Genomic DNA, 144,179 nt, shown 5'->3' on the forward strand with positions numbered 1-144,179 from the left:
ATAGCAAGTAGTTTTCAAAACAAATTTCGCATATTAATTCGTTTCCTGGAATTTGGAGCTCGTTCTGAACTTGAGCCCCCTGTTCTTCGTTTTCTTCTTCAGGTAAGCTTACCATTTCCATGAGAAAAGCTTCAGAATCAGTCTTGTTACGATATATTGTCATATGAAATCAGTTGATTTATTAGTTCTCTTAGCGTAATGCAGTCAGTTTCGTATTTTGATGTCGCCGTAGCTATTAATAATTATTCGCGCGAATTTTTATTTTCACACCTAAAAATTGATTCTCCCGGTGGCAAAAAATTTTTCCGCTTCGCGTTTAGGTTGTAAAAGTAAAATAGATTCTCATGTGAGCAAATTTGTATCCACGCGAATATTTGAAAATTACTTACTTAAATTTTCAAACATGAAACTCGCGTATAGTTTCGAAACATTCTTCAATAAATTACTTTTGAAATATAATTAATTATTAAATTTTCGAAAGCAAAATTAATTTCATTTTCAAAATAGTAATTGAAATGAGAAATGCATAATACTACCTTACATGCTCCGAATGCGCTATATAAACAATCAGCAATTGTTTCCATTCACCTAAAGGAAGGATGCTGAATGTACCATCAGCAAAGTAATGCCGCTCAGATGCTGGTAATTGTTCTATTTGTTGGTACATTTTTGTTGCCATGAATATGGAGTAACTAAACTCCGTTTCCAAAATCGTTACTTTATAAAAGGTGTTTTTACTGTCGTAGCGAGACATTGCATAAGATGGACATTTTCGTTCAAGAAAAGTTCTTTTATTTCAGAAAAAGGTTTTCGGCGATTTTGGCAAGGTGTTGCCTGCATTATGAACCAATGAAAGCGGCACAAATAGTGAATGTTTGTTGCGCTTTGCACAACATATGTTTATTTTTTGATAGTGACTATTCAACAGTGGAAAGCATGGATATTACGGAAATAGAAGAGGATCAGGAATCCGAGGGGTTGCCCCAAGCTTACTTCGTAACCAGTGATGTATCATACGAAATCAAATAGTTGCACAATAGTTTCAATAGTATAAAATATTTTTATTGAAAAAAAAAAACAAAACAAAAAAAAAATATTTCATTACAAAAAAAATATCACAAGCCTTCATGGTTCCTAAGATAAACATAATAAATTATTTAAAAAAAAAAACATAATTTGTCTTCCTGGCGTTTGACTTAAAACTATTAAACTATTCATAAAACTAATTTTTAAAAATCACTTGCCTCCATGGCGTTGTTCTGGTTTCTTAAAAAGAATAATAAAAAAAAACCAAATGAAAAAATAAAATAAAAATAAGTTAACAAAGGTAATAAAAATCATTGCATCAAAATGTTGCTTTTTGCTATTTCCAGCTTCAATTTTCGTTTTTTTAGTTCTAGCTTCTGCAAAGCTATTTTCCTCATTTCGGTGTTGTGAGTTTTCGTTTCTTTTAATTTTTCAATTTGGTAAACGTCGTCGATTGAACGATGAACCCTTTTTAAGGTTTTTGTTGTATCTTTATAAAAATTTTCTTGATTTTTTATTTGTTTTGTCAACAATTGAATGGTTGACATAGGTTTTCGGCGTCTGGTTGATGTATGTTGAAACATTCATATTTCATTTCAATGGAATTGGATCAATGAGCAGAACAAAAAATCACGAACATACTTTTTTCCATCCACCAGCATCCCTTTGTCTTGGTCCAATTGCATTGTGCTGATTGTCTATATCTTCCCAAAACAAAGCCACAATTTCTGGTGATCTTTTGGTGTAGTTTTGAGCAATATCGCTCATTAGATTTACCATCCGCTAATGTTGCTGCGTGATTGTTTTTTCGATTTGCCTAACACATAAATCCATAATAAATAACAAAAGTTTACTAAAATACTTTTTTTTCTTTATTACTTACATTTTAATTATTTATTCCGCAACAAAAACTCGTCGGAGGGCTTCGAAAAAATATGATTTGTATCTGTCAAAAATACAACCATTAGAATTTAGAAGTACTTCATCTCCGATTCGTAGAAAATCGGAAAAAATCCGCTCCGACGGAATACCTCGCTAGGGCAGAATATTCACACCATCTTTATGCCACTGTCTCCACATAAAGATTTTGGAATGTAATCATAAAATAACCCAAAAAAGAAGAACACTAAATTAATAATATAAATAAAACTATCACGCCAATTAATTTTTATATTATAACAATATAATCTGGGTCGCCGACCCAGATCCGACGAGGACTATATGACACCACGAAATTTGGTCGCTTTGATACAATCAGATCTAATCAGTTTGGTGAGGGTGGTTTCGTTTTGTATTGCAGCAAAGAACTAGTGCCACAATTGATCAGTCAGTGACCCGGTTTTAAAATAAATAATACTGTGTTGTAAAATAAAAATCATGTCAATTACTTTGAAAATGAAATAGCAGAGGTTGTAGGTATTACTGAGAACATCATATTTCGGCACTTGAAATTTTTCATGGATCCTCAAAATTTCAAGTTATCGTCAAAAACCCGTTTTTCAATGTTTTCAGATTTCAACGATTTTTTACTCAGCCATTTTTCGGTTAATTTTAGTTTTTTTTTTTTACAGTTCTAAACAGAGGAGTACTTGTTCTTTTTGAAAATATTTTTTTTATTATGCTCAAGCACCAAATTGGGTGTAGATTTTATAGACTGAATCTCAAAGTACATTTGTTCACCGTTTTTTAGAGTTTGGAGACCGTTTTAAGTGTTTTTTTATAAACAGTTTTATTGTTATATTAAAGCTGAATCAAAAAAGCTTTTATTCATTAAAAACAGTTAGAAATTTCAATTTTCACGATTTTTTTGAAATTTTATCAAAATTTTGAGGGTGCTTGGGCAAAATTGACTTCAGATTCGGATTCAACTCGTCAAAATACATAAAGATAGGCAGGTCCGGTCAAAAGTATTGGCACTTTTTTTTTGTTGGCTTGTGTTATCATGGGCAAGAAATAATGAACAGTTTTTAAAATATACATACATATGTATATCTGAGCAACCAAAATCGATATCAAAATTTTTTAATCGTAGTTACAAAGAATAACATTTTTTCTAAAAATTAAGACCATAAAAAATGTTCTACCATTATTATGAACAGAGAAAAATTTCAAGTGCCGAAACATGATGTACTCAGTAATATCTACAAGCTACAACCTTTGCTAGGTCATTTCCAAAGTAATTGACATGACTTTTATTTTGTAACACATTGTAATATAATAACTATTCTTTACTTGTATGGTCCAGCTCTGTCACGGACTCTCCACTCACAATTAACTTCGAACAAACGCTGGATCTTGATTCTTGAATAACTCAGGATCAGGATATACACTTCGCGTCACTTGAATAGAAACAACATTTTTTCTTTAGAAAATAGCGATTGGCGCTTTGGTGAGGTAACTTAGTAGATTTTTGGTTTTGCCTTTTCAAAGAGGAACTTTTAACAAACAATGTTGTAAAAACGAAAAACCCAAAACAGAAACCGTATGGCTACTAATTGCGTTTTTTCGCATTACTTCACAAAAAACAGTGTTTTTTTTGCGTCACTTGAATAGAAACAAGCTCTTTAATTAGATAAAAATGATGAAAAATCATGGAAAACACTAATTTTAGTAAAGCAATATTTAACTTTGACATTATTTGCACATTATAACCAATTATGGGCTACGAGCTACCCTTAGGCACCACAGAAAATGCATAAATAGAAGCTAATATTGAAAATGCACTTGCACTGTACACAATCGTGGACCTAGTTGGAGAAAGTGATTATAGTGTTTGGTAACTTCTTACAAATTAAGAAAATGACATTTTCTACAATTTAAGGATTGAATAATTGAAATAAACTTTCGTTTTCATCCGGAATGCAATTGTTTTGTTTCTATTGCGTTTTTCTGGAACTATCCTTGCGCAATCTCTATGACGGTTGTTCTTCCACGATCCTAAACTTCCCAAGAGCTTCTACCATTATTTCTTTGTAAAAGTTTGCATCTTTTTTCGAAGCGTGAGGCTTCAATTTTGCTATTGCACATCATAAAATCAAAGCGTATTAGTATAACACATTTTAGTGCCCTCTGGTGGCTATGCGATAAAAGTTATTCTTTCTTAAACCAATGATAAAGGACTAATATTAATATGGTCCACCTGAGTTGGTATGCTTACTTTAAAAAAAAATCCTCTTTACCTCATTTCTTTTCAGTTCGAAAGCAACTATAAATAGTTAATTTTTTTGTTATCTTAGAGGAACTTAAAATGCTGTTATTTTGCAATTTGAGGCTTTTTAAATTATGCGCACATTTTATAAATTCCGTGATGGAACAAACCAACACATAACCATCGCACTAGAACCACGTTTTTGACCGATTTTAGCGGCAAAGTGGAGGAAATTGCAGCTAGTTGTTAAATTATTTTTTTCTCTGCTCTTGATTTGGGTCTCACCTGTATAATTTTTTTTATTTAATCACTAGTTAACGATATTTTAAAAATATTCTCATCCAAATTTGGAAATTTTTTCAATAACTTTCGCGATTTTGCATAGTGCAAGTGCATTTCCATTGTTAACTTCTAATAATGCATTTTCTGTATTGCCTAATGGTAGCTCGTAGCCCATAATTGGTTATAATGTGCAAATAATGTCAAAGTTAAATATTGCTTTACTAAAATTACTGTTGTCCATGATTTTTCATCATTTTTATCTAATTAAAGAGCTTGTTTCTATTCAAGTGACGCAAAAAAAACACTGTTTTTTGTGAAGTAATGCGAAAAACGCAATTAGTAGCCATACGGTTTCTGTTTTGTGTTTTTCGTTTTTACAACATTGTTTGTTAAAAGTTCCTCTTTGAAAATGCAAAACCAAAAATCTACTAAGTTACCTCACCAAAGCGCCAATCGCTATTTTCTAAAGAAAAAATGTTGTTTCTATTCAAGTGACGCGAAGTGTACCTATTATATATTTTATTAATCCTTTCGATCTTCCATCCACGGAAGGTATGGAATTCCTGTTTTTATTTTCGTCTTGAGAGCGGCCACGACCTCAGGTACTGCCGCTACTGCTTTAAGTCTTGTCACTTAATTCATTTCCTTTTCAATTGCTCACACTTGTCCAATAAACTTAAATTAAATACGTTTCATTAAGTGTGTTAATCATTGTAAAATCCTTTTTTTTCCTCATAGAAAACGCAATATTAAATACGAATTCAGTTAATTTCTAATAAATTTAACACTTCGCTTGAATTTGCTTCTGCACTTCGCACTATTATAATGGGAATCTCCTTATTAGATGAAGTGACCACTCAGCGACATAAATTTAAAATAATTCTTACATCAGATGACGTATTCCCCCGTTGAAGATGAAAGCATCTCATCCTTATAATAAATTTCTCGCAAGTTTTTTTTTATTGATTTATAGATAAAATTTTATTTTTAAATAGTTTTCACAGTAGCTTGGTTTTCATTATGTTCAAAATAAAATTAAATTACAATAACTTTTAAAGTTGTCTGGTCAGATTAAAGAGTTTTCTAAATTCACTAAAAACATAACAATAGATTAACTTTTTTTTCTCCCTTATGAATAAATATTACCTTTTCATTCGTTTCTTCTAATTTAACAAAACAACCCACGCGTTCTATCTTCAAAGTCAATTTCGCTAAAAATTTTATTTCCATATCATATTCGTATAAAACGAACAAAAAGTTAAATAAAACGTTCCCCACAACAAAGCTAATGGAATATCGCCCTATTGTTATTTTTATCCCCTACCAGGAAGCCACGACCTATCGCCGAGTTCACTCAGGTTTTTATTCCCGGTACGTATGTAGCAATGTTTTCAATTACCACCAATTACCCTATCTCCTTTCTTTTTTTTTCAATTAGTCGAGCTTCAACAATCAACACCCTATTTCCTTACTCTAAGCAGGTCCAGTAGCTGATTTTAAGTTCCTCAAAACCCAGAAAAAGGAAGGCTTGCCCTTGAACAATGCAACTACGGCCGAAATGAACCCGTCGGTCTATTTGCTTCAAGTTCAGGTCCTACAGCTGGGGCGTATCCGTGCACCTTTCATGCGCCACCCGATAACAAACTATTGTATGTACTCATCTAGATGGAATCTCTCCAGCCAGCCTAAAGGTACCCGTGACAGTATTTCTAAAGTAAATTTTTTAACAAAAACTGTAAAAAAAAGTAGCAAGCTGGTACGCAAATCGAGATAAATTTAAGCATCCATACAAATTATCAAAAAAATTTAGCCGAGCTAAAATTATTTATCTTTAACCTACTTAGACACATTTAATTTCATTTGTTCGTTCATTGGCTCATTTGCTAGTCGCTCTCATGTGCGAAGGGCTTTAGACCAGGAAAGTTCACCATCGACCAAGTAAATATTCATATTACGGCGAATATTGGAAAAAAAAACTCCACCCATCAGCCATCACCTATTCATGGATTTCAAGGCCGCGTATGACAGTATCTACAGAAACGAATTATATGAAGCCATGTCTACTTTTGGCATCTCAGCCAAGCTTGTCCGCTTGTGCGGGATGAGGATGGAGAATGCATGTGGCTATCGAGCTCGCTGATGCTTTGATCTAATTTCTTTAACCTACTTAGCATTAACACAATTAGACTATATACGTTTTTGGTTGTTGTCAACCGTTTTTATTTTTCTTGTAGGTATACAAATATTTTGCTAAACTATTTTACATTAGGTTTGTTCCAGACTTTTTGTGCACTAAATTCGGCAGTCTGTCAAATTAATGAGAGTTGGGAGAGAATTCTCTCAGAAGAAAATAAAACTACGAAAGACTGCCAAAAAGTCTGGAACAAGTTGAACACCATTATACAACACAATTTCATATTTTATGCTTTATTCGATAAACATTAACACTTTTTTAATGCAAAAAACACGTAAACGCGATTCAATTTAAAAAAATCACTACAATTTGATTTGTTTTCTTCTCTATTTATTTGTTTGACATACGTCAACTTTTCATTTGACAGAATCATATTTCTGCCGGAAGAAATTCTCTGGGCTAAATTTGTCAGGGTGGGGAAATTTTTTACTCTCTAGTGAGCGCTCTCTTCTACACAATTTTTGAAGTTGGGAACAGACTCTGACCAAAAATTACTAAATTCGGCAGTTGCAAACTGAGTGTGGAACGGACCTATTAGGTCTGTTCCAGACTTTTTGTGCACTAAATTAGGCAGTCTGTCAAATTAATGAGAGTTGGGAGAGAATTCTCTCAGTAGGAAATAAAACTACGAAAGACTGCCAAAAAGTCTGGAACAAGTTGAACACCATTATACAACACAATTTCATATTTTATGCTTAATTCGGTAAACATTAACACTTTTTTAATGCAAAAAACACGTAAACGCGATTCAAATTAAAAATCACTATAATTTGATTTGTTTTCTTCTTTATTTATTTGTTTGACATACGTCAACTTTTCATTTGACAGAACTCATATTTCTGCCGGAAGAAATTCTTTGGGCTAAATTTGTCAGGGTGGGGAAATTTTTTACTCTCTCGTGAGCGCTCTCTTCTACACAATTTTTCAAGTTGGGAACAGACTCTGACCAAAAATAACCAAATATTACTAAATTCGGCAGTTGGAAACTGAGTGTGGAACGGACCTATTATCTTCACAGTATCTTTTAGGGGTTATGTCAAAAAACCTTTTGTTTTTAACGAAATTAATTTTGATGGAGTTTTCGTAGAACCAACTAAAATTTCTACACACTTTTTACAACCGAAATTTTTTTAGTTTTAAATTCTAAAAACCCACTGATTCAAGACATTATTTCTTCCGATGGACAATGATTGAAGCGGATTATGCCTTCGAAACAAATAAGATCCTCGTCATAAATATAATCTAGAATTATTTTTTTCCTGCAAAGGTTTGAAGACGCAGTCAATATGCTTTTATCGTCACAAGCAATACACTATGCAGTTTGATTCAGCAGACGAACGAACTTCGTTCGACGTTTATGTGCTGAAGCAAACTGGACAAACGCTGGATTAATATTTAACCCCCCTCTAGGATTTATGCTAGAAAAAGATAATTTTAGATGATCTTGTGACAATTTGTATGTAAGAATGAATTTTTTTTGAATTTGCTCTTCGTACAATGTACAGTTGGTTACCTTTTGACAAACCTTTTTTCAAACCGATACCAAACTTTGATTTGCTATTCAACGTGTCTAAAATTACATTAATATTTTGTATGCAAAGAATTCTCTAGCTGCTTTAAGGGCTCGTTTTGCGTTTGGGGCATATAAATAAACCGTGAGGAAAGTTCGACAAGAGCTCTGGAAACAACGTGTACACCTCTAATGCAAATCCCTGCAAAATCCGCAATTGCTAGTTGAAAGATCTGAGCGCAGAACACTTTAATACGATTAGCAATTTCGTGATAGGTCGTAATTCGAGAGATCTAGAAAGAAAAAAGGAAAAATATTTAACTTCCACACATTTCAACCAAAACCAGAAAATTTTACATCCTTTCATCGCACGGAAGAAATCCTGTATTTGTTCTAAGTTCTAACACCATCATTTTTGTCCGTTTTGAGAGACGAAAACGATACAAAAAGTCACGGTCATTTCAAGTGTTTAATTGAACACGTTGGAACATCTTATATTCACGTCTCTCGATTTGCAAACTTTCTTCATATTCGCTGCTTGCAGTTGAAGGTGTCCAAATTTCCTGAAAATAATTGCTTCGATACATCATTCGTTTTGTTTCTTTTTTTTAAATTCAAAATCAAAAGTTTTCTTCTCAACTTCTACTCTTTTTCGGGAAGTTGTGAAAATCAAAAGTTTACCAACCCTAGAGTTGAAAACCGAAAGTTAAAAACGTCAATTTTGAGCGAAGAAAACCAAATTGTCAAGTTGACAATTTGATTGTTATTTGGGGTGTAAGATGCACTGCGACCTACAAGATCTATTGTGTCCCCCTTGTTGACAATACTTAAAATCCTCAAGTTATGTTCAACTTCCAATGAACAAAATCGCGCTTAGAGTTTCTGCCGCAAGTTTGCGACGTTCATTATTTTTGAATGCCAGTTTAAATGTCTTTGATTAAGCTTGTTGGCAAGGTGAAGGCCTATTTTTCCTTGGTAATGGACAAGTTTTCAATAAACTTCTATTTTATTTCTTGGCCAATGGCGTCAAAAAATGGTTTTTTTGTGCCCCCGGTATTCTGAATGAGTTTTAAACAATGGCAAGCGTAAAAAAAAAATTGGATTACTTGACTAGAAACTTCCGGCTTTAGCATTTAAACTGACACCCAAATGCTTGAGCATCTCGAGGTTCCCAGGATGCCCATCAAATGTAAGTCCAACAAACTCAACATTTGCCTGCGATAAAAAGCTAAGAATTTGTTGAGTGAAATTAGCATTTTCCGAAGACGTAAGGCCACTACAAAGAAAATATGCCAGATGCCACTGGTAACTTCCTGGCTCCATCTAATCCTACCAATAAATATACCAACGCTTCCTTGGTGTGAAGAAGTTCCTCCGTGGATGTACATTGCGTGCCATAATCGATCATGCCAACAAATTTCTTTTTCGCATCATCCCATTGAATATGATTTCGGATGGGTATCTCGTCCATCATTAAACATGTCACAAGTTTTCTTTTTTTCCAACTTCCTTCTGACTGTAGGTACCAACTCCTCAATATACTTTCTGGTGGCAGATTTTTTGACAGTAAACGGACGTACCTACATTTAATAATCTTATATGGTTTAAGATAAATTAAATTAAGATAAACATATGAAACATACTTTTAAGCCCGTGGACTGTAAAAATGCAAGGTCAGTGCAAATGACCTCAACTCTATTGGGTATTCTCCCGTCAGTTTTCTACCTTTCAAAAGCTTTATCAGGTTGGAATCGTATGTCTAAAAAAAAATAAATAAAATTAATTAAAGTGTCATTTAGTATTAAATTGACATAATAAATGTCATTTAAAACTAAAAACATTCATGCCTATTACCGAAGACGCACATGCACTGCGGCGGGAGTGAGAGTCACTTTCACAAGATTTCGTATTACCGAAGCCGACGGTGCGGAAGTGATGGAATGACATTTGACATATGTCGGTAAGCAGTTTAGTGTGTTTTCGTCTATCGATAATACAGTTCATCCCGGGGAGTTCACAGATTGAAATTTGATTCGGTTGCGGATCGAGTAGATTCCCGGGGACTGAGTCACTGCGTCTTCTGTAATAGGCATGATTAACTTAAACCACAGTACACAAAATAAGGTAATCATGCCTATTACAGAAGACGCAGCGACTCAGTCCCCGGGAATCTACTCGATCCGCAACCGAATCAAATTTCAATCTGTGAACTCCCCGGGATGAACTGTATTATCGATCCACGAAAACACACTAAACTGCTTACCGACATATGTCATTGTTGACACTTACATAGCCAAATGTCATTCTATCACTTCCGCACCGGCGGCTTCGGTAATGAGAAATCTTGTGAAAGTGACTCTCACTCCCGCCGCAGTGCTTCTGCGTCTTCGGTAATAGGCATGAATATCTTCAGCACGTTGTCAAAACTTGAGACCTTGTCAATTTTTTCACTTAAATTACCGAAGGAAAACGCACAAAAATCGGATAAACCACGCACGCAACTAATTTTTTTTAACAATATTTGACCATTTTCCGACAAGAAGCACAAAGCACAATTTTGTTTCACCCTAGATTTGTTATTTTTCAATTAATATTTTTTTCAAATGACATTTTATAAATTAAAAAAAAAACACATTGGGCACGTTCAAGAAATATTAGGGACTAAATATTTAGGCAACGTCATTTTCTGAACGGAAATTTGCGTAAATTAACTAAATTAGTTTGGATATGATTATATTGTCAAATTTCGAAATTTAATTAAGACCGCATGGGACAAACACCGAATTTAACTTTACTTTAATAAATAAATATTATTTATTATAACCGATAATGCACTTTTAATTCGTTTTTCACACAAATAAATTCAATTTTGCTAACGAAATTCTGTAATTGAAAACAATCAGCTGTCATGTTGACAAGAAAAACTTTCCTAGATTTTTAGGTAAAATTTTCTTGCCTTATTTTCCAGTTAGCTTTCCAATAAAATTACCTAAATTGGAAGGATTTTTTTTGACAGTTGACCAATCAGAGGCCGAGAAATTACCTAAATATTTAGTCCCTAACGTTTCTGAACCTGCCCATTTCCAGTTTAATGTGACTCAAAAATATAAATTAAAGGCCGAACTGATTGATAGATCTCCGTTTTTGACAAACAAATTTTGACAACGTTCGGAAGATGTATGTAACCTTATTCTGTGAACGGTGAACTTTAACTACATTTCATTGGCCGAGCTATTACTGGACTAATTACTCTTTTGTGGACGTCTTCACAAAAAAAAAATAAGTACATGAAGTTAATACGCAAAAAAGTACCTGAAGGATTTGTGAACCGTTTTCAGAAATCATGTTCTGATTTTCTTTCCAGTACACGCATCAAGGCACTAGAACTTTTACTTTTCTTTTCATTTATCTTCTGTCCGCTTTCATTAATTTTCTTTTTTCTGGATCGATTTTTGGTAGAATAGGCACTTTCTTTTGACTGTTCTTGGAGTTGCTTCATCAATTATAAATTTGCGTTTGCGATTTTCAACCATTACTCTTCTATTTGGAGTAGTTTTTGCATCAGTTTCTTTTATAAAACTTCAATGTCATCAAGCAAATTAAGTAACTCACCTTATATGACGCTGCCATTATTTGTATCAGTAGGTAGGTATCTGTTTCTTGGCCAGATTCTGATGTTTGTAAATTGTCCTGGATTGTTTTCAACATTAATTGAAACTGAGTCACTATCCACTGGAGCCTGGATGGATTGTATTTTTCGTTTTTTCTGCATGCTGCCAAAATGTCTTACTGTTGACATTCTTTTTGTTTTACTCTGGGTTAAGGTGATTTCGTATCGGCGTTTAGAATTGTTAATTTATTTTTAAAAAAATTTTAAAGTTCGACTCTGTGTAGCTGGAGTCACATCTTTGAATAAGATGAAAAAAAATTTGAAAGTGGATGCGAAGCGGTTAAAACTTTCATTTTGTTTCACCCTAGAGTTGCCTGACCATGAGACCAATGTAAATAAGTGGCGGCTGAATACAAAGTCTACTAGCTTGTAGCTGACTTATCGCCAAGAATTCCATTTCCTGGGCCGCAAACGCGATATAATTTTGGACACTAAAATGAATGGGGCAAAATTATATTTGAAATAAGTAGGCATAAAGAACAAAACACTTTCCAACTCATCAACGAACTGTTTTTTTTTTTTCAGTTTCTTTTCAAATTCTACCAGTTCTTCTGGTGTCAATGGTTTCAATTGGTTTAAATGGTTTGATATCGACATTACCCCTTTCGTTTTGATTTGCACCTTTTGGTTGCTGTCCAAAATGCTTTTCGACCAGCGTTATCAAAAATTCTACTCGTTGCTCCAGTTTGGAAATGCTCTCGACAATTGACATCAGTACACCGCTGTTAAGAGTTCCAGTCTCGATAGCTTCATTTACATTGGTGGGATAGAGGTGGAATGCCCCATCATTTCCAACTACAATTACCTGCTTCTCCGGTTGACTTTGGGCTGGTTGACGTAGTTTCTGTGTTTGGTGTTGTAGTTTTTTTTGGTGGTCTTGTTGTTCATGTTCATGTTGTTGTGGGTGCTGTTCGTATTGATGTTGCTGTTGTTTTTCCTGTTTTTGCTCATGATGCTCTTTGTCTTGTCGCTGGTATTCATAATTCCATTGTTGTACCGGTTGGGAGTTGGAAAGCGCATATTCCCAAGCAACTTCTAAAAATATACAGATGGTCATCATATTTTTTTGATAGCGATGTTCATTAGAAATCTGATTCGAAGCCGCCTTTAGATTTTTTGGTTTCAAAAGTGGTTCCAAATTGACACTGTTTGATCGTATAGCAGAACAATTCGATTCAATTGTCCTTGCAAAAGTATTTCGTCTATAGCTTGTTTTGCATAAATTTGCTGCTCGCCGTTAAGTTTTCTGAAAACAACTGCCCATCCTTCAGAAAAAAACATCAGCTTCATCCTTCTGCCGTCTTTTGTTTGCTCAACAGCCCTTTCCAAAAATTTAGTTTGTTGAGAATGAGATGTTTTTTTTCAGGCTGTATAGCATAGCCGTATTTAGGGGGGGGGGGTTATGGGGTTTAACCCCTTCCGAATTTTTTTTTCAGAAAATCAAAAGATATATTCAAATACAAGTCTAATATGTGCAGCACTAAATGGTTTGTTTTTGTATTGTAGTGATTTGATTACCTATCTTAAAATCTCCCTTAAAGTCTCTACCAATTTTGTATCGTTAAAGAAGCTGACGATGAAGTTTTATAATGGAAAACAAAATTTTTTGGACCATTACAACTTTTTGGGATTTTTCAAAAAACAGTTTTTGCCTCGTTGACCATTTCCTTAAGGACCATGCTAACATCTTAAAATGCTCTTTAAAGAACCCTTTAAATACCACAAGCAAGGTTTTTGGTGCCCAGACTAAACTATACTTTTTCAAAGGATTTCGGTGTGCCAAACTCGAATCCAAAGACAGACATATTCGATCACATCTCGTTTTTGAAATATTACCGTTAAATCTATTCAAATCTTTCCGACATCTTTTCTACTGTCCGAGATATCTTCAGTTGCTTGTTACCAACTTTTGTTCTATGTTAAGCTTAAATCCAGTATATAAGCGAAAATATATGTTTCCATTTATTCAGTAGTGTAGTACCTATGTACAACATTTAAAAATAACAAAAATAATAAAAAAGTATTAAAATTATTTTTATTTTAAGTAAGCGAAACGCTTTATAAATTTGGAATTGAGCTTTAAAATTGTATGTACAACATTTCGTTTTTTTTTTTGTTTCAAATTAATAAAATTAAACAATTTCAGTTTATTGTTCAATTTCAAAGTGAAGTAGATATATTTAGCTCATGCCAAACAACATGGATTATTTAAAGTTTTTTATTTTAGATAAAATGTACCTATCAATATTCTGTCCATTTTCAATGTTTTATATATAAAATTGTGCGAAATAATTTTTTGTATAAAGCCTAAGAATGGTTAAAATTTGTTTCTTCACAAAAATTTTTTGGTCTGAGCTAGAAGTTGGAGCAAACGGCAGAGATGGTGGTGTTTTCGGTCAAATAAAATTTAAGCAAAAATTGTTGAATGAGGAACTTAATTTGTCAGCCCCTGAAAAACTACCTGAGTGGCTTTTCCATATGTCATCGTTGGCGACGATGCGTTTCCTTTGATGGAGAATTTAATGAAGCCGTACAGCCACCTAACAACAAGTACAGAACAACGGATTTTCAACTATCGTTTGTCTAGGGCTAGACGAATTGTTGAAAATGCTTTTGGCATTCTGTCCAGCAGGTTTCGTATTCTATTGAATACAATATATTTGTCACCAGAAAAAGTCACGACGATTGTTCTTGCTTGTTGTTATCTCCACAATTTTTTAAAAAAGCGGAACCCCACTGTATATCTTCGAAGTTCTGTAGATGAGGAAAATATTTGCACCGGAGAGGTAACCAATGCACACTGGCATCGGATGCCCAACTTCCAGACTTGCAACCTTTACGAGGTAGAAATTCAAATGATTTAAGTGAGGAAATTCGTAATAAATTCTGCAATTACTTTAATTCGGTTGGAGCAGTTCCCTGGCAAAACCATTCAATAAATATGTAAATAACATTGATGCATGTCTTAAAAAAAAAAAATATATCATATTCGTTCAATTATTTTGTTTTAAATTATTTTTTTTTTCTGGAATTGATGTAGAAAATTTAATAAACAAAATTCTTCAATGTTCTTTGAATTTAAAGAAGCTGATCTGTTTGATGCAAATACTAAACATACTCCAGCACAAAACATAACAATTATTTTTACAGGTAGGTAGTAAAAAAAATAACTACAAAATGATAAAAAAAATATGAAACCAATTTCTTATAAATATTATATTTTTTCAAAAATAGCTTGGTTTGATATTTTTTTTACGTGGGTAGGTAGCTACTTACTTCCATTTCTGGATCAGATAAATCCATTGTCGATGTTCCTTCGATTTGGGTTTTCTGATCCTTAAGGAACTCCAATTCATTAAAATACCACGATGTTGGATGTTGGTATATGTAGAGCATGCATGTCAAACTTGCGGCCCGCGGGCCACATGCGGCCCACATCGTATATTTGTGCGGCCCAAGCTTAATTTAGTTACAACTTGCATTTTCAATTTTTTTACATTCAATTTTTGTTAAAAAAAAAAAATTTAAATGTCACTAATGAACACGAACAAACCGGGGAATCCAATAAAATTGTTTTGAATTTTTTCATTTCAACACGAAGTTCACTGCAGAGATTTTATCTTTTGTGATTTATGTCTCAATGGAGAATTTCCAGCTTATATGAGTCCTTGATTGGTAAAAAGGTAAACAAACATTTTTTGTATTGAAAACAAGCTTTTTTTTGCTGTAATTAGCTAATCGAAATCCAGTGTGGCTTCGTAGAAAACATAAATATTACTACATATTGTTCTTTTATAAAAATAAATCTGTTTCATAAAAATTCTAATGATTTCTTTTTTTTTTTTTTGTGGCCCATAGAAATTTAGATCCTGCTATTTTGGCCCGTGAATGCTTTTGAGTTTGACAAGCCTGATGTAGAGAGTACACGCACCGGAACGCTCGCTTTTTTTTTATTTTTGCCAACCCCCGACGGTAGGATGAACGCAACGACATTATTTTGCCTGGCTTTCAAAGTCTTTATATTTTTTAAGCAAAGTTTCCCATGCTTCTTTTTTTATCGCGATTTTTGTATTCGCTGGATTTTATTTGCCAGATTTCTGGAAGTTCCCTATACAAATCTATAAAAGATCGCCAGAATTCACAATTTCGAATTGCCATTTTATTAAAACAACATGCGACGCACCACACTAACAACGATTCACATGCAACTGAGTAAGAAATGTGCGTGCGCATACCCATCAGTAATGCCCCTTTTTTAAGCTCGGGCCCCTTGGCCCCTACTTTTTTAAAAATTAGCAAAATGGCCCCTTTTTTATAATAAAAATTTTGTTCTCAATAATTTTAAAAGATGAAAATTTATGGAGAACAATAAAAAATAGACTTCAATTAGGTATGTAGATCTGGGGTTGAATTACGACACACGATTACGATCATACGTTAAAGTGTTGAATATTGCTCTTTCTATTTAATTAATAGAACAAAATAAGGACGCATAGCAACCATACGTTAACGAACGTATGCCATAATTCAACCCCTGGTTTCTGATTTCCAGAATTTAGTCGAATCGAATTCCGAGAAAATTTATTGAGGAATATAAAATATAAATGCTTGAGACTGGATCTGCGGACAAGGTTTTTGAAATTTTTTTTTAAATTCAGGACGAAGAAGAATTTTGGCACGCCATCGGGTTATTTCAAAATCGTTTTGATGAAATAATGTTTGAAAACTCCTCATAGCAGAGCTGTGCCTCAGCTGAAAGAGTATTTCTCTGACTGGCACTGATACAAAATAAGATTACAAGTAGATTTAATGTAAACACTTGCAATTCCTTGACGTCAGATCTTAGTTTAATAAAATCAAGACAAGATCACGAAAACTGGGTATGCCAAAGTCCGAATCAAGGTATAACTACAACGGCCACTTTTTGCAAGAAGTCAAAAAGTGAAAATTTTCAAACTGATTTTGTGACAGTTTTTCCGACGCAAAATTTGAAATAATGACGCATAAAGCTTATTTTTTGGTTTAAAAAAACAATTTTTGTATGTTTTTCCAAACACAAATAGCGCTAGAAAGAAATACAAAAATTTTACTTTTATAAATCATTGTAGTTAAGCCTCAAGTGTTTAAATATCGAAAGTATATTTGCATATGTATATTTTGCCCAGAAATGTTCTGTTTATTTTTTTCATTTGTTAATTTTATTTTTAAAAGTTTATGATATAGCCCAGTAATTTTAGGCATTTTTTACCCCAATCTGCGGAAAAATTCCTACTGGGCTCGATTTTGGTATAGACCTTCGTTACGGCGTTGTTATGAAGATGCGAAAAATCGACATTGATATCGCGCCGACGTTAGAAGTTATAGAGGTCAAAAGGTCACGAAAATCAGTTTTTCGCATATATCTCGCGACCTGTTGCTCGGAGGTCAATAGGGGTCTGTAGAAAAATTGTTCGTCATAAAATTATCTACAAATATTGCCCAATGCATTTTTCTGTAAAACTAACCGTTTTCGGACGAGCTTGCACATACAGCACTGTGTTTGATATTATTTATGTATTTATGTGACCAAATTTGAACATTTTTTTCTCAAGTTTTGGTATGGAAAAATTGCTTACACACAATTTGTAAAAGTCACAAAAAGAGTGCCTAGGATGGGTCGGAGTGCGATCTTGAAATTAAATTATCTTTAATAATGCTGATTTATAATTAAGCATTTAAAAAATCCATTTAGTTCTTTAAGTAATTCTTCTTCTAGCCTACATAGCAGTAGACAAAAAGTCTATAATTGATGTCCTTGAGATAAAAAAGGCCTCAGTTCAATTAGGGCTCAGTTATAGCTATGAGAAAAATCCATCAGTAAAATTTTGTTTTGCTATTTTAAATATTTAATCTTTTATTTTGAAGAAAATTTTGATGAAATAAATTGAAAACATATTTCAACTATTTTTTTCAAAAAGAAGGAATTAATTTGATGTTAAATTTTATTCACAAATTCATTTTATAATTTTTACTGATAAAATTTCATTTTAATGAACAGCTGACTAACAAATGCCAAAAAAATTCCATTTCGTTTTACTGATGGCGTTCCATATTTTTACTGTTTCAGTGTCATCATTAAAAAATTACTGATGCTATGATCAATAAAAAAAATTCTTTGGGGAGCGAATGTCAAATAGGCATTTAATTAAATGACGTACTGCTTGCTATAAACGCTCATCAGTAAAACATTTCAGATTCCAAATGTTTCTATTTTTACTGATGGACTTTACTGATAGCTATAACATAGGCCTAAGGAAAATAACACCGGCTGTTCTGATTTCCGTTCGAATTCTATTTGTTCCCGTTTTCAAATTACAGCTGTTCCGAATTCAGTATTCGAACACATTTTGCGAATTCACACACAGGTGTATTGAAAAACGAACGGGCCTACAGTCCGACAAATTTTTGCCGTTTTTAATCCGGGTAACAATTTCCTACCGGAAAACAATATTCTCCAACAAAAAAGTCGAAGGGAAATCAAAACAACCGTTTTCAATCCGTACGAATTCAATTTTCGTTTCCGTTTTCAAATTCGAACGAATATTAGAACAGCAGAAAAAAAAAAAAAAAAACAATTTCAAAAATTTACAAAAACAAATGTTCACATAAATGTCAAATACTTCAATGTGTGTGAAAGTGCGTGTGCCCCGTGCAAAAAGGTGTGAAATTCGTTAATAATATTAGCTGAGCTCCTTTGGAAATATTTATCTACTCTTTAGTACTTAAAGCTGCTTTGAACTACTTTTTCAATATAGCAAAAGTAGTTCAAAGTAGTTTTTAGTACTAAGCAGTAGATAAATTGACACTTATTGCGTTAGATACTGATTCAGTTCCATTGGAGTTGATAGTTTGCTTATGAGTCTAGGCCTCTATTACGGTTGTCAAATATCGATTGATAGATAAACGATAAATTTATCAATTGATAGATATTTTGGTATTATCAATTGATAATTTTTTCTCTATTGTGAACATTGATCAAAATACGATGGTGAATAGGCGCCGTTTTTATTTTTGACGTTTTATGTCACATTAATTTATTTCGTCCCATTGAGAAAGAAGTACAGGAAGGGGAGTTTATCACACCTATAGAGTTGGTGAGTGAAGCACCAAAAAAATAAAAAAAAAAAAATTAGTCTATACTCTGTCGTATGTCGTTGTTGGCGTTGGTTTTTTAACTTGAAGATTGTAATTCCAAAAAATGTAAGTGATTTGTTTAGTTAGGTTTGTTTTATTTGTTATTAAATATTTACTTAATTTGGAGCTAGAATAGTTAGCAACAGAAATCAACTTACCAGGCTTGTGGAGCTATTGGAAGAAAATTCCGAGGTTGCCACAGGCATTTGCGCAAGCCAGGACTTAATTAAAAAAATGGGAGAAGATTTCAGTAGAACTGAACAGCCTAGGAAAACCAGAACGTGACTCGACCAAGTGGCAAAGAGTAAATTTACCACTTATACATATCTTCTCGTAAGTCCAATGGCTTCCTCAAATCGAATTTCTTTATCATTTTCGATCTCTCAAAAAAATAATTCTATCGACGAAATTATTCACTGACACTTGACACCATAAAATTTTTTTTAAACCTATTTTATTTGAATGAAAATGTCCAAAAACGACGATTCATAAGTAAAAAAATATGATGAGAAAAATCTATCGGGTAGAAATTTGCAATTGATAGAAAATTTGATACATAGCAAAATTTATCAAAAGAACAGTTCACAATAGATCTCAAATTTATAGCAAGAACACACTCAATCAACAATTTTGATTGTCGACCACGGTAATACCGATTCATTCATTTTGATGGGCTCTAGTACTACAATTAACACATGATCAAGATAGGAATGTGTAGTTGTTGTACTAGATTTCTACTCACGAGTAATCTACCACCTCCGATGGAACAGGGCTATTGTCCCAGCGTTCTTGCTAGGAGATCAAAAAATTGCTCTTTGGTGCCAAATTGAATTTCACATAAAATCCGTCCATACACAATGGTTTATCATAGATGTTTTTCTTTTTTAATTAGCAATTTGTTTCAAAAAAATTTATGGGAAAATAAATTGTTTCCACATATTTCGATTCTATTTTATTTTTGCTTGGTGATGTTGTAGATCTGAAATCCACCAATATGGAAAAGGTTAATACAACTAACTTTAAGCAACTTTTCAAAAAAAACTGAAGAAAAAAAAATACACCAAAATTTAATAATTCAACATTTCCTTATATTTTTAATGTAAAAAAAGTCTTACAGATACTAAAAATATCTTATGATTAGTTTTATCCGATAACTATTACATGATTGTTTAAAATTATTTACAAAACGTTTTTCTCATCTAGGAGAAGAAATAAATTTTTCTACAAATCAAATAAAATTTCTTTGAGAAAACGAAATGAATGCAGTTCTATCATAATTAACATAATGTTAGCTTTCTTTTTGCAACTAAATGAAATTAGTTGTACTTAACTATACTTAAAAACATAATATTTAGATTATATTTACATATTTGTAACGAGATAGAAGGAACCATAAAATGATCGAGAAAGGAGACGAGAACACATCTCAGGAATGCGAGATACATAAGTAAACCATCGACCGGTAGTAGACTATCCAACTCGTACTATCACAGATTTAGAAATGCCCTGAACTTGAGGGAGATGCTGAGGGTGGACTTTCGCCATCCCTCTGTCCGTCCTAGAAGGTTTTCTTTCTTGGATGTAGGAAATTGCATTTGTTACCAAGTCGACAATGGCCTCGCATAAACTGTTTACAAACTCGACCGTTGCCGCTGTTTCCGTTGCCTCCGCCGCCACCACCTGGGACCCAATCATTGTTACGACCAAAATTATTGCCTCCTCGATCTGAATTGCCATCCCCAGGTCCAGCTGGTCGCCAATTAGCTTCGGAGTTAAAGTTTTTGCCACCTCCTGATCTCCAGTTGCCTCCACCACCACCCCGGTTGTTGCCTCGATCTCCTCCTCGTCTGTGATCTGGACCGGGACCGTTCATTGGTTCATTGCAATGCATTGACCTTGGTCCATTCATTGGTCCTGGTCCATTCATGTTTCCTGGCCCATTCATGTTTCCTGGCCCATTCATTGGCCCTGGTCCATTCATTGGCCCTGGTCCATTCATAGGTCCGGGGCCATTCATCGGGCCTGGCCCATTCATTGGTCCTGGACCATTCATTGGGCCACCAGCCATCATGCCATTCATTGGCCCACGTGGCCCATTCATATTCATGCCGAAGTTTCCAGGTCCGGGTCCAAAATTTGGCCCTGGTCCAAACTGAGGCGAATTGTTACCCATATTTGGTGGTCCATTGAAAGGACCTCCCATTCCCATGTTCATATTCATATTCATTCCACCGACGCCACCACCGCCCATTATTGGGGACATGTCTTCAGATGGACTGCGGGGTGACATTCCACAGCCTTGCATCATGTTTGGACTACCCATGCTCATGTTGTTACTGTTAAACTTGTTTCCAGGCATTCCTGGTCCTGGTCCACACATCATACCTTGTTGTGGAGGTCCTGGCATATTCATTTGAGGTTGCGGTGGGCCATTGGGGCCACCCATCTGCCACCCACCCGTTTGTTGTGCAGCAAATGGAATAAACGGATTGAACTGGTTTCGGTTGGTGTACATTTCACTACCGGGACCATTGTTAAATGCGCCACTTCCGCCGTTTTGTGGTGCAGCACCTTTGGGATCTGGCCATGGCATGCTTGTGAAGTCATTTACAGCGTCTGGATTGCCCGTTATATCATCCAAAGGAATCACTGTAAAATCTGTGTGCAGGTTCGGTTCAATGTCTGGTTCAGCTGGTGAATCCGGAATCATTGCATGTGAGAAATACAACGCACGCAATGTTGTTTGTTCCCTGTCAGCTTGAATTTTACGTTCTCGACTTTGGTTTCCTTCGGGATGGTTTGGAACATCATCGACTAGCACTAAAGGCGCCCATTCAGTTTGTGGAACCATGTTATCTTCAGAGTTAAATCCCCGCCGAACCATACTCAAAGCGTCTCGCTCACTGAATCGTTCCATATTCTTCATGTCAATAAAAGTCTTAGTAACATTAACACGCTCATTTTCATCAAGTTCAAAGAAACGAACTTGTTCGAGTTCTTCTTGTGGTCTCCACTTGAGCTTCTTTTTCGGACCTTTACGTCGATGAAGTAAAAGCACACCAGGTGGTCCATTTGGACCACAGCCTGGACCCGGTTTCTTTGGTTCATCTGGGATTTCTTCAACAGCTTCTGGTGTTCTGCTTCCACTTTGTGATTCTTCCATTTCTTGCGAATTAGAATCTTTGGTCAAATCGATCTCAACTGAATTCTCTGCGTCTTTGTTATCAGCAGGATTTTCGCTTTGATCAGTTTTTGCTTTCTCATTGCGAACACGTTGTTCGATGTCTTCTTTAACCTTTTTAAGGGGAATATCATCATCATCTTCGGTATTGGTACCTGCTTCCTCTTCATCTTTGTCTTCCTTGGATTCTCCTTCATTCTTCTCGCTGCCATCTTTGGTCTCATCCAAAGTGTCTTGGTAGAATTTGAGAGGTGCAACTTTATTGCCTTCAGGACTAATTGGTGGTGATGTTAGCCCATCCTTGCCGGAAGCTTCTTTAGAGTTACGTTTGCGTTTGCGCGCATCCTTTTTGGGGACCATTGCTGCTGAGAGAGCATCCGAGAATATGTTGGTTTCCACAAGATGTGAAACTAAAATAATTAAAAAAGAAATTATGGTTAGTTTATTTAAATTGAAATATTTATAGAAATTAAAGAAAATCAGTTTTATTATTTTTGCGTTGGTTGGTAGTTTTATGCTTATAATTTGGCGTTTGGAGTCCTGAAATGAAATATTAATTTGTTATAGGTTATGTAAGTGTATTGACACAGTTGGCGTCGTCATTAGATCAATGTAGGCACATTGTAGGTATTTGTGACCCCCATATAGTACAAAACAAAATTAATCGTTCAAATACGATGCTTTAGTAAAATATCCAGTAGAGTTAGTCAATATGTGGTATAAAACAAAAAATAGGCGTAGAATTAATCAAATGACAAGCGTTCGCTTGATGATTGATCTTCGTAAGGAGCAATAATTCAATTGTTCTCTTCGAGCGTAAGCTAATCCTTGGCAATGAACCTCGTTCTTTTACGAACAGAATAAAAAAAAAAACATTTTATGTTCATGCGTAAACTGACTAATTTATATCTAAAACCACTTGCTTATATCCTTCCCTTTTTGCGCTAACCACGTGTCTTCAAAGCAATTTTTTTTTTCACTTCTTAAAATAAATTTTAGTTTCTAGAAACCAGAAATATGTAATGAGCAGTCAAAAGTCGAATTAACTTTTAAAGATAACCATTGAGTTATTTTCAAAAAATGCTTTCTTTAAAGTTTTCAGCTACAATCAAAATATTTTAGGAAATTATGGTTACGTAGTTAACGCAGAAGGGGAACTCAGTTACAGTTTGACATTAGCCATTATCCATTTTTACTGATGACTAACTATACCCATACCAAGTGAAAAAGCGCCAACATATGTTTAAGAATTGCGATGATTCAAATTTGTTTATAAGAGCTTCATCCAATTCATCGCATTGGAAAGGAAATGCAATGCTCAGGTTAATTCATACTTCGAATTCGCTAAGAAGTATTGCGAAATTCTTTTAAGCAGCATTTGAAAAAATATAATGGGTTATATAACGTGAATATCTGGGGGAAAATTGTTTACCTAGAAATGCTTTTTTTCGGAATTTGTTGTGCGATCGTGAATCTCTATCGAAATTTATTTTCGTTACATTGCACAATTTATTGCTGTTACCAAAAACATTTCCAAGGAACACTTTTGAATCACGGGAAATATTCTCAATGAACTGTTTTTTTTTTTTCACAAAAGCCCCCAACATAAAAAAATTGTTTTCCGTAATGGTTACAACTAAAAGTAACTAGTAATTGTTTTTGCAATAACAAGTATTTGTAGTAAAAAAAACCAATACCAAATTATCTTAACTGAACAATTCAAATTCATTATTACAAAGCGATTCGTTTGGGACATATTTCAAATATTATTTGTATTTGAAAAACAATTTTCCGAAATTTCCTACATAAACAACTGTTTTCTTTGAGATAATATAGTGTATACTATACATTGGCTGTTAGATTCAATAACCTTGGGGCCAGCTGTACAAATATTTAATCCGTGGTTCAGCAACGTTTATCTTATGAAATCGGTGTTAAAGGTGCAGTTTAGCACTGGTTCAAGGTTCATTTATGTGAAAATAGCTAAGTCAATTAAATTCCTAAACCGAATCTGACCCACGTTTGTACAACTGACCCTTAAACTCCTATCTTCTACACATTTAAATTAATTGGACTTTCAAAATAGGTACACGCACGAATTGGAAAATTTCTCAAAAATGTGCATTCTTGCATTCCATAATAATGAGCCTTAGGGTTTTTTTTTTTCCTTAGGAAATGTTTTTCTGCTCCGGAATTGTGTGGATAAAAAAAATTATTGTGTGTAGTTTAAAATCCTATGAAATGACAGTTATGTAAATTTTCCTTTGAAATCGAGATTTCTTGTAGCAAATCGAATGATCTTTTGTGGCAAATGGATATTGCCAAGAATTTTATTTTTATTCGTAATTGTGTGTGAGCATTTTTCAAAATTTACATAAAACAAATGTTCACATAAATGTAAAATACATAGGTGTGTGAAGGTGCCAGTGCAAATAGGTGTAAATCTAACTAAAAATCGAGATCTGGAAAGTTTGATCTAGGATAAAAAAAAAAAGATCTCTTTTGGCAAAAAGAATTTGGGATACCAGTTCTTCCCAATATTTTTTTGACAGGAGATCAAAAATAAATGATCCTTTGTGGCAAATGGAAATTCACTAGATTCATTCAATTGGCAAATTAATTATCGACATCAATAAATTCCGAACGAAAAATTGGTTGATTATTTACGTTCCCTTTTTGACACAACGGAAAAACTCCCAGGGAAATTTTTATTCACGATAGTCCACAATAATTTTAACTAATATGTTTCTAAGACCCAAGTTCGTTTAACGTAGTAAGAGAAATGAAATAAGTTTTGGCTGTAAATTTTGGCAAACTGGTTTGAGAATAAGTTATTTATTTTTAATAATATAATTCGATGGGTGGCGTTCAGTTGCGGCTGAATTAAAACAAAAATGACCTTTGGTGGCAAATGGAAAATCACATAAGATTTGTTTCATCTTTATTGAGTGACGCTCACTGCATGTTGCACTAACTAATCATAATAAAAAGAAATCTCTTCGGTATTTGAAATCATCACCTCACACCTCTTCTACCCATTGTACATAAACTTTTCAATTAGGTAATACATATTCATAAATATGTCTTGCGTAAACCTGTTACTCTTGAAAGGAATTTTTATAATATGTGTTTCACAATGTATATCCAGCCACATTTCCAATTTCTTAGTATGTTATCGGAAGGGAAACATTTTCCAAACCAACAACTTTGAAATAATATAGAAGCTGTAGAATGATGAAGGATGCATGCTGAAGATTACTTTCGAATTACGATTACAAATATGTAGAAGGACAAACAATTTAAATTAATTTTGGAAAGTTAACAGAAAATTGTCCCATATTAAATAAGCCTTAAGCTTTGACCTTGAAAATTACTAACTCTGTAGTTATTTCTTCATAGAACTCTTCCATCATCTTAAATTAAATATGACATAAGTATCTATTGCGGCTTTTAAGAGTTATAAAGCACAGGTGCTCTTAAATGATTTTACATTTTATTATTTCCTGCATCGGTCAATTTTGATCGATTTTGTTAATCTGTCTACTTTAAGCCATAGATACTGACATCATTTGGTAAAAGTAGGAAGGATTGAAAGAGAACGTTTCTGTTCAATGTATTGCCTTAAATATGGTTTTGTTCGGTTAACTTTTCAGCGTCCGTATTATCTAATTCAGTGAAGACTCATTTCCGGTAACGGATACGTCATGTGATCATTCTAAGCTACAGAACGGAGATGTCTTTTCCGTGCTATTGAGACAAGTTCATCAATTTTGTAGCATTTCTTTTTCATCTCGGTGTTTGCTATGATTCAACTTTCGAGCATTATGTGAAACATGAGTATATTTTAACAGAATAATTTTTACATGTGATTTACTCAACAACCGTTCAAGTCGTAAATTTCCTAAAATGCCTCATAGCACCCTCTATAAACATTTGTTTCCCCTATTTCATCATTGAGTTTGAATTTTGTGTGCAGGATGATAAAGTGAACGGTTTCCACCCTCGTGTACTTGGCTTTCATCCCTTAAATCTGGAAACGAGTAATTAGCATAATGTATGTGTGTCGATGAAATTTACAAAATATATAACTATTTTAAATAAAACACGCTTTTCATCCAAGCTGTGTAGCACAATAAAAAAATATTGCAATTATCGCTTTATAATGTTATATTATTTAGAAAATAAGTACATATTTATATTGCATTTTTTTTTCCGAAAGTTACTTCTGACCCTTTAAATGACAATGATTATATTTTAATAACAAATTAGTTTATTTTTTGGAGTTCGGGAAAAGTATATTATGTAATTGTTTTTTTAAAATGTTGATATAAACTACCTTTTCTATATATCCCTAATTTGATCAAATCATATTTTATTGTATAATGAAGTATCTATTTGGTAATATAATTCAGATTACGGTTATTTACTTATCTAAGCTCTAGTGGAAAATTATGAATTCAATAAAACTTCTTCAACTCAATCTATGATCATTGTTGCCACTCTGGCGATTTTTTCGGAAAATTTTTAATACAAAATAAAAACCCACTTTTCTGGCGACTTTATAACAAATATTTTCAAGACCCTGCGCTACATACATACATCTTTAGTTCGTTATTATTAAAACCCAGTTAAACCCAGAAGCTTGAACTCAAGAATTTATATTCTTTCCATTATGCTTTGGAGATTTTTATCAAAAATTCCCAAGTTTTTCCTGAAAAATGGAAGGTGAAATCCGTTTTTGTAATTGGGAATTAAATTTGTTTAAAAAAAAATAAAGCCTTTAAAAAAAAAAAACAACAACAAATGTTAAACTGCTGAGCGGGAGTAAAAGTGCGTGTACATGTACATGAGGGTGTGTCAAAGTTCTCAACTATGGAATTTTCAAATGCAGTAGCTTTTTAAAGTTGCATTGCTTATCAAAATTAAATTCTGCGTTTACAATTTTCATTTTTATTAATATCTTTGGCTCGCTCAAAATATAGGAAGAAATTTGGATTTCTAGAGATTTTTGAAAAATGTATTGTTTTTAATTGCGCCGTTTGGATACAGAAAAAAATACATAAAATATTTTTAGGCTTTCTCGTGAAAGATAATTCCAAGAAAAAACTTTTAAGCTTATATTTGTTGAAATTGAACAAAAAAAATCATTTTTTCATATAAATCGTTTTTTTTGTAACAACTTCAATCGATTTGAGCGAGCCAAAGACGAAAGATATTATAATTTTTTTACACATTATTAAACCTTAGACCCTAATACAACTTTTGACCACTTTGCAAAATTAGAGTACTTTTTTTTTTCAATTATACAAAAGTGACACACCCTAATGTACATGTGTGAATTTTGTTTTAATTTAAAGTAGCAAATGACACATTAAAGCTTGTAAAAACGATCTAGAATCTAAAATTCACCACTTTAACGATTGTCAATCATCAATTTTATCAATTGATAAATTATTGGGCATCATCATGTTACGTGTTGGAAATTCATATAAAAATGTAATTATTATTGAAATTTATAGAAAAAAATACATAATTTTAATTTTAGAAAGGCCCTATCGTGAATCACCAGGAAGAATTAAGTTTCCTTGGAAATATTTTATGCGATCGTGAATTTCACTCGGAATTTATTTCCGGGGAACTAAAATTCGCATGAAATCACAACTCATATGAGGGAAACTTTTGAGGATCATTTTCGTGCCCATGTGTAAAAGAAGTGAAATATTTCCAAGAATATTTTTATTCACGAATGCCCCCTTCGCCAAGAGATTCTGTTTTCATCCTAGTCGTTCAAATTCAATAGTAATTTGAAGACCTCTTCTATTTTCGCGACTAACTATAAATTAATCTTGAATCAGTCCTTTATTTATTGTTTTTAATTTACAATCGACATGCGGATGATTTTGAGTATCTATTTATCATTTTATTTTTTTCTCAAAAGTAAAGAGCTCACACAAATTTATTTTCAATTTATTACAAATTTATATCCAAAGTCAAATATTGGTTGTTTAGATGTCACAAAGAAAATCTCCCAATTTAGCCAATTTTATTGGAATGTGAATCAATAAAATCTGCATTGTAAAGTTACAATAATGTTGCGTTCTCCAAAGCAATAGTAAATTTAACGAATGAGTGAATTGCTGCATATGGTTCACGTGCTTATGACATAATTTTTCTCAATAAAAATAAAAAGAAATAGGTGAATAACTATTTTTTTTTATTTAAAAGTTCAAAAACTCGAATTGGATCATCCATGCTTTAAGATATGTCTGTTTTTATCCGACAATAAGTATTCTATATTAAATTTATGCCTAAATAAGTTGAAAGCGCTTAAGTTGAGATAGGCGTATGTTAGCTTATTAAAATTTTAACAAAATTCTTATACCCAAGCAGTTTGATAGTAATATTTTCCTTACAAAAGCGATATAATTTATGCGAACAAGCCAACAACAATTGAAGTATTGAAAGTCAATTAATGGTAGTAACAAGTAACAACAACTATCTACAACTAGCATCTTCGAGGATTGCTTAATATTTCATCGATGGCATTAGCTGACTCTTTGTATTGTATTAACTGGAAATCTCAGGCGTAAGGTGAACACTGAACAGATCGAAATCATTATACCATTTCGAAGAACTTTTACTGTATAACAAACTGTGTCTAAACAAGACGTTATATTAATAAACACCGGTTAGTGAGGTTTTAACCTCAACTCATATATTAATTAACTACCGGACTCGTCAGAAAACTCCATTCTTGAAAACAACTAACACGCACACAGAAAGAATAAATGTATTTATAATTATGAAAAACATCTGTTGGTTTAAGATGTTCAAAATAATTAAACAAAATATAAGTAAATTCATTTGGCACGTTGCGTTGCCCACAAAGAATTACTGAATAAAAGTGGGTATGGCAATGAATGTATTTAAACAAACCATTTTAACATCGTTGAAATCGTTTCCAGAAACTTTTCTTAAAGAAAAGTATCAAAATTATACCGCTAACTGTTTTTTTTAGACATAAAACCGTGTAGTATTAACTCAGATTGATTCTTAGGTAAGGTATTGTTTTCAATCGATACAAAAAAGCAGTTATGCGTTTATAAATTCAACGATTATTCACATCATTATTAAAATATGTCCATATGTCGCTTTAACTTATTGAATCTTATATTGAACCTTGAGGGGAATTTTGTTCTTTTCGGAATATATTTTTTCCAGAATTTATTGTGGCATAATGCATAACTCTTCGAAAAAGTAAAGCCATTAGCAATAAATTGCGAGGGAAACTATTCAAGGTCAGGGGAAGAAAACATGCCCAGAGAATTTTTTCACGATTGCCCCAAATAAACAATCACAGACTCTCTAAGTATACGTATAGTGGCGTCGTTTTTTTATAATTAATTTGTTAAATTCGCGTTGAGTGCGTTGAACGCTAAGTGTACGACGGGCATTACGTGAAAGGCCTTGAATTGCATAATGAATTGCATAATTGCATTGAAGGTTATCGCTACTAAAAAAAATCTCTTCAAAAGTTTTGTAACAACGAAGCTCTACATAGTTTCGCTTCATTTTTGTTCCTTAAAAAAATTGCTATAAGATTCAGGGTAGCGGAAAAAATCCGGGAAATAATACTTTTCCGCAGATTCCGTTGAGCATTATTCAGTTTAATTGACATAAATAGCCTCTTCGATGGCAGTCAATTATCAATAAGATACATGACAATTTTTAACAAAATTGATGAACCGCTCGTTATTAGTTATCAACTTTTGTTTGATTAACGATACTTGACAAAAGATTTCTTTAATGTGCCTATTCTGCGCCCATTTCATTAAACTATTAGTCTGGTAATTATTAACGAATTCCCAATCGCTAGGTAGTGAGTTCAAGCCTCGCTCGGGCAATTTTCAAAATGAATTGAACATAAGCGACTTAGCACCACTGAAAAGAGTAATATGATCGGGTTGGTCCCCGTTAAATAGCTATAACTCCAGCCATGAACTTGTTTGTAACACACACAATTTGTTGTTGTTCATTCAAAACCTTCAGTATAAACGAATTTACTCATATTTTTTCAATATTGCATGGAAAAGCTAAAAAAATATTAGTAAATTCGCTAATAATTGTTAGACTATGAAATTGGGCCCAGGAATGTTCGGAACAGAAAAGTAGAACGTTTTGTGTTTAATGATAAAATATTTGTCACGAACAGCATTATTAGGTTTTAATTGACCTTGTTTGTGTTTGGAACACATCGGAATAGGATTTTCTTTCCTTTTTAACTTTGTGTAAACTCTTGTTTTTTGTTTTTTTTGTCTGACTTTTTTCATGAAACTGTCTGCCCTACATTAAACAAAACAAAATATAGAAATGGATTAAAACGTGGCAAGTTTATAATATGGGACAACTATTGTCCTTTGTTAACTGTGTTAATCCAATGCTCTTATCATGATTTATCGATCGGTTATTGTGAAAAGTTTTTTCATGGAACTTATCACAGAACCAGGGGTGGAATCGGCTAAGGTGATAGTTGATTGTCACCTTTTTGATTGTCACTTTTGACAATCACCTATTCTTTGCTCTGAGTAAAGTGATCATATTAAGCAGCCCTAATTTTTCAAATGTCAATGGGGGCGATTGTGAATAAAAATTTCCCTGGGAATGTTTCGCATGTTGTCTTAAACATGGGAACGAAAATTCCAGGGGAATTTAGGCGTTATTTCATACGATTTTTTGTTCCCTGGAAATAAGTTCCGAGGGAGATTCACGATCGCACAAAAAATTCCGAGGGAAAAAAAAATATTCCGAGAAATAAAATTTCCCTAGAGATATATTCTATATTATTTCTTCACAAGAAACCATATTTTACTCAATGAACTAAAATTTTCGTATTTGTTTAGAATATAGTGTAGTTTACCGTCGAGGATTTCAATAAAAATAGAAAGTGACACCTAAATAGCTGTCACCCACAAATCATAACAAGTAGGTGATCGTCGCTTTGCTAATCACCTTACGTGGAGCAAAAGTATTTATTGTGATGATCAACCATCACCTTAGAATAAAGCCCGCGCCAAGAAATAATGCTAGAATAACTTGCTTTTTTGCATCAATACAATAATAATACAATAATGATGAATCCAGAAACGTAACGCAAACGTTAAGTAAGCACACGTCTAAGAAAAACTCAAATTTCCTACATTCACAATAACAAGCAGGCCCGCTTGACTCTACTTGGTAGACCACTAATTGGTTTACCACAATATAGTTTGTCTCTGAATCTCTTAATTAGTAGAGTAAGCATAGGCCTTCTTCTAGTGTGACTGTTAGTCGTGTTTTCGTCAGAATTATGCAAGGTAAAGTAAAAAAAATTGTTCCCAACTCTTTTTTACTGGGAGCAAAAAAGTTAAGTAATTCCCAGTAAATTTTTGTTGTTCGACTCTGTTTATTTTTTACGGCCGCAGTTCGAAGTCTCACGAAAACACGGCTTTTGTCAACTAATGGTTTCCTCACAGCCACTTCAGCCTCGCCTAAGCCTAGTTGATTTCAATTAAGTTCAAGCGTTGCTAAACGCAACGTGAACCTAGTTATGCCATGCACAATCTTTCTAATTCCATTTCATCAAAAAGTTCAGTGTTGCAATGCACAAAAAAAAAATTATTGATTTGCGATTTGACTTTTTTATATTAAAAAAAAACCTGCCTGCAAAAATAAAATACAATCGTATGTGTGACAAGATTGAAAACTATATGATCAAATTATCGTTTATATTTTATTTGGCCAGCTACTTTGCATTTGATAAAGTTCTTTTTATTTGTTTTTCTTTTTTGATTGATGAACATCTGTTTCTGCCTATTCTTTCGTAGTTTACTCTTAATTTTTTATATTTTCGAATAACTATTGATCTTTATTCTTGTTCCATGAATAAAATACTTTACTTTTTTATTTACTTTCCCGAACTCCATTAGTGATACAAAAATGTTTATACTAAAAAACTCCATCATTGTGTCGATTTCCAGGCGTCTTTGAAGTTTCTACATCAGAATTATCCAATCGTTATTTTGTGTTTAAATTGTATTTAATTATTATGCTACAGAACTTCAGAATTAATTAGCTCAATAGTTTAGTTTTTATTTTGAATGAAAAAAATCGTTTATTTTTTCATATCTTGAAACTTCTTAAATCTAAAAAAACTTGATATAATTGTCTATAACACACACAGTGCAGCTGCAATACCTTTATAAAAGGTATGCGCTCATCACATAGACCACTGGTTAGATTTTATAAAAATGTTTATGTTTATATGTAAAATAAAATACTTAACAGTATTAGAATATACACCACCTGTTGGGATTTATATTTGCGAGAGAGTGAGAATAGAGAGAGCCATCTGTTTTCTTTTTTTTTTTGTGTTACAAACTTTCAAGAGCATTCTTTTAAAACGATTTAAAAATGTTCGCGATTCATTCTAATTACTAATTATTTGTTTTGTATGAATGAAATCAGTAAGCTTCTGGCGCATAATAGCATAATATGTTCCAGTCATTGATTTCTTCACGCAAGTTTTTTTTTTGTTTTTACAAGAACCTGATCTTTAAATTAACCCTTGTTTGCTCTTTTTCTTACTTTTTTTTAAGTTTAAAATAATTTTCATCACAGACACATGCACACACTCATGTCGATGACTCTTCTTTCCTCATCCTCTAACCAATAGCTGCTGCTGATGATAATCCCATCTGTTGTCCATACGCCGCATTATAAGCAAAATCCATACCATCGCCAAATCACAAATAATAATAAAACCTGAAAATAGAAAACAAAACTCTTTAATAGAATCTGCTTGAAAACACTTACTTTTCTTTGGTGGTATGAGCTTAATGGCTCCTATCTTTTCAACAACAGGAACTGCTAAAGCGGCCATCTCTATTTTGGCTTTCTTTTCGACAGGCGCATCTTTATTAAGCGATGTTGATAGAGAACTAGGAGGCGGGGATGCTCTTTTCAAAGTCAATGTACTTGGAATAGCTGTTCCAGGCACTGGTGCCGAGTTAGGCTTCTTCAGGCCTTTTCGAGACGGTGGTGGAGGTGCCTCTTCGGTAAGCCCATGACTTCGAAATTGCGATTTATAAGTTTTAACTGTTTTTGCTTTTTCTGAATCGCGACGAATTTCTATTGACATTGATGCTTTTTTAGAAGGAATTGTAATTGATGTAGGCTTAACTTCTTGGGCATCGTCTTTGGGCTTTTTCGGAATTTTTCCAAGTTTATCAATTGAGGGGGTGCTTAGTTTGGATAAAGTATCTTTATCTTTTTCGGCTTGAGCTGCTGGATCGGATTTCTCCTTTTCTTTGTCTTTCTTAGTCGATGACGAAGAACTTGAGGAGCTTGATTTGTCTCTGTGACGATCTTTATCTTTGCTACTGCTACTGGATGAAGATTTACTCGAGGAAGATCTATGCTTGTCTTTATCAGAGCTACGTTCTTTGTTAGAGCTGCGTTCCTTGTCCTTATCTCTTTCCTTATCTTTGTCACGACTTTTACTATCAGTTGAGCTTCGGTGGGATGATTTTGACTTGCTACTACTACTACTGCTAGATCCACTGCTACTTTTTGAGGATGATGATGATTTATGACTTGAAGAAGATGATTTATGACTTGATGAGGAAGATTTTTTATCCTTGTCAGAACTGCTGCTAGATTTGCTTTTTTCTTTTTCTTTCTCCTTCTCTTTTTCTAGAGATTTTTCTTTTTCTAAAAGAATTTCTTTTTTCTTTGAAGAACTTTCATTATCTTTGCTGTCTGTTGTATCATTACTTGATTTTGTCACGTTTGAAACTTCTGTTTCTACTGTTTCAGCAGGTTTAGGTGATGCCTCTTTAGCTTCTGGTTCTTCTTCAGTAACATTGTCATCGCTGACTATTTCCACCTGTTGTTGAGGAACAGATTTCTTTTCTGTAACACTTTCAGTTTTAGCTGAATTCTTTGGAGTATTCTCAACTCGGGCCCAAACTTGTTTGCCATCTTTAACAATGCATTTCAAAACCAACCCCGATTCTGAAGCTTTCTTTTGTGCCAAAGTTGGTTGATAAGAACCCTCAATTGTGGGTTCAGTTGCTCCCAAAGGATCTTCTTCCACAGTACTCACTTGTTTTTTTACTGCTTGTTTTGCATTTGATTCTGATTTCAGTGAGGAAGCGTTTGTTGGGGCAGCAACTGCATTTAATTCACTTGATTTAGGGGCCATTTGTGGTGTGATTGATGTTGTTGCATCACCAGTTACAACTTTTAACCACTGTTCTACTAGTTTTGATGCCAAAATACGAACACCTTAAATACGAAAAAAAATAGAACAAAGAAGACAATACGATTAGTCTAATGTACAAAGAATTTTAACACAAATAAATTTAAAAATATCCGTCACACTGAAAATACAGTGTACCTATCGAATGAACAGACGCACAATGACTGATGAAATAAAGATTCAAAGTTTGTTATTTGGTTGGTATGTTAAAAGAAAATGAGTCATGTTCCATTTATGACTCTCGCGAGACAAAAGCGCATGCGCTTACCTTGAACGAACATCGAACAAACAGGTATATATTTATGTATGTAACGCACATATAAACTACCTGAATATGATTAAATTAGTGTGAATTTGTTTTGTGTATCTATTCCAAGTATATGAAAAACACAGTTTAAATTCTTAGAAAACATTTTTTTCATTTATATTCAATGTTAAGTTATATTTACAATCACAGTAATGAACGTCTGATAGTAAAAAAATATTATTTAATTTTCTTAATCAGCATTAAACGTATATATGTATTTCATGTAATGATGAAACTTGAATTCAATTTTCTTTGATAATATTAATGCACTTTTCCATATGTCAATGAATATGGTCGACGTCTATAAATTATTTTGAACCTGCTGATAAGATTGAAATACAACGTATCTGCTGATAAGACTGAAATAATAAAAAAATAATTAAAACAAACTAGAGATATAAATTAATTTATAATCTAATTTGTATGAATAGAACTAGAATTTCGATTAAAATAAGCCAATATTTACTAATTACACATACATAGATATGTTGTTTAACACCGCCCAGAAAAACAAGAAGGCACCTCACAGGGAGCCACCCTCGATCTTTATTTCGTTTCATTAATACATACATTCATTTGTTTGCTTTATTTATAAAAAACGCAACCAACAACTCTGCTTTATATTGCATTACAAAAATATATACACAAAAGGGTGCTATTTTAAAATAATCACATCGAAAAATTCACCAGTTTATATCAATTTAAACTGAATTCATTGATTCAACTTTGTAATGCAGCACATTTTATGAAAAAGAGAAAGTGTATTCGTTTCTTTTTATTGATTTTACTTCAGGCTATTTTTATCGCTTTTCTCTCTTGTGGGTTTTCCCGATTTCTTCAGGGGTAGTTTATTATGCACTAGAATCTCAGAAAGATGCACAGACAGAATTATAGAGTTGTCCCTTTTCATGATTTCGAACTGTTTATCTTTATAAGCATTAAAATTTCTTTCCACCTTTTTTAGCATTTTTTCAAGCTTTAATGTGCAATGGTGTTAAATTAATACAACATTTCTATGTACATTTTGTTCTTGAAGACATTGGTGTCAACTTACATAGAAATGTGGTATTAATTTAATACAATTGCACATTAAAGCTTGAAAAAATGCTAAAATTGGTGGTATGATTTTAATACCACTGCCCAGGAAAGAGTTAAAGAATACCGTTTATCCACGCAAAAAAGCATTATTAATAGCATACAATTTTTTTTTTTTTACAAACCAAAAAATATAAGAGGTTTATAAGGAAATAACAGGTTTATTTCGACGTTTTTCTTGAAAAAGTTGCTGTTTGTCACTCCCATTTAATTTCCACAACAAAAATTATCATATCTTATATCGTGGGCACAAAGCCAAAACCAAGAATCTGCAAAATTGTAGTTTTGAGGAAAACGGCTTCAAAGTTTTGGAAACTTTACATTGCACCATCAAAATCTACATTAAGGGAAAAAACTTTTTTTTCGACTTCGCGCCTTACAAGAGTTCTAATATTGTCAACTTTTACTCGATTTTTTTAACCAATAAGAAGATATTCAGAACTTTTTGTCGACAGACATGTTTTATTGGTAACCCAATACTTAGCTAAGTAAACATTTTATGCTGTAAACATCAACAAATGATTGCTTTTATTTATTATTAGTTATCCTTTGTTTTTGAAGGATTGGAGGTGTAGACAAATATTTTCTCTGTTAATCACAACAACCGAATACTTTTATTTATCTTTAGCAATTGTTTGTTGTTTTTAACTATACTGTTAAAAAAATTATACTGAGCTTAGTACTGAGTTATCAATAAAACATTGCTGTGGTTTTGATAAAAAGCTTGATAAAAGAACTTGATAAACTCAAGTATTTCAAAAATCCTGATTTTCCACCTTTTCTCAATATTGATGTCGCTTAAGTGTATGCTTAATACTTTAACTAAAATAAGATATTTTTAATTTATATTTTTTACATATAATTTTTTTTTCTGAAATTTGAGCTAAAACCACTTTGAGTTGTAATTTTGCAATTTTGTCTTATGTTGAAATCGCTTTGGCATGCAATTAAGGTTTTGCACTTTTTATGGCACACAAAGTGTACAGTGCGTCCGGAAGGGGTTCAATTTGTTCCACATTTTATGTGCACTAAATACAGAACTCTGTCAAGTTCTTAACATCGGGGATAATATTCTCTTAAAAAGAACTTTTTGTAGCACTAAACTGTACAGGCAAGACTATTTGCAATTCTAATGTTTGCTTTCACTAGATTATGGAAAATATCCTTCGAATCCACCTAGTTTTGTTACTGGAGTAAAGGAAATATATTATTTATATCCCTGTTCTACTTACTATAACAGTTAAAGCACACCTAGTGAGAAAAGTGGTAATGAGCTTTACCAGTATGAACATTTATTAACGCTTAATCGAAAAGTTTGCTATACTTAAAAATGGCCTTCACTAAAATATTTCGGTCCGACCCAACAACCTTATAGAGGTTGGTCATTAATTTTCCTAGGTGGAATCTGCTTTAAAACACATCGAGAATTAGCGAACTTTTCTAGACCTGCGTTAAGTGTCCAAACTGATACCATGTGGGGCCACCCCATGAATAAGTCCACTATTTATTCAAAAGCACGAGCTCATAGTGCTGGATTTGTTGCTATGCCAACCCAGAAATTAGGATTTTAATTCAAAGAACATGACTGGAATATTCCTAAGAGAATCGTTCGTGACAAAAATATACCTCCAAGCTATCTTGATCAGTTTTATTTTATTAAATTTTCCTTTGGCCATAATCAAGTCAAAGTGCCTTCGTTCATTACAATCACAATCGGTCAAACTCGTATTCATATTAAGATAAATAAAAGGCCACTTAAAAAATCTTATCCAAAGACCTTGACTGAAGTGACCATGGAAATAAATACTACATTACTTAATTAATTTTCTGGTCCATAAAATTATATCGAATTAGTCCATTTTAATTAATACATTTTTTGTATTGTTTTGAAAATGTTTAAGATATTTGCACAAGAGAATATGGTAATCAAAATACAGTATTTATTTTTTTTTTTGCTTTTGGTGTCCAAAGTCTAGCACTCGATGTGCACTTGAATGGTAGAGTAGGAATTGGTAGAGTTTGGTTCAGTTTAAAACCTATGGACGTTTGTGTCTTCTTGTATAGACTTGACTTACATTTGAGCAATATATATGTATTTAACTTCGATAGCGAACGAAGTCCTTAAAAATAAAATTTTTAATGAAAACTCATAGATGTACTTCCAAAAATTTTGAATTAGCTTTGAAATACTAAAATTGACACCAACTGGTACTGGTAAATTTTGTTTGCTAAATAACTTTCACGTTATGTAGAAAGGGAAGGTCAAAAATTATACATTGTTTTCCAGAAAATGAGATTAAATATTGTGTAATGTATGCAAATATGTAGTTAATTTTTTAAGTATTGTCTATCGTTTACTAATTTAAAAAGGAGTTGGTCTAGATTTTTTTCTGATTAGTCAAAGCCAAATAATTCACCTAACTTTTAACATCTGACTAATCGACTTAAGTTCAAATGGTCTGCTGGGAATGAATACATTACCAGCAACCATACAAAAATCACGTTGTTTGTCCTAAAATACCAAATGCAACGCAACTAGTATCTTCAGAATGAATATGAGAGTTTGACCGACTGTATTACCTCCAAACTTACCTTTGTCTTTATTTTATTTAAGATTTATTTTTTTAACTTACCTTCATCATCCCCATCTTTACATAGTCCTTTGACTAATTTAGGAGCTGAATTACTTTTAAGCCGTTCAACATCAACTGGACACAGCAAAAGTAATTCCAAAATCTCTTGCACCAGAGGCCAATTTCTAGCACGAATGGCATCATTTAACCAAGTATGTGTCAAACTCCATCCTCCAGAGCCCATAAATTCTCCCAATAGTTCAGTTTTTGTGCATTTTAAAATTTGCACATAAATGCATTTTGATACTAATTTCTTGGAATATTTTGTCATTAATCTGAAAATAGAAAAATTTGTATGATTAAAATTTTATTGACATTTGAATTTGATAAAAATAATTAAGTGGTTATTATATAATAATTTCTAGGTTTAAATCTAAACAAATATACCTCCAAATCCATTCGTTAAGTTAAAAAACACAGGCGAGAAAACCCATGAAAGTCAAAAACCAATTGATACTATAAAATGTTATCTTCGAAACATTGACAGCTGATCCTATAATTTTGGATCCCGGTAAATAGTTACTTAGCATTTTTATAAGGTTTATACTTTTTTTTGATGTAATGAAGGAGTTGAAAAAGAAACTTAAAATCAATTTCTCAGGAAGACGTCCAAAACATTATTAATTTGTTCAATGAAGAATTGTGCCATTTTGAAAAACGCGTAAGTTTCAATATCTGGAGAGGGACTTGTCGAAAAGAAAATTTGCGAAGACTCTCTGACTGGAAACATAATTATCTTTAATTTTTGGATTCTCCATAATTTTCTTATGGGAGTTATACTTTTACCGCAAAATGTGTCTTTTTGATGTTATGCAGGAAACAGCTGAAAATGAGATACTTTAGGATAGCCTAGCTCTGAAAGTATATATCCTATAGGTAATTATATTTCCAGTGAGGAAAATCCTTACAAATATAGATATTGAGTTTTACTCGTTTTTCAAAGTGGCAACTGAAGGAGACAACCTTTTGTAAATAATATTTTGTCGTTTTAACATAGAATGTGACAAGTCTCACATTTTTGCAAAAAATCACAAGAAGGGGAGTTATAAATAATCATTTTCTTCACAGTTAATTAGTATCCAAACAGTCCTTGGAAAAATGTTGAAAAAAGTAGAATAATATTCTATTTTCGAAAGAAGGTACCCAAACAGACCTAAAAGCAGTGTTTTATTGGTAACTCAGTAGTAACAACAAGGGAAACAACAAATAATGATGACTTAGTATAAAAAAAAGTTTTTTATTTGTTGATTTACAAAGAATTTTTTTTTCTTAACATATACATTTTTGACCCTTCAACAAAAAAGGAATATTAATAATAAATAAAATATTCGTTTGTTGTTGCTTACAGCATAAAATGTTTACTAAGTAAAACACTGAGTACCAATGAAACACAGCTATTATTTATTAGCGTTGAAAGAGTAAACTAATATCCAGAGTATACTCCAAAGTTTCAAATAGAAAAAAAAAAAAACAACCGCTTATACTCAAACGCAAATATAGAAATTTCTGTTCCAAACATACATATTCAAAGACTATTCTGAATGAAGACTTTTCTAAACGGTTTTAGTTTGCTGTTCAACTACCTTATCTGGAACGGTTTAGAATGGGATTTTTTGTTCTTAGTTCTGATTTACAAGGAAATTGATCAGAACAGAACAGGACACAGCAGATGCGTGAGAAAGTTTAAACGGCAAGCACGCTGTAAACTCCTCAGAAATATATTCTAAGCCGTTCTGATTCAAAAACCATGAACAGAAAATCTTGTTATAAACTGTTTTAAACAGCATCATTGAACAGCAGAAAAAACTGTACTTATTCGTAAGAACTGTCAAATGTGACCGTTGTTGTTTTCTGTTCTATTCATTTCTCACAGAACTGTTCTGTGCTGGGAAGGAAGGAATGCTAAGGTTCAAGGACGTAGTACGACAATTAGCTCGCCGGATTGGAGGAATAGTGCCCCAGAAACTAAACCCCGCCTAAAAAAAAAACTTAAATCAGGCCAGAGTCAAAATCGAACAAAATAATTTTTGAAAGAATTGACAGGGGCTGATGTTGGTGGAGTGTGGACTTAACACCCACAACCATGGAAATCCGCGGCCAAGTTTGGATTACCCTAGAACTACCGTGCTACGCAAGCAGGCCGCGACCCTGGAACTTAGGTTTCATTCCTTAAATTAAACTAATGATGAGGTCTTGTAGTATTAACTGTCTGATGACATCCTTTCCTTTAAAAAACAAATTTAAGCCTTGCTAAAAAAATAAATAAAATTTTAAAATGCGTTTTTTCGGAATGAGTTGAAATGGACTTGTGCTGTTTTTCCTCTGGACCTTTCATTTCATTTTTAACATTCATTTGCTGGATCTGGATCTGTCTCCTATATATATTAAATCCTGCTTCTCAATCTTTCTAAAACTACGAATTCTATTGAGTTTGTGCATTCTAAAGCAGAATCTTTGTTCTGTAACTTTGAATGTCTATTAAATCCATTTTCTATCGTAAATAAAAAAAAATTCCTTTAAATTCAAAATTAATAAATTAAGAAAATTTTATTTTATTTTTATGGAATGAAATGAATTGTATGGTCATTCAAATATTTTATCGCAAATGATAAAAGTTACAGAACAGGGTTCGGGTTATGGGGTTTTTCATTGGTAAATGGATTTCTAAATAATAATTGATTTTTCACATGGCGAATGGAACACATTTAACAATTGATTTATTTTTGTCAATATGTCTTGTCGGTGAAATAGTGTCTGTGTAGCTATCAAATGCGCATTCAAATTGTTTTCATTTCAAAAGTGATAAACTGCTGTTTAAAGCTAAGAAAAAATCTATTATTTCTGCCCAATGAAACGCTATAGTTGTCAAAATTAGCTTTTTGACAGATAATAGCAATTGATTATTTTTAACAATGAAAAACCCCATTTGCTTTGTTTAAGAATCTCAGTTTTTGACTGATGGGGTATTCGTTTGGTACAAAAATCTATTTATTTTGTTATTTAGATTTTGATTAGCCAAAAACAATTGATTTATTTTTTGATCTTAAATCAATTTTCCAGATCTGGATTTTTTGGCAGATCTACCACATTTGGTCGAAATCCTTTCAAAACAAAAAAATCTTTTCACATTTTTAACGACATGCAAAACGCATTGAGATCGATTTTAATTCGATTTTTTCCAAATAACACCACAATGCACCATAATTGGCAACCATCAGTTTGACAGATTTTTGTTTGATATTTTTATTTTTTGGGTGCAAATAAGAATTAAAATAGTTTTGAGTAGAAATGGAAAAGTTTTAAGTAAGTGAATTAGTTTATTCGTTAAGCGCATCTTCGGATAAAAAAAAATCAACATTCGAGCCAATTGGCGTTTTTCTGAGCAGATTACACAACTGTCAAAAAAATATTTGTGTTTATTTTTTACCTCAAATAATTTCAGAGCACAATTTTTTTTAGCTATCATCTTCATCGATCTGCTCAGAATAAAATGACTGGCAATGGGGACTTCAACTTGTTTCTCATTGGTCAATCTGCACTGGTGAAGAAGTAAGGTAAGGTATTTTCAGTACAAAAAACGTTTGTATACATCTTCACCAGCCCAGAACTGACATTCGGTGCAAGTTCTCCATTGAACGAAATGATGAGCGAAGCAAACTTCATTTATTTTTTTAGTTGTTTGATATAAGAAATGGAAACAAAAATTTAAAATTGATTCCCAAGAAATTTAGCCCTTTACTTCAGGTAAACAATATAAAAATTACAAAAGTTTTACATGAAATGACAGCTAAGCGATCAGGTGGGTTTCTTAATTAAAAATGAGAGCCCGAATATAATCTGCTGCCAACTCTTCTGATCGCTCAGATTTCCTCTGAACTAAAAAGAAAAATGCCAAATATTTGACAACTGCGACCGCTTCACCTGGTGCCTATTTCTCGTCGAGGCTACATCAACTACATCAATTTTATCAACGACTTTGAACGTCCCACATACGGCAAAAGTAACAATTTAGGTGGACAAAAATAATCTACATATGTACTAAGTTTATTGTCTTAGCAGGGATATAACAAAATAATAATGTTTTGTTGATATTAACATAACAAAAATGTTTTATCAACTTAAAAAAATGTTAAAAATGGGAAAGAACTTCAAAAAACTATTTTTTTTTTAATTTAAAAATTTTTTTTTTGAAAACTGGCCAATGTTTTTTTTTTTAACTTTGATTTTATGAGTGCATTAATATTCCCTCTTTATTGGCATACCAAAATCTTTTTTGAAAAAAATTTGAAAATTTTTATACATAAAAAACTATATTTTAAATTGATTACGCGATAGCTGTAAACAAAAGCAACGGTAACTTCCAAAGTGATCAAAAGTGATAAAATTTTGTGTGTACCTACCTTCTTAAAGCCTTAGAACAATATTATTAAAATTAAGAAAGGGAACTCCCTGGAACTTTTTTTTGTTACATATGGAAGGCGTTTTTTCTAATTAATTTAATAGATCTTATTTAATGCATTATAATTATTAAATTATTTTTATAATAATCTTTTTTATCAAAAAACAAAACCGACTTCCATGTATAGAAACTGCGTTTTATGGTATTTCTAGTAGTTTATATGGCCAGAACTAAACGAATTTGAAATGGGACCACACTGCAGGCACCAGCTATACGATACAAAAAGAATTATCAAAAATGGTTCACTCAGTCCAAAGTTATGAGGTAACAAACATAAAAAAAAAAAAATACACACGAATTGAATACCTCCTCCTTTTTGGAAGTCGGTAAAAATTACCAAAAACCTGAGAACTTCCTTATAAGAGGCCGTTCTTTAAAATATATAAGATTCAAAAAGTTATACTTTAAGTAAATAGTGATAAGAACACGATCGCCATACATGTCTTACTGAGCTGAGCAACGAAAAGCATTCATCAAGTACCGAGGCTTCTAGCAAAAATGTGAATAACGGTACATTATTAATTTTACTGTTTTTTAGTTCAGTAAACATTTAAGCACGTGGTTACATCTTTAAATAAGCAAAAAAGAACATCAAAAATGCATGCTACTGTTTAACACAGTTTTTGTTAAAAATACATTAAATTTCATTTATTCGTTCATTCGCCCATTTGTTTGGTCGCTCTCATATAAACGGTGCTTTAGTATTGGTGTAGTAAATGTAGCTGAAGTAGTTGATGTAGCTTGTATAGAAACAGCCCCCTGATTCATAGACACAAAAATACGCCAATGCTTTAGAAAATAAAAATAACTCTGAAAATGTATTCGATTTGACACGAAAAAAAAAAATCAATTTATGGATCAAAAAATAAAATTTCCACATCAAAACCACATGAGTAGGTATGAAACAGGCATTTTAAGTTTCTTTTAAAAGTTAAAATAATTTAATAGTTTTTTCTTGGCTATGCTATAAAAAATGTAAAGCCTAAGTGCAGCTTGGTTAAGAAAATTTTATTGGAATAATCTCTTCAATTCTTAAGAAATGAAAAAAAAAAATTGTTAGTTAAAAAAATTTAGACTCACCCTGCAATCCGCTTGACTTCACTTTCACTCAAAATACCGCCATTATCGTCCAGAAGGACTTTTAAGCATTTTAACAATTGAAGGGGTACGATTCGCGGCTAAAAAAAAAAATAAGAAAAATAATGCAACAAAATTTCACACAATTCAAAATGATTCGAATCTAATAAATTAAATTACAGAAAAAAAAAGAAAAAACTCTCACCATTTTGCACTGTTTTTTTTTTCTTTCTTTAATTAAAGATTTGTAATAGATTTCCACTTAACACCACGGTGTGCGTTCACACGCGTTGAAAAAAAAATTATCTTTGTATTTTTTTAATTAGGTATACGTAAAACTACGCGAGCATATTTCATTTCTTTTGGTTTTTGTTTTTTTTGTTGTTTTAAGGATGACCTATTAAATGTATAAATTTATTAATTACATTGTTTTTTTTTTAACGAAACGAAGACTGAAAAATATTCTCTGTAGATTTTTTAGCGGCTTGGGATGAATATTATTTGTATCCCTTATTTAAAAACACAATCAACATTGCAAGAAAAAAGATTAATTTTGTTTTATTATAATGTACCTATTTCCCTACGATTTAATTATGTATGCTGTCGCTATGGCAAGTAGTTCGTCATCGTCATGTACAAAAATAAACTCCATCTAAAACAAATACATACACCTTCAAGAAATCAGATGAAAAAATATTTATAAAAATGTAATAGATTCGAACTTAATCGATACGACAGGGTGACATTAAAATTTTTTATTTGTAAAAAAAAAAAAATTTCCATTGAAATTCAAAGCGACATTTCCTACGAAATTTATAATTCTTAGGCCCATTTGCTCATACGGATCATAAATTTGATTCATAGCTAGGTCGAACATAGTCCTTGTGTTTTACTTAGTTTATTCTAAGTTGTTAAAAAAAATGTATGTTTAACCTAGCAATGTTTTACTTTCATGCGAGAAATCGCTGAGAACTTCAAATTCGAATGTCAAATCGATACAAACGTCAGTTAATTTTATTTTTTTTTTGAGCAATTAAGCTGAAATTTCTTAATAATTTTGTTATTTTGTGGTTTTTTATTGCAAAAATTAATTAAATATAGTGAAACTGATAAAAAATGTGTGTTTGATTTGATAAAAAAAATTATTCATGTGATGGAAATTTTTTACAAATGTGTTTGTGCGTCACAATTAAGTGACAGAAAATTGACAAATATATGAAAAAAAAAATTGACAAATACTTCTGTAAACATTTATGCGAACAATTGTATCATGGTTAACGTATAAAAGTGAGTTGACCATTCTTTAATCAATTACTGATGTTAATTTTATAGACAACATCATTTTTAAGGGATGTTATGGCTTTTTGCTCAATAAAAATTTCTTATGTAGATCATAAAACCCTTATGTTGTACTATTTCTTGCCCCTAAGTTATGTTAAACTTAGAAGAATTTATGACACGAGTTAAAGTTCGTGCAAACGATTATGTAGAACTTTAGGGTTTATGTTTCACATAAAGATTTAAGTTCCGTTTCAGCAAATGGGCCTTAGTGTTTACAAATATGTATGTCAAGTTTTTTTCTGCACAGAACACTTTTTTTATGAATTTGAAAAATTCAAGACTAATGATTAAAATAAAAATGACGAAAAAAATAACATTTGATTAACAAAAAGTAGATGATAACAAAGCCAACGCAACTTGAAAGTAAATTTTAAAAATCCTACGTTCTTAAATGACAGATATCAAATGTTATCCAATATGAGTGCTCCATAGGGAAAGTGACAGCTCATTTTGACGTGTCCAATTTTTATTTTTCCTGACAGAAACAACTGAGCACTGAACAGTCATTACATATTTTTTTTTATTTTCAGTGTATGAAGAAATTCAAGAAATTGTTTACCCAGCTCTCCGTTCGATGTGCTGTCATTTTTTACCGTAAAGAAAGTAGAATTTGGTTCATAAAGAAGAATTTCGTTTAGATTCAGAATTGTAATTATGTAAATAGATTGCTTTTTGCAAAAAGTCAAAAACTGAAATTTTTCCTACTCCTTTTGTGATACTTTTTTTTCCACCTGGAAAATTTAAAACAATGGTGAAAGCTTAAATCTTAGCTTCAAAAACATTTTTTTTTTTAGTTTTCCAAAAACAAATGGTAAAAATATTTTTTAAGTTTTATTTCGCCACTTTTTGCAAAAAATGCCCATCGGATACCTTAAGAAAACATAAAGAGTATTTTTGAAACGGTGTAAGCTCTGGGTAAACCTTGTTAACCTGGTAAATGTCAGAATTTTGTATGGATTTGACAGATTGTCTACCATTTACCATTTTACCTGGTTACTCTGAGTTTACACTGTAGCAGGAATACCCCTATTGATTTCGAACGAAACTCATTTTTTTATGGTATTAAATGATACGTCATTCAAAAATATTTGTCGTCAATATTTAAGTTACAGAACGGGGTCTGAACTAGAAAAATAATGCAAGTTGAGCATTCAAATACGAACAGTATCCCAATCTGAACGAAAGAAAATGAACGCTTATTGTGGATTCCGTTCATATACCTAATAGATTTCTCAAAAAGTAACAACTTTTTCGCAAAGACGAAATTTTCTGCGATTTTTCATCGTGATTGGATTCGATTAAAGCTTTCCCGTGATATTGTGATAAACACCAAAATATATTTATGATATCAACGGAATTTATATGGAATATGGTAAATTGTTATAAGAAAAAATTCAACTGCATTAAGTGAATTTGTTTCCACAGACATCAAACTGCGATTGAATGATTGTTTCAGATTTACAGAATCTCTAATGGGATCTCCAAGAACTAATTATACTGAAAGTTTAACTTCCAATTCTGCGATTTTTTCTTTCAGCAGTTACAATTTCAGTGTTACAATTAATTCATTAAAGGCTCCATTAAAAATTAACTGTCAAATCGCACACAAATTTTAAAATTTCCCTTTTTTAACGGCGACTTTAAATTTAATGGAGTGTGAATAAATTGGGCCTTATTTTTTTATATCATTTGTTTTCCAGTAAAACATCCAACTCAAAATATTTTTATATAAAAAAACAAGAATTGATAAATTTCATGAACATAATACAAAAAAAATACGAGTCACCCTGTAAAATGTGTACAAAACTTCAATAAATTCGCCATTTTGAATTTAGTACACAGACATAGCTCTAGTACATAACAAAAACAGTGCACGTCACCCTAAAAATCTACTACAATATATATATATAATTTTAAATGGCGACCACACCCAAGCCAAATGAAAAATCGATTTTTCCATTTTTTATTGAATCCGAAATTAACAGAAATACAACTATCTTCTCATACCAATTTTGTCCCAGATCCTTTTGCAATAAAAAAGCTTCGTTTTAAACACTAATCACCGAGCCATCAGACGAGTTCACAATTTAGGGCAATGTTCTTTGTTCACGAAGCCTTCATTTTCTTTTCTTGCGTCACTACGCATATTGATTATTTTCTTGAATAGGCTTCCTGGTTTTCACAATTTTTAGTAAAAAAAATTTATTTGGCTATAAATATACTTAATAACTACATAATTAATATACAATCTTTCTTCTTGTGGTATACACTATTTTATTATTATATATATATTTAAAATATATATATATATATAATTCCTCAAGCCTTTTTTTAAAAAAATCCACAGAGAAGTTCCAAAACACGTCCAACTCACCCGCAGTAACTTTAGATATTAAATTCCAAAAACCAAACGTTCACTGAAAACTGTCCATGTTCGTAGTCCAGTTTCCATATTGTTTCAATTTAAAGAGACTCGAAACGATACTCGAATGATATTTGTTGGAATTGAAATATGAAGTCGAAAACAGAATGAAGCGTTGATAGTGAGGTACATCACTTCGCTGCCTCAAAACTATAATGTTCTATGTCGAAGAAATGGAAAAAAAATGACTTTTTTATATCAAAATTTTCATCTGTGTCGACAACAATTTTATTTTTGGCTTATTACAATATTTATGGCCAAAACAAATATTCAATTTTCGGATATAATGGCTTATACTCAGTACTATAAAGTTCTTAGTTGACATAGAACAATTTGCCTCATTTGATCCCCATACAAAAATGACTACTTTTAAGTTACATAGAACATTTTACATTTAAAAATTAGCTGCCGGACTCCAAAATAAAATCCTTTAAAGCAATATTGAAAGGTCATGCGGCAGGTCGATTATGGCTCTTTTGAAATATGTAGTCACTGACAATAATCAGCAATAGTTTGTAAGTAAGGTTCACTTGAATGTTTATTTAAATTGCTGTGTAACTATATTTTTTGCTAATTTCTTAATAAATAGGTAATATAAAGGTAATAGTTTTAATATTTGTTTCCATTTTTTATTTTTAGTTGATTTTTTTTATTTGATAATTTTTTTTTCTTGAACATTTCAAATGGCTCGTTTTCGAATTGTCGGATTTACACGACTGGTAACTTGCCAGTATTTTTGCCATTTTATTACCATTTTTATTTTCGTTTTATAAACGTTCCGCCATTTTTTTTTTAAATAATGGCAAGACGCCAGAAAAAATGAACTTGCTCAATCTTTGCCAAATCGCTGGCTGAGAACTATAATGTTCTATATGTCTGCAGGGGTTTTCATAAGATAAAGAACATTATAGTTCTCAGCCAGCGAAATATTATTGCAAAGGGATTCGACAGTTGTCTGCTAAAATTACTGGCAAATTGCCAGTCGTGTAAATCCGCCATAAGGAAATAGAAAATTTTCTATTCTTGTCATAGAATGTAGGCAACATTAAAATCAGCTATAAATTGAACTCGTGTAAATACATGAAAATAAAAATGCATCTCTTTCATAACCCTTCAAGCAAGAAAATTGAGTTCAGAAAAGACACTCCGACCTCAAAACGAGAAAAACGGGGTTGCACTCACACAGTTGCAACTTTTTGTGTTTGAACACAAAGTCGAAGGAAAAATCGTGGTGAAAAAACCAATACATATAAAATCGGCTCCGCGGTGATTATAATTTCCATACTAATTTGAGCCGCCGTCGGACCCGTTTCGTAGTCGAGGTCGGACTCAGGCGGAGCGGATTCGGACCGAGGTCGGACTCGTTTGCTTAAAGGGAATTGCCATATTCCATTGGAGGTAGTGTCTACTAATAGTAGATTTTTTGGTTAATCTAGTACTATCATCTACTCATGCTCTTCTTCCCGAGTAGGGTTCGGTCATGGTATAAAAAGACAAGGTATGATCATTAGAACCGCCATCTTACAAAATGGGGTAATAAGGTTTTGAAGTTAAGTCAAAAGCAACAACAATTTCCAAGACAAATTTGTTTACAACAACAATTTCAATGGGCTGGGCTGTCAAAACCTTAAGTAGCCATAAGTTTTGACAGTTCTCGATACTGAGTTTTTTCTAATGATCATACCTTCTCTTTTTATACCATGGGGTTCGGTAACACAAAATCTTGTGAAAGTGACACTCACTCCCGACTATTTTGATATTTTTCAAACACATTTCACTTTCCGGACCATTTTTCTGCGCCCAAAAAAGTTTTATGGCACTTTTTTATTTTAATTTTGATTTATTTTATAGGTAAAGGATATAGTGCAAAACGTATAAAGAAAATCTAATTAAGAAGTTTGTAGTCAAACTACTCGATATTTTCAAACAACATTTTACCATGTTATTCTTGAAATTCTTTTTGATGTTGAGTTAAAAAATAAAAATAGTCCGCTCCATAGCTTTGGATTTATTAATTAAAAATAAAAAAGGGCATTTTTCGGTCTTCCAGGGTGGCCAGACCTCTTAAAACTTCGAATTGTGTTAACTTATAAATATATTATGGTTCGTTTGAACCATAATTTTTGGGACACCTTGTATAAAGAAAACTATGAAAAAAGTTTAAAAAAAAATAATTATACTTATATGACTATTTTTATTCTGTGAGTGCAGGAGAACCGCATAAATTAAGCTTTGATTTTCTATTAAAGCCTAGTACGCAGTGAAACGAAAATATTTTAAGTCTCCAAAGTCAACAGCGATCATGTTAACGAAATAAATGGGCGAAATTTAGTCCCTAGCGTTTCTGAACCTGGGGGTCAATTCCCGATCTGTGAAACTGCGAAGTGATAAAAAATTTATTATTTCAGTTTTCATGTGAAAATTTTTTGAAGTTTGTTTTAAATTTTTTAAAACATTTTTGAAGTTTGTTTTAATATTTTTAATAAACCCAGAATCGAATTTATTATGAAAACGTGATAAAACTTATCACTTCACAGTTTCACAGATCGGGAATTGACGCCCAAGGTTCAGTAACGTTGGGGACTAAATATTTAGGTAATTTCTCGGTCTCTGATTGGTCAACTGTCAAAAAAAATTAAATGAAATTTGGTGTCTTGTGCCTGCCCCATACGATCTGTAAAATTCTCAAGTAAATTTCGAAATTTGACAATAAAGGCTTGGCCACACCGGAGGGTACGCGGTAGAGGTACAGGGTTCGGGTGTGGAATTTTTTTAATACAAATATCGTTGCCGCTACCCGTACCGCTACCGCGTACCCTCCGTTGTGGCCAAGCCTTAATGTCGTATCCAAACTAATTTAGTCAATTTACTCAAAATTTCTGTTCAGAAAATGACGATGCCTAAATATCTCGTCCCTAATATTTCCTGAACATGCCAAATACCATCGAGCATTCCCCGCGTTCAACGTAGGCCACCCGAACTTAAGTTCTGAATTTTTGGAGGCTCTGATTGGTCAGATGTCATAAAAAGTTAGGTGCAACGATAAACCATCGTCATAAAAGGTCATAAAACCGTTATTAACAGACACTTTTAAAGACCTATCGATTTCCCACCACGAGTGGGAAATTATAAGCACCAAAAGCTTACTAATCAAACTCTCATGCCATCACACTGTGTCGTTTAATTTTGTTCTTCTATTTAACACAGCAAAGCACTAACAAGGAAAATAGTATCATCCTATTGATGTTAATCCTCAAATATGTTCTAATTTCACAATCACCCTCTTAAAGAAGTCAGCACAATAACATTGAATTATTCTCGTGAAAATGCATTCCTTAGATCATATTACACGAATATTTGTTATTGTTATCGGTTTCGTTTTACCCCTGTAGAGTTCAAAAGCAACACTTGGGTGTACAACTAAAAAGAAATAAATAAAAATCAATTTTCCAATGTCTCAGGCCTTGGATTTAGTATGGCTTCTTTGGAAAACTGCCCCAGATCATATACCCATAAAATTAATTTAGTTTATAGTCGTAGCTCAGATCTAACACACATCACAATCGCCGCTAAAATGAAACGTGAACTTTTAACGTTACTTTGCGTTTTGTCAAGTGTCAATAGCCTTAGCTATACGGTCACATCCAAAATTTATATGGATGTGAAAATTAATAAAAAACCAGCAGGACGAATAGTTTTCGGGCTCTTTGGTGACGAAGCTCCAAAAACAGTGAAAAATTTTAGGCATATTTGCTTGAAGGGTATCAATGGAACGACATATATCGGATCTAAATTTCATAGAATCATCGATAGATTTATGGTCCAAGGTGGGGACATAGTTTTGGGCAATGGACTCGGATCCACAAGCATTTATGGAGATTATTTCGACGATGAAAATCTTACAATTGAGCATCTTAGACCGGGTTATATAGGAATGGCTAATCGTGGACCAAACACCAATGGATGTCAGTTTTATGTAACATCGGTAGCAGCCAGGTGGCTTGACGGAAAACACGTTGTTTTTGGAAAAGTGGTCGAAGGAATGGATACTCTTTACGCAATAGAGAGTGTAAGCAATATAACTATCTTTAAATCGGCATAGTCAAAAATTTTTAGAAAACTTCTTGATTCCTTCATTATTTCTAAATCATGCTTGTTTGATGTTTAAAAGTGATTTAAATACAAGACACAACATACAGTCTGTAACATTTTGATAGCCTCATCCATAATTCTTTTAAAAATCATGTTTTTTTGCACTTTTTAGATACGAACATATTGTAATTTTCAATAAGCAGCAAGTAGACACTACCGTGTCAGAGATGTAGAAAAGTTTTACTTGATTTCTTAAAGTTAACGGTGTTTTCTAAGAAGTTTTTGCAGGATGTCAATAAATTAATCGTTTTTTTTTTAACATCAGGATAGCCTCACCCCATTTATTTTGACTAAGACGAAAGTTTTTTGACAACTTTTTCAACGAAAACAATTTTTACTAAGCTACTAGCGCCCTCTATTTACTAAGAATTTTATCAGAAATACGTCTTTTTAAAGAATAGTCGAGCAAATCGTACCAGATATGTTGATCCGTAATCCCAGGGGCTTTGATGCTATCATCTGACGTCTTTTTCTTCAGATACAGAGGGTCAATTCTCGTTCTGTGAAGCTGTGAAGTGATACAAATAATATCATTTCAGTTTTCACAGCATTTTTTCATTTTATCACTTCACAGGCACCCCTAATCCGATTCTCAAACTCAATGTGATAAATCGTTGAAAAATTGTGTACTAAAAAGTACTAAATGATAAATTATGTCAATTATATTTCTTTGTTGAGTTTTTAATTTTTTTTTTTAATAAAATGTCAATAACTTTTCAAGAATAAACTTCGCCCATGGACAAAATTGAGGTACATAATATCATTTAAATACATTAGCCCAAAAAATTAAGGGAACAAAAAAAAATAGTGATTTTTTTAGTGATATTCGATAGGCTGTATCTCAGTAAAAAATTATCGCATCATGACAAAATAAAAAGCGTGTAAAAGCTCTATTCTTCTAGTTTTAGAATTAAATGTTAAAATTTTTTCTTTCTAACGGTAAAATAGCTAAATCGTTGAAACTGTTAAAAAACAAAAATTTTCCAATTTATGTTTGTTTTTACTTTTCTCTTAAGAAAGTTAGACCAGGGTCGATAATTTTTGAAACCAAAAAAAATCATAGTAGAATGAAACCCATTGGAAAAGGAGGGGAATATGATGAAAATTAAAGGAAAAATAAATTACGGGCGAGCCGAGTTCGGGAAGTGGGTGGGTTGAGTTTTTAGTGGTAAAAAATGGTATATCTTGATTTCCGGCAAAACTACAAATCCTATAGAAAAAAGTTGTATGGCAAAGTTGTAGGTAATAAAAAGGTCTACAACTTTTGTATCAACAATTTTATCACATAACCTCAAAATTTATGTGAAAAATTCAAAAAACCGAGTTTTTGGTTTTTTATTTTTATCTTTTTCAAAAACAAAAATTTTTCTACGAAATTTGGTGAAAACTTACCTTATTATGTCCCAAATACACTGTAATTTATTTGATTTAAAATATTAATTTGTTCACGTTATTTTGACTTAATACCAAAAAAACACCCTAATTTTCAATCGAAAATTCACGTGTCAAAATATCAGCTTTTTTCAAAAAGTCGGTGGGCATTTCGTTCGTTAAAATGTCTATTTTCTGATGGTGTAAAAAAAAATTTACATTAGTATACTATAGAACATGTTCTAGTAAAATTCAAAAAATGAAAAAAGCTTGAATTCGAAAAAAATTTTTTATCATTGCTTACAATTTTGGCCTATTTATTCAAATTTACACTTTAATTACTCAAAAAACGTAAGATTTCATGTAACATTGATTAATCTTACGTTTTTTGAGTAATTAAAGTGTAAATTTGAATAAATAGGCCAAAATTGTAAGCAATGATAAAAAATTTTTTTCGAATTCAAGCTTTTTTCATTTTTTGAATTTTACTAGAACATGTTCTATAGTATACTAATGTAAATTTTTTTTTACACCATCAGAAAATAGACATTTTAACGAACGAAATGCCCACCGACTTTTTGAAAAAAGCTGATATTTTGACACGTGAATTTTCGATTGAAAATTAGGGTGTTTTTTTGGTATTAAGTCAAAATAACGTGAACAAATTAATATTTTAAATCAAATGAATTACAGTGTATTTGGGACATAATAAGGTAAGCTTTCACCAAATTTCGTAGAAAAATTTTTGTTTTTGAAAAAGATAAAAATAAAAAACCAAAAACTCGGTTTTTTGAATTTTTCACATAAATTTTGAGGTTATGTGAAAAAATTGTTGATACAAAAGTTGTAGACCTTTTTATTACCTACAACTTTGCCATACAACTTTTTTCTATAGGATTTGTAGTTTTGCCGGAAATCAAGATATACCATTTTTTACCACTAAAAACTCAACCCACCCACTTCCCGAACTCGGCTCGCCCGTAATTTATTTTTCCTTTAATTTTCATCATATTCCCCTCCTTTTCCAATGGGTTTCATCCTACTATGATTTTTTTTGTACTTTTTAATGTTTTTGAAGGCATCGGCACTGGTCTAGGGAAATTTTTTTCTGAAAAAATGATTATTATTTTTAAAAAGGCTATTTATTTGGCTTTAAGATTCATTTTTGTTTCAAACTTCTACGATTTTTTTTAACTGCAATATAAGTCATCAAACCAAAAACCATACTTTTGACTTTGACTATCAATATCTCAACAACAGATCAATTTACAGAATATTCAAGGACACATTTAAAAACTTCATTCAATTTTCTACAAATAAATTAAGTTTGCTTTGTTAAACAAATTGTTTTCTTATTTTTTAGATTAATTTAGAAAAGCTATCAAAATAGGCATTTTTACGGTTTTTTAGAAAATTTACCGCTATTTCATTTCTATGGGTGATAAGATTGAACTGAGGCTTAATTATTGAAGCTTAATATACCTGAAATTAATATGCAAAGTTTCAGACTTATTCATCAAGCAGTTTTTCTGTTGTGAGGGTTTGAATTTTTGAGATGAAGTAAAACACCATATTTCTGCAGGTCTAAATGACTTACTTCTTTGAACTTTTTTATGAGCAAAATCAAATTCTTTTGAGTTTATTTGAACATTTTATTGACAAATATCGTTTAAATTTAAGATAAACCAAGAAAAAATTCAAATTTAGGAAAAACATTCAAAAATGGTATAAAAAGCCTTTTTTCAAAATTTAACTTTTTTTGAAAACTTTTAATTTTTCCTTGGTTTAAAAATATGGTGTTTTACTTCATCTCAAAAATATCTCATACTGAGATACAGCCTATCGAATATCACTAAAAAAATCACGATTTTTGTTTGTTGCCTTAATTTTTTGGGCTAATGTATATGTATGCAACTATTTTCAAGACCAAGAATCGTGTTTTTCATAATATCCCTAGGAATAAATCAAGGAAATTGAAACGACAAGCATGAAACCAAGAATTGAGAAGATTTTAAATATATCAGTTAAAGATGTATGGATATGGTTACAATAGGTGTGTTTTTTATTACCACCGGTGTTAACTGGACAAAAAAAACGCTTCGGGGCTTAACCTGAAATCTTGGCAGCACTGTATATTGAATGTTCCGAAAACAGCAGACACAACAAAAATTTAGAGTTGTCATATTTTTCGCTTTCGTCATTTTCTTGTATTTTTCATATGCTTTACAAAGAGATACAAAAATGTATGCTAGCAAAACTATTTTAATACATTTTGTCCTTCCAAACGTGAGTTTTCACGTTTTTAAACAAATTCTAAACAATTTATGAACAAATTAGTTTGGTAGCACAGATTTAAAACTCTTCAAAAAGTTAAGCCCAGAGAAATCTCCGGGCTAAACAACTAAGCCCAAGGGGCTAAGGTGTTGTTCTATTTAACATGTAAATTGCTTAGTCCAGACTGCGTTTTTTTTATCTAGTTAAGACCGGTTGTAATAAAAAACACACTTATTATTTGCAAGGTTTAATAAAAATGACATTAGGTGTGTTTTTTATTACCACCGGTCTTAACTGGACAAAAAAAAACGCCTCGGGGCTTAACCTGAAATCTTGGCAGCACTGTATATTGAATGTTCCGAAAACAGCACACACAACAACAATTTAGAGTTGTCATATTTTTCGCTTTCGTCCTTTCCTTGTATTTTTCATGTAAGTTTTACAAAGAGATACAAAAATGTATGCTATCAAAACTATTTTAATACATTTTGTCCTTCCAAATGTAAGTTTTCACGTTTTTAAACAAATTCTAAACAATTTATGAAAAAATTAGTTTGGTAGCACAGATTTAAAACTCTTCAAAAAGTTAAGCCCAGAGAAGTCTCCTGGCTAAACAACTAAGCCCAAGGGGTTAAGGTGTTGTTGTATTTAACATGTAAATTGCTTAGCCCAGACTGCGTTTTTTTTGTCTAGTTAAGACCGGTTGTAATAAAAAACACAACTATTGCCAAGAAAGTGCTTTTTACTTAATGTTTCAATCCTCCTTTTTTGTCTTCAAATTCTAATTTCTCGTGTGTGCCAATTCATACAAAAACGTATGGTTCCGGCGCGGCGGCGTACTTTATCCTCTTCTTTACAACATTGCACGATGAACGGCATAATCTCTTCTACCGTACCTCAGCTTTAAATTAAATTTTGGTTGATAAAATGAAAAATAGTGATAAGTTTTTTTTAAGCACATACTTACAAAGCTCCTAGTAATTAATAAAAGTGAGATTAACTGAACTTTTTAATGCAAAACTAGTTTTGTTGTATTGGTCACAATGCCTTTTTACCTACAAAGCATCAGCTCTTGCATTTGATTTGATTGTGTTGCAAGGCAGCACTGCATTTAAAAATTTGGGCAGTATTTGAAAAGCATTTCAATAAGAAAGAAATTTAAAAAATGTAAGCATTTTTTTTAATAACTTTCTAAGACTTAAACTTCTCAAATGCATGGAAATATCTGTGGAATCACTCGAAGTTGTTCTTCATGATAGAATTTGTTTGTGATAAATATTTTATCATGTAGAGATTTTGACATTTTAAAATTTTTTTCACAATAGTACAGGAAAGATAGACTTTTTCGTTTAACGAAATATAGGACGGCTGAATTTTTCAAATCTGAAAGAGGGGTATTAGAAAAGCTTAAGTCCTGGTTTTCGGGACGCCATGCCACCCCCCTGGCGAAATCCGCCAGTTTGGAAAACGCGAATCGCTCTATATCTCCAAAACTATTTGTCCTAGAAAAATGGTTATCAGACCAAAGTTCTTGGAAATTTAATAATCTTTTTCTTTGTCATACATTATTTTTCTGAGCGGGAAATAGTTTTGAGGTTATGTTGTTTTAATTTATTTTTTTTCGTTTTTTTTAAGTTTTTATCATTCCCGCTAATAGTAACATAATTTTTTAAACAGTTAAAGTTATAGACCATCAAATTACCAATAATTCGGTATATTTTTGAAAGTCATGCGATGTATGAGTCGAAAGTTATTGATCTCAAAAACTATAGTCTAAGTACAGAAAAGTAAGTAAATAAAACAGGCATTTTGTGAAACGAAATATAGGGAGGCTGATTTTTTCAAATCTGAAATAAGGGTATTAGAAAAGCTTAAGTCCTGGTTCTAGGGACGCCTCCTAGCGAAATCCGCCATTTTGAAAAACGTGAATTGGTCTATAGGTATCTACTACACTATTGACTCGACCGAATAAGTTACCAAAGTTGAAGGTAATATAAATATCTTTTCTTGTACATTCACAGCGAGGACAACACTTTTGCAGTTATGCTGTTTAATTTTTTATTTTTCGTTTTTTTTTTTTATTTTTCTCAGTCTCTATGTTAGAAACATAATGTTTTAGAATCATAAAATTTGGATTTTTGACTTAAAACAAAATATGTGTACCACAATATTCTAAATTTTACCATTACCCACCTTAACAACTCCCTCTGATATCATATGTTTCTTGTTTTTACATTACGTACACGATTTAGTCTTTTTTTCATATCTCATGCAAAAACATATTAGTAGGTATATTATATATGAAAATATTGAAAGGGATTGCTCTCAAAAATCCGTATCTTTGGTTTGAAAAGTATTATCTTCAAAAGTATACCAAATTGATGGAAATTTAATGTTCTACAACTTTAATCATGCTAAAAAATTATGTTTCCATCATAGAGACTGAGAAAAATTAAAAAAAAAAAAAACGAAAAATAAAAAAAAAACTTAAAAAAACCGAAAAAAAATAAATTAAAACAACATAACCTCAAAACTATTTCCAGCTCAGAAAAATAATGTATGACAAAGAAAAAGATTATTAAATTTCCAAGAACTTTGGTTTGATTACCATTTCTCTAGGACAAATAGTTTTGGAGATATAGAGCGATTCGCGTTTTACAAAATGGCGGATTTCGCCAGGGGGGTCGCGTCCCGAAAACCAGGACTTAAGCTTTTCTAATACCCCTCTTTCAGCTTTGAAAAATTCAGCCGTCCTATATTTCGTTCCACAATATGCCTGTTTTTTTACTAACTTTCCTGTACTACAAAACAAGAATAGAATTGGGTTTGAAGCTGTTATATTTTTTTCATTTCAAAATATCATAGAACGAGAATAACCCCCAAGCTTTCAACCTTTATTAATTGTAAATGTAAGTTAATCCCACACGTCTACCGTTACATTTAAAGCTGTAGGAGCAAGGTTACCAACGTAGTTTTTTTTAACTTTGGCGTTTTTCTACGTTTTTATCGATACTTTGTGAAAATTAGGGCCAGTGTCCTTCTAATAAATGATTTGTAGGACTTTCACATTGTCCTGGATTAAATCTGAGGTCCTTTTTAATTATGGTGTTCTTAGATGCGGCCATTACTTTACTGCCAACAAAAACAGGCGTTTTGTGAAACGCCATTTTGGATTTGAATTTGTCCTTTTGAATAAAAATAAGTTAGAAGTTTTTTCGTATTCCCCATACAAACATGATTCAGTGTAGTAATTTCATAACTTTTCGTGTCGAAGCAATTCAAAATGTTTTATTGGATTTCAGAATGAGTGAATCCTTTAGTGAAACCAATCAAAAACGACATTAGTTTTCTGTTTAGTGAGAATAATAATTAGTTGTAACTTTTATGATCATTAAAATTTTTTTAATAATTGTATCTTTAATCTTATTCAGGTTAAGACCGACACTGAAGATTTTCCTCTACAACCTGTTGTTATAACGAATTGCGGAGAAATGCCAACAGAACCTTACCAGTTCTACCCAGATGAATACAAGTTTGTAGCTTTAAAAACTTTATATTAAATGAATAATCAAAAATTTTAAATTTAAATTCTAGTATTATCGGATGGGTTAAAGCAGCTGGCCCAGCACTTGTGAGCTCTTTATGTGTTTTAGGAACATTCCACTACTTTTATCGCCAATTGAGTATGTATTGTTAAGAGCCTTTAAACAACATAATTGTATTTTTAATTTTGAATTGTGCATTTTATTTATATCTCATGAAATAAAATAACAAAACATATTTATTAAATGGTGTACTTGTTTAATCTGGATCAATTATGCCTTTAAGCAAAATTGGCAATGTTGGGCCAAGGTGAGTCTGAAAGATTTAGTTTTATAGGTATATCACAAAAAATGTATTCAAATATTTTTAAACACAAGTAAAAAAGGTTCTTTAACTTACATCAATCAAGATATAATCTTCAATTTCTTGGTTTTTATCATAAAAGTGATGGCTGGCAGTATATTTTATGTAAAGCTTAAGTTTGAAATTGCTCAAATCATCATTTGTAGCTTGGCATATTTCGGTCAAAATTAAAGGATTTTTCTTTTCCTTCGTTGGTTGACTAATTTTTGTGTAGTCTTCTTTTATCTCTTTAATTTTACTTTTGACAATTTTCCTTTGATGAACACCTGCTTCATCAAAATCGTAAGAATGAGAATGAATGATTTCACTATAAGAATTTTGAATAACAGTCTTCTCAATATCTGAAGATCTTTCTTGTATATTTTTGTATTTTTTGAAAGTTTTTTCATCCGGTGATTGTTGGATGATAGCAAATAAATTGGAAAGCCTCGTGAATAAAAAAAAAAAATAAATATTTTGAATTTTATTTCAAAATCTTAAAAAACGATAGAAAACGGTTGGAAAAACGAGATCAAACTGTACATTTTTAATAATTTTCTAGTATAGTCAGGTCCTAATTTTAACTTTCACTGAGGACAACGTCTGTCACTGTCATAGGTGTTTTTGCAGCACGGGAGTCAAGGCAAAAGGATGAAACTAATTTCAAGCCCTTGTTTTGGGGAAAATAACGCGTTTTTGGACTCGTCTGTCAGATATTTGGACTTGGATAAAACGTCATGTCATGGGTATTTTTGTGATCAGGAAAATAAAGGATCCAATTAATTTCAGGTGGTCACCACAATCCTTAAAACGCGTAAAAATACGCCTTTTTGGGCTTATTTGTTTTGGCGTGGGTAAAATTACTGTCATGGGTGTTTTTGTAATCAGAAAGATGAGGCCCGTCAGAATCCAATCAATTTCAGTTGGTTACCCTAATCCCTGAAAACGGGTAAAACTACGCTTTTTGGGATCGTCTGTCGGGTGCTTATGTTTTTGGCGCGGATAGAACGTCAATCATGGGTCTTTTTGCAATCGAGGAGAGAAGGGTGTTATGATCTTACTTGTTTTATGTTATTACCCCATCACTAAATAAATTTTCAGAAAAATTGTATGGCCAATTAATGCTGACAGACGCTCGTGTTTTCATCATCACAGTGACTGGGAATAACATCAATATTAATATGAATCGGTTACCTCTGCTCTAAGCAAAAAAAATCTACTTCCATCAGCTCTTGGTCTTATATGAAACACCACAAATATTAAGTGATGGAACAAGGGCCTATGAATAAGTATATGGTATAGACGCAAATAAACCAAACCCTAACTTCTAAGTTCTGACTCATGCTTTTCTCATTTAAAAAAAAAGAAGGTTTTATCATTAAAATCATTAAAAGAACTAACAGGTTTTGTATAAAAAATTCTTACCTTTTATCCTGCGAAACTTCAAATAAAGCTTTGACTCCAGGTATTACAGCTCGACTTCTACATGACAGAAACAATTTTCCTGGGCCTTCGAAGACAAGTTCAATATCAAAAGTTTTTGTTTCGTTAATTTTGAAAGTCTTCATATCTAAACCGAAAGCAGAAAACTCCCAAGGAATTGGACGGCAGATTGTGAGCTTCAAATTAACGACCGGATCAAATTCCATTGCGCGATTATGCATACATCTGTGGTAAAATTGCTGAAATGTTGTTTTTAAATCGTTTGATTTGTTAAGAGCGGACAGTAGTTTTTCTGTTTCTAAAAATCTTTCAATATGTTCTACTCCAGGATATTTTTCTTCTGAATAATTGAGCCAAACAAATTCTCTGGCTTTATTTCGTTTCTGTATTTTATTTCGGGTTATTTCATTTTCTTCCACTATCTCATCCTTCCCAACAGCTTTTAACTGTGCAGTGTCATCCTTTTTTTTATTATCCTCAATATACTCTTTTTGAATATCGTTATATAAATCACGCAAATATAAATAATTTTCTGTTATATTAATTAATATTTGAGTAGTTCTAGTAAGGTTTAAAGGTCTGAGCAATGGAAGAACTCCTGATCCACGAAAATTAATCGGAATGGAAGTCGAATTTTTATTTATTTCCAGGCCAATGTCCATAGAAAAATGTTGATTCAAACCCGTTGCGGCTTTGAATTCGATATTCATGCTTGTTTTTGGTGGTAGGATGAATTCTTTTGGAGAAATAATTTCAACAAAACCATTAGCAAAACTACTCTTTTCGTTTGAGACATCGTCATTTTCAATAACTGTTATCTTTGTAGCCCAAGGACTCAGACTTGTGATTTTTATTTTGTCTATAATCATTTTGTACCAAATCTAGAGAAAAAAAAAACTGTAAATTATTGGAATTTTTCAAATACTGTAAAATCAATACAACTGAAAATAGACATGTGAAGATCTTTTGTATTCTTCAAAGTTGAAAAAAAAACATAGTTATACATACATTTGATCCGAGATTAATGCTTGTGCTGGAGACTTGAATCCTTCCTTTTTGATTTGTTATTGTCATATCCAGAAATTCAGTTTGACCACCAAACACTTCAAGGCCATATTTACACTCAAGAGTTTTATCTATAAATCAACAAACTAATAAATAACGTTTTTGAAAAATTTACGATAAGGAAGAACACTTCTTCTTCTTTTTATAAAGAATATAATTTAGTTTTTTAACTTTTTGTGTGTTCCTACCTTCAGGCAATGTTGGTAAAAAAACATATGTTTGAAACATTGATTGAGATGAAATTTGTCCAGTCTTTTGTTGAAATCCAATTTTATACGATTCTTCTAAATTTTTCTTGTCTATGCAATTTGTATCACCAATGATTAAACCATTATCTTTACAAATAGTGTTAACAGGCTCTAAACTCAACAATCCTAAGTTTTCTAATATATCATTTATTCCAATATTTTGAACTTGAGCTTGTGAAATTGGTAATGCTTTACAGGAACTAGTTCGTTGAATAAGACTCCTTTGGGAGTGAACAGTAGTTGTTGTCAGTGATGTAGAAGATTTACTATATTCTTCAGTTTTTGAACTCATTAAACTAAGTTTCCGTTTTAAATCATGAACACTTAGAGAAGATGATTCATTTTCTTCATCTGAAGATTCATCACCTTCATCACAAATAAAAACTTCTGTATTTTGATGCTTAATAGAATTTGGAAATTTTGGAAGGTTTACTTCTGGCAAAGAAAGAACCAGTTCAGATATTGTTTTTGAATACATTTGTTCAACATTGCATTCAGAAATATTTTTGTCAAGAATTGATTCTATTTCTCTCCAAATAAACTTGGCATTTTTGAGACTACAATTGTGAATGTTTATATGAGCGAAAGAATCAGCGTAGGGAGTGAAAAATGTAACTTTAGGATTGCAGATTCGAAGGCCGGGATTTACAATTTTAACGTGCAATGGAAGGGATTTCTGAAAATAAAATAAGATTGAAAGAAATGTTTTTATGTATTATCTATACTGGATTGGCATGTTTTCAGGGGCGTACACTCCCTTGGGGCAAGCGGGGCGGTGCCCCGGGGCCCCCGACCGACCCCAGAGCTCCCACTGGAGACAATGCAGAGAAGGAAACTGTTAGCATAAATTGAGTTACGAAGTAACCAGGGAGACAAATTATGTCATTCAGTGTAATGTATGATGCATTGGTGGCCACACAATATATGTATATTGATTTTAAAAAAAGGTTACCCCCGGGGCCCCAAAAAAAATAAACTACTTTTTTAAAAGAAAAATTATAATTTTATATTAGGGCCCCAAAAAATATTACTTGAAAAATCTTTGCCACCACAAATAATACATTAGGGGCCCCAAAAAAGCAAAAAAATATTATTTGAGGATCCTCAAAAGTGGTTCCAAGAACTATCAATTCTTAGCTAAAAAAATTTTATTTTAGGGGTCTCTAAATATTTAATTTTGGGGGCCCCTAGTACAAGTGTTTACTACTTTTATGAGAGACATTTTAAGTAAGTATAGCAAAGTGCATTACGAACATATTAAAACATTAAAATAAACATAAAAATAAATAAGCCATACAAAAAAAAACTTATGGCGTATACGTAATTTTTTTTGTAACTAAGGGGCCCCCAAATATCAAAGGGGCCCCAAAATTTAGTCTTACCCCGGGGCCCCGGCGACTCAACGTACGCCACTGCATGTTTTTGTTAAATAGATAAAATAAAACCTTAAAATAACATCTGTTTTTAAGTACCTGGGTCTTATTGTTGACTTTACACTTAATATATCCCTTTAAACACTGACAAATAAGATTGGGTTCATCTACTTCTCTTTCGTTTAGACTAACGTAGATTTCTTTACTTGATTTTCCTTGAATGGAAAAATCCAGAGATTTGTCTGTTACGGCTGTTGAATTTGTTCCTAATAAGAAGTACCCTTGCACATTTAAACTGACATTTCCAACGAAATGTGTAGTATTTATAAGAGAAATCACCTCTGAAATAAGTTTGAATAAATTTTAAATATTCGAAATAAAATTTCCATTTGAGTACCAACTGCTTTGTCTCCATTTTCTTTAAATCGAATTTCATTTTTGCTCCACAAAATCTTACATTCAATAACAATGCACTTCACTTCAAAATCAAACAATTTGAACCGATGTTTTGCTTCATCTACGCTATTGACACAATATTCTTCTTCAAAAATTATCTCTTTTGAGATATCAAGTTGTATATTAAATGTTTTCTGTGCATTTGCTGGTATAGTTAAGAATTTTGGTTCAATATTTAAAACAGATTTAGGAACTATTTCAAGTTTTTTAGAAATTTTGTTTTGAAAATTGATTGTATATGCTTTTTCTCCTAAGTTTTTAATATTAATTGTATGTTCTTGAATTTTATTATTTCTGAAAACAGTTCCAAAGTCTAGGCCAAGTTTTATGTTTGGTTCGAACTCTAGTGGAATTCCTTCAACAGAGAATGTAATTGGTATTAGCTAGAAATTTCAAAATTAAGTTTTTCAATGGCAAGGTTTTTTTTTTATATTAAGTTTACTTTATTATCAGAATGTTTAAGATTTAAGTAAAGAATATTTTTGTATAATCCTGGATCCAAAAACTTTGAAAAAATTGATACAAGAACTTTTTGATTGGGCGCCAAACTGGCTCCTTGGGGTTCCAAAAATTGATGTGTTTCATGTTTCTATAATGGGAATTTGTAATTTTTATAAAAAAATATATACAGGGTGTCCCACAGTCACCGCCCCAAACGAAAACCATGGATTCCTGAGGTCATTTTAAGTCGAAAAACTTAAGAGGTAATTTTCTCGTTTTCGTCCCGTTTTCGAGTTACCACGGTTTTTATGATTTTTTCTCTTTTGTCCTTTAACTGGCCTTATCTTTGCCAAACTACGTTTGATTTGAAAGATTTTTTTTGAAACCAATCAAGAATTTATTGCAGTTTAAGTTTGTCTCAAAACTTTTTTTTCTGCGTTCAACCGTTTCTCCACAATTTTGCATCAAACACAACTTTTTTCGTTTTTTAAGTTGTTTTTTACACTTTCATATCATTTAAGTCAAAAAAACACGTTAATGAGTATAAATTTTTTGTGCATTTTATTAAAGCCCAGTTTATTTTCATAAAAAAAATAAGTTTTATTTCATAAAAAAGGCTACTGAAAGTAATTAAAAAAAATAAACAAACTGAGTGAATGAAAAAAAAAATAATTTTTAAATAAAAAATTAATTTAAATGAATTAAAAACTTTTTCTGAGCAATTGTGGTTAAGAAAACAACAAATAGATAAAGCTCAGAAAAAGTTTTAATTCATTTAAATTAATTTTGTATTGAAAAATTATTTTTTTTTTAATTCACTCAGTTTGTTTATTTTTTTTTAATTACTTTCAGTAGCCTTTTTTATGAAATAAAACCTATTTTTTTTATGAAAATAAACTGGGGTTTAATAAAAAGCACAAAAAATTAATACTCATTAACGTGTTTTTTTGACTTAAATAATATGAAAGTGTAAAAAACAACTTAAAAAACGAAGAAAGTTGTGTTTGATGCAAAATTGTGGAGAAACGGTTGTCCGCAGAAAAAAAAGTTTTGAGACAAACTTAAACTGCAATAAATTCTTGATTGGTTGCAAAAAAAATCTTTCAAATCAAACGTAGTTTGGCAAAGATAAGGCCAGTTAAAGGACAAAAGAGAAAAAATCATAAAAACCGTGGTAACTCGAAAACGGGACGAAAACGAGAAAATTACCTCTTAAGTTTTTTGACTTAAAATGACCTCAGGAATCCATGGTTTTCATTTGGGGCGGTGACTGTGGGACACCCTGTATATAAAAAATTTACTATCAAAACCATAGATACTATATTTGTTTAAAATAAAATATTCAAATCTCATTTAAAAATCTAATCTATAAGCATTGAGTATACGCTACTCAACATGAAGTCGTACATCATTTTATACAGTTGTTACAAAAAATTACGTGTACGCCATAGAGCACATAATCTTAAAAAACATACATAATGGATCTTATGTTAAGTTATTTAGTTTATTTTAAATAATGTTATTATTACTTACCAATGACAAAGTAAATTGAGCTACCGAAGGACAAGTATTTGTAATAAAAATTCTTGTTCTAGTCAACTGAAGAACTTCTTGTTTTGCAAATATTTTCTTTGTTGAAATTTCGATTTCTGGGGGAAGCAATTTTGCTTCTATTTTAAAAGAATGGTCTAATAACTTACCGACCAATTGAAATCTGTAGGAAATATTAAATTAATTGATTTATTTTGTTAGTTTTGCTAAACAAAAGTTTATTAATTTAAATAATAATTTAATTTAAATAATTTTGTTAAAGTAGGTAACGCGAAAAAGTGTGACTCATGCTGACGTTCCGACTAAGCCTGTTAGCGCAGAGTGGTATGAATTGCTATTTTATCTTAAATCATCCTGATTTATAAATTATTTATAAGCAAACGACCTCTGATGCAAAAGACAAACCGTTTAACGGTTTAACACCCTAAACTGCTGACTTCATATGAGTTGGCTCATGCCGACTTTTCACGAGCCGATTTTAGCGGCACAATATATCGCACGGCTAAAGTCGACTAGGATTCTTCTCTATGAAGATTGTCGCTTTTAGTCACCTGCTGCTCACGTTCACACTAGTCGACTTGCGCCGAAAAGCTTCACCGCAGGGCAAAAATCGACTCTCGAAAAGTCGGCATTACTTGCAAACTTTACCACAATCCACAATGCTAACAGGCTCAGGCGCAAAGTGCGCATGAGTCACGTTTTTTGGCGCATACAACTGACAGAAGTTAAACATGTTAAAACATTGGCGTCTAAATTAATGGCTGACTGGAACAAAATGTGAACAGTTCTTTTTCCGATGCACGCTATATTAAGTTTCTTACATTCCATGCAGAACAATATTTCCAACTTTTCGAAATACCACAGAACAGGCCACTTCAGCTTTTTCACCAGGAGCAATAAAGAATTTTTGTTGGTTTTTGTTGACAGTAATTTTACCGCACTGTTCAATTGGCTATAAACATAATTTTAATCTACAACAATACATAACGAAATAAACAAACTTACAATCACTTTAAAATAAACAAATCCAGGTACAGAATCAATGTTTTTGAAATACATTGTAAAACTATTTTCCATATCTACGTATAGCGGTTGAGGAAAAGTGATATCATTGTTGAATTCCAATATGGGAATCATACACTTGTATTGGAGTCGTAGAGTACTGACCATATGCATTGAGTTTATAGTATCATTGATTTCAGAATAGTCTTCGCCCATAGGATATACTTTGAATTGTATAGTTTTAGTACTTGGCCCACAACTATTTGGAACCAGGAAAACTGGTAAAGTTTTGGATTTATTTGGTTCCAAATAGAAACGTTCCTCTACAATTGCCACTTCTTTAGCATCACATGGTAGAGCTTTCCAGTCCTTCTTTAGATAATTCTTGTTATCTCTAAGCTCTTGAAAATAATCACAATGATTTAAAATACAATTCAGAGATTCATCGATAATTTTCATTCCAGCTTCTATTTGATTTTGTGAATGAATGCTTTTTAAATTTTGTAAAAGCTCATTAGTCATCGATGGAATTTCATCTAAGTTGAAAAAGAAAATTACTGATTAAATAAAGTTCAAAAATAGCTTCGTTTTAAACTAAGGTTAAACCAACTATTGGAAAATATGTATATTTAATTAAATTCAGCATGAGTTAAATCAAAACTTATCTTAAATAAGATTTAAGTAGCCAAATGGACGGGCCTGTTTATACATCAATGCAGGGCCGGTTTTAGGGGGGGGCAGCCTGGGCCGTCGCCCAGAGGCGCAAGCACTGAGGGGCAGTGGCGTAGATAGCTTTTTGCTAAGGGGGGGGATAGATCTAGTTCGCAAATTTTTGTTTATGTTTTAATAATGCTTCTTTGTATTGTTTTAATTCTCTTTAAATTGGAGAAAGTTCTTTCGGTAGTTGACGTAGAAACCAGCAGTGTAGCTAATATCTTTAATAAAATATAAATACCATAACAACTTTTTTCGGTGCAGCTTTCGAGCGCTTTCAATGAGTTCATAGAGGAAGTATTTTTCTTTCAAAATTTTTTTGTAAAAATTTCATATTTTTTCCAACTTGGCACTAGAACAAAAATTGTGACTAATATTTCTATAGTAAGTTGGAATAGGTGATCCCGTACATGATCGTATTTTTTTTATTAAAAAAACAAAACCGACTTCCATGGATCAAAACTGGGTTTTATGGTTTTTCTAATAGTACTGAACAGGCACCAGCTTTTCAATACCTACAAAAAGAATTATCAAAACTGGTTCACTCGGTCCAAAGTTATGAGGTGACAAACACAAAAAAAAGTACAGACGATTTGAATAACTCCTCCTCAGAGATGGCAAAAATGGGATTTTTTTTGATTTCCTACATTTGTTACGTCTACTACATAAATGAGGTAGTTAACGTAGTTTAATGTAGTTAACGTAGTTAAATGTAGCAGACGTAGCGCTAGACGTCAAAATGTAGTTTGAAATGCCAATTTTACCACCAAATTGTCAAAGTCTTATTCAAATCGAAATACATAGCTGTGATAGTGTGAATTTGAATAGAATATTTGAAACCAGATGGACTTGGGGTGGTTTCTTTGAAAAGGTTTTACTTTACTAAACCAAATTCTCATGAAAACACAGCTATTTATTTTTTAATATTTTTGAAATTTAACGTTTTTTATGTAGTTATTGCACGTAGCAAATGTAGGTAGTACATGAAACAAATCAAGCGAGTAGTTTATTCGATTAACTACGCGTAGTTAACCGAGTAGATTACCTGACGTAATCTACTCTGCCATCTCTGCGTCCTCCTTTTTGGAAGTCGGTAAAACAGTTAGGAAATCCCGATTGTTTAAATAATATTTCCTTCTTGGATGAAAACTATAAGGAAATCTTATTGTTTTTGTTCAATTTTATGTGGTCTAGTTTTTGGTAAAACTCAACAGTTTCATTAAATTTTTTAGCTGCTTTGTCTATTTCAGACGAAGAATCCTTAGAAGGAACCGAAAACCCTTCTAGTGTGTTTTCATGGTTTGTACATTTTTCTCCAAGGCCCATTACATAGAAATCGAGAAAAAGATTGAAAACAGTAACACGAAAATATTCTTTACTGTACTTTGAACCGAAGGGTTCGAACGATTCTTTTGTCGCTTCACTATTCTCTTATGTTTAACGCCTATGTCAAGGATTTCAGCTAATTTTTCCCATATACAAAAAACTTTCGAACATGAGTCGTCTTCTGCCCGTTTAATTTTTAGTTGATCCCTTAAATCTTTAGCGAGCTCCATTGCTTGGACCAAGTCTAAATTCACTCTTTGAAACACCGACTTAATGGCAACGAAAGTTGGTAAACCATATTTATAACCTTTAAGCTAATCAAGAACTCGAAATCCATAGCGTTTTTTTTTTTCAAAGTGCACTTCTTCAACTTATTTATTCATGACTGTTTATATCGATCCCAATGGGGGGGGATATATCCCCCTGATCCCCCCCCTATCTACGCCACTGCTGAGGGGCGCCGCAGGCGCCCCGAACTTTTACAAAAGTTTTATAAATAACGAAGTCTATCCAATCGATGTTTTATTTATTTTTACTTTCACAAAGGCGCCCCAATTTTTTTCTATTTTACTTTTTCAACGGCGCTCGTATTGTTTGTTTTAAACTTTTTAAAGAATGAAGGCGCCCCCCAGTTTTGAGTTAATTTGTTTGGCTTCCGGAAGGACAATGGTGTCCAAAATCTTCGTTCATCTTTGAAGAACAAGGCACCCCAATTTCTTTTGAAAGACTAAAGCAATCTTAATATTCCTCCAACCAATTTAATTTTTGCAAAGGCGCCCCTATATATAAAACACTAAATCATAGGTCATAATATCCGGGCTGTAATAATGAATAAAGAAACAGAAGTTAGACAGACAGAAACCCGAAATTAAAAGTCCAGGAAGCCCAAAATCCAGAATACCCTAAATTCCGAAAACCCAATACCCGAAAACCCAAAATCCCGAAAACCCAGAATCCGAAAATCCCGAAAAACCAAAATCCCGAAAACCCAAAATCCAGAAAGGCCAAAAATTGACAGCTTCTCCATTTCTCCTAAAAAACTACGTTTGTGTGTGAGAATAAAAGAATAGATCTGTTCGTTGTTCCCTCCTCCAGGGCACTCAAGTCATGTCAATTAACTGTCAAAAAAATCAGAGTTTCTCGGGTTTTCACTTTACATCGAACGCCTTTAGTTTCATCAGCGAACATCGAACACAGAGGAAATAACTCTGGTTGAAAAAGGAGCTACAAAAAACGCTTGACAACGAATTCGGAGCGACCCAGAGTGCCCTAGAGCTCACAACGAACAAACCTAATACTTATAAAGGTATGTCGTTTTCGATTGGCCGTCCGGAAGCGTCCGGAATCATTCAGAAGCCTGCTACAAGTTTTTTATTCTCCTACTGAAAAAAAAAAAAACAAAAAAAATTATTTGATTTTTCACCAATACAGATATTAAGATTCAGAATTGGGTGGAAGTGATTCAAACTTTTTTATTGGATTTCAGAATGAGTGAATCATTAAGTGATTCCAATCGAAAACGACATTAATGTACCTACTTGAAAAAGTTTTTGAAAAAATATTGTTCAAATAAAACCAACTGTACCTACTCTTTAAATGTGTTTAAACAAAAAAGTCAGAAATAAAGGTAAACTTGTCAATTGAGCCTAAAAGACATGAATATTTAATTTTTTTAAAGTTAACCTTCTGTACTTTAATAAACTGCACACTGTCAATAAATGCATTAACAAGTATATGAGAGGTAAGACATAATCTGCTATTGCTTTTTTCGTGATTTTAAAAATTGTTTTAAAATGAATTTTTTTTTGAGAGGCGCCACTTGAAATCTTGCCCAGGGGCGCCGGTAGTGCTTAAACCGGCACTGCATCAATGTCTTCAAAATCATTGATTGTCTCCACATTGATCCTTAGGAAATACTACTTTTGGTTGAAGTAATTAGTTGCAACCTCATTACTGAATTGCAAAGATTGATGTAGTGGATAAAGTTAGATGAAAAAGAAGAATAAAGCATTCCACTTTATTCCACTTCCTAATAGCAACTACTTGATCTATCTGATTTAAAAGTCCTTTTTGTATGGATGTGCTGCATTTAAATTAAAGAGATAAGAATGAGCTTCTAGCTTTTTAAAAGTGTATTTTAAAATATTGTAGGTGTTGCCGTTGTTTTCAAAATCTTTTTTTTTTGTGTTTGAAGTCAGATTGTGAGAAAATTGCAATTATCGCTTAAACGATGCAAGATTGTCTTTTACTCCCATATATTTTGTTTCCTTAAATTACCTAGAGAATCTTTTGGTATGTATCATTTATTTTATGAAATTTAAGCAAAAAAAAATGATTTTGTTAAAAAAAAAAAATGAATTTGAATTTAAAAAAACAATACGGCAACATCGGCAATTTTTAACCCATCAAAATCAGAGCTGGTCCTGTTCGGCCAGGTTCCCTGATAATTTGCTTTAGTAAGTTACTCCACTAATTTATTAAAATGAAAATTGTAAATGCAGGATTTAATTTTGATAAGCAATGCAACTTTTTAAAAGCTATTACATTTGAAAATTCCATACTTTTACATTTTGACAAACCCTAATGTGTACAGTACAAACACTCTTTTGCTGAATTTAATGTCTTACCTAGCACTTTATTTTGAAACAAAGAGCTTATTTTGCTACTGATGTTCGTTCTAGCGCTAAGAGATTCTTCGATTGATCCAAAATCTGAAATACAATTTTGAAGCTCTTCTTCTCCAAATTCTTCATGGCATTTGCTATAGTATGTTGTAGTTCTTGTGTTTAGAGGTAAGTTCAAATCATCCACACACAATATCAAAGGATTTTCAACTCCTTTATCAATTATCTTAGGCTCCACAACAACAGATACAGGCAATGGGTTAAATATTGTTATTGAATCCTTTTGGGGTATACAGATTGGAATTTGTCCAAACTCAATTATTTCGGGATAAACTTTCACAATCGTTGGCAGAGATGTTCCTCTATAACCAAAAAAATATTGAGAGCAAAAAAGATTAGAGCATTTTTTAAGTCAGAGAGTAAACGCGTTGACCGTCTAATCGTTAGGCCCTTTAGTTTTAAAATAATCACACCTTAGTAAAATTGAAAGAACATCTCCTGATTTAATTTTAAAAATGAGTTTTGTTAAGAATTTTCCAACATCGCGTCGATAAAAACTTAATTGAACTGATTTCTTTGCATCTGGTCTGAGATAAACAGATGAAGGTGTCACTGTACAGTTGATTTCTTTTTCATCAGTGTGACGTTTGAAATAAATTTCACCTGCAATTGGTCCTGCAAGATAAAAAATAAATTTATTTTAGAATAGATACATATTATGATGTATTTAACCTTTATTTAGTATTTCGAATGCGATGCAACGAATTTGGCCCATATAAAGTTTGTCAATATTTATTTCCACAGGAGTTATTTCAATATTGGGTCCAAGAATCCTTCCAATAATATTAACTCTATATGATTGAGGGCCCATAATAGGACAAAATAAATAGACAACGGTATTAACTTGAAATTGTGACTCGTCATCGTCCTCATTAATTTGAAAGTTTTTTGGTGGAGTAAAAGTGAAGATCGAGAGAATAGAATTCATTGCAGGCACACATCCACGCTAAGAATAGAATAAAATTTGAATTAAAAGTCTCTGTCGAATATTACCTAATGTAACGATGAATTACTGAACTACTTTTAATACTAATGTGAAGATAAATGTTGGAACGCACTTTACAAAATATATCCATAATCCTCCTGAATATTTGCTCTTCCTCCCTCCTGGAAAAGAAACTACTACAAGCCAAGACGAGACCCGTATTGGTTAGTCTCGAATTCCTGTACAAAACTGTGCGGACACACTACCGGCCAGATACAGTTTGATTTTGAAAGTGAAAATATACATTTCGTGGCAGTCGAGGTTAAGCTCCAAGGGTAACAATCCTCCCACCCGCCCCAATCCGGCGACCTAACAGCCTAGGGGCCTAGCTACGCAAGCACAACGCGTCTCTGGAATTTAAAATTCCTTCCTTCCCCAGCCAAACACTTCCGAATTTCCAACCTTATCTTTTTTCCTACATATCCTACCTAACGACATCTCCCTCGCTCCTCTTGCACTCAAAACTTTTCACAAAAATGCTACAAAACCAATCTGATTTTAAATTCCCTTTTGTATGGATGTTCCATAGATTAAAATGTTTCCAAACTATTTATCCCACCTAATTTTTACTGGAAGAAAAAAGGTTAAATCATTCTCCGAAAGTTTTTCTTGTTAGACCCTTTGTTAAATTTTTACTGAGACTGAGCCAGGTTGTGGGTGGAATTCTAAGCCGTCACTCTAGTCGAAATTTATTCTTCAATTGGTTCATCAATTCATTTGAGAAAAATCTAGACTTGTTTCATCGATTACCTTATTTCTAATAGTTATAAAATCTGAGACGATAAGCTGTTCATCTGTCTTGTCATCTGTATCGTTTTCTTCATTTATTTGATTACAGCCCCACTGAAAACTGACACACTCATTGCTTCTATTGCATATAAATATATTTTTCTGACTTTTTAAGCCCATGAAAGTGTCTTCGAATATCAATTCACTAGTACTCAAATGAATCAACTGATTCGATGGTTCCATTTGTACATATATTTTAAAGGACTTTCCTAAAAAATAAAAAAAAAACTGAAAAAAAAAACAATTTCAAAATTTTAATTAATATTTATACCATTTTTCAAAGTCACCAAGATACTTGATGTAATTGACTTGGCTGGAACTTTTCCCACTATAAGAATCTTGGAGAATTCTTTGGCTGGTATAGTTCCAGAAATAGGTTTTATAGTTAGGCCTTCAAAGTTTCTAAAAGTTCAATCAATTTGAGTTATTGATTTGATATACCTTTTGAAAAGACTTACGAACAAATTGAGAATGTGATTCCATCATTCTGAGGATTATAAATTATAAATTGGTAATTAGAAATTGTATTTGCTGGAACTTTTGCTAGGCAAATAATTTCCGGTATGTGCATTTCTTGGTCTTTCTTCAAAACTAATATAAAAAATAAGATTAGGGCACTTTTTAATTAAATAAAATGTTTAGTACCAACCTATGAAAGGTATTTCCCATACAATATCCGGATGCTCAGCTATTACGAAAAAATAACGACTTTTATTGACTAGTTTTTTCTTAGTTGCTGCCACAACAACATCAATAGAAACGCACAATCCAGGTTTCAATAGTGTGTTTCCATTCATTTCGAATGTTACATCGTCATTTGGTTCAGTAACGAATTTTAGTTTTCTAGAAAGCTGCACACAAAAATTATAATTTCATAAGCTTACAAACTTGTTCATATGTTCCCCTTAGGGCTCAGTTATAGCTACCAGTAAAATCCATCAGTAAAAATTTTGTTTGGCTGTTTTGAATACTTTAATCTTTTATTTTGAGAAAAATTTTGATGAAATAAATTGAAGACATATTTCCACTAATTTTTTCAACAAGAATCAATGCATTTTGTATTAAATTTTATTCACAAATTCATTTTATAAATTTTACTGATGAAATTTCATTTTACTGAACAGCTGACTGCCAAATGCCAAAAAAAATTCCATTTCGTTTTACTGATAGCGTTCCACTTTTTTACTGTTCCGGTGCCATCATTAAAAAAATTACTGATGAAATCAACAGTAAAAAAATTGCTTGAGGCAAGAATGTCAAATAAATATTTAATTTAATGACGTTAATTTACTGATTGCTATAAACGCTCATCAGTAAAAGATTTCAGATTCCTGATGTTTCAATTTTTACTGATGGATTTTACTCATAGCTATAACTGAGGCCTTATTTGTTATTTTTTTTACAAGTGTAGATGTCTCGAAAACCATTTTTGTATTTAGTGGAGAAATTGAAATTAAAATAAAAATGAATAAGAACAGCTCCGATTTGGATGTTTATTGTTTGTGAAAAAAACGTTAAAATAGAAATCAAACTTAAAATGTTGGTAATGTAACCATTTGGTAACTTAGTAAAACTAAGTTAAGTATAATCAAATAATCATATTTATATGTAGTACTTTGTTTTTTTTTTTTTTTTTTGGAGGACAGATTTTGCTCGATTATTGAGTGGAAGTGTTATTTAATTTCGATTCGGGTGGCCTAAAGGTCTAATTCACAATGTGTTGTCCACATACACTGTGACGTATACGTGCTCTTTTTTGTATTTATTTATTGGTGTTTGTTTTTTGATCCGCATGTGCAAGAGATGGGGAGGAGACGACTGTTTGAAGTTAGAAAATTTAGGTCATATATCTGGCTATATGACACATTATTTCAAAGTATTTTACAATGCTAAATCAAATGACAACCGTAACGACCACTCTAAAACAAATTATTATCCTTTTTATGTATTTTTGGCATTTCTTTTAATTGAGAAGAGGTATAAATTTTAATTTTGGTTTTTCGTAAATTTATTTTTTTTGTTTGTGTAAAATTTCATGCTGGGGTAAATTGTAACTTTTTTTTAAACTACTACTTTGTTTAAAAGAACTTTTGAGATACGGCTTTTTGTGTTTCATTGTACTTTCTATTTTGTCCATATAAAGTAGGTTCACGGTTTTTGCATATTATTCCAAAAATTGTGAGTCCATTGTAGATTATGTGCTCCTCTATATAAAACCGTTTTTGGATTTTTTGTTAAAGCTGTCATTAAAAAACAAATTTAATTTTGGTCAAAACTCGAAAATTGCGAATTTTTGTGCAAGCCTAGCACGCAGAGCTGAAGCGAAACGAAATTTTCCATACAAAAATTATAACATTTTGAGTTTTGACCAAAAACGGTTTTATGTATGAAAGCACATAATCTTCAAGTTTATTTAATACAACTTTTCGATAGAACTCACCGTTTAACAAAAAAGCACGTTTTTTCGCAACAACTTAGATACAACCCCTTAATATGAACAATGTTCATTGACAAGACATAAAACACAACCTATACGAAACTCCAATATTCGTATTGAATATTAACTTGACTATAAATAATCTCCCAAACCAATAACCAGCAACGACAAAAACCGCTGCAGATAGCGTTTTTTTTTTGTCACGTTGAGATATGAAATTTTAGTTCCGTAGCGTCTTATGGGAGCATTAACAAACGCAGCTGTCAGCATTTTCGGACGTTGACTTTCAGATGTGAAATTTTTTGCACACAAAACTCTGTAGGCAACTTTTTTTGCTGTCCGTCCTCGTTGGTTGAGTCATTTATTTTCAAAACATGATAAGTCCATGATTTTAAATTTTCAGGAGAAGAAAAAAACGTTCTATTTTCTTTTGATGTGTGTAGAAAATTTTATAAAATAAATATTCTGTAGAACTTTTGCCTAGCTTCATAACACCGTTTCTTTTTTAATTTTTGGAGCGATAGTTCAAAAGATACAAAATAAAAACGTTTTTGGACTTATCATACTTTGAAAATAAACGAATGTGAAATTAGTTTTAAAATGGATACCTATATAATTTTGTTTTCAAACCCAGTCTATCAGAATGCTTGTTAGACACTTTAAAGACACTTTATACTTAAGATATTCAGGCAGTAGTCTAATATATCATTTATACATAAAGAAGATTTTGTTTATTTTCAAAAGATAATGGGCCTTACTAATAATCAAATTTAAAGCTCAGTTAGGCCCATTTGCTGAAACGAGTCTTAAATATTTATGTGAAACATAAACCCTTAAGTTCTACATTACGGTTTGCACGAACTTCAAACTGTGTCATAAATTCCTCTAAGTTTAACATAACTTAGGGGGAAGAAATAGTAGAACTTAAGCTGTTATGTTCTACCTAGGCACTTTTATTTTATGAAAAAAGCAAGAATGTCGCTCAAAAATTGATGTCGGTAGTACAAAGGACATGAATTATTATCAATTTAACAAAAATAAACTTACATTCATTAACTTAAACCATCCACAGATGGTACAATTTACACCACAGTTTTTTGTATAAGGCACTATTTTGCTGTCATATTTCATTGACTAATTTTGACACACCAGCACATTTACACACACACACGAATAATTTTTGTTTAACCAATTAACACTTATTTTTGGCTCAAATATACTTTTTTACACTTTTATTCCGCAAGATAAAGACACAAACTTGAAAATTTAACGATATTGTTGTATATTAATTGCTAAATTGCTCAGAATCTATTTAAATTATTTGACGTTTCTATTGATTTGACTTTTGAATTTGAAGTTCTCATCGATTTATATCATGAAAGTAAATCATTGCTAGGTTAAACATAAATATTTTTTAGCAACTTAGAATAAACTAAGTAAAACACAAGAGTTATGTTCGACCTAGCTAAAATGAGAATTTATGACTAGTATGAGCAAATGGGCCTTAAATATTTAACTGAGCTTTAAATTTGATATTTCTCCATACCAATAACCAATTTAATAGTCAGGTTATGGGTTAACGCCACGTTAATTTTATAGTTGTTAAACTGAGCTATAAACGCACGGTTAAATTAAAACGCACGATTTGCACTGTTATTTGACAGCAACAAAAAACATTTTTCAAGTCAACAAGTTGTTAATAATATTGGCGGCAAATTATTAAATAAGTAAATGGAAAAATGTATTTGTTTATAAATATTTCTCTTTTTTATTTTTTTTATCATTTCTTTCAGAAAAGGCTGAAAAAGAAAACTTAAAAAGAAATAGATCTGCAAATTTTCATCGTCGTACTTCACGATAGATGAACTTTTTTTATGCCTTTTGGCCTCCTTGCTTGGGCTCCATTTTTTAACTTTTACAAGCAAAATAAAAATATATGAAGGTATGTACTGCCCATAATCTCGTAAATGCCCTAACTACATTTTTCTTATTTCTGAGTTATAGAGGGAAACACTATTTAAAGCCTGGTACGCTGCTCGCGCTAAATTTTAGCCGAGATAAAATTCCCATACAAATTATCGATAATTTGTATGGGATCCATTTTAGCTCAGATAAAATTTTTTGATAATTTGTATGGGAGCTAAATTTTAGCGCGAGCTGCGTACCAGGCTTAATATCGCAATTTCCATATAAAAATGAAAAAAATCAAAAGTAAATTTTGAATTTTCTGACTTATTTGAAGACCTAGGCTAAAAAAAATAAATGAGAATAAATCAGAGACAATGCCCTAACTCCAAATACCTATGCAAAAAAATCAAAATCGAAAATTTTGTAGTTAGGGCCTTTACGAGATTATGGGCAGTGTAGGTATTTTGTAGTTATGTTTTTGTTCATTATTACGTTACATGCAAAAAATGTCACTTCAATGATGTCATTTTGACAACAAATTCAATAGATCTGGTAATAGAAGCACAATTACTTAAACGCGTGTTTATTTTGATTATTAGTATACACGCAATTTAACGCGACGGTAAAATTTAACCCGACGTAAACGTGTGTTGAGCGATTCATTATTGGTAAGGCCCAATAAGTCCGGGGCTTATCCTGTTTTTGATACTAAAAAAATATTTCGCTTAGTTGTAAAATCGGTTATAGATGGAGTAGAAACTTCATATTTTGAAGATATACGCGGAAGATATAAGCCTGGTACGCTGCTCGCGCTAAATTTTAGCTGAGATAAAATTCCCATACAAGTTATCGATAACTTGTATGGGATCCATTTTATCTCGGCTAAAAATTTTCGATAATTTGTATGGGAGCTAAAATTTAGCGCGAGCAGCGTACCAGGCTTTAAAGTAAAAAAAAAACGAATTTTGAAAAAAAGTGAACTTATCATTTTTGAAAATAAATGAATCAGTTTGGGTGGGCCTTAAACTCTTAAATAGCAATAAATAAAATGTAAGTAACTTAACATTTCCAGTATTCCGTATTGTTATCGTTTCACAATAAACTTCTCCAACTTTCATTTTCTTCAAAATAACAATTCTTGGATAAATTTCTATGGTTTTTTCAAAATTATCATTTCTCAACAGATCTAATGAAATAAAAATGCTATAATAAAGATTAAGGAAATCATAAATATAATTTCAACCTCTTTTTTGAGTACAACAAAATGCACATAATTTTTGTAAGCACCCTGTCTTTCTCTTGCAATAAAAATCCATTATCTCTGGCAATGCTGTAACACAAAAAGTCAGCTGCTATTTTTGACAGTTTAGTCGGCAACAAAACAACAACAAAAATCAACCACGAGTGTAAGCTGAGGAATAGTTTATTTATTTTTCTGTATTTTTTAATTAAAAATAATAAATATTTTAATTAGACTTTGATTAATAGAAAAAACAATTTCTCAAAGCGCACTTACTGATAGTTAAAAACATGTCGTACCTAGTCAAACAAGGTAAATATATCAAGATTTTGTAGATTGTTTTGTGGTTATACAACTTCTTACTTTTTCTCTCTCTCTCGTCCTCCACTCAATTTAAAGTTCTTCTACAATCTCGAACTCCTCTTGTCCAATTTCAACGATTCCGAGGCAAAATCAACATCCAACGACCACAAAAGCCACATTATGAACGAGCAAGAGTGACTGCCGTCACCCAACCCATCTACGACAAACCTCCGCCAGAGAAAAATTGCTTCAAGAAAGCCCTAAAAACCGATACTATAAATCCCTATGACAAAATCATTGCCAAAGAAGTTTTTAATTGGCTCGAACACTCAAAAATGGTTGGTATATTCCATTTGAATCCAATTAGCGAAGATGAATTATTTAAGATTCGCGTTGCTCTGCATCGACAAAATATCACCTTCAAACGTTATGGCAAGAAAATTATAAAAATGGCAGTAGACAATACAAAGTACGAAGCTATCGTTCCATTATTCGATTCAAATCATTGTATTGTTTTTTCGCCCGAACAAAATGTAGCCACTTTGATAAAGATTACACGAAAAGTTCCACAAATGTTGCTTTTAGGTGGGATTTTGGAGAACAGATTGTTAAGTCGAAATGAATTTATGAATTTTGCAAATCTTCCAAATCTTCAAGTTGCCCAAGCACAATTTGTTTCTGTATTAAATATGGCTGCAGGGCAGTTAGTTCAAAATTTGGAAGCCCATCAAAATTCGTTTGTAAATATTTTGGATGTTTATGCTAAGCAGGGTGTATCTGAAAGTGGAGATGCTACACCAGAAGTTTCAGTGGAGGCAGCTTCAATGGAGGCTGAAATTTCTGCAAAAGAATCTAAAATTACAGAAGTAAAAGATTCAACTTCAGCAGATGAGGAATCTGCAAAATTAAAAGATGATAAACCTTCTTCAAAGAAATCAGACAGTGAAGAACCAAAAGAGTAAAATGTTTAAATTTTATTAAATAAATAATGTTAAAAAAAATATTAGATTGTGTGTTTTTTTGTTTCCCTATGTGGAGTTTTGCACACAAAAAACGGCATCATACGAGGTCTGTTTGCTAAACAAATTAATTTTAATTACCCAAATAGCCTAATATACATATATTATAATTGCATCTTGAGTTTCATTAAAATTGGTCACTTATTTTTATCAGTGCAATTTTTTGCTTTAACTTATCTTTTTCTAACAACGAAAAATAAAAAAAAAAATTAAAGTCGTTATAAAAATTTGGCCAAAAAGAATATGACGTCATATCAAATTAAAGAAGACTTCTATTAGACATAAGGGGAATTGCCCCTTCACGGTCAAAAAGTTGGCAGCCTTATTTAAATATGGCAGACAGGGCTTCGAAGATGATCCCAGAAGCGGAAGGCCAACAACATCCGCCTCTTCAAAAAACGTCAATAAAGTTCATAAAATGGTTTAAGACTACCTCTTTCCAAACTTAAAAAAAATTTGAAGAATTAGCCTTTACCAACGATTAGTGATTGCTGTTTCGGAGCGGGTTTTTGAAGAGTTGGAGAGGAATCGGCCTATAAAAAGGGAATAGGAGCACCAGAAAACAGATGAAATAAGTTTATTGCCATAAGAAGAGAATTTGAAGAAAGGGATTAAAAAAAGTTTTAAGATTTTTTGCGTTTTGTTGTTCAGGCCGATAACTTTTCAAACTGCCTTCGTATTAATTAGAAATAGTCCTATTCTGTTATTGAAAGTCTAAAATAAAAAGAGTTTAAATCAGAGTTAAAAATAAATTTAAATAATTTTTTTTCTTGATAATTCGTGTAACAGACGGAAACAAGGATTTGCCATCAAATCAAATATTGGCGTGATTAATGAAATGAATCTTTCGATGCAAGTGAATCAAATAGCAGATTGGGCTGAAAATATTATTTTGCATACCTACATCTTTTTTAGCATATTATTAGATTTTGAAGTGTTGAAGAATTCTACTTATCGGCCAGATAAGTAGGCCAGACAATGCATTGGTAACTCATTTTATTTTTTACTATTCAACGATAGTAATAGTTAGCTATTACCGATGTCGTAAACAACATCAAAATATACAACATGACTCAATCTGCACTGCATTCCATTTGTCGTTTTCAACTTCTCTCACTCGTTTTCTGTCGTGAAAAAAACGTAATTTTTTTCATTCTGTATTCCGTAAAATGAAAATAAACGACGACTATGAAGAAAAACGACAGTATCTCTCTTTCAATTCAAAATTTTGCTCACGAAAGAGAGTTGGGAGGCTACAAAGCACTATTTTTTCTTGAAAAATGATGTTTCTTATACAATTTATTGTTATTTAATTCATCATACAAATTTTTCATGCACAAAGCAAAATGTTTGCTTACATTTCCTGAAATTCACAAATAGAAATCAGTCGCAGACGCTTGTCGAGTTGGCGGAAATTTTTTTTTTTTAAGGTGGATAAATTCACATGAAAATTGAATGTAATGAGATTCTGGCAAAAACTGTGAATCCTTATTTTAATAAAATATACAAACATTAAATTTTTTTAGATCGATATAAATAAACATTTAAACAAAAATTGAGCCTGAATGTGTGGAAATATGTATGTAAAAGCAACTGAAGGAAGCGCAAATCTTCACTAGAAGACAAATAAATTTACTGTACTTAAACTCACAGCCCTATTCTGCTATTCACGTGAATCTCAGATGCGATTAACACATTCGATTCACTTTAACTCTACTTTGCCATTCTGCAATCCATTGGGTGAACTACATTATCATACCCCTATTTGACGTCCACGTGAACGTCAACTTAAAAAAAAATGGCGACGAGGTTAATTGAAAGGTGTTTTTTGCATAGAAAAAATAAAAACAACCGATTACATACTAACAAATACTTAAAAATGTATGAGAAGTGCCTTTTTGCTTAATTTTTACGATGGAAAATTTATTTTTACAACCATTAAGTGACAGATCTTTAACATTTTTTATGCGGATTGAAGATGTATGGAGCAAATTCATTCATGTGAATAGTGGAATACCGAACACCATTTGCCGATATTACCGACATGAGTTTCGATTCCCCCCGATAAATAAAGCTGTCATATTTCAAGCAATTAACTTCGCTATTTAGAATCATTTAATAGGTATACACGATCTTCTTTCTAAACTTATTTTGTCATTGCGTCACAATAAATTTATTGTTCAATAAAACATTTTTGCATTAGTCCGTCTCTCTTGTTAACCAATATTTTGCATTTTTTTTTTTTTTTTTTCAATTTCATTAGAAGCCCTGCTCCTTTGGGATGTGTTAAAGTACCTCCTCCAGTTTACTAGCGATTTTCAATGAAACGCACTTTCAACAAATTCAATACAAATCGTATCTACTCGGGAAGAAGAGCATGAGTAGATGATTGTACTAGATTAACTAAAACATCTACTATAGTAGAATACCACCTCCAATGGAACAGGGCTAGAGTTTGACAGATACCTATTCCTTTTTTGTCGTTTAAAAATCTACTACAGATTTGTCGCGTCGAAAAAGCTATAGAATGCCGTTTGAAAAACTACACGACAAAGGAAACGAGAGCTGTCGAAAAAACGACAAGACATCGGTAATAGGCATGATTAATTCGGAAAGCAAAAACAAAAAAAAATACTTAAGAGTTGTAGGAAAAACACCTTTATAGAAAACTATGTAAATTACTGTGTATGGCGAAATTTCACGGAGTATCTGGAGTTCATAAATCATTTAGTAAAAATCGAAAAAGGTTAATTGAAATCGATTTGTTGCTTATTTTGTATAATTTATAAACCGGTATTTTCGAATTGTACGATGCGTTATAAAAAAAAATCATAACAACAAGTTACTGCAGTTTCGTATCGAAAAAAGTCGTCACAGAACTAATCGCAGAAATTACTTTTTATCTTTAAATACGCAGATAGAGTTAAATCATAGTTCTCAAAGAAAAATCAAAATCACGGCTAAATTTTGGAGAGAATTATGTATGTTAGCTAAAACTTAACTCGATCTGCATTCCAAACTCCACAGCCAAGATGTTAACGAAAAAATCCATCATTTATTATGTAAAAGTCAAAATAATAAAAATACAAATCAAAAAATTCAAGAAAAAACATAATAGCCGTTTTTTATTATCCCACTTGATGCATATAGATCATCAATTAACACGTATTACAACTACTACATGAGATCTTGCTTTTCACGATTCGTGATCCTGATGAAAAGCAAGATCACGATTCGTGATCCTGATGAAGCAAGATGTCATATAGTTGTTGTAATAACGTGTTAATTAATGATCTATATTCGTTTCGCTTCAGCTGCGTACTAGACTTTATACATGGATATCAACCCTAGTACGCTGCTGATGCGAAACGAAATTTTTCGTCGGTCTCCACGAGGACAACGAAATGCTTCTCGACGAAAAATTATTCACAAATTACAAGACATAAATAATACAAAAAAAAGCAAACACGCATCTCAGAAAGGCATGCAATGACAAAATGAACAACAAAAATAAAACTCAAATAATGTCCTTTTTTCGCACACAATTAGTGTCCCCGCCAATTGTTTGTGTGCGAAAAAGAAGTGGAGACTTCTCAAATTCCGCTGTGTCGAACAGCGTTCTAGGTTTCAGTCATAAACAAAAAATACCAAGACTGGAAACTCGGCGGTCAACTGACGTTTGCCTACAAGCTGCGAGGTGTGGTGAATGTCGTGAACCTATCGTTGTGTTCGTGTCAAATGTGTGGTGAATGTCGTGAATCTATAAATGTGTGCGTGTTAACGTCATTTACCAACGTGGTGGCTTTCACATATATTCACAGACAGCACTTACTCCAGTCAAAGCGTCGGAAAAAAGGGCCTCACCTTGCGATGAGAGGCACTGTCAGTTTTTATTTCATGGATCGATTGGGGTATATTTAAAAGGCTTAAACCCAATTTCTCACCACCTGATCATTCTTTTTAGCGGAGTTATTCACAAAAAAGCATTTTTTGGGATATTTTACTTCTAAGCTAATATCTTTGCTCCAGATTATCGTAGACCAAAAACTAAACATACATTCTCTTCCTTATAATATTTTCTATCGTTGTATGTAATTTCATTGTATTTGAGTGAGTAAATATAAAATGGCAGCCATTTAAAGTCAAATTCCTGTTGTTAAAAAACACATTTTTGTCATTATTTCGAAAAAAGCTTATATCATGATTGACATTTTTGTAACCTATTTTGTAGCCCTGTTCATGTCCTGCATTTTACAGAAAAAATGAGCTCTTTATCACCAAAGATGGCCGAGCTATTGATAAATGAACGCATGCAAAACCGGTGCGAAAACACCCAAAAATATCGTTTTTTGGGAATAACTCGACTTCAGAATGTCCTACGGCAAAAAATAAAGCAATGAATTGTTCGTTACAACATTTTCTATCAATTTAGTGCACATTCTTTTTGTTGAAACAAATAAAAAATAAGTAATATTAAGTCAAAGTCGTTTTTTTGTTTAGCAAACTCTTGCCTTATTATTTTGCAAACGGTGCGAGTATTGGCTAAGAAAATAAAATATTATTGTAGTCCTTTAAATTATCTACAATTCAAAAAAAAATTTAGCTTTCTACGACCCACGGGAGCCGAGCTATTATAATTTTAAGAAAGCATTAATCCGTACGAAAATTCAAAAAAATTTCCCTTGTTTATGATTCGAATACTAGTTCTCAGTTAGAGGGGTTGTTTTCATTGTTTCTTGTTATAAGAGAATTTGTCTTATGTTTTTTCGTTGGTCATTTTGACCTTTTTTAAAAAATTAATTACTCGGCTCTCGTGGGTCATAGAGAACTAATTTTTTTTTTAAATTGTAGATAATTTAAAGGACTACAATAATATTTTATTTTCTTAGCCAATACTCGCACCGTTTGCAAAATAATAAGGCAAGAGTTTGCTAAACAAAAAAACGACTTTGACTTAATATTACTTATTTTTTATTTGTTTCAACAAAAAGAATGTGCACTAAATTGATAGAAAATGTTGTAACGAACAATTCATTGCTTTATTTTTTGCCGTAGGACATTCTGAAGTCGAGTTATTCCCAAAAAACGATATTTTTGGGTGTTTTCGCACCGGTTTTGCATGCGTTCATTTATCAATAGCTCGGCCATCTTTGGTGATAAAGAGCTCATTTTTTCTGTAAAATGCAGGACATGAACAGGGCTACAAAATAGGTTAGAAAAATGTCAATCATGATATAAGCTTTTTTCGAAATAATGACAAAAATGTGTTTTTTAACAACAGGAATTTGACTTTAAATGGCTGCCATTTTATATTTACTCACTCAAATACAATGAAATTACATACAACGATAGAAAATATTATAAGGAAGAGAATGTATGTTTAGTTTTTGGTCTACGATAATCTGGAGCAAAGATATTAGCTTAGAAGTAAAATATCCCAAAAAATGCATTTTTGTGAATTACTCCGCTAAAAAGAATGATCAGGACCGCCATCAACTTAGCAGCACTTAGTGGGGATTTTCAAAATTTTTTATGCAAATAATTAGGTGAGAATTAGGTGAAATTTAGTGAATCAATTTTACAATTTGGTGAATCATAGTTTAAAAGTTATTAACAAATTACGTAAGGCGTAAAGTTAGCAGCACTTGGTCATGAAATTCAAAAAAAATTTCTCCATAATTCAGTGTCAATTTAGTGAATCGTATTTCATCAGTTTCATAATTTGGTGAATCATAGTTTATTAAATAATAAATAAAATAGAAAAATTAACAAACGTGACGTAAAGTAAAAAAAGCATTTGTTAATCATGGACACAAACCTCTCGAATGAGAATGGCATAGTTCAACACACCAAAACTGAACCTAAATTCAGATTTTTTCACATTGAACGCACTTAATATAAATGTATACTATGACAATGCGTTCAGGTGACGTTTTTCATTTACAAGATACACTTTGATTTGAAAATTTCCAATGCGAGTTACAACAAAAATGCTATTTTATAATACAAAAAAAGTTTGTTTACATCTTCACTAGCCCAGAATTAACATTCAGTGGCAGTTACCCACAAGAAAGATTTTGTTTTTTTTTTCGCATGAGTCTTGGACACTGATCTGTCTTGGAACATTTTTGAACTTCCGCAGATGATTACTTCAAAAGTATGATTCACCAAATTCTGAAATTTGGAACATTTATTTAGAAAAAGACCACAAGCATTTTGGTACATAATTCATAATTTGGTGAATCTTAATTCAAGAGTTACATGCGATTTAGTTTTTTTCGCGTGCGCCTTGGAACATTTTTGAACTTCCGCAGATGATTACTTCAAAAGTATGATTCACCAAATTCTGAAATTTGGAAAATTTATTCAGAAAAAGACCACAAGCATTTTGGTACATAATTCATAATTTGGTGAATCTTAATTCAAGAGTTACATGCGATTTTGTTTTTTTCGCATGCGTCTTGGAACATTTTTGAACTTCCGCAGATGATTACTTCAAAAGTATGATTCACCAAATTCTGAAATTTGGAACATTTATTCAGAAAAGACCACAAGCATTTTGGTACATAATTCATAATTTGGTGAATCTTAATTCAAGAGTTACATGCGATTTTCTTTTTTTCGCGTGCGTCTTGGAACATTTTTGAACTTCCGCAGATGATTACTTCAAAAGTATGATTCACCAAATTCTGAAATTTGGAACATTTATTTAGAAAAAGACCACAAGCATTTTGGTACATAATTCATAATTTGGTGAATCTTAATTCAAGAGTTACATGCGATTTTGTTTTTTTCGCATGCGTCTTGGAACATTTTTGAACTTCCGCAGATGATTACTTCAAAAGTATGATTCACCAAATTCTGAAATTTGGAACATTTATTCAGAAAAAGACCACAAGCATTTTGGTACATAATTCATAATTTGGTGAATCTTAATTCAAGAGTTACATGCGATTTTGTTTTTTTCGCGTGCGTCTTGGAACATTTTTGAACTTCCGCAGATGATTACTTCAAAAGTATGATTCACCAAATTATGAATTATGTACCAAAATGCTTGTGGTCTTTTTCTGAATAAATGTTCCAAATTTCAGAATTTGGTGAATCATACTTTTGAAGTAATCATCTGCGGAAGTTCAAAAATGTTCCAAGACGCATGCGAAAAAAACAAAATCGCATGTAACTCTTGAATTAAGATTCACCAAATTATGAATTATGTACCAAAATGCTTGTGGTCTTTTTCTGAATAAATTTTCCAAATTTCAGAATTTGGTGAATCATACTTTTGAAGTAATCATCTGCGGAAGTTCAAAAATGTTCCAAGGCGCACGCGAAAAAAACTAAATCGCATGTAACTCTTGAATTAAGATTCACCAAATTATGAATTATGTACCAAAATGCTTGTGGTCTTTTTCTAAATAAATGTTCCAAATTTCAGAATTTGGTGAATCATACTTTTGAAGTAATCATCTGCGGAAGTTCAAAAATGTTCCAAGACAGATCAGTGTCCAAGACTCATGCGAAAAAAAAAACAAAATCTTTCTTGTGGGTAACTGCCACTGAATGTTAATTCTGGGCTAGTGAAGATGTAAACAAACTTTTTTTGTATTATAAAATAGCATTTTTGTTGTAACTCGCATTGGAAATTTTCAAATCAAAGTGTATCTTGTAAATGAAAAACGTCACCTGAACGCATTGTCATAGTATACATTTATATTAAGTGCGTTCAATGTGAAAAAATCTGAATTTAGGTTCAGTTTTGGTGTGTTGAACTATGCCATTCTCATTCGAGAGGTTTGTGTCCATGATTAACAAATGCTTTTTTTACGTTACGTCACGTTTGTTAATTTTTCTATTTTATTTATTATTTAATAAACTATGATTCACCAAATTATGAAACTGATGAAATACGATTCACTAAATTGACACTGAATTATGGAGAAATTTTTTTTGAATTTCATGACCAAGTGCTGCTAACTTTACGCCTTACGTAATTTGTTAATAACTTTTAAACTATGATTCACCAAATTGTAAAATTGATTCACTAAATTTCACCTAAATCTCACCTAATTATTTGCATAAAAAAATTTGAAAATCCCCACTAAGTGCTGCTAAGTTGATGGCGGTATGATCAGGTGGTGAGAAATTGGGTTTAAGCCTTTTAAATATACCCCAATCGATCCATGAAATAAAAACAGACAGTGCCTCTCATCGCAAGGTCAAATGACGCTTTGACTGGAGTAACTGTACACAAAAGGGTTTCGGGGGGAAAGACGTACGAAAATTTCCAGTCTTGGTATTTTTTGTTTATGGTTTCAGTACGAAGCTGAGGTGAAAATTTCCATTATATGTAGTTTTCAAACATTTTCACTTAATTTTTATTATCCCTGCACAGTTTTCGTAGCTGTGGAAAAAATTGGAGAATTTTCACTCATTTGTCAGCTATTACATGAAGCCTCAAGAGGCGCGACTCTTTTTTCCAATTTTCTTTTGATAATCATTCTGTGAGGCGCGTGCTATTAACACGATGCCTCTTGAGTCAAAGACTCAAATTTGACATTTCTCTTTTGATTTAAGTATTGTTGTTGTTGTATTCCACCAAGACCAAGAAGCAAAAAGAAATGAAAGGGAATGTTGAAAAAAGAAAGAGTGGAAAAAGAAACGCCAAAAAAGAGTCTCAAGGTATAACTACATTGGCTCAAAAAGTGAAAAAGTACAAAAGTGAAAATTTTCAAATGCATTTTTGTGTAGTTTTTCGGGCTGGAAAATTAAAACTAATGATGCAGAAAGCTTATTTTTTGGTCTAAAAAACAATTTGTATACTCTTTTTCACAAAACAATTGCGCTAGCCAGAAAAAAAATATTTTCACTTTTGTACTTTTTCAAAAAGTGGTGTATGTAGTTAAGCCTTCAGAATTTTGGCCCACGACTCTCCGGTCGGATAATTTTTTGTTTTATCTTCTTTCTCTTTTGCACTCATTGGTTTTGAAAAGAGGCGCGCCTCTTGAGGCTTCATGTAATAGCTGACTTTGGGTTCTAGTAGAAACAGACCTGGGACGATTGATATTGCAACTCTATTACATCCCTGGTTAACAATTTGACGAAAACAACAAAAGAACGAAATAATTCATAAAATGTCAAAATGACAGCTCACATTTCACACAAAAGTCAAAAAAAAAAAAATAAAACAACGAGTTCGTTTGTGTTGAGAGGGGGTGCGCGTAGCTCCATAGACGCACGTTTTTAATTTTCCTTCCCTAATTATTTGGTTTTTTGAATTTTATTTTCTATTATAATAGTTATATCCTTAAAAAAAAGTAATAACTTGAAAGAAATTCTCAATAAAAGTTGTTATTCAAATAATTCGCAGTGAAATTAAAATAAATCCTTGTATATTTATTGATCAAAAAAAGAAATCACGAACCACGTTCTTAGAATTTTGCATCCATAAAATACTTGAAAAAAAAATAAATATATTTAAAAAAGAGGGTAAGAAGTTGTATTTTTTTTTCTTATATTTTGTGTAGTTTTGTTAAATTGTTTATATATTGTCTATTAATGCTTTTATTGACCTATTTAGCATTTTTGAGTTTTTTTTGCACATCTTGTCTATATATTTTACCATAACCTATTTTTGTATGTATTCATTGTATAGTCCTTCTTCATCCTAAAAATGATGATAGGGCAACATCAAAATAGTTAAATTTATTTCTATGAAAGCAAAGACACGGAATTCGTTTGCATTGCATATCTCGTGCTCGCATGCAATATCATTCCCCCATTCGTTTCTTTTTTTTTTACCTCCTTTCTGTTTTTTTTTTGTATGAAATCTTAAGTATTTATTGATTCAAATCGTTTGAACTAGCAGCTTAACATGCTCCACCTTCTCTCATTAAAAAGGGGAGAAGAAAGAATATTTTTGCGAACATTATGATGAGGAAAATCACTCAAGTATCTCCACATAGGGGGTTCTTTTGCTGTAAATGATACGTACATGTTTTGTCAGTTGTTAAAGACAAGGCAAACACACACGGCTCACATTAATTTATACCTCCTATTATGTTTTAATTTATTATCCATTCAGAAGTAAATTGTTATGTGTGGCAAAGCATATTCAATGACTTAGCACGTTTCATTATAAAAACAGAAAATATGTAATTTCAGCTTTGTTCTATTTAAACACTATGACCCATATCATGTATTTTTTTTTTTTTATGTAGAACAAAAATTAAGGACTGATTTGCCATGACCAGAAAAGCACTTCATTAAAACCTTGAGCTTAGTATAAGAGTAATTATCGTCTCAGAAAATATTTCAATGAATTTAAGAACTATAACAATAGTTGGGAAGTTTATAGTCCATTGAACATTTTAATAACAAAGCTTAATCAACTCTGTGATAATGTTGGGGAAATAGGACATAATCAAAAAGTAAAAATAAAAAAAAAACGGTTCAACAAATTCGTAAGGCAAAGGCGTCTTTGCATTCTACCCGCATCAATACGTCTTAAGGAACTAAGCAAATTTGGAATAATTTGAAGAATATCGGCGTTGGAAAAACTTCGACTGGTTTACCTGAAGGTATAGACATCATCAACGCTCTCAATAAATCTTTCGTTTGTAGCCCAATTATTATTAAACACCAATCTTTAGACCCAGTTCAGTATTTTGAAGAGTTTTTGTCAGCGCATAACCTCAACTCGACTTTAATTGTGTTTTCCCCAATAGGATATGGTAGAAGCACTCCTTTCTATCAAGTCTAATGCTATAGGATTGGATAATATACACCCTTCAGTCTTGAAAATTATTTTACCAACGCTCTTGCCCTTTATTACCCATATATTCAAATCTATATTTTAATGAAAAATGAGTTTCCAACACAATAGAAAAGAGCAAAAGTTGTACCCATACCAAAAACCTCAAAAAGAGATGAGTTTAGGCCAATTTCAATGTTGCCATTTCTATTAAAGGTTTTTGAGAAAATTATAAAAAAAATAAATGAATGATTTTCTTAATCTAATCAATCAATCAAGCTTTCGAAAGAAAAACAGCTAAATTACCGCTTTGTTAAGTGTCTCGGAAGATATAAGGAAAGCTATAGACGAGAATAATGTTACATTTTTAATCCTCTTCGATTTCTCGAAAGCGTTTGACATGGTCAATCACATGGTACTTTGTGAAAAACTCATTAACAGACAGATTTATCAAAAAAATAAATTATTCACTCTATATTTTATTTACTCTAAAGAATATAGGCCCATATATGCAGAAAAAATAGTAAATAATTGTACAATAGAATAATTAATAAGTATACACTAATTCATACAATTTTTCAAGTAAAAGTATTTAGGTACTATTTTGTATGCATATTCCACCCATAATCCCAACTGTTTATACTCTAATCTGTTTTGTTCTTAATTAAAAGTTCCATTTTGGGAAAAATAAGCATCTTCACTCCAAAAAACTTCATAATCCAGCATAGCGTTCGCTAAAAGTTTGAGCACTTTTCCAAAATATGGTAAAATTGTTGGTTTGAAAACCAAACAAAATTTTCATTTTTCATTTTCGTTCATGTTCTAAAACTTCAACATTTTGAAAATCATCTTACTTAATGAATTTTAGTATAACATACAAATTTCTTGTTTAAGTTTTGAGTTCTTGAGTTCATTGTATATGCCGTTGCAGTTAAGCGTATTTAAAAAAAAACTTTGAACATGAAAACATGGTTTCTTAAAAGTACATATTTGCATAAGTGAAGTCGCTATGTACGGAATTGCTTAAAAATTCAGATATATCAAACATCTTCATCTTCAATATATTAAATCCAACTGTTGAAACTATCCTAGTGCAGTTATACTTTCATTCCCCGAATTTTAAATTTTTTAAACAAACATCTCCACTTGAAAACCACTAAGTCCTTAAATAACTGTATGTGTGGTTTACCCGGCGGTGCGGTGCGGTGGTTTGATTTTACCTGTTTTCGTTCAAGAAAATGACTGGATACATTGATTAATTTTTATTTAATTATTTAATCGATATTTAATATCGATACAAGAATGTATTGCACCACTATTTCTTTGATCATTTATTGCATAGACTACTCAGTGGGTGTAATAATAGCAATTTCTGAAACTCAATTCGATAGTCTTGTCGTTGGCCACTAGATTTTGGGAAAATTCATCGAAAACAATTCTTCGAATCATAACTCCTTAAAAACAGTTCATCGCAAAGAGAATTCATTGAAGAACTCTTTGAACTATTCGAACAACAATTCTTCGAATTACAATTCTTAGAATGAAAAAGTTCCTTGAAATTTGCTACGGAGCGTTTAAAGCGCATCGCCTTGTTTAAAATCTTTTTTAACATCAAAGGTATCGGTTAGTCCTTTTCCAACCCTGGCGGAGCATTATGCATTCTCCATCGTCATCCTGCACATACTTACAAGTACTTCAAGATGCCGAAACTAGATATTGCTTTATACAGCTTTTCCTTAAGATGCTGTCGTTTGCGGCTTTGATGGATATCGATTTGATGTTCTTGTTTTTTTTTTCCAAGATCTACCGTAATTTGAATATTTGGTCGATGTGGGCTTTCCTGTTCTAAATCCACATCGATATGGACCAATGATATTGTTGACGAAGGGCTTTAGACGTTCACATAATATCGAAGAGTGGATCTAAGACGATGTTAAGGAGAATGATTCTATTGAACTTGGAACAGTTCGGAGGGTTTCCTTTCTTAAGAACCGGGCAGACAATACTGATCTACTATTATGCGGACAGTTTCTAGGTCAGTTCTAAACTTTTGTTTAAACTTCCGAACCTCATTCCTGCTATAGTATACCTCTTTATATAACCATACAAATACTTTTATTCCAATAAAAATCAGCGTCTCAAAACTTAAATAAAATACTCGGAAGCTTTAAATATTTTCTAAGTAAAACTTAAAAAAAAAAATCTTTCATGGCATCACACTTAAGTGAAAGTGATTTGTCCCTGCCTTACTTTTTCCATAGTTTTAATCAAGATAAAACCATAAAATAGCCCCATAAAAAGGCTGCTCTATTTAAGCTTTGTAACTATGTAACTGAAAACAATAAGTGGGTAAACTTACTGCCTATTTTCACTTCCAAGCCAGACGTCACTCAATCTCAAGTGCCTTCTTTTCATCTACTACTTGATGAGGACAATAGAAAGGAGCTTTTTGTCTCCGAGTGCAAAGAGAAACAAAATAAAAAAAAAACAACCTACATTTTTTATGGTAAGCATAATACCACACAGTTTATTGTTGTTATTAAAATACATGAATTCTATTGACTTAAAAAAAATAAAAAAACAAAAAAGAAGAGAAGACATCATTTGCCGCAGAAAACACAATCTTACAATATGCTTTCATTCAACCTATTCATGAAACATGATTTAGTATTTTATTTCATTGCCTTTGCAATTATCCTTGAAAAAAATCTAGATAAAACATAGAAAATCTAAATCTAAAGCATTATTGCACGTGCAATATTTTGAAGTACTCTGGCATGTTGTAATTAGTTGATTGATTAATCCAATCATATTTGATTGATTTTCACAGCAATAAATTGATTCTAATGCAATAAAATTCAATAACATTACAATTTCTCAAATTATGCGTTGACACGGAATCCAGCAAGGCCATGAAATTCAATTGTACTCCAATTTAGTTGGTGTTTGTTTTGTAAGGAAAATGAAGGAATAACAGCCCCTGATTTGACATGATATGAATCAACTACAACTAAAAATAGTCCTTTTATAACCGTTTGCTAATGTTACAGTAGATAAAAATTAAATGAAAAACATAATACTTCTGAAAGTAGGCTTTGGAGCGGCAAAGCCCATATTAAACCGTATTTTAAACTGGTTCTATGTACAATTTTAAAATTTTATAACTATGCAGGTGGCCATGGCACAGAGGAATAGGTAGATGACTTCAGGGCCAGACATCGTGGGTTCAAACCCAGCGGTCGGCTCAGAAGTTTTTTCTAAATCGCCAGCTTAACTGAAGCCACCTGTGCGATAACATGAGACAATTGTCAACGATGTCTCCCCTCTGTGCCACGTAGTTATGTGTTATATGTGTTTCTGTTGTTCTTTCTATTCTTTGTCTCTCTCTGTTGTATAAGTCTTGTGCTGTATCAGCAAAATGGACTAAGTTTCCGACGCTGTATGTGTGTCTTGTCCGTAGATTAATCTTCGGATTAAGTTAAGATGTAATGTAATGTAATGTAAAATTTTATAAATAATTTAATTTTTAAGTTTATGTTTATGAGATGGCGGTCAAAGCAACCCAATTAGCGCAGAGTGCGTCGTTTTGAAACCAAAATTCATGAATCCTATGGGTTATAAATGGATATAAAAATAAAATTTAAATTTATTTCAAAAAGAAAAACAAGTGTTAGGTAGTCCTAAATCCAATTTTTTGCATTGAACAATGAGATCAAGTCTGTCTCTGTGATCTGAGAATTTTTTAATGACGTAGATAAAATTCACTCTCCAGAGAATGTGCTCTATTCCTAGCGAGGGCAGGACATTGGCATAGAAAATGGAAGACCGTTTCTTTTTCTTGTTTTCCAAACAGCTGCGACAATAAGTATTGTCATTAAATATATAATGAAGCAATGTTGCGGTTTTTATGTTTTGAATGGACCCGAGGTTAGCCTGATTAATGAATGGTGTCAATTTCGATGCTTCTTCGTTTTGCTCTATGAGGGAAAATTTTGGGCATTCGGATAAGATATACTTCACAGTAAGTTCTGTCAACGAAATTTCTTCTGTTTAGACTGTCTATGGTTTTTTTCATGAAAGAGAAAAAAGTTGTACGACATCCACTTTTCAAGAAATAGATTGGCAATCATTTCTGGTTTGCTATGAAAATTGTTGTTTAACAACATAAGAGGAAACATTTCAGGAGGTTTATTTGATCGAAATAATTAATTTTCCATCATAAAGTCTTCGAATCTATATATAGGTTCATAGAGTTCCCAAAAGTCTCCCATGACAGTCAATTTGATAAAATACTGTCTGTTATTGCTGTTTGTTTGTTTTTTGAGTTTTATTTAGCAACTTGTGTCACTAAAAAAAATATTTAAAATACATATCAGAAAATGAGGATATAACCATATATTTCGAAATTACTTAATAAGAGCATCAGGAGTACAGAGTACTTCGCTTACAAGATAGTGTGAAAGAATATTATTATTGCATTTGACTGGCAAACCACCTCTAAAATGTAATTATTTGGTGTAATTTGAAACCCGTTTCATTTTCTCTCTTCACCTTTTGAGTAAAGTTTTTATTAAATCTACAAATGTTTTTATTTTTGATTATCATATTTATTTTGACACGAAAAAAGCTTACTTTACTTTTATTACTTCAAATCAAGCCTTGCATTTCGATGTTGCATGTTTTTTTTTTTTAACTTAAATTATATCTGCTTAAACACAGCATGATTTATGATTAAAATGTATGTTTTCAGTTCTTTTCTACTTTGTCTCAATATACATGTGTATACAGAATTATATATACTAACGCTTGCCGTATTTTTTTTTCATGTATGCTCCGCAGTTTTTCAAACCAGACCAATAAAAAAAAAATGAATAATTCAAATTTTCATAATAATAATTCAGAGAGCATTTTTGATCTTGAAGATTCCATTTACTTTCATCATGAACATTTAACTGGAATAAAACAAATAAGAAAACATGGCATGCCTCCTCCTCCACCTAGGACTGCATCGCTTTATGGGCTATCAAGCTATTATAAACTTGATAGGATTAATGAATCTTATCAGTATAGCAATAAACATATTACCAATAATAATAACGACAATATCACTACATCTCACAACTTACCAAAAAAGTAATTGCTGCTCGATTATGTTTGTATTGCGTATTTGAAAGTTCAGTTGAAACAATTGACTGCGAATGATTTTATAACATTTTTTTTTTTTAAATCGTTAAAAGCTTTTTGTTTTTCGTTTACATTTTGATGATCTTATTTTAAAATATCAAATTGTTACATGACCTAAAATTGAAAATAATGAAGAATTCAAATTTCAATGTCAGGAGCGAAATGAATTATTTATTTATGTTTTGTTTTTATTTTTAACTGAAGGCCTACATCATGTTACAGAATACATTTTAATTCATTTAGCCACTTAACAAAAAATAAATTTAGCTAAAGATTTAAGACAAAAATGTGATTTCTCACGGCTAAGCTATTTATGAGTAAAGTTATGACACTCCCAAAAATTACGTAGCGTAGGTAGAAATCGTATGCCTCGTATATAAATATTTTTAAAGAGGTATAATAACAGATCTTTATTTTCATGCTTTAAACATAAATTCTCCAATCTCTCAAACAATCTCACTGTTTTCAACATATTAAGAATTTTCACAAGATACAAAAAAACGATGAAAAGACCTGGATCGTCCCAATTCAAGGAACAATGTTTTATCTAAGGACAAAAATATTCCGGTGTAGTATGTATGTATGTATGTATGTATTTTTATTGAGACTTCAGATTTACATTAATATTGTTTTTTACATAAATAAAGATAATTATAGCCGACTTAGAATTGGTCAGGCAACAACGATATACATTTAAGTTACTTAAGAGTAAAACAGAAAATAGTGAAACTTTTTGACACTTCTAGTATTACATGTTTGCTCAATATGAACATCATTGTATATATATTTCTATAGTACTATCATGAAGTCGAATTTAGTATTAGTTCATGTCGCCACTTTTTTGAGGTGGCGCTCAGTGTGTTTTTTTCATACAAATTCTGATTTTTGAAGTCACCACTAGAGTTCCTAAGATCGTTTTACTTCATGATAGTACTATGGAAATATATATACAATGATGAACATGACAGCTAATATGTGACTTAAAACTAAACTAACAGGGGAACAAAATGGCAAAAGTGAAGAGAACTGCTCAACAGTGATACCAAAGTGGTAACAAATTGGGCAGTTTTAAAGTTAATTTTTATTAACTTGATAATGATAACAAAAAATTTTTTTTTTTTTTTTTTTTTCATTTAACTTTACATAGCATGACTAATTTAATGTATTAACATTATTAAAGTAATGTATATTAAAAGACTTAATAGCTAATATGAGGATTATACAAAATTCATGTTTAATGAATCTTAGAGTTTTACTCTTTTATTATTACTAGTACAAAACAAAATTTAAAGAATTTAAGAAAACCAAAACTTAAAGATAAATTGATTTTTAGGTTTATATGGAAGATTATTGTTTTTAATTTTATTTTTAAGATAAACTATAACTAGGAAAAGGAAAGAGAATTACAAAATTGGCGATTTGAGTATTTTGTTTTCTTAAAATTAAAATTTGGTTAATAATTCATTATGATACATTTATACATTTTTGTTTTTGATTTTGTAAACATGGTAGATGAGGTTTATTTTAATGAATTATGTTTTAATTTTTACATATGTACATCTATATAATTTATGTTTATGTTAATTTTTTTTTGTTTTTTTTTTTTTTTTTTTTTTTTTTTTTTTTTTTTTAATTTTTTTTTTTTTTTTTTTTTTGTTTTTTTTTTTTTCGATTTTGTATTTCAATGAATTATTTAATTAATTATAGTTTGAAAATTGGGTATTGAGAAGAAAATAAGAACAGAATGGATTAAGAATGAAAAGAAAACGTTATTCTGGAATTAGTTGAGCCTCAAGTGGGGTAAGTAGTTACCCTCTGTATGAGTTGGTATTGTTTGATTTGTAAAAATTTGAAAGAAAGTGATGGTCTTCATCCATCACGAAATGGGGGGTGGACCCTTCATTAAGGATGTTGATTGGTGACATGTAATAATTGTCTGAGATTGAATTTCTGGTATTATCAGAGAGAATCTTACGTATTGTGGGGTTAGGGTGTAGTCTTAAGCTGGAAAATCTACGTTTGGCGAGATTTGTAAGATAATATAGAATTGGTTGAATTTTAGCGATTTCATACAGTGCCTTGTTTGTGTACCATTTCCCAGATGGTCTTCTAAATTTTTGAGTGCATTTCCTCAGAATGGTTCTTTCAAATCTTTGCATTTCGTGAGCGACAGTTGGAGAGATTTGGAACCAAATAGCAAATCCATAAGAAATTACGGGTCTAATCAAAGCTTTATAGATAAGTAATTTAGTTTTCATTTCGACTTCACGAGAGTTAAGGAGCGACTTTAGCTTAGCACCAGCCGCTTTCGATTTGGTTAAAGCCTGTCTTACATGTGGATTTAGTTTCCATCTTTCGTGTAGTGAAATTCCAAGGTATTTTATTGTTTTTTTCAAAGGGATAATATTACCTCTAACATTGAGCTTAAGCTGTTTGCTCTCCCTTACGGCTAGATGGTGGCCTTTTGTAGATGCATTTCTAAAGCATATCATTTCGCATTTTGAGGTATTCAAATTAATCCCCCATTTATCATAGTATGGTAAAATGGCTTCAAGATGCTTTTTAACACCATGGAGTGCGTCGTGAGGCCTTTCGTTTGAATCATAAATAATGGTATCATCTGCATATAAAATTGATTTTGAGGCTTGAACTTGTTGGGGGAAGTCATTGAGGAAAATGTTAAATAGAAGGGGGCCAAGGATTGACCCTTGGGGCACCCCCGAGGCGACTCGGATTGGTGAGGAATATATTGAATCTAAGGTTATAATAATGGAGCGGTTGGAAAGAAAGCTGAAAATACTTCTTGTGAAGAACGAGGGAAAGTTAAGAGAAATTAATTTAAACAGTAGACCCTCATGCCAGACCAAGTCGAAGGCTTTAGTAAGGTCAAGAGCACACGCGACGGTGCATAGTTTGTTTCTAAGGTTATATATTATTTCGTTTTGGAGGTGCATGAGGGCATGTTCCGTGGAATGCCTTTTCTTAAAGCCGAACTGGTTAATTGGAATTATTTTATGAACAGAAATAAAATCTTCTATTTTGTTATAGAGTACTCTTTCAAAGATTTTCCCCAGATTAGATAACATGGAAATGGGCCTGAAATTTTCGATATTACTGGAGTTGCCTTTCTTTTTAATAGTAATAAGTTTGGCTACTTTCCAAGCACTAGGAAAGTAACCGTTGTTAATACAGTTGTTTATAATGGGGGTCAGGAACCTAGGAAAAGAGGGAAAAGATTTCTTTATAATAAAATTCGAGATATTATCTAACCCAGATGATCTTTTGTTGTTTAGATTGTAGATGATGTCTTTAATTAGATCTTCTGAGGCAAACTCATCCGAAGAGATATAAAGAGAATTATTGTCTTGGGAAAATTGAGTTAAAACTGTATTGCTATTCCAGGCCGAAAATGAACAGACTCGAGTTGATACCTCAAGTGAATGTTCAGGAAAGTAATGTGGAGTTTTATGGGAGTATAATTGAGCAAAGAAGGACTCAAAAGCGCAAAGTTTATCGGAGGGGGAGTGGTGCGATACATTATTATAGATAATGGGAGAAGAAGAAATGTTTTGTACCCGTTTACGACCAGAAATCCGGTCGATTTGCTTGAAGACAGCCGGAGAGGGTCTAAGTTTATTTAATTTGTATCTGAATTGAGCATTCATATGGATTCTTATCTGATCATTAATAATTTTGCTTAAGCAGGTTATTTTTGAAGATAAAACGTTATAGGCCTGGTTTATTCGGTTACCTTCTTTGTGAAAAATTCTTTTGAGTTGTGTTTTCCAACATTTTCTAACTTTAAGAAGATTTAAAGTTTCCACACTAAGGTTCTTATAGGTGCTTTTTACTTTTACCTTTTTGGAGTGCAAATCCATACAGTCTTGAAAAGAACTGGCAATGGAGTTAACGAAAAAATCTATCTCCTCATTTGATAGATTTCTGTTTGTTGGAATGCTAAGACCCGAGAGTTTCTGGTATAAGTCATCATTGTAATTTTCCCAGTTGGTATCCAGAAAGGAGATGTTAGTGGGTGGATCGCAGTATATAGGGGAAAAGTTATCGAGTTGCATGGCAAGAAAAACTGAAAAATGATCCGAGAAGGCCTGAGAGGTGAGGCAGCTGTAATTGCGAGGAAGATGTTGAGGTGCCGTTAAATTTTCAGATACTAAATAAAAATCAATAGTTGACAACGAACTCGGCCTAGTGGGACTCATTGGTGAGATGATCTCCAAATCAAGAAAAGCGTAATTTTGGAACCAAGAATAAAGGTGGTTTCCATTTACATTGGCCATCGAGTCGCCCCAAAGAGCATGTCGTGAATTGAAGTCACCCCCAATGATGAAGAAGTCAAATGAGGAAAGCAGATTGTATAGATCATTCATGGCACTAATGAGATTCGCACCCGTGTTGCAAGGAATGTAGAGAGAGACTAAAGCTAAGGATTTATGGCTACCTGAAGATTCATAAAGCGTTAGACTAATGATGGTGGTTGAAATGATATTATTAATAAAGGAAACCGATTTGTGATTTATAGTATTTTTGATTAATATAGCTGTACCTCTTCCGGCGTCATTTCTTATAATTGAATAACCATCAAATGTTCGGTGTATATTACCCTTAAGAAGGGTTTCCTGAACTAGAACTGCTGTTGGCGAGAAGTCTCCCAACAGCAGATTTAGTTCAGCGCATTTGTGGTGAGATATGAGGGAGTTTATATTTGCGGTAAGAAATTTTAAAATCATGGTGTTATAGATGCAATAAAACCAAGGTACGCACTTGGTTTATCATCTTCTTTTAGATTGATGTATTTTGGCCAAAATTCGCGAATGCGAATAATCAAAATATTTAACGGTATACCAAATAGTTTATTGGATTCATTCAAGAAATCTCCAAAAATTGAATTCGGTAGATTTTGAGGAGTTGCCTGTGCAACTCGCTCAGAATGCAAAACCGCTTCTCTAGCCCTTCCCGCGTAGGAAGCTCGGGATGATTGGCTTTGAACAGCTGTAGGCTGACCATTCATAACAAATAGGTTCCCATTTTTGGGTGTAATACTTTCTCTTTTTTTTATATATTCCACCCTTTTAGGGCAGTTACTAAAGTTAGCTGGATGCCCTGTGGAATGACAGTTAATGCAAGCTACTTTTGATTTGTCATCGCTTGTTTTTATAGAGCAAGCCCCAGGATCGTGGCACTCCAAACATTTTACACAGCGGTTTGGAAATGCACAGTATGCACTTACATGCCCAAACCGTTGGCATTTAAAGCACTGTACAGTGCTACTACGCTTAAGTGTTTCCCATCTAACTCTATGATAGAGTAATGCCCTAATATTTTTAAGCTTATTTAAGTTTTCTCTGTTGTTTACCGTGCAAACATAAATGCCAAGGTCAAGGTCGTTGTCTTTGGACCATTTGGTCGAAAATGGTTTGACTTCAACTACTAAAGAAGGGTCCACCCTAACCAAATCGTCTGTGATCATTTTAGGAGTGAAGCCATCGGATAAACCCTTCAAAAGGATTGAAAATTTTTTCAATTCTTTTGGGGCAAACGAGAAAGCCTCAACTTTCATTTCACTAAGTGACGAGAGAAGACACGAATGTAATTTAAAATCCTTTACAAATATTTTGAGCCTTCCCAGACCCCTATTCTCAAACTTTACATCTAAGGTGTTTTTATAGTTTTTTGACAAAAATTCTAATAAATTTTTTGAACTTACCCCCTTTGCAAAGATAGGAGGGCACCATTCTTCTTTATTCAGTTGTGATGTATGTTGCTGGTTGTTTGTTGTAAGTGCAGGTGCTGTTGCAGGTGCAGGTGCAGGAGCAGCTACTTCTTCGTTCGTATCCGCCAATAGAGAAAATCGATTATTATTGTCGATATTTTCGACTGCCTGTTTTTTAGATGATGACTGCTGGTAGTTTGAAGAGCTTCTTTTTCTACTCATAACCTGCTGAAAGGTGTTTGCGTCGTTTTGCAGAATTCTCTTAAGGTCCGACATGACCGACAAATCATCTCCCCAAATTGACTTGAAATTTTCTTCATTGTTTTGGATGCCTGGCATCACTGGACTAGTTCCATTTCCATTGGTACCGCCATTGTTGTTTATATTGGTATTAGTACCGCCATTATGGATACTTCCATTATGTATACCAGTACCACCATTACCCATATTGGTGTTGGTGTTAGTTACACCAGTATTCATGTTGGTATTAGTTGCAGCTGCGGCTGCAAACTCACTACCACTACTAATCTCCATAGCAACCGGCGTCGGGCCGGCGGCGTCACTTACAAAACCGTTGGCTTTGTCTGGCATTAAAAAACCATCGGCGTTAGCGCCGACCACCAAATTTATTCGCTGTATGTCAGCCTCGTTCAAAAGTTTCGAGGGAGCGACAAACCGAATACTCCCATCATCCCCTTTGGGGACATTCACGTCCGAAGACATAATAAATCACTCCGAACACAGTCCAGACGAGCGATTAAAATGTTTTTTTTTTTATATTTTTAAATGTTTTTCTTTTTATTTATATTTTTTATTTTAAAGTTTTTTTAAAAGTTTTTATAACAAGGTAATTCGATATACAAATAACCGCACAAAGATTTTGGAGAAACACCAACCAAATAGGAGACTGCCAGAAAACACGTCTGTACGCAATCAGATCTCAATCCAAACTCCATATTCCGGTGTAGTAATTTTATCATTTTAGTTGAATCACAATTGAAATTTGAATTAGTCCAAGCCAGTTTTATAAGCTAAACACTTCGTTAACGCTACCACACCAACATAATTTGCTTCACCCAATTGTAGGTTTGAGTGTTCCAACACCAACTAAGGATTGTAACAACACCAGATTCTTCAAATTAGAGAGGGGGAGTTCATACAGTACAAGATTGAAATATGAAGGTAAGCGTTGAGTTGGCAATTGCAATGACAATGGCGAAAAATGTGTGCATTTTTGCAACAAACCGGCTTGTTATTGTTGGCACGATGTTTGAACACTAGACCTGTCGCATAATAAGCTTGATTTCGATGAAAAGACAAGCATCTTCCAACCTAGATAATTCGCGATACGCCAATATTTTAGAAGTAGCCTGACTGCCCTTCGATGATCTTCGACGATAAAAGAAAAAGTACATAATTAATGGCTTACTCATTCAACTCTTTCACGTTTTTTTATTTACTCTCCTTTTGCAAACTCTCCTGGATCGCTTCGTTATTTGAAAGCATTTATGTTTTCATACCACAAACCTTCCACCGCACTCCTTAAGGGGTATCAATTGATATAATATTTGCCAATCATTCACTTCAACGTTAGCAAAGCTAATTTTTCATCCCTATGTTTTTATTTTTTTCTCAAAGCTCATGCCGTTTATAACCTCAAACGGGTTATAAAGATAAGATTGACTGGTGAATTCTTAGTTTAATCGATCTAGAAAAAAAGAACATAAATATAAATAAACGAAAAAACAATAATAATAATTATAGTTATCTTGCTTTTAAAATCTAACGCTCCAACTAGAGTATAAGTATGTTAATATAGGTCCTAGAAAAAAAAAATCATAGATCTTTAATAAAAAAATGACTTCTCTTGAGCGTTTTCCAAAAACGGTAAGCACACACCGGTAGCTTTGATTTCAGTTCCTTAGATTTTTTTAGTTGTACTACGCATTCACTTTTCCCTTCCATTTTATTATTCATAGCTTCATAACCAATGTGCAAATATACACTCAGTCACAAAAGTAAGTATACACCCCTATCTTTGTTTAACCAAGACCTCAAAAAAAAGAATCTAACACATTTTCGAAAAAAATTTAAATGTGGTTTTATTTCATTAATCATTGCCTACATATTTACAAAAAAAAATTTGTCAAATAATCAATACTAAATGAAAAAGTGACAAAAAATTAAACACAGTACAAAATTTCGCATTACAAAAGTAAGTATACAGAGAAGAAAAAACTATGAAAATCGATGTTAAAAGTATAAATACCTAAATTTTTTTGGGAATTAATATATTTTAGGCTACCCCCTAGACTTGACGAGGTCAAACTCACTTGAAGGCATTGATTTTACTAGATTTTTTGCAACATTTGGGCCGAATCTTATTCACTCTTCCTATAAGACTCGTTTCAGCTAATCCTTTGAATGCTTCCTTACTTTTCTCACCAAATGGTCTCACAGATGCTAAATAGTATCCAAATCGGGTGACTGGGGGACGTTGGGATCTGGTTTTGAAAGTTTTTGATCAAAAATTCACTCAAAAAGACCGAGTTTTGCTTAGGGTCGTTACCTTTATTGAAGATGATCAATCCATCTTAGCCTAATTATTCGACACTCTGGTGCAGGTTTGTCTATAAAATATCTAAAAAAGAATACCCATCCATTTTTTCCTCAAGGAGACCAAGTAACCCACACCGAAAGATATAAGCGAAACCCCCATACCATAAACGAATCACTGCCGTTTTTACCAGTACCTTCCATTCTTTTCGGATCTACTTCTTTTCTCGGTTTTCTAGAAATATTGCCACATCCATAACTCATATGCACGTAAGACGAAGTGTACTGCTCAGATGGAGCTGGTAAAATTTGGAGAAAGATACAAAAGTAACAAAATCCTATCAAAAAGCTGGTACTGGTAAAAACGGCAGTGATTCGTTTATGGTATAGGGGTTTCTCTTATATCTTTCGGTGTGGGTTACTTGGTCTCCTTGAGGAAAAAATGGATGGGTATTCTTTTTTAGAATTTTATAGACAAACCTGCACCAGAGTGTCGAATAATTAGGCTAAGATGGATTGATTATCTTCAATAAAGGTAACGACCCTAAGCAAAACTCGGTCTTTTTGAGTGAATTTTTGATCAAAAACTTTCAAAACCAGATCCCAACGTCCCCCAGTCACCCGATTTGGATACTATTTAGCATCTGTGAGACCATTTGGTGAGAAAAGTAAGGAAGCATTCAAAGGATTAGCTGAAACGAGTCTTATAGGAAGAGTGAATAAGATTCGGCCCAAATGTTGCAAAAAATCTAGTAAAATCAATGCCTTCAAGTGAGTTTGACCTCGTCAAGTCTAGGGGGTAGCCTAAAATATATTAATTCCCAAAAAAATTTAGGTATTTATACTTTTAACATCGATTTTCATAGTTTTTTCTTCTCTGTATACTTACTTTTGTAATGCGAAATTTTGTACTGTGTTTAATTTTTCGTCACTTTTTCATTTAGTATTGATTATTTGACAAATTTTTTTTTGTAAATATGTAGGCAATGATTAATGAAATAAAACCACATTTAAATTTTTTTCGAAAATGTGTTAGATTCTTTTTTTTGAGGTCTTGGTTAAACAAAGTTAGGGGTGTATACTTACTTTTGTGACTGAGTGTATCTCTTGTCGAAACTAATTTTCCTAATCTCGGGCAGTATTTCTCATATCACGTCAAGAGCTAACACAGCTTTGGGTCGCTAAAATTTACACCGAATTAGTCCTTTTTTTCTATAATCACACATAAATAAGCTTAAAACTGAAAAAAATTTCCCAATTTTTGCCGTTTTTCGCGTTCCACACAGTTAGTTTAGGTCTTTCGAAGCTGCAAACTTGGTTTTACAATTCTAGTATATACACTGAAAACATACCAAAAAAATCAATTCGGTGTAAAAACAACACCACTATTTAGTTGGCTTCAGAAATGGATAAATTCAAAACATTCTGAGATCAAGTAGATGAGCCCCGGATCACTAGTGAATAATTGTCGACATCGAGACCACAAAAGTGCCTAATAAAGGAAGTAAAAGAACAAACCGATTTAAAGGCTTGTTTAAATTTTAATATGTTATTGAAAGGAACTTGATTTTATTCCCACATTAGTAGAATGGGCTTGTAGTCATTCCCCTAACACCAACCCCATTAAACACTGTTTTAATTTTTGTTTTATTCATTTGAAAAAAAAAAACGTTGGAAAAATTAATTTATTGAAATTTGAACCAAATTTTAACTTAGTTAACTTAAATTCACAAAAAAATGACTTTTATACTAACTGAACATGCAAAATACAAAGAAAAAATTAAATGCGCTAAAAAATTATTCCTTCATACTGAACATGATTTAACCAAAACCCCCATCCTATTAACAGTAGCAACAATCTTGTTGATCACCAGCACTGCAACAACTTTTATTCCAATTACAATAATCACATTCACCATCAACAACATAAAGAACATCCACGAAGAGAACAAACGCTACACCATCGAAGACGCCCTTTAGCACCAACAAGAGAATCCAAGTTTAAGATGTCTGTCTTAACAAAAGACTCGAATATTGTTACGCAATTTGACGATGAAATCGACGATAATTTATCAGCTGTACTACGCGAAAAAATGCCCAACAATGACATTCTTTACAATGAAGAAAAATGGCTATGTGGCGACTATAATCCTGAAGTGTATCCTGAAATGTTCAAAGCTCACCAAACGCCAGCCTATCGATTATTAGATAATCAAAAGGACAACAAGTTTGCTGAGCGAACTAATTCAAAACGAAAATTTCGTACTCGCAGCGAATCTGATCCGAATGAGATTTGCGGCGAGGGTGCCTGGTCGAACCAGCAGGAGACTCTATCTGTGATAGATGACGGTGGAAAGTGTGATTTAGCAACTAAATTAAAAAGCGTCGATGAACGCCGCATCATTAAACTTCCTGCCACGCCCAAAAGGCATTCTCCAGCACGCGTCCTACTCTACAATAATACTCCGAGCCCGAGATCACCACGACATGTTTTCAATAGCAATTTAAATGCTCGTCGTTCCTCACCGGTTAATCGGCGAAGAGGATCTTCACTCACTCGCCTGCACGAGTATCGCCGAAGTAGGACAAAATCTCCGCAACTATCGCGTATAACGACAAGCGATGATTCAGCTGCTGAATATGAAGTCTACTCTCGCAAGTCGAAATCTGTTGATCCGACTCCAACTCATGGGAGAATACGGCCGCCAAGCTGTGCGCATCATGCTTCTCCAGAAAAGTTTAAAGTTTTTTCTCCAAACAATAGGAAGCGCTTAGAATACCGTCGTAGCAGCTGTAGTAGCGTCGAAGATGATCTTGATGTCTCCGATCGGGGTAAACTGATATACATAGTTTGTATTTATTATATCACTAATAAGTTTCTTTTCAGAGAAAAATGCTCAGGATGATAGCTTTGAGTCGGATAGCTCATCTTCATCAGATTCCGATGAAGACGGGTACAGATCGCATGCGTACAAAAATAGTAATAATGGCGATAAGTTCACTTCACCTTTGTGTTCCGTTTTTAAGCCCGTAACTAATTTATCAGCGGAATCTTCTGAGGAAAATTTAGTTAATCCAAAATCTCTGCTAGTACCTAGTCTTTTTCCAAACGTTCCACCATACTTAGCATTTTCATCGAATACTGAAAAAGGTCCTGAAGTTCCACCAGAATTATTTAAAATTCTAAAATGGAAGGTAACGAATGTGATGCCAAAATTGGTCCGAAATGTCCTTTCAAATACAGGTGTTAGATTATTAAAGAGTAAGAAAATAATATTTTTATAGTATTTATTTAGTTTTGATGCGATGATATATTTTTGCTTGCTTTTCAGAGACAAACGACTGGATGGGAACTTGGGGAAAACATATGAAGAGTCCATGTTTTAAAACAATTCGTCCATACCAGAAAATTAATCATTTGCCAGGATCATTTAAAATTGGTCGCAAAGATTCATGTTGGAAAAACTTGCAAAAACAAATGATTAAATACGGAAAAAAGGAATTCGGTTTTATGCCTAAGTGAGTACGAATCAGAAACTTGGTTCAAATTTTTTTGACGTCTTTTTCTTTACCATATTTGGGAATATAATCTATTCCTCTGTTTTGCCTACAATTTTTTCACCAACTTCCTTCAACCAACATATCGTTCAATAACCATCATTCTGGTATAATTAGGCAAACGAGCACCCCGAAAATCATTAATATTTTTAAGAAAGTAATTTGTAAAGGTCTCAACTTAGATAAGAGTAAACCTATAAAAGGTTTTATAATTTCTTATAGATTCAAGGGAAGCAAAAGCATTAAAAAAAACTCAGCCATTGTGTTTCTTAAGACTAATTTTCAGTCTCAACGTTTTACGGGCTTTACCTTATTTGAATGACACAAAGCTTTTTTCTGCATTCGAAAATCTCTAAAATGAAATCGATCTCATTTTTGTGAGATTTGTTTCAAAAAAATTTTGCATACGAGTGCAAGCAAAATCTCAAAATAATGAGATATGAGATTCACATACAACCCATTGTTTTGCATCGTCCTTGTTAGATCTTGCAACTTGTAAGGTTAAAAGAACATTTATATGAACATCCCTCTCTCTGAGGTTTCTATTTTTCAATAAATCTTTTTTGGTTATTAACTTTAATGTTTTGTTTTCGAGTATTGTTTAAATTTTGATAAAGCAAAATATCAAAAGTATGTGTGCCTAGGTTAACTTTTATTAGATTTATGATTTACCCCTCCTTGAATTCAGTTTAATTGTATTGTTTTATACCTATACATATTAGAAAAATGTAAGAATTTAATTGTCGGTTTATTAAATAATTTAATATAAACTCGATATGGTAAACTAATATTATGGGGTTTTATTTCTATTATTTTAATTTAATTGATGTTTTTCTTATGTCACATCACATCTAACAAGTAAAACTCATATTTTAATATTGCAGAACCTACGTTATTCCAGCTGACTTAAATTTACTACGTAAATCCTGGCCAAAATACGCACAACGTAATGTTAAATGGATAATCAAACCTCCGGCAAGTGCCAGAGGAACGGGAATCAGGGTAGTTAATCGTTGGGCACAAATACCCAAACGAAAACCATTAATTGTTCAAAGGTACTTATTTAATATAACTCATTTTGGTATAACATTATTGAATAAATTTTCTTTTGGTTTTTTTTTTTTGAAGATATATCGAACGTCCACTTTTAATTAATGGAAGTAAATTTGATCTTAGATTATATGTGTTAGTTACATCAATTAATCCACTACGAGTTTATATGTATCACAACGGATTGGCGAGATTTGCTTCTGGTACGTTTATTTTATCCTCATTAACATCTTTCCTTTAAACAACAACTTTATACTCATTTCAGTGAAATACAGTGCAAAAGCAGACACTTTAAACGAACGATGCATGCATTTAACCAATTACAGCATCAATAAGCTTTCTTCAAATTATTCTAAGAACGAGGACGTAAATGCTTGTCATGGTCATAAGTGGACAATAAAATCGCTATGGGCATACTTATCAAATAGAGGAATACGAACTGATCGTTTATGGGATGCATTAAGAAATCTTGTCATGCGAACAATTCTTGCAGGAGAGCATTCTATCAACACTATGATCAAACTTAACGTCGAAAGCAAATACAGTTGTTTTGAATTGTTTGGCTTCGATGTACTTCTAGATGCTGAATTAGTCCCTTGGTTGTTGGAAGTCAATATTTCTCCATCATTGCATTCAGAATTGCCATTGGACGCTCATGTAAAAGCGCCTTTGGTTCAAGGAGTCTTAAATACTGCCTTATATAATGTAGGTTTTAATTTCTTTTTTTTTTTGTATAAATATGAGATTATTTAATTTTATTCACAGATCCCTCCTAAATTATCACCAGAAAAACAAAAAGAAGTTGCAAGCAAACTAGGAGTGCGCTCAGGTCCTCTGTGTTTTGATAAACGAATGTATGTGAATTATTTGTCAAGGACAGAAAGGCTGAAACATAATCAATACACAAGGAAATCATTAGAAGATCGAGATGATGTAAGTAAAATCAGACATCGTTAACATTTCAACGCTTTTTAGTCGCAAGTTAAGAAGTTGAACTTGAGAACCTACACAAAAAAGAGACCCAAAGCCCTCATATCATTAATATAATATCATTTCTGATTGAAAAAATTATTCTTGGTTATCGTAAACTATGTTCGAAAAGAAACAAGAAGCGCATGCTTTAAAAGCATTTGATATCTTCAGTATACTTTTTTTTATGAAAACCCGCACCTGGATTTAGCTTCTATTCTATCCGCTGTGGAGACTGAAAGCAATACCAAAAAAACACCTATATTTAAAAAAAAAAATATTTGATATCATTAACTTAAATTATTTCTTTTTCTCTTTCTTTAGTACATCACGGCGATTCTTGAAAACCTTACACCTGATGACATTCGATGTCTCGTCGTGTCCGAAGATGAACTTGCTCGCTGTGCTCCTTTAGAACGAATTTTCCCCACAAACAATACGCACAAATACCTTAAATATACGGAAGTTCCACGCTACTATAACCGTCTTTTAGATGCCTGGGAAACTCGTTATTCGAAAAATCGTCAAGAAGGCATTAAACTCCTACAAGAGTACTGTGAACAAAAGTACCACTTGGAAGTTCCGCCCTCGCCAGCTCGCAAAGTAAGTACTTAACTAACACTTACACACAACACAGCCCCCTCCCTAAATCAATAATAATTAAAGAAGCAAAAATTTCTATTTACAAGTATATTTATTTTTTGGCAAATCATTGCTAGTTTCCATTTTTGTTTTCATTCATAAAAAAAAATAAAATATTTATATACCCGATGTTGTTGACTTGATTCCGTTCACTAAATAACTTAATCTATATCATCATTTCTTTATAAATCAAACAACTATTGTGTTTATGTAATCTTAAAAATTTTGAGGGTTTTTGGCGGGCCATTCAATCAATATACTGGCGATGCCGTGCGCTACACTGTCGTAAGTTGGTACACGTGACCATTATAGATCGAAAATATATAGCCGAGTGGTTTTTTATTTCTTTACAAAACTGTTTTTTAAGATTCGTAATGAAGTTTATTTTGAAAAAAAAAACATATACATTTATTCATAAAATAAAGAAATAGAATCTAGAATTTGCGTTAAAATTATTTATATCAAATAATATTATATACATATATATATAACAACTGTAGAAAATATTTTGCAGTTAAACCCAACACTTAGGTAAAGTAATTATGTAAGAAAATTAAAGTTCTTCGACAATGATTAATAATTTATTAGTCAGTGTGTATTTTAAATGGTTTACAATTAGTTTTAAATAGATTTTCAAAATCGTACAAAAAGTAAATCGAAAATTAGACTAGGTGTAATCTTTTTTTAAAATATACATAACTTGTTTTATTTGTGTGTAAAGACGCTTGTTTAGTTAAATTATTTAGATTTAAAGTCAAATAAATTCTGCAAGAGCATTATTGTTTGCGAGATATCTAAAGTATAAAAAAAAAGAAATGTGAACTTTAATGTAAAATATTTATTTTATACAAATATAAATTTTAACAATTTCAACATATTATTTGAATAAAATAAAATTATATTTTTGTTTCCAATACAATGGTAAATTTGCTCAGATTTATAATAAGCCGGCTGTTTTTACATAACTCAGCTATTCATTTTATATTTAAAGCATAAAACAAACATAAATTAGACCACATTTTGTTTTTCGAAGATGGTTAAAAAAATAAGTTAAAGTGCTTTCATACTATCACACGAAGTATAAAAACAAACAAATGTGGAAAGAAAATCATGTACAAAAGTGTGGAGAATAGTCTCCACAAAATCTATCTTCTAATTCCGATATGTGTTTGTATCTGAATTTTTTTAGAATTATGTAGTTCTGAACTATCACAAATGATTAAGTCTGCAGGCACTTTTAACAATTTATCTCAATGCTTTAATTTTACAACGTACCTACTAATTTCAAGGTCGATTGTATACCTTAAAACCGCTTTCTATTAGTTTTAATGTTAATTAAATTATCAATTGCTCTTGCAGATTTATTAAAAATAAAAAAATACACCTTTAATAAAAACACAAAAAGGTATCAAACACAACAGCAATCAAAAATGGCAAACTAGTACACATAAATATTAAAACTTAAATTTGGACATTTAAATCTAAAAACAAAAATATTTTCATTTTCTTAATATTGCAACAGTAATTTTGCCTTTTTTTTCTATAAATAGTCAGTTGATGAGGGATTTATATTCTATAATTACTCAGGTGGGTTCTATTTAAAACAAAAAAACTATGCAATGCAGGTAACTTAACAAAAACATTAGGCTGAACTAAGCTAACCCAAACTAACTTAACATTTTCTACACATTGCAGCTTTAGCATGTTCATGCTTTGAAAAAAAATAAACACCTTTTTCTGATAAATGCAAAATATCTTAAACTAACAAGTGATTGAGAAATTATATATTTATGGTTAATGTTGTTGTAAATAGTTGTATTTAGAATGTCCTGTCAGGCAACCAATTTCTATAGAAGATGTTACACAGTCACGATTTAGACAAGATTTATAAAACGAATTTGATGATATCATTGGGATCTAAAAACTTAAATTTTGCATTGAATAATGATTTCCATAGTTTCTAGATTTAGTTCAAGGTCAAAATAAGGCATGTTAACGTCTTGGTGTTCCCTCTCATGACTTTCAATTACTGTGGTACATTTATAAATAAAGTAATTCGCTAATTTAGTACAGCAGTGTCCTTTTTTGTAGTACCAATGCTATCTCATTTTAGCCGTTCGGATTCGGCAGAAAATTGTAGGACCAATCCATTATTGCTAACTTATTTAACTCAAACAAGATTGGTTTTGAGAGTTGTAAGTCACTTAACCTTGCTCCTTCATGGATTCGTCGACTCAAACATTTTATTTGAGTTGATTAGTATAAAACTCTTATTTTCCATCCATGAAATGGTGGCATTGCAAAAAAAATTGATTTGATCATTGAATATTAGGGTGGGTCAAAAAAATCGAAATTCTTTTTTTTGAATTGGTACTCCGAAAAATCGATTGCTAGACCCCTCTAGAATATACACACCAAATATGAGCTCTTTATATTAATGGGAAGGTCCTCCGCTTTGCAATTTTCCATTTTTACATCAAGCTTCTACTAAAAAAAAATAATTTTTTTATTAATTGACTTTTTAGCAAATTTCTTTTCATATTCTTGTAGGAAATTGAACGCTCTACAAAAAAGGCCTTGTACACTTTTTTCGTTTATCTAACCGTTGAATAGATATTTGAGGTCCAAAAATCGAGAAAATCTTTAAAAATTCGTTTTTTGTTCTTAATTTTGTAACAAATTGAAAAATTATAATGATCAAACGCGCAAGACATATTCTTGTTGAAAATTGATTGCTCCACAAAAAAGATCTTATTAACTTTTTTCATTAATCTAACCATTCTAAAGATATTCGAGGTCAAAGTTAAAAAAAAATATAAAAACATTTTATATTTTTAAAAAATTTCTAATTCACTGAAACTTCATTATTTTCAAATTAGCAAGATATATTCTTGTAGGGGCTTAAACGTTCTACAAAAAATTCCTTGGAATGAAATTGATTGCTTTAACCGTTTAGAAGATATTCGTATCCAAACCAATGCTCACTGATTTCAATAGTTTTCTTATGACCCGTATGCATTGCGATTTGGATACGAATATCTTCTAAACGGTTAAAGCAATCAATTTCATTCCAAGGAATTTTTTGTAGAACGTTTAAGCCCCTACAAGAATATATCTTGCTAATTTGAAAATAATGAAGTTTCAGTGAATTAGAAATTTTTTAAAAATATAAAATGTTTTTATATTTTTTTTTAACTTTGACCTCGAATATCTTAAGAATGGTTAGATTAATGAAAAAAGTTAATAAGATCCTTTTTGTGGAGCAATCAATTTTCAACAAGAATATGTCTTGCGCGTTTGATCATTATAATTTTTCAATTTGTTACAAAATTAAGAACAAAAAACGAATTTTTAAAGATTTTCTCGATTTTTGGACCTCAAATATCTATTCAACGGTTAGATAAACGAAAAAAGTGTACAAGGCCTTTTTTGTAGAGCGTTCAATTTCCTACAAGAATATGAAAAGAAATTTGCTAAAAAGTCAATTAATAAAAAAATTATTTTTTTTTAGTAGAAGCTTGATGTAAAAATGGAAAATTGCAAAGCGGAGGACCTTCCCATTAATATAAAGAGCTCATATTTGGTGTGTATATTCTAGAGGGGTCTAGCAATCGATTTTTCGGAGTACCAAATCAAAAAAAAAATTTTCGATTTTTTTGACCCACCCTATTGAATATCTATAAACAGTAGATGTCCTAATGTCCTATTCTACTTGAGCTTAAAAAATAGCTCTCGCCGCGCCGTTAGGTGCCTCAAAAGGTTTAATCATCGTTCCATATTCGGTATTATGTTCCTTCTACTTCTGCCTTCCATTTTATTATATTTTGTATATAAATGTTTTTGAATTACTTTTCAAAATCAACAAAATGTTGTATAAAATTTGTCTTTAATTGAGTAATTACTAATAAATAGTCAAAAAATAACAATTTTACTAACGTCGTTTTTAATTCGACACCAGAGAGAATCCTTGGAATAGACTTGGCTTTAAATTACTGCACAAGAATAAAATCGAATGAAAATGTCGTAACGGACGTTGTCTCTTTCTAGTAAGTAGAAAAATATTAACACATAAATCGCCAACCCCTTTAAGTTCCATCATATTTTTGTGCGGTAATTCGACTTTCGCTTTTTATAATGAAAAATAGATTTGAATTCATTTAGCAGAGAGAGTCTCAAAAACAGAGACAAGTTTAAACTGCTGAAGTATGTATTACTCATGTGGCAAAGCCCCTCTAAGCCTCTAAGCCCCTCTCATACTTGAGTTGGTGCCTATGAAATAGTCCTGTAACTATTGTAGTTGAATTAAGTGGTAACTAACACAAGTTGCTGTGTCTAGTGTTTTAATTTGGTTTTTTGTTTTAAACAAACATGGGATTTGTAAGATGGTTTTATTTTATGCTTTTGACGGTTCAATTGCGTTGATAAATAATATGCTCTGCGGTTGTTTGCTTTGGTATTTCTAAACTTTTAAACTAAATACCTAAATGTTTTTGATATTTCCAAAATATCCTTTTTTCACTTAAATAAAAAAACTTTAAAACCTGTTCCAAACAGTGCCGTATAATATTTAACAAAAAAAATAACAAAGCTAGCAATTCTTAAAGATTATCATACCATTCATGTTATTCACAGGTGTTTTTACCTATTCTTTTTCATTTTTACATGATCCTTAACCGATTTTGTTTTATTAAGTAATATTAATATTACATAAACAACAAGTTAAATAAAATAAATTAAATAACTTTGCTTGAAAAAAATAAGGATACATTTTTATAAATAAATAAATAAATTCAAACAAATTGTGTAAAAGGGAAAAGAGTAAATTGTAACATTTAATAAATTTAACCTGATACTAACTATGGTCTTGCCTACCAAAAATGTAATGCACCATCTACTATTGCTTTAATATTTTATAAATAAAACGTTCGTGAATCTCTAAATAAGGATCTCTTACTAATTAAAATATTACTTGGAAACCATTTAAATGTACACATTTTAAACGATTTCCGAATACATCCCTTTTGCAGGATTACATCATCAAATTCCTGAGATGGATTTTAAAATCGTAATCGCTGCCACCGTATACGTTGTAATTGTTTCAGCAATTTTGTCTCTCATTAGCTTTATAGTTGGTAATTGAAAAAAAAAATCAAGATAATCAAAGAAAAAAAAATTACATCAAATCAAAAATCTAAATGTACATACAATTGTTATTATCTGTAAATACAAAGAAAAAACATTACACTTACAAAAATACAAGCACCATATTTATAATTTATCTATATTTTTTTAATAAAAAAAAAATTATTAAAATGTTATTTACATTTTACCATCATCTAAATGCATTTTTAACACATCAAACAAAACATTATACCTACTAGTGTTATTTTAACATAACATACAAAAAAAAAAACATAATATAAACCTGAAAATCGTAGTAAACTAAATAAAAAACAAATTAAATTTTAAAAATTAAACCATAACGCTAAAATAAAAAAAATTAATTTGTTGCAGTTCTTTTACACACAAAAGTACACGCTTAATTTTATGTGTTTTTAGATAATTATTATGTGTGTTGTTGGGACAAAGTAAGTTAAATTGAATTTATTCTTTGAATTTGTTTTTTTCATCCAATAAGAGACTTAGTTTGTGTTTTTGTAGATATACTTTATTATGAGAGAAATATTTCAATAATTTTGTGTACTTGTTTACCTCTTTTTGAATAGCATGTCTTTTCTAATTATTTTTGTCAAAATAAGGACATTTCCAAAAAATAAAAATAAACTGAATGATTGTTTTGCGTTTTTCTTCGCGCAGCAAAAACCTACAAAATATCTTATATATTTATTATTAAAAAGAGTGTGTTTTTGTTTTGCCTCTATCCCATTATTATAATGGAATTATACCAACAAGTTTTCTACTCGTAAGGATGGTCTAAGATTTCATTTTTACTTGCTCTATAGGGCAAGTATTGGTTTCGTGTCAAAAATAAAATTCGAGGTTTTAATCAAAACTAACATTACGATGATGGAGAAGTCCAAAAAAGTGGGTTTCGTCATGACGTCCGTCGGTCTGTGCGTCTGTGCGTCTGTGCGTCGGTGCGTCCATCTGTACAAGTGGCTACAGCCTAAACGGGTGGACGGATTTTTTTGAAATTTGGTATGGATGTTTTTTTCGTAATTTCCAAGGTTGGTTTTTTTTTGTTTTTTAATATCTCGCTTAGAACGTATACCTCCCATACAAAATTTTCGAGTTGTTGCAATTTTCTCGAAAACGGCTCTAACGATTTTGATTAAATTTAACACACGTAATGCTGTATATAGTTCTAACATAACTGCGTTTTTAGTTTTTCTCAAAAAATGCGGATAGTGGAAATATGGTCTTTACGATTTTTTAAATCGCGGATGTCGGCTCTTCCCGTACATCATTATGGAGTTATTGCAATTTTCTCAAAAATGGCTCTAATGATTTTGATAAAATTTAGCATACGTAATATTCGAAGTAATTGCAGTAAAACTGCCGTTTTAGTTTTTCTCAAAAAAGTCAAGTCAAATAAAAACTAAATTTTATTTTTTCCCCAACCAAATTTCTTAAAAAGTATATAGAGGCAGCTCTTATAATCTACAAGTAAGCTAACATAAAAGTGCTTTGAACTGCAAGAGCAAGTACGTGCGGCCCCAGTCGTGCATTTTATTTTTTATTATTTTTTGTTATTTTGTATGTATTTAAGATAAAAATAAGGACGAAGAACATTTTTCGTTTGGGTATTTTTATTTTTATAAATTCTATTTTTTGAAACATTTTCGAAAGTTTTCTTAATTTTTGGCAGAATTGGCATTGTCAATTTAAACGTGAAAAATAAAGCTTTGTTATACAGATTTTTTGTTTGGCCTTATCAACCATATATCGTAGCAGATCGTATCCCAACAAAATAATTACTGTAGTGTATTACACTGGCCAACAGTAGCTTTGTTGAATAAAAACTGATAATTGAGTATTAAAAATTCACAATTATACATTTTTCTTTGATAAAAATGTACAAAAAAATCACGATTGACTTGTTTTCAGTCAAAACCGAATATGAAATTGATCGACAGTCGACGATCGCTGATCGAAAATCAAAATAAAAGTTTCGAGATATTGGAATTTTCTCGAAAACGGGTTCAAAGACTGATACAATTTGTTATACCCTTTTTTTTTAAATAGGGATAGTTAAAATATGGTATTACAAATCTTTCATTGATGTCGGCTGTTCCCGCATATCTTGTTAATGGATAGAGATGGATAGATAGATATATACATTCTTTATTTGTTTTTTTTTTTTCATCATAAGATTTTGCAATATTATTTCCTAAGAATAAGGACTTGGAATTGACTGCCGTCTGCCTGAATATATTGTTAATGGTTTAATCAATTTTGTTAGATAAATTCCTATAAATTTAAAGGAAAATTTATATTTTTTCAATCATTTTCTAATAACTTAATGTTTGAACTAAAAGCAAGTACGTGCAAACCAGTCGTGCATTTTGTTCTTCTTCTCCAGTGTTGACGAAAGTCATGATCTCGGATGGGATCACAACTCTTCCACTTTTTTACTGCACATTATGGCTCCGCATGTGGGGTTCTGAGGTTTGCCGATTTGACCTCAGGAAAAGTTCGGCAGGCCTCCCGGTTTTGATTTGCCTAAAGCATTTTGTGCTTATTGGAACTATTAGTGACACTTTATGACAGGTGATTGTATTTGGTATATTACACTGGTTAACAAAATTAACCTTTTTGGAACTCGAATCCGAAAACAAAAATTAATCAGCTCCCGTTTTTGAAATATTACCGTTAGAAAATGCAGTACTTCGAACATTATTCTTTTTTATAAGGAAAATTGTTTGAGCATATTTAGTAACGGTTTCTAATAGAACTATTTTCCATCTTTCAAGACCTGTTTAAATCATTTCGATATCTTTTTTACTGCCTGAGATATCCTCAGTTGTTTGGCATATTATACATATCTATCACAGAAGTTTAACAACGTCATTATCTCCTTTTAGACCAGTGCCAATAATTTTTGAAAATAAAAAAATTATTAGCAGCATATGAGTGGTGGGAAAATTTAGGATAAATGGTATATGAAAGGGGAAAAATAAATTGCCCACAAAAAAATTGGGGGAAAGGGGGTGGGTGGGCGAAAAAGTGGGGTGGGTGTCAAAAATCATGGTATTTTACGATTTCTGTTAACGGTAGACGTCCTATCGAAAAAAGGCAAATGCAAAAGTTGTAGGTAGTATAAATGTCTACAACTTTTACTCAAACAATTTTTTTCTATAACCTCAAAAATATTGGAAAAAATGCAAAAATACGATTTTTTGATTTGTTATTTTTATCTTTTACAAAAATGGTTGGATTTTAACAAAACTTGGTTAAAAACTACTTTGTTATGTTTTCTATCTATTAAAAATGTTTTTTGAGCAAAAAGTGAATTTTTGGATTTTTGACGAATTTAATTTGAAAAAATAGCCTATTTTTCAATCAAAAAAGTTACCGAAAAAATTTTTGATTTTTGAAATGTTTGAAATGAAATTATTTAGATTAAAACCTATAATTTAAGATTGTGTGGAAAAACTATACTTTTGTTTTAGAAAATATTGAGAAAAATTGAAAAAAACAAAAAAACGATTTTTAAGATCGATTTTTCCGTAAACGACAGTAATAGTTTCGAGAAATAATTTTCCATAGAAACTAAATTATACTTTTCTAATGGCCTTTGACCTTCTTAATTTGAATCTAGCATTAGAATAGCTCTAACGTGAAAAGTTTTTGAGATATTGAATTTTGAACGTCCAAAACACTATTTTTGTGATGTTTTGCATGGTAATATCTCAAAAACGTGATGTGATAGAATTTTTCTGACTTCGGATTCGAGCTCAGCGCACAAAAAACCATTAGAAAAATATACTTTGACCTCTATAAAAAAAAACTTTTTGACTAGTGAATTCGAACAGGGAAGAAAAAATCGAATGCCTTGTTCGAATTCACTAGTCAAAAAGTTTTTTTTTATAGAAGTCAAAGTATATTTTTCTAATAGTTTTTTGTGCGCTGAGCTCGAATCCGTCAGAAAAATTCTATCACATCACGTTTTTGAGATATTACTATGCAAAACATCACAAAAATAGTGTTTTGGACGTTCAAAATTCAATATCTCAAAAACTTTTCACGTTAGAGCTATTCTAATGCTAGATTCAAATTAAGAAGGTCAAAGGCCATTAGAAAAGTATAATTTAGTTTCTATAGAAAATTATTTCTCGAAACTATTACTGTCATTTACGGAAAAATCGATCTTAAAAATCGTTTTTTTTGTTTTTTTTCAATTATTCTCAATATTTTCTAAAACAAAAGTATAGTTTTTCCACACAATCTTAAATTAAAGGTTTTAATCTAAATAATTTCATTTCAAACATTTCAAAAATCAAAAATTTTTTCGGTAACTTTTTTGATTGAAAAATAGGCTATTTTTTCAAATTAAATTCGTCAAAAATCCAAAAATTCACTTTTTGCTCAAAAAACATTTTTAATAGATAGAAAACATAACAAAGTAGTTTTTAACCAAGTTTTGTTAAAATCCAACCATTTTTGTAAAAGATAAAAATAAAAAATCAAAAAATCGTATTTTTGCATTTTTTCCAATATTTTTGAGGTTATAGAAAAAAATTGTTTGAGTAAAAGTTGTAGACATTTATACTACCTACAACTTTTGTATTTGCCTTTTTTCGATAGGACGTCTAGCTTTGACAGAAATCGTAAAAAACCATGATTTTTGACACCCACCCCACTTTTTCGCCCACCCACCCCCTTTCCCCCAATTTTTTTGTGGGCAATTTATTTTTCCCCTTTCATATACCATTTATCCTAAATTTTCCCACCACCCTTATGCTGCTAATAATTTGTTCAACTTTTGCCCTCTGAAAACCGGATTGACACTGGTCTATTTATGATATATGAAGCCCAATCCACTCACTTCATTTTAAAATATCTCGGGCACTAAAAAAGATATTGAAAAGATTTAAACAGGTATTGAAAGATGGAAAACAGTTCTTATAGAAACCGTAACTAAATAAAAAAATTACCTTATATAAAAGAATAAGGTGCGAAGTACTCAAAAAAACGTTTTTTTTTTTTTTAATTTTCTAACGGTAATATTTAAAAAACGCGAGTTGATTAGTTTTTTCTGACTTCGGATTCGAGTTCAGCACATCAAAAACCTTCCGCAAAGTATATTTTTGTCTCGGCAACAAAACCCTTGTAAACCAGTGTTATAAATAAACTTTGTACAATTTTTATCCCATCAAAAAATTACTTTAAAACTTTATCATCTTTAAAATTTTTATGTTTGAATTTATTTCAAAGTTCAAAATTTTGTGTGAAAATATCGATACGACCTACAATAATTGTATTATCTTGTGTTTTTTACCAATAGATTCTTATTTGAGACATAATTTTCTGGTATGTTTACTTTTTTAAATTGAATTGTTAAATGAGTAAACTTTCAGGTACTTCGGGTTATTGTACCCTGTTTTTTTTTTAATAGTTCTTGTAATAGAAAAAAGTATTTGTTTTTTTTTTTCAATTTATACCTTAATAAATATAAAAAAAACCTTAAAAAACTATTTTCATTCATGCTCAGGTCTCAAGAAGTTAAGGAATTACCCCGTTGAACCGTTTGCTGTTCCCTTTACAAAGGATGTGATTTAGGAGATCTAAATACATCTGTACATCACATCCGTCACTCATGAAATTGTTTGAATAATTCGGACAGAATGGAACCCCAGTGCACACCCGCATTTTTGTAGTGAATATCAGATTTAAAACCACCCAAAACGACAGATAATAAAAATAAACTTCCGTATATTGCGCTGTGAATAATTTTTGTGCTATACATCCACTCCCAAAACTGTATGTTGGCTTTTGATCATGACCTTATTCTTATTGTGAAAAAAAGATTCTCACAAAAAAAATTGATAACCCAAGTTAAAAACAGACTTTTCTGAAAACTTTCACCTATCCAAATGATTTTGCTTGCTTTTTTGCTCCACTATCGATATGTAAAAAATGTCTTGGTGTAAAACATATTTCAAAAACGTGTCAAGTCTCTACTGGTAGTTAAGATTCAGAATTTTGCTCTCCTTTTCTCTAAATAAATAAATTTTAATATGCGTCATCTAAAAAGTATCTTAACTATTGAGCATCAATACAAATTCACTGCTTTAATTTTGTTTAAATCACAAAAATCGTCAGATTTGCTGTAATTAAAGTCTGCTTCAATCGTATGTTTGAAACATAAAATCAAAACTAAAAACACAACAATACCGACGATTTCATAAAATGCCGAGTTGTAAGGGCTCATGTAAGCGCTCTTGTTGAGCTTACATTGGCTGATAAAAACCTTCGTACAATGTTCAACTTAAAAATGTAATTAAATATATGTATACATATTTGGTTTTTTATTATACTTTTCATAAGTGCACAAATGTTCGTTTTTGTCTGTTGTACGAAGAGTTATATCGGCCAGTGTATGCTGAAGTTTCGTATTATAGAAGCCAAAGGGTTAAATGAGTTAGTTACGCTCTGTATTAATTCATTTTTCATTTTAAACCAAATACAAAAACAAGTCATGCAGAGTGATCAAATTTTTTTATATTTGTTTATTTTGTAAAAGTGAGTAACTCATGATTAAAAAACACGATTAAAAAAATTCAAATATTGACCCTTTATTTATAAGTCATGAAAATACATACAAAATTGTATAATATTACTATTCTTTCTCACAAGAGTTACTAATTTCTATTTAAGAGTGTTTGTTTTTAAATCAATCCTCTCATGAGAGCATAAAACTAAATACATGTATTTTATTCCTATTTCGGAAAGAAATAATATATATTACAGCTCTTTAAGCACTTTCATCCTTATTATTCAAAAATTTAAATTATTTTTTAATTTAATTTATTACAATGTTTCCTTTCCTCCCTAGCTTAGATGTTAAAATGCAAAGTTTCTCTATTCGAATATTTATTTTTTTTTCTGGTTACTAGAATCCCATTTTAGAAAAAAAAAAAAAATAAAACTAACCGTTTGCTATGCTAGAAGTAAGATTATTGCTGATTCTGGAAATGCTTTTATTTTACGTTTATTTGTGTTTTTTTTTTTCTTTTTCTTATTCCTTTTTCTTACACAACAAAAAAACAAAACAATCCTCTGCTTCCTTGATAATCTTATCTAGAACCTAAAACACAGGACTCGAACGCTAATACCGACAACTCGGTCGACACTGGCCTTGACGACAGCAGTAAAGTCTATCAAGCGAAGGAATAGAAGGCACATACTGAATTCATATCATCAAATGAAGCAGCTACAGCGTCAAGCAGAAGATAATTACTCGGACACGGAAACGGAGGAGGAGCTTTAAGCTTTAGTGGATGTCATTTTTATGCAATGTTGTTAATATACAGAAAACATGTTTTTTTTCGAAATGACAAATTAAATTTAACAAAAAGGTATAAACAGATATAATATTTATTTTAACATAATTTAATATAATATTTTTTTTGCAGTTTGGACGGTTTATATTTATATATCAAGACTGATTCGTCGTAATTTTGTTGAGATTCAGCAAACCTCCATTAGTTAACTTTTTTTTTTCTTAGAAAAATATATCGTAGGCTCTTGTACATAGTTATCGATAAATAGCAGAAAACACAGTAATGATTAAAGATAAAATAGTTGTTTAAATTAATTTTTGTTTTCTCCATTCTTTTACAAAATGTAGAGTTTTAGTTGTTACGAAGGTCAGTACCCAAATATACATAAAATATTTACGAAATATATGTCATTTCATATCAATTATAATGCAATAAAATTCTCAACACAAGAAAGCCTACGAAATGGGGTTTTAAAAAAATATCTTGGTTTTATTGATGAGAGACATTGGAAAAATCTAGTTTTCAAGAATTGGAATTTGATCAACGTGACACTTAAGGAGCATTGAAACTTTTTTTATAGCTTAAATTTAGCATGAATGAATGTGGTGTGGGGGAAAAAAATAGAATTGTAAGAACCGCCGAGATGAAAAAGTTGCGAAATTCTGCGAAGTCATGAGATGATTTTTCATCATTTTCAGTTTGTATGTATCCTCTATTATATCTAAATCAATTATTGAAACAATCAATCCGGCAAATATCGATTATTTTAAATTAGATCTAAAAGATTTAATTAATAATTAAAAATACTTTAACTCTATAGGTTAAAAATTGCCGATGTTTCCGTATTGTTTTTCAAAATTAAAATTAAGATTTTTATGAACAAAAACAATTTTTTTGTTTAAATTTCATAAATTAAATTTTATTGAAAGATTATCCAGATTATTTAAGGAAAAAAACTAGCAGTGAGAGACAATTTTCCGTAGTTTTCTCGCAAATTGACTTCAAAAATTTAAAAAAATATTTAAACACAACGGCAACACCTATAATCTTTAAGCATATATTTTTAGAAAGCTGAAATCTTATTCCTATATGTAAAATTGAAGCCAAACAAAAAATGGATAAAATGTTTGAAAAATGGTCCTCAAACTCAGAATTTTGAAAAAAAAAATTAATCAAAATGATTACCTAACTTTTTTTTAACTTTTTGGTAGATAAATACGAAAGTATCATTAAGAATATTTTGTCAATATATTGTTATTTGAATTCAAGAAATTAAAATGTAATATTTATTACATTTTTGAAAAAAAAATTAAAAATTACTTCAATTATTCATTCTTGTATTGAAATATTTGATTTTCTCTAAAACTTTGACAAACTTGACCTTCAAACTTTTTCTATTTAACCTTCACCAACTATTGAATGAAGAAAAAACAACTTTATAAAATGTTGAGCTTTGAAAAAATAGCACATTTTTTCAAACACCTCCATTAAAAAAGTTCTTTGAAAATGAAATACTTTTTAAATTTTTTCTTCTTGAAATCCTTTTTTTATTTTTGTTTTATGAACTGTTATATTTCTATTTCCAATTTAGAATTCAACTAAAAATAAATAATTTGTCCAAAAAAATTTGAAAAAACCTCATTTTATTACTAAAATTTTTGAAAAAAGACGTTGAAATTTGCTCAATTAATATTTTTTTCCCAAATTATGTGATTTTGAGCACCATACATTTTCATACTCATAAATAGGCTGACTTAATTGTCGGCCGATAGAAAGTCTGTAGTGTCCGGGGGCTCTAATTGAGCTTAATTTTCTTGAAATAAAGAAAACTACGAATAAATTTTCTTAAATCACTTTATTTGACAATCATCATTCATTTACTCAGTCATCAAAGCTCTTCCAGTCGTTTTGGGCATTTTTTTGTTCGTCGAATCTTCGAGCTCCTTTGGCTTATAATAATGAGGAGCCACTTCTAAAAGCCACTTACTCTCAATCTCAATAACTTGTCGCATGTATTCCTTTGTTGTGAACACAAGTTCATGATAAAGCACCCATCGGGGTAATTCTTCAAACAGCGAAGAATTCGGATGAATCATAACGGTCTGATTATGTTTGATTGTCTTGTAATGACCGCCTTTTGACAAACGCGCAACATGATAGAAATATCCAGAGGTAATTGCTTTTCGAATATTTATCGTTTCGGGCAGACACGTCACCATGTCGATTTCAACTCTCTGCATTAGTCCAACAAGCTGCTCGCGCACGTCTCGTGCTCTTTTCATTGATCGATATTGTATAAAATTTTCATAACACCATTGGGTGCTGTAATCAGTATCTGCCCACTGATTATACACTTGCAACAAACTGAGATGATCACCGTGCATATGATTAAAGTTTTTTCTCGCAGTGTCTGCATGAATTATCTTATCTTTTGGTCGGTAAAAAATTGCACTGTTAACTGAGAGCATAGCTGCAATTGTAACCATTTCTTCGGAGCACTTGTATCTGAAAAAAAACAAGAAACATATAAACTTTTTAAAAACAAAACGGTATTTTGTTTTCAATTTACTTCTCGCTTGCAAGAAGCATTTTAGCCATCATAGGATCCAAAGGGAACTCAGCCATTCGACGTCCAAGCTTCGTCAGCTCACCATGGTGATTTAGGGCCCCCAACGCATATAGCTGCTCGAGAGCTAAAACCAGTGTTTCATGAGGCGGTGGATCGAGAAAATCAAAATGTATCAGATCATTGATTCCCAGAGCCTTCAGCATCAAGACAGCATTTCCTAAATTTATTCGTTGAATCTCTGGTACAGTATTATCTTCGAGCTCATGTTTGTATGCCCACGATGTGTACAACCTAAAGCATTTGCCTGGAGCTGTTCGACCCGCTCGACCGGCTCTCTGGTTCGCTGAAGCTTTTGATATTGGAACAACCATCAGCGATTCCATTCCTGTGCGAGAATTGAAATTATTCTGCTTGGCAAAACCAGGATCAATAACATACACGATATTGTCAATTGTGAGAGAGGTCTCAGCTATATTTGTGGCTAAAATAACTTTTCTGGCATTTGGTGGTGTGGGTTCGAATATTTTCGCTTGCATGTCACTGGGAAGATTCGCATACACAGGAATCACAAGCAGCTCTCGAAGTTTTGAACCCAGACGCTTAATGCGATCTTGAAGGACTTCTTGACACGTCTCGATTTCATCTTGACCTGTTAAGAAAACCAATATATCGCCCAAAGGCTGAGTTGCGTGTATTTGTAGAACAGATACGCAGCATGCGTCAATGTAATCTGCCTCAGGGGCTTTGGTGTAGAATATGTCAACCTATTGTTTAAACAAAAAAAACGTATATGATAAGATCCATTGTGATGGTTAAAATATTAGGTACTTACCGGAAATCGTCTTCCAGGAATTCGAAAAATTGGAGCATCATCAAAAAATTGAGAAAATTTATCAGCATCTAAAGTTGCACTTGATATAAGAAGTTTCAGTTCGGGACGAAAGCGGGCAATATCTTTTACCAAACCAAAAAGAATATCTGTATGCAGAGTACGTTCGTGAGCTTCATCAATGATCATGCAGCTGTATGATGCCAAATCGGGTTCCGATAGAAATTCTCTGTGCAATGTACCATCAGTCATGTATTTTAAAATAGTTCTCTCCGATGTACAATCCTCGAAACGAATGCTATAGCCTACTTCGTTGCCCAATTTAACATCCATTTCTTGAGCAACACGAGCAGCCACCGACATTGCAGCTACACGACGCGGTTGTGTGCAACCAATTTTTTTCTTATCTTTAGTGAATCCAGCATCGATTAGGTACTGAGGAATCTGTGTAGTTTTTCCTGAACCTGTTTCACCTTCAATAATTAAAATCTTTATTCAACAAAAAAATAGTTTGCTCGGTGTAAAAACAAGATTATGCAGTTTTACCTGGTGCTCGCGTATAGCAGCAATAAGATCATCTTTAAAGGGGTATACTGGAAGAGATCGACGGGTCTCTTGAATATCCATTTTTTGGCGTTCGGCTTCACTGATTTCGGGTTTTTTGTCTTTCTTTTCTTTTGAACCCTCCATTGTCAAGGCTTGAATGAAATCAATTTGATCATCCAGAAGTAGTTCGTATTCTTCTTTGGCCTTTGCATCTTTAGCACCGAACTGAAACATTGCCGAGGCTAGCTGTTCTTGTTCCCATTTCTTTTGTTCGAAATTTGGAAGCTTTTCCCGTTCATCCACCTCAACATAATCCTCTGAAAATGTTTTCAAGTTAAAGTTTGTAGTGAAATAAAAACGTAAAAGTATTAGCAGAATCTATTAGTAGTAGTCAAAAATGAGACTAACATTTCTTATTGTACGGGGAGTTTAGGAAGGCAAACAAATACAAAACTCCGATTTTTATACTCAGCTTTTGAATGTTAAGTTTACAACCATTTTTGTGTGTCTGTAATTATACTTTCAAGGATGGCAGAAACCTACAATTTACCTCCGAGTCCGAAGAACTAAATAGAGATGCATTTTTTCTCTTGGAGGCTTTGTCAATTCCTGGTAAGAGGCAGCACACCTGAAAAAATCTCTATTTCAGGTGATAGAGGCGCACTAACCATTGAGCCACGGTGTACTTTGAAGTCGTCTATGATAGCGTTTTAAGGTAAAAGGTAAATAGAGTGGTGTTGCAACTTAATGTACTCATCTGGGGGAAGTTGGGTAGGGATCGAACTGAATGAAATTTTGATGGTTGAAGCCTGACAACTTTAAAAAAATATTGCTTCTCTTCAAACATCAGTTAACTACAAATCTTTTCGTTAGTGGCGATCTCCAGGATAAACTGAGTTTTCTGAGCTACTGGTCCCTACTTTAACAGGGTTATGAATTTTGAAAAACTTACAAACTAGTTTGCTAAAAGTCGGATCATGAATAATATATGTAGATATTTCACGATAACAATTCAAAGAATTTACATAAATTTTGAAATTCCGTTTTTATAAAATGAGATTAAAAACGACTGATAAAGCTCCACATTCTTATAATGCGAATGAAGGAAGAATCGGTGTATATGATGCTACATCAGATATTGGAAGATAGGAAAACCTATCGTTTTTATAGCTCAATCTTGTATTCTCTTCAAGACTCCCATGTAAATTACAGGAGCACCTGCCTAAATATAAGATTTATACTTGAACATAAACGAATAATATATGCATTATAAATTACTATTAGATCGGACTTGTCGAACAAATTTTCATTCAACTAAGGCCATGTGTGAATTGCACTAAATAGTTAACCACGTGTAAAATTTTTGACACTATTGAGGTGAATAAAAAATTTTCGGCTGTTAAAAATTTAATGGGCTCTGGGACCTGGTTAAATTTAGGTAATTTTTTTTTTATGGTTTTGTTTTTTTTTTTTTATTAAAACGGAGTATCATGGAAGAAAAGAGGCAGCGAAAAATATTAAACAATAAGCCATACAGCTGACATTTTTTTATTCACCTCAATAGCGTCAAAAAAATTGTACACGGGGTTAACTATTTAACGCAATTCACACACGGCTTTTAATGCACATACCGAGAACTTCTAGATGTTCGGTTTTCTCAATCCAGGGACGACTCATACGTGGAGGCTTAGTACACGTTCCGATTTAAAATAGTAAGCAGTATTGTTGTTAAAGTATTAAATACTACGATGTTATCAAGATCCGAATTTAATGAACTTATCAAATTTTGGCATTCAAGATCCTCATCGGAACATAAGCGTAAATCAGAAACGATTATGAAGAACAGAGTACTAGAGTTGACAGTTGAGTGAATTAGATTTTTCAGATCATTTATGACACTTAGAAAAAGATTTGGAAACAAAACGGAGCCCTGGGGCACTCCAGCATATATTTTGTTAGTTTCAAATTTGATTAGTTGAGATCCCGCTAAATTTTACCTACCACACAAAATTCTCTCCAAATTTTAGCCGATTTAAAATTGAAGCTTATGTCGTTTTCTTTCACTCCAATGAGAGTACCCTTTTAGTACTTATTTTTGCACTTTTGAAGGTTTTGTGTTCTTTGACGCCACAAAAGTGTAAAAAAAAAATTACTCCGGAGTAATTTTAGTACTACGGAGTACCCCGGATTTACTCCACATTTTTAGTCAGATTTACACCGATTTGCACACGCACTTGCACACACACTTATGAATTTGAAGTTTGACATTTTAAAATTTTGTTTGAAAATTGAAAAATGCGAAAAGTTTTTCTTTCAAACTCTTTTGTTATTAACAGAAAACAACCATTATGAATATATTTTCTACTGTATTATATTCCGTCAGATATATTTCTTCCATTTTTGCGTTAATTCTTCACTTTTTCCAAAATGGAATTGAAAACCGAATAAAAAAAATTTTCCGCCAGTGTTCTTCATCAATAAAAAAAAATCCTGTGCCATATAACAAAAAAATCCCATTTTTTTCTGCGTTGATGGGATATTTTTATTTTACAATTATAAAATCAAACTAAGGGTGTGCGTCAATTAGGCTGAAAAAAACCGATCAGAAGCATAATGAAAAATACCAAAAGCAAAACTAAGTCCGCTTCTACACGAAGACGCAAAGCGCGATACGCACATAAGAGCAAAGGAGAAATAAAGTTCGAAAAAAAAGGAAGGAAGATTTTCTACCGTGAGTCTCCGGTAAAAAAATTTGTGACTCTTTTTGACGTTTATCTTTGATCTTGTTCTTTTTTTTTTGCTGTTCTGCTTTATTTTATTTCGTCGGTTGCGGAATCTGCTTCGTCGGTTGTGTATTATTTGCGTGTATAGTAACGTTTTTAATTTATGCAAAAGTTTTCGTTGCACATAGACCCCGCACGGGGGTTGTTTTTTGTATATTTTGGTGTTTTTTTTAATTAAAATACATAGTCTGCTTCTACACGAATACGTAGACGCACAAGATGCTCATAAGAGCAAAGGAGAAATCGATCTTTCTCCCTCTCTTGTTCTTATGTGCATCTCGTGCGTCTACGTCTTCCTATGTCTGCTTTTACATGAAGACGCAAGAGTCAAGATTCAATGAAGAGTAAGGGAGAAAGAAAGTTCGAAAAAGAGGGATGGAAGATTTTTTACCCTGTGAGTCTCCGGTCGAAAATTTTGAGACTCATTTTGACGTCTCTCTTTGATCTTGTTCTTTTTTTTGCTGTTTTGCTTTAATTGATTTCGTCGGTGGCAGAGTTCGCTTCGTCGGATGTATATTATTTGGGTGTATACTAACTTTTGTTAATTTATTTAAATGTTTTCGTTGCACATAGAGCCCCCTGATGTTGTTTTTTGTATATTTTGGTGCTTTTTTTTAAATAAAAATAGATACGAAAACGAGAACAAGATAAAATAAAAAAAAATAGCTGTCAAATTTGCGTCTTATAAAAATTACTACATGTAGAAGCGCGCGACTTACCGAAGGGAAAATCAAAAGGAAATTCGAAGATAATTTCTGCGCCTTGCGTCTTCATGTAAAAGCAGACTATAGAAGTCGTCATACGAAAACAAGAACATGATAAAACCAAAGAAAATAACTCAAATTTGCGTCTTCAAAAACAATAATACGCGTGTAGAAGCCCGTGACGCACCGTAACGAAAATCAAAAGGAAATTGGAAGATGATTTCTACGCCTTCCGTCTTCGTGTATTATGCTTCATATGTTATTAATATTAATTTTTTTTTTCAATTCATAAAATGTTTTCCCTAGGCCTGTTATCACTATTTTTTTCAAGGATATTATCCATTTTTGCCTTGTCACACACACTATTACATAAAAAAAAAATTACTCTCATTATGTTCTTTCACTCCAGAAAAAGGAGTACAAATTTAGAGTACTCCTTAATAGAGTGAAAGAAAACGACATTAGATTTTAAGCCGGATTAAGGCTAAAATTTTGCCTTGAGGGGAATAACAGTGATGGCAATTGTTTGTTTGGTAGGTATAGATATCGAGGTTTGTTAGATGGAGCACGATATAAAGTTCCACCAATGGCACAGTGCTCCAATTATGCTAAGACTCTATTTAGGCCAATATACTGCTTTGTCCAAAGTGTACTCTTAAGGGTTATAAAAATGAAGGGTCCAGGGGAAAAACAGCACTTCCAACTCATTTCGAGAAAAACGCATTTTTAAATTTTGTTCTCCATACAACTTAGTAGGTACTTAAAGCGCAAAATTTATTTATTTTTTCAGCAAGGCTTAAATTTGTTTTATAAAAGTAAGGATGCCATCGGAAAGTGCTCAGTAAATACTACAACACCTCATAATTTGTTTATTTTTGACAAAAAGTGGACATGTGCCGTTTTTCCCCGGGACCCTTCAAATGGTTTCGATCTTTTATTGGCTCGATTCAGATTGCTTCGCTAAAAGAAAATTTACTTTTTGTTTTAATAAATAGAACACGACCGAATCAGTTGGAATTGCCATCTTCAAAAGAGGGATCTTTAGAACTCCGTCATAAAGGCAATATTATACTTCCAATACGAACGCGAAGCAAGAAAAAAAGTAGGCCTAAAAACTCCTAGTACATGCAATGACTCAAACACCTAGGTTGCTACCAGGTCGAATAGGAAAAATTACACTCTATAAAAATACCCCAAATACTCAATTTCCTGAAGGGAATTAGGTTTGTGGAGTAGCTATAAAATGGGGAACTAACTCAGCTAACTTAAACGGAGGACACAAAAGATATTATAGGTCGCAGTGCATCATATACCTCAAATATCAATCAATCAATCAAAATGCAAAAACACAAGGCATTCCTTAATTTTCAAAACGTTTTAAAAACGATTATCGTGGACGTTTTCGTCCACAATTTGCTTAACGTAACCCAGCGAAATTTGTTTCGTCTATAGTTTGTTTCAGTTGGCCTCAGAAATGGAACAATACCAAACCGGTAGGCATGCCGCCGATTAAAGAGGAGCGCAGTAAAATACTTGTAAACTCACCTTTCTCGCCCTTCTTCATGTCCTGGGGCATGCGGTAACGTTGTACACGTTCCAATTCACGTGCTTTTTCATGTTCTTTTGCAATTGTTAACAATTGCTTCTTGTATTCTCGTTCTTCTTTTTCACGCTTCGAAAGGCTACAAATAGTTAAATTAAAAAAGAATTAATTTAAGGATACATTTAAGCTTTGGCTACTTACACTGATTCGTCAAACAGATATTCATCATCGATGATATCTGCCTCAAGTTCAGCGACCTTATCATCTTTGCGTTTCTCAAGATATTTACGACGTGATTGAATCCTTAACTGGGGTAGGATTTTATCACGATCCTCATGTTCTAGCTTTAGTCTTTTAGCTGCTTCTTCGAAGGCCTTGCGACTGCCGCTAGACTCGAGAACTTTTCTTGTTTTGTTTTCATCCTTCTTTTTGAGGCGCTCAGCAAATGCATCTCTTTCCTTGAGATCGCGTAGACGTTCTTCTTCGGCACTATCAATACTTTCAGAACTGGAACTAGAATTCCGTCTACGGCTTTTATCGCGACCCATATTGGAATATGTATTTATTTTATTTAAAAACAAATTTGTGTATTGTTTAATTTGTTTTTAGGTAAAATCTTTTCAAAAATCAAAAGTTTTTAGTTTTGTTGACTCAAAACCTAGTACCTAGTTACTTTTGACAAACGATCACGTTTAATTCTCGAGATCTGAATTTTTGTTTTACGTTTCCAACTTTTTGACAAGCAATACATTCGAACCCGTTTAAAGGCATTCACAAACGAATGCGACTCTTTTCAGAGAGCCGTCAGCGTTTTCACATTAGGTGCGTCCCACCAAGGGAGATCTCTGAGGGTTCAGAGATTTTTTAAGTGAGACAAAAAATCTCAGCCTAGCGCTCACTTTTTTTTCGGCAATTTCTGAGACGAAAATTTTTTGGATTCATTTCTCAGTTTTCTTTCTTTAATTTGATTTTTTCTTATCGCTTTGGCTAAAATTTGGATAACGAAATCCTGAACGGAAAATTTCGTTTTGCCTTTCGTTTTTCAGTACGCAGTTCTAAAGGCTTAAAGGCTTGGCCACACCGGAGGGTACGCGGTAGCGGTACGGGTAGCGGCAACGATATTTGTATTTAAAAAATTCCACACCCGAACGTTGATGTGTCAGTTTGGAATTTTTTTCATACAAGTACCCGTACCGTTACCCGTACCTCTACCGCGTACCCTCCGGTGTGGCCAAGCCTTAACTACATACACCACTTTTTGAAAAAGTACAAAAGTGAAAATATTTTTTTTCTGGCTAGCGCAATTGTTTTGTGAAAAAGAGTATACAAATTGTTTTTTAGATCAAAAAATAAGCTTTCTGCATCATTAGTTTTTATTTTCCTTAACGAAAAATTCTAGAGTTTTCACTCATTTTTTGTCATTTACTTTTTACTATCCTGTTTTTTTCTTGACTCCAAGAGCATTTCTTTCTTGCCTTACAAATTATTTTCTGTTGATTTTTCTTCATTTTAAATTAATTTTGAATTTTTTTATTTTGACTTTGACAGAATACTCGATGGCATTTTTCCGTTAGCATTTTCGTTGTCGACTTTGGAGACTTGAAAATTGTTCGTTTCGCATCAGCAGCGGACTAGGCTTAAGGCTTGCCACACCGAAGGGTACATGTGGTAGCGGTACGGGTACTTGTATGAAAAAAATTCCACATCTGAAAGTTGATGTGTCAGTTTGGAATTTTTTTCATACAAATACCCGTACCGCTACCGCATGCACCCTCAGGTGTAGCCAAGCCTTTATAACTACCCGTACTGTTACCGCATCTACCCTTCGGTGTGGCCAAGTCTTCACTTATGGAATTTATTTCCTACAATTACTCGTACCCCATTTCATCACCACTTTTAAAAATTGACAGATTTTTATAATTTATTAAAAAAAAAAGTAACCAAACAGGTCTAATATAGGGCACACTTCTAATCTCCTTTTCATCACTGAACGCACTATTGAATTTGACATTTCGTTTTAAAAACGCGTCTCTAACTTTTGTTTTGTTTGTCCTTTGTAAATAAATTAAAATTTTAATTAAACATAAAAGTTATTTAATTATATCAATTACAAATTAATTCATATTGAAAAAAAGATAAATATAAAATGTCATCAGCTGAATCCTCCGATTCCCAAGAACATCAAGAATGTATTCTCAAATGCAAAGGAGCTAAACATTTCTACACCTTACCAAAAAAAGCCTATATGCGGAGTTTGTGGATTTACAAACTTCATATAGATGGTGAGGAATATTACCCAAATCCCTTTGTGTGTGATAAACATTTTTCCGAAAAAATGTTCTCATCACCTAACAAACTTACAGCCATTGCTGTACCCGATATGAATCTACCATCGGAATTAGATTCAAATAAAGGAACAAAAGTTCTTTCTCCAACTAAATCTCGTCAAAAAAGAACAGAATTAAGAAAGCCTCAAGTCAACAATGTTCAGTCAAAATCATCGCTACCAATAACACAAGCTGCTCCTAAAATCATGAATAATAATTCGAAACCCGTTTCGAAATCAACACAAAATTGGATTAATGATTCTTCCAATTTGCTTGTTGATTATCAGTTAAAAGTTCAGGGCAAACATCTGTGTGATGTTATAGAAATTCCCCAGTACATTGTCGTTTTTACTGTCGTCAAAAACAAAAAAAATAAAAGGATTCAATCAAACGATAAACGAGCCATTAAATCTGTAAAAGTGGCTAAACCGCCTGTTCACATTACAGAGACTATTACAATTGACGATGATGATTATGATGAAATGCCAAGAATTATTTCCTCAATACCAGCAAATAAAACAATAGCCAACCCTCCAGCAGTTGAAAAACCAATAGTTTCAGAAGTCATTCAGTTAAAGCCTTCAATTTCGCTTCCGAAACCCAAAAAACCAGAGCCGGAAATAGACATTGTTTATTACACGACAGAGGAAGCAGCTCCCAGACGTGATCGGGCACTTCAAGTAGATTTTTCGAGCAATCAAATTGAAACCGGCATCCAATGCGACTTCCAACTGGAACATGATCTCCTTGAAATGTCTTACAACGCTGAATTGTATTGGGCGCAATCTCGTTTAAAAGATAAAAACCCTCAAATGAATATGGACGAATGTCTTGCTTGTGGGGAAATAGTAAAAAGCAAAGCATTGAAAGCGAGACATGCTCAGGGACATGAAATAAGATCGTCAATGTGCTGCCAGTGTGGCGTCATGTTTGATAATCCCATCAAATTGAAAGATCATGAAAAAAATGTTCATTCAAATAGTTTTTGTGGTTCAAAAAAGCCACAACGTTGTCCAAAAATTAATTGCAACAAGGCTTTTATTTCGAAGAAACGATTAAATAGGCACATTCAGGAACATGTTGAAGCAAAACAACATAAATGCAATAAATGTTCAGAGTACTTTAGTTCTGCAATGAAATTGATTTGTCATCAGAAAGCCCTGGACAAATGTTTAAGAACGAGAGGATGGACATCAAGAAGATGGAGTAAAAGGGTGTAACTATTGCTATTATAAGTTTTATTTTATTTTTGAAGCAATAAAACAAAAAGAAAAATAAATCTGTCTTTTTTAATCTTCTAGGCCAGTGTTTTTCAAAGTGTGAATTCACATAGATACACAGGTAAGAAGTGGCGATGGGCACTAACACTGCAAAGCTTCTTTTGTCAGCTCAGGATACGAGGATAGTCTCTTAATCCAAAAATTGTCAATTGTTTTTAAATAAGATCTATTTTTAGTATGTCATCTGCATTTAAATCTTTAAGGTTTTCTTTCAGTTTTACTGACGGTAGATGACCAAGTTCAACCGAATTACTAAAAAAAAAAAATTGAAATCCATCTTAGTTGAGAATCCATTTCTGGAAGTAACTCAATAGTTTTATCTTTAAATTTAATAAATTCTGTACCATGAGAGGAATATGGGAGCTAACATTTTCTTCGAGAATCTGGTGATGATATCAATATCGAAAATCTCTTCCTTGGACGCTCTTATTCAGAATGTTTAAGTGGTCAAAATGATCAGCGAAAAATGATAATTTTAGAAACCACGGAGGGTCAGAAAAATGGTTCTAATTTTCAGACTTTGAATCTTGCCTTTTGAAAAGTTCACTACTCTGATCAAACCTTAAAGCAGATCAATAAGTTTTGTAGGCAATACCTTGAATGCAAGAACTTGTCGATAGAGAAAGCAGTATGTCCATGAAACGTTTTGGACCATCCATCGGCATCGCTACAAAAAGTTCAACATTTTGTCCAATCCAATTCGTAGCGATTGATTTAAAATTTTTTTTTAAATAAAACAGTTATTTCTTAATATTTATATTTTACCGTCTTGTACGCCTTTTCAAGGCAAAAATGTTGATACCAATATCTAATTTTTGCATTTGCCATTTTCGCAATTGTGATTTGCATTTAAAAATTTAGGAAACGATAATTTCTGCAAGACCACTGCAAGGCACTCAAAATTTTTTTATTTCAAAAATATATACATAAATAAAATCTTATGTAACTAGACCTAGTTTTGAAGGGGTACATTGAATACAGCTGTTATTTAAAAATACCCACTTACTAACACATTATAGTGTGAGGGGGTCGCTAAAATATTTTTGGTCTCAAGTGGGTCGCGAACTCAAAAAGTTTGAAAAACACTGTTCTAGGCGAAAATACATAGCTTTATTTTCTATTTTTTAAAGATAACAATATGGAACAAACTTTTTCTCAATTAACCATCACTTTTTTCGCCAGCCCACCCTTAGTTAAACAATTGACACATTTTTTTTTTTCAAACAACCAACCTCTTAAAATTCATAATTTGTTTTTTTTATTATTTTTAGTGTAAAAATTGTCCTTTTTCTCAATTTACCATGGTTATTCTAACTAATTCATTACTTTGGTTTGCCCTTCTAAGTTCAAAAATATAACGCTAAAACTTTTTCAAAAAACAGGGGTCGAATTACGGCATACGTTCGTTAACGAATGGTTGCTATGTGTCCCTATCGTTTTCTAATACAAAATTTGTGTGTTTATTTTATATATTCAAGGTAATCATGCATTTACGAGTTTATAGACATCCACACAAATTTTAATTTTTAAGAGGTTGGTTATTTGAGTAAAGTTGTTTTGTCGTAATTTTTTAACATACATAATATGTATAAATGTCGAATTCCTTTAAAAAAATCAACAGCTTTCCTGGTTGTACATTTGGCAAACCAAACAAATTAATAATGTGCACTTAATAAAGTAGGTTAAAAAAGGACAAATGGTCGTTCGTTAATTCGTTGAAACGAAAGAAATGATCTTTAAATGGAATTTAGAGCGAATTAATTTTTTTGTTAAATCTGAAGATATTTAAAACACTTTTCGAAAAGATATAAACTTCTTAAAGTTTTTACAGGTGGGTCAAATTTATCGTTAAAAAAACTCAAGCAAGAACGGAAAGAGACGGATCCAAATGTCATGCAACCTGTAAGTGTTTTTTGTGACCTTCATATTTTCTAAAGGCATGTTTATTACGATTTCAAAGACACTCCTGCTAGAAGTTCGTTTATTAAAAACTTACTATCACGCGTAGTAAAAAAGAAATTATTACCGATTGAACGAAAGGATATCAACTTTTAGCATTGATCTGTCTATTGAGCCCAATACTAAAAGTAAAACGTTAAAAATTGGGAAGTTGACTAAAAAAAAAAAAAATAAAAGGGACTACAGGAAAAAAAGATTTTTTTTATGTAAAACTCGAAAGCTTCAAAATGATTAAGTCGCCAAAATAGAACAAAAGAAGTCCGTTCAACAATGATTTTAAACCCCAGAAATATTGCTTAAAAGTAATTTAGCAAGTATTAAAAATTATATCTGAATACTATTTTCTGTTAGCAAAAAAATTCTTGCAAATCGGTAGGCTCAATTTTCAACCTACGTTTCGCTGGATTTTCGTTTCCCTAACAACGTTTTAGATAGATTTATCAGTCAATAATTACTTGTGATATACTAACTTAAATTAATTAAACTTATCTGAAATAAAATAGCTACATAACTGTGTTTAAAGTCTATAAAATCCGGTACATTCCGATGTGGCCCAAATTTCAAAATTGTGCGTCCAATCATAATTATTAAATTCAAACGCAAAATAAAAGAAAAAAATAAGAGAAGTTACAATTTTTAATGACCCATTCAACAACCCCAATCGACTCGAGTTAAAAACTGAATATTTTAAAAAATCGAAAATAATAATTTATTGCCCATTTGCTTCTGATTTAATTGAAACAAATAATAGTCTTTATTTACAAATATACACATCACCTTCAACAACAATCATCTCCAACAATTCCTTCGATTAACATGCGACAGTAAGAGCAACGGTGTGGGAAAAGAACGCTGACATTTACTACATCGCTGTTCACTTACTCTAATACTGTGCTGTTCAATATGTTCAAATAATTGTCGTTTCGAGTGAAATGCTTTCAAGCAATTCAATTTCGGGCAACGCAATGCTTTCTTAATTGCAATTTTATCATTCCCATATGTTTTAGCTTCGTGGGCATTTAGTTTTGAAGGAGTTGCAAATAAACGTCCACATCGAAAGCACAACAAACTACTCTCCAAATGAACCATTGAGTGTTTCAAATTAGACGATCGACTTGGACATACTTCACCACAAATTTGACATTCATACATGTTGTTGTCTTCAATGAATTCATATTCCTCAATTATATCACTTATCCAAACAGATTCTTCAGAACTTTCTGAAGAGATTTCGTCATCTTCTATTAAGCCACATTGAACAGCAGTTTCCAGAGTTTCTTTTTTTATATTAGTTACTTGAATGGCACGTTCCCGTTTAACAGCATTTGGATCGGGAGTATAAGGTACGTACTCAGTTCCATTTATAGTTTTTCTGGTTTGTGCTTTTGATGGTGGCTCTGCAATAGTCACTTCCAGTGGCGGCGGTAATTCTTTTGATAAAGAAGACTCCACTGGAGTTGTCCTTTCATCAGTTATAAGTATTGGTGAATGTTGATCGGAGGATGGTGGTGGAACTGTAAGGGAACCTTTTGCCTTAAAGGCACTAAAAACTACTATGAATTGTGGTATTTCCGTGATATTTAAACAATTTTACCTTCTTCTATCGTTAATTCTTTCCTTATTTGATGATTAGCTTTCGAGTTTACTGATGAATGGGTTTTTCTGGGCTGGATGTTGAGTTTCGTTTTATGCTTCGGTTTAGGAACGTCATTCGATATGGAATAGTCATCTGCAGGAAGTATTTCTGAGAAGTTGATTTCTTTACTTGCAGGTTTCTTTTTTGCGTCAGGAGGGACATTGTTTTGTTTTTCTTTTGCTGTAGCTTCCGATGAGAGGGGAGTTACAATACACCCTCTCGAGACTAGTTCATCGAGAATACTATGAATGTGACCATTTGCGACATGTTTACTCTCTTTGGTAACAGAATTTAGAGGCGGAGGGAGATCGGAGCTCACATTCAATAATGGGAGATCATTTTTCTTTTCGGGAATGGATTGTATTCGAACCAACTTTTTACCTGACTTGGTAAACATGTTTTTTTTTTAAATAAATATTAATCCAAAACACTTTAAAGGCTATATTATTTTTGTTGTGTTTTAAAATTTCATAGTCTGATAAGTTTGCGCGCTTTAAAAGCTCGATATAAGGATCGACTGTAAACTTATATTAATTGTGCTCTAATATTAGGTAATGTATGGTGTTTGAATAGAATTTCATTCAAATTTAGCAACATTTATTGAATTATAAGATAATTTATCATTTTTATTAAAAATAAATAGAAATTTTATTTAGGAAATTTGTGTTGTTTAGAAGCCTATCGTTACAGGGATGTCAACGAAAAAAAATAATTGACAGACAAATTGACGCTGTCAGTTAAATGGATGCATTCAGTAATAGGTCTGTTTGGGTTCTTTTTGGACAAAAATATGAAACCTGTCAAATTTTGAGGAGTGGGGATGAAATCCTCTCAGAGAAAAAAAAAATTGTGTAAAAGTACCCAAACGCTTTTAGCACAAAATTTTCTGCTACTTTTGCAACAACAACAAAAATGTAAACAACAACACCAAATGGAAGAAAAGAAACGAAAAATATCAAAACATTTTGTATTTTTTGTTTTCAAACACTTTTCTTTTATTTATTTCTTCATAAAATATTTTTATAAAATAAAGCACTTAACCATAACCACTAAAACGCAATAAATACAAAAAAAAAAAAACACGAAATATAGCCACATATCGCCATGTTTGAACATTGTTTTGTTCATCTAAAAATCTAAACACAAATAAAAAAAAATAAAGAACTGAAAAATATTAAAACCACTTTGTATTGTTTTTGAATGACTTTAATTATTATTTTGTTCATAAATTATTAAGTTATTTTGAGTATCACACCACTAAAAGGCAATTAATAAAGAAAAAAGCAAGAAAAAAAGCCAAACTGATATGTTTTTGTTTTGTTTTGTTTATATTTTGTGACAAGAAAAACAGAGAAAGCAATACCTTTGACAGATTTCAGATTTTTGTCCGAAGAAATTTTTTGGGCAGAAATTCGCAAGAAGGGGAAATTTTTTTCTCTCTCGCGGCCATCTTTTTTGTGAAAAAATGCACAATTTCAGAGTACCCAAACAGGAATTGGGCTGAAAATGTTGAAAAAAGTTGAAATATTTCTGTTTTAGGCAGTACCCAAACAGACCTAATGTCGTTTTCGATTGGTCGTCCGCATTGCTTCCGGATGCTTCTGAAAGTGTTTTATTGGCGTCGGATGACAGGACTTCTTCTGCAAAGAAGAGAATAGGGGGGTTCACATTGACCAACTTACCGGACAGACCAGTTGTCATTTGGCCTGATGGCCGAATTATATTTTTCGTTCACACTCATCAGACAATTTTCATCAAAACCCATTTTTCAGCTTATTTTTAATATATCTTTACCCTCTTCTGCTCTCAAATAAGAGAGAATGGATTATCACTGTCTGCCGAACAGACATGTCGTTTAATTGACTAACATGTCCGTCCGACCACCAAAAAATCAAAATTTTTTGAAAACCATCCGGCAAACCGGACAAGCTGTCGGATGGGTGTTCACAATAATTATCAAAACAGCATAAGATCAGGCCAAATGACAACAGGTCTGTCCGGTAAGTTAGTCAATAGGTGTGTTTTTTATTACCACCGGTGTCTTAACTGGACAAAAAAAAACGCATCGGGGCTTAACCTGAAATCTTGGCAGCACTGTATATTGAATGTTCCGAAAACAGCAGACACAACAAAAATTTAGAGTTGTCATATTTTTCGCTTTATTTATTTTCTTGTATTTTTCATGTATGTTTTTATATCTCTTGGAAGGACAAAATGTATTAAAATAGTTTTATTTTAATACATTTTGTCCTTCCAAACGTGAGTTTTCACGTTTTTAAACAAATTCTAAACAATTTATGAAAAAATTAGTTTGGTAGCACAGATTTAAAACTCTTCAAAAAGTTAAGCCCAGAGAAATCTCCGGGCTAAACAACTAAGCCCAAGGGGCTAAGGTGTTGTTGTATTTAACATGTAAATTGCTTAGCCCAGACTGCGTTTTTCTTGTCAAGTTAAGACCGGTTGTAATAAAAAACACACCTAATGTGAACCCCCCTAATAGGTGCGTCCCACCAAGGGAGATCTCTGAGCGCTCAGAGATTAAGTGAGACAAAAAATCTCAGGCGAGCGCTCACTTTTTTCGGAGATTTCTGAGACGAAAATTTTTTCATTTCTCAGTTTTCTTTCTCTTTCTTTAATTTTTTTTCTTACTGCTTTGACGTTTGTTTTTTGGTGGTGTGCACCTTACTAACAATTTTGCTTCTATAAAGTTTTACAGAATCTATTGAAGCACCTGTAAAGCTTTAAAGATCCAAAATTATTCGTTTTGCCGTTATAAAAGTGCTAAAAACATGAAAAATTTATTGAAAATTTGAAGAATGTGTCATAATTTTGAGTTTGCTTCACGAAATAATTTATTTCGAAATAATTTTTTTCACAAAATTGAGTATTTGAAGAAAAGTTGCAATTGTATGAAGTTGCAGTTGAAGCGTTGGGTTTGAAAAAAATAGGATTCATGTGAGAAACTTGTCCTTGGTGGGACGCGCCTAACTTCTCTTCTGATTTTGAAATCAGAATCCAGAGTCATTCAAGCATTTAAGGCTTGGCCACACCGGATGGTAGATGCGGTAGAGGCGCGGGTAATTGTATGAAAAAATTTCAAACTGGCCCATCATTCAGTTGTGTCAGTTTGGAATTTTTTCATACAAGTACCCGTACCGCTGCCGCATACCCTTCCGGTGTGGTAGGCATTGACCTATTATATATGGACTGCCAGGACCAGGTTCAAGCTATGGTGGCGCCGCTTGGTAGGGCAGCGGGAAATAGTAATTTGACATCTAGTTTTGTGACTTTTGCTTGTCAAAAAAAAAAACAAGAATTTAATTATTTGCAGAAATTGTCAAAGAAATTTTGTTTCCCAAGAATAAAAAGGTAACAAAAAATTAAAAATATATTAATATATTCTTTTCAGAGTTTTATTCCAAGTTTTATAATTTAAATTTTTATTCTATTCTTTCATTTCAGAAAACAATTTAACAAAAATGGACAATCAAATCAGTTTTACCAGCAGCAACTCAATAGGAACCCTCTAAATCTCTCAAAAAAAAAATCGGACTCTCCAAAGGCAGCAGAACTCCAAACCGAATATGCAGAATAAGCCACACCCGAATTACGGGATGAGTTTTACATTACTCTTGATGGCAATGCCAGGAGGACATCATTGGAACATCAAAAATAACCTTGGGCAAAATGAAACCTGCTCATGTTGTGGCTGGATATATACACAATGTGTAGTGGCTAATGGAATACCAACCAGCTCTAACTGAACACCTGATACAGGTGTTGGTTCAAAAACTGCTCATTCTTGATGTGAATGCACCACGAAGTGAAATTGAAGAAGCTGAATTTGAGGAAGAAAACGAAGACGACATGGATGATGATGAAGATATTGACGAGGAAATGTTTAAAATGGAAGATGCAACAAGAACCACAACAACGACGCCACAAGAAACTCGTGAAATTCTACCAATGACCCATCCAACCGCCCATACTTTTGATATGTGTATGGAAAAGATGTATTCATTCTTTGATCAATTCAATCCAAAGAAAGAACTAATTGGAGATGAAGGTGATAAAATCCTCAAAACACTTTCTCATGCTCTGGAGTCATAACACGCATCATGTACAATTTTTAGTATTTTATTCTTGTAGTTTTAAGGTAAGTTCCATACTCTGAAATGTTAGAAAGAAATATAACTTTTTTCTTTTCTTAGAATATCCTTGGAGAGAAATTTCTTGAATTTCTTTGGAATAAAATGAAAGATCCCAATAAATTGGCAATAATACGGATTAAATCATCAATGTCTGACGATGAGCACATTGAACCGCCCGCCTTTAGTCCAGCTACACTTGGTCTACATCGTGTCGGTACCTTGCCACCTCCAAAACCTCAAACCTCACAACCAATTCAAATGTTAAATGCTCGTGGAATGCCCGTTCGCGTTCGAAAACGTAATCGTCTATTCTTTGACGATGAACTGGTAAATGATAACAAAGCTCTTTGTGTTAAGCAATCGCCTCGCAAAATTACCATACCACAAAAACAACCAAGCACACCAGTTAAAACTCCATCAAAAGCTTTAAAAAAGAGAAAAACAATCGGCGGTACACGTTATGTGC

The 144,179-nt window shown here is 32.1% G+C and overlaps 9 protein-coding genes and 1 pseudogene across 13 annotated transcripts; 5 read left to right on the forward strand and 5 right to left on the reverse strand.

The window, feature by feature from the left end:
* Positions 1 to 20,069: 20,069 nt before the first annotated feature.
* LOC129920671 (serine/threonine-protein phosphatase 1 regulatory subunit 10) lies at positions 20,070 to 44,508 on the reverse strand. Its single transcript, XM_056002134.1, has 5 exons — positions 44,259 to 44,508; positions 44,057 to 44,154; positions 38,518 to 38,792; positions 33,036 to 34,508; positions 20,070 to 22,594 (listed from the first exon to the last, which is right to left on the reverse strand). Exons 1-5 carry the CDS (start codon positions 44,259 to 44,261, stop codon positions 20,562 to 20,564), a joined length of 3,882 nt encoding a protein of 1,293 aa, XP_055858109.1. The 5' UTR covers positions 44,262 to 44,508; the 3' UTR covers positions 20,070 to 20,561.
* Positions 44,509 to 51,276: 6,768 nt separating this feature from the next.
* Positions 51,277 to 59,325, forward strand: LOC129920700 (peptidyl-prolyl cis-trans isomerase, rhodopsin-specific isozyme). Its single transcript, XM_056002228.1, has 3 exons — positions 51,277 to 51,885; positions 59,045 to 59,145; positions 59,208 to 59,325. Exons 1-3 carry the CDS (start codon positions 51,292 to 51,294, stop codon positions 59,308 to 59,310), a joined length of 798 nt encoding a protein of 265 aa, XP_055858203.1. The 5' UTR covers positions 51,277 to 51,291; the 3' UTR covers positions 59,311 to 59,325.
* LOC129920713 (uncharacterized) lies at positions 59,320 to 59,960 on the reverse strand (the record flags this gene model as incomplete). The annotated part of the gene is made up of 2 exons (XM_056002256.1): positions 59,320 to 59,471; positions 59,556 to 59,960. Coding segments are annotated over 2 exons (462 nt in total), but the record flags the coding sequence as incomplete, so codon positions are not given.
* Positions 59,961 to 60,900: 940 nt separating this feature from the next.
* On the reverse strand, positions 60,901 to 79,383 carry LOC129920664 (uncharacterized). Of its 2 annotated transcripts, XM_056002112.1 has the most exons (18): positions 79,164 to 79,382; positions 78,985 to 79,106; positions 74,225 to 74,426; positions 74,034 to 74,166; positions 73,847 to 73,977; positions 73,537 to 73,784; positions 72,474 to 72,747; positions 72,215 to 72,416; positions 71,745 to 72,103; positions 67,081 to 67,613; positions 66,897 to 67,027; positions 66,058 to 66,238; positions 64,526 to 64,672; positions 64,025 to 64,466; positions 63,727 to 63,968; positions 62,195 to 62,930; positions 61,950 to 62,077; positions 60,902 to 61,822 (listed from the first exon to the last, which is right to left on the reverse strand). In XM_056002112.1, exons 1-18 carry the CDS (start codon positions 79,234 to 79,236, stop codon positions 60,920 to 60,922), a joined length of 5,187 nt encoding a protein of 1,728 aa, XP_055858087.1. In that variant the 5' UTR covers positions 79,237 to 79,382; the 3' UTR covers positions 60,902 to 60,919. The 2 variants fall into 2 exon arrangements, with proteins under 2 accessions (XP_055858097.1, XP_055858087.1); XM_056002122.1 differs by lacking the exons at positions 73,537 to 73,784; positions 73,847 to 73,977; positions 74,034 to 74,166; positions 74,225 to 74,426 and having other exon boundaries at positions 60,901 to 61,822; positions 79,164 to 79,383.
* Positions 79,293 to 80,459, forward strand: LOC129920697 (39S ribosomal protein L10, mitochondrial). 2 transcript variants are annotated; one of them, XM_056002217.1, is made up of 3 exons: positions 79,298 to 79,326; positions 79,395 to 79,472; positions 79,560 to 80,459. In XM_056002217.1, exons 2-3 carry the CDS (start codon positions 79,451 to 79,453, stop codon positions 80,423 to 80,425), a joined length of 888 nt encoding a protein of 295 aa, XP_055858192.1. In that variant the 5' UTR covers positions 79,298 to 79,326; positions 79,395 to 79,450; the 3' UTR covers positions 80,426 to 80,459. The 2 variants fall into 2 exon arrangements, with proteins under 2 accessions (XP_055858181.1, XP_055858192.1); XM_056002206.1 differs by having other exon boundaries at positions 79,293 to 79,472.
* A 9,206-nt stretch (positions 80,460 to 89,665) lies between these two features.
* LOC129920722 (tubulin monoglutamylase TTLL4) lies at positions 89,666 to 123,871 on the forward strand. Of its 3 annotated transcripts, XM_056002290.1 has the most exons (12): positions 89,666 to 89,968; positions 96,072 to 96,365; positions 106,550 to 107,532; positions 107,588 to 107,962; positions 108,033 to 108,219; positions 109,143 to 109,313; positions 109,387 to 109,511; positions 109,574 to 110,013; positions 110,074 to 110,241; positions 110,602 to 110,880; positions 123,202 to 123,461; positions 123,519 to 123,871. In XM_056002290.1, exons 2-11 carry the CDS (start codon positions 96,100 to 96,102, stop codon positions 123,277 to 123,279), a joined length of 3,072 nt encoding a protein of 1,023 aa, XP_055858265.1. In that variant the 5' UTR covers positions 89,666 to 89,968; positions 96,072 to 96,099; the 3' UTR covers positions 123,280 to 123,461; positions 123,519 to 123,871. The 3 variants fall into 3 exon arrangements, with proteins under 3 accessions (XP_055858265.1, XP_055858271.1, XP_055858257.1); XM_056002296.1 differs by lacking the exons at positions 123,202 to 123,461; positions 123,519 to 123,871 and adding an exon at positions 115,947 to 116,051; XM_056002282.1 differs by lacking the exon at positions 89,666 to 89,968 and having other exon boundaries at positions 123,188 to 123,461; positions 123,519 to 123,870.
* Positions 123,872 to 125,165: 1,294 nt separating this feature from the next.
* On the reverse strand, positions 125,166 to 133,017 carry LOC129920735 (pre-mRNA-splicing factor ATP-dependent RNA helicase DHX16). Its single transcript, XM_056002310.1, has 6 exons — positions 132,562 to 133,017; positions 132,363 to 132,499; positions 127,331 to 127,647; positions 126,788 to 127,273; positions 125,956 to 126,719; positions 125,166 to 125,891 (listed from the first exon to the last, which is right to left on the reverse strand). The coding sequence occupies exons 1-6, from the start codon at positions 132,906 to 132,908 to the stop codon at positions 125,264 to 125,266; spliced, it is 2,679 nt and encodes an 892-aa protein (XP_055858285.1). The 5' UTR covers positions 132,909 to 133,017; the 3' UTR covers positions 125,166 to 125,263.
* A 1,362-nt stretch (positions 133,018 to 134,379) lies between these two features.
* On the forward strand, positions 134,380 to 135,966 carry LOC129920737 (uncharacterized). Its single transcript, XM_056002324.1, has one exon. It carries the CDS (start codon positions 134,507 to 134,509, stop codon positions 135,905 to 135,907), a length of 1,401 nt encoding a protein of 466 aa, XP_055858299.1. The 5' UTR covers positions 134,380 to 134,506; the 3' UTR covers positions 135,908 to 135,966.
* A 2,643-nt stretch (positions 135,967 to 138,609) lies between these two features.
* LOC129920741 (zinc finger and SCAN domain-containing protein 12-like) lies at positions 138,610 to 140,266 on the reverse strand. The gene is made up of 2 exons (XM_056002339.1): positions 139,521 to 140,266; positions 138,610 to 139,476 (listed from the first exon to the last, which is right to left on the reverse strand). Exons 1-2 carry the CDS (start codon positions 139,957 to 139,959, stop codon positions 138,716 to 138,718), a joined length of 1,200 nt encoding a protein of 399 aa, XP_055858314.1. The 5' UTR covers positions 139,960 to 140,266; the 3' UTR covers positions 138,610 to 138,715.
* A 2,733-nt stretch (positions 140,267 to 142,999) lies between these two features.
* LOC129920746 (protein lin-9 homolog) overlaps positions 143,000 to 144,179 on the forward strand; it is a 2,246-nt pseudogene continuing 1,066 nt past the window's right edge.

This window comes from Episyrphus balteatus, chromosome 1 (assembly GCF_945859705.1).
Source record: "Episyrphus balteatus chromosome 1, idEpiBalt1.1, whole genome shotgun sequence".
NCBI classification, from domain to species: Eukaryota; Metazoa; Arthropoda; class Insecta; order Diptera; family Syrphidae; genus Episyrphus; species Episyrphus balteatus.

What these genes read in the sequence shown, in the direction of transcription:
- LOC129920671 (XM_056002134.1), bottom strand. An exon ending in TAAAGATGGGGATGATGAAG is followed by an intron (nt 34,509 to 38,517) that starts GTAAGTTAAAAA and finishes TTCGTATTTAAG; the next exon opens with GTGTTCGTATTTTGGCATCA. An exon ending in GCTCATACCACCAAAGAAAA is followed by an intron (nt 22,595 to 33,035) that starts GTAAGTGTTTTC and finishes TAATTATTTTAG; the next exon opens with TTTCACATCTTGTGGAAACC.
- LOC129920735 (XM_056002310.1), bottom strand. Translation starts at nt 132,908, where the DNA reads ATGGGTCGCGATAAAAGCCGTAGACGGAATTCTAGTTCCAGTTCTGAA. An exon ending in CTGCTATACGCGAGCACCAG is followed by an intron (nt 127,274 to 127,330) that starts GTAAAACTGCAT and finishes TGTTGAATAAAG; the next exon opens with ATTTTAATTATTGAAGGTGA. An exon ending in TTCCTGGAAGACGATTTCCG is followed by an intron (nt 126,720 to 126,787) that starts GTAAGTACCTAA and finishes TTTAAACAATAG; the next exon opens with GTTGACATATTCTACACCAA.
- LOC129920700 (XM_056002228.1), top strand. Translation starts at nt 51,292, where the DNA reads ATGGCTTCTTTGGAAAACTGCCCCAGATCATATACCCATAAAATTAAT. An exon ending in CTCTTTACGCAATAGAGAGT is followed by an intron (nt 51,886 to 59,044) that starts GTAAGCAATATA and finishes AATCTTATTCAG; the next exon opens with GTTAAGACCGACACTGAAGA. An exon ending in TTCTACCCAGATGAATACAA is followed by an intron (nt 59,146 to 59,207) that starts GTTTGTAGCTTT and finishes TTTAAATTCTAG; the next exon opens with TATTATCGGATGGGTTAAAG.
- LOC129920664 (XM_056002112.1), bottom strand. Translation starts at nt 79,236, where the DNA reads ATGGATTTTTATTGCAAGAGAAAGACAGGGTGCTTACAAAAATTATGT. An exon ending in ATGGGAAATACCTTTCATAG is followed by an intron (nt 74,167 to 74,224) that starts GTTGGTACTAAA and finishes TTTTTATATTAG; the next exon opens with TTTTGAAGAAAGACCAAGAA. An exon ending in ATCACATTCTCAATTTGTTC is followed by an intron (nt 73,978 to 74,033) that starts GTAAGTCTTTTC and finishes TTGAACTTTTAG; the next exon opens with AAACTTTGAAGGCCTAACTA.
- LOC129920722 (XM_056002282.1), top strand. Translation starts at nt 96,100, where the DNA reads ATGAATAATTCAAATTTTCATAATAATAATTCAGAGAGCATTTTTGAT. An exon ending in AAACCATTAATTGTTCAAAG is followed by an intron (nt 109,314 to 109,386) that starts GTACTTATTTAA and finishes TTTTTTTTGAAG; the next exon opens with ATATATCGAACGTCCACTTT. An exon ending in CGCCCTCGCCAGCTCGCAAA is followed by an intron (nt 110,881 to 123,187) that starts GTAAGTACTTAA and finishes AATCTTATCTAG; the next exon opens with AACCTAAAACACAGGACTCG.
- LOC129920737 (XM_056002324.1), top strand. Translation starts at nt 134,507, where the DNA reads ATGTCATCAGCTGAATCCTCCGATTCCCAAGAACATCAAGAATGTATT.
- LOC129920697 (XM_056002206.1), top strand. Translation starts at nt 79,451, where the DNA reads ATGTCGTACCTAGTCAAACAAG. An exon ending in GTCGTACCTAGTCAAACAAG is followed by an intron (nt 79,473 to 79,559) that starts GTAAATATATCA and finishes CTCAATTTAAAG; the next exon opens with TTCTTCTACAATCTCGAACT.
- LOC129920741 (XM_056002339.1), bottom strand. Translation starts at nt 139,959, where the DNA reads ATGTTTACCAAGTCAGGTAAAAAGTTGGTTCGAATACAATCCATTCCC. An exon ending in AGAATTAACGATAGAAGAAG is followed by an intron (nt 139,477 to 139,520) that starts GTAAAATTGTTT and finishes AATTCATAGTAG; the next exon opens with TTTTTAGTGCCTTTAAGGCA.